The sequence below is a fragment of the Rhea pennata genome, chromosome 10 (genome assembly GCF_028389875.1).
Source record: "Rhea pennata isolate bPtePen1 chromosome 10, bPtePen1.pri, whole genome shotgun sequence".
NCBI classification, from domain to species: Eukaryota; Metazoa; Chordata; class Aves; order Rheiformes; family Rheidae; genus Rhea; species Rhea pennata.
In genome coordinates this window covers 1,784,385-1,921,894 of record NC_084672.1, presented here as the reverse complement: position 1 = coordinate 1,921,894, position 137,510 = coordinate 1,784,385, and the positions used below count along the sequence as shown (strand labels likewise).

The window sequence follows — 137,510 nt, the reverse complement described above, 5'->3', positions numbered from 1 at the left end:
AGGTGCTGCTCGATTCTAAAAGATGGTGGGAGCGTGGTGCTAAAAGGTTGTGGTTAGAAGGAAGGAAGTATTGATGTATAAATGCTTAAGCTACGCAGGAACTTCATAAATTGTGGTGGTTTTTAAAGGGCTGATGATGTCCTGAGACGTAGGTCCCAGGAAGGTGTATCCTCCCCTGGGAGCAGCTTGATTTCTGCCCCTGCGCAGCTATTGCGAGGTACTGTCCGTAGTCATTTGACCTCACCTCCAAAAGCGATTGCATAAACGAACCCATTTCTGGATTGGTACAGGAGGACTTGGAAAAACTAAATTATTAAGAGCTCTCTGTGTGCAGTACTGTATTACGAATTTCTTGTCTTCTCTTGCAATTTAACATAATTCAAAGCCTGTCTGAAGTTATAACTTCTTAAAAGGTAAACCTCTTCTGTACTTTAATCTGTATGCAAGAATTTTGGTCTTAACTTGGAACCAGTGTATTAACTTTTCAATAGTGATATTTGAAAGCAAAATACCTCTGTTGTAACAAAACGAGGTATCTTACATGTTTGGGAAAGAATTATTTATATGAGAGTTACTTATGTGTTGAGTGACAACTTCTATGATGTTTAGATTTTTCTAGTTAATGTTTTGACAAATTTAACTGATAAAAATCATGTACTATATTAGCTTAGTCAGTAAGCAATTAGACGTATGTTTATCTCACGTCATTTTGCAGAAATTTACTATGTTCCTGATACTCAACATAACTATTTCTGTCTACAGAAATAAACATGCTATTATTAGAAATCACTGGTAATAGGCCAGTTCAGTTATGGTTTTTCTCTTGTCCTGATTGAAGATAGTTATTGCAGTATAAAAGTAAGTTATATTAGTCAAAGTAAATTTCTGTATTAGAAGGTAATATATTCTCTCAACTATTTAATAAACTGCCCTTTGCAATGAAAGATGGGAAAGTTTAACCTCAGTGTGTTGGCAGTATGACGTTCAGCTGCAGTTGCCTTAGGAAGCATGCCACAACCTCACCAATATGATAGTATCAGATTCATTAAAAATTTTAAGGTATCTGCTCTTGAATGGAAATCTAAAGACAAGCTGTTTCTCAAGTCGGCAAGAGGTATTTTACTGCAGAAAGATTGTGTGACTATTTTTAGCCATGAGTACTGGTGAGGTGGAACAGAATATTTTTAGAGCTGTAGAAAATTCAGCCACTCAAGCTGTGTTCTTCCCCCCTCTGCCCCTCTCCTCACTCTAATGATGTAGGATTTTTTAAAAAATAAAGAATAAAATCAGTAGGAAATGTGTGTTTGTATATACATATATATACATGCACACACATGTATTTATACACATGTATTTAGACACTCCTGTAGGACAAGAGGATTTGTATAGTACTTGTCTGAAACTGTTCTCATTGACACTGGTTTAACTGAACAGTCTGCATGGAAAGTTTTTTATTATGCACTTTCACAAATTTACCCTTTCAGATATTTGAATTATTCAGGAAACTTTTTAGCAGTATTAGCAACAACAAAGTAAAGTGATACTTATAATTAGTGATATTTTTAAATGATTGAGCCTTTGTTCTTTAAATAACAAGAATAAGAGACACTTGTGCGTTGTGTGTTTCTCAAATTTCGTTCTGAGATTGCAAAGGATGTGGCTTATAAACCACTGCTAACTAATCCTCCAAGTTCTATACTATTCAGAAGAATGCTAAAGAAAAGGTTATAAAATTTGATAATTTGTAGTTGTGAAAAAATGATCTTGGCAACATTCCTCGAATGTTAATATTATTTTTGTTGTCTTGGCTAGATCTCATCTTTATTAGATTATATATTCTATTTTAGTCTGCTCAGTTTTCAGCTGGAGATTTATTTTTGCCTTTCTTTTGTTAAATAACAGCAGTTGTTTGCAGGGCACAGCTGCCATCTCTAGCCATCAAAATGATTTTCTTGTGTAAAATTACATGTGAGCATAATTCTGATTTGAAGCACACTCCAGATCTTTAGAAGTAGACTGTTTCACTTACCAGGACCTATTCGGTGCTTTTACGCCCAGCAGAAATACTAGATGAACTAGTAAAAATCTGTTAGCTTTTGTATGCTTTTAAATTTCGGACTACCACTAGCTCTTCCTTAGAGGTAAGTAGCAAAATCCGAAATCCTTAGAGGCAGAGGAGTTTGTACGGTCGGAGATGAGCTTGGTAGCCTAGTCGTCTATAGAAAACTGCTGAATTAGCTCAGATTAACATATTCTGCCTCATTTGTAGGGTAAATACATCTAGAAATAACATGCAGAGAATAAAAAGATGGTGAGAAAAGGTGTGTGAGAAGATCAGAATAAAGCACAGACTTCTTTTGAGGACTCCACAGAAAACTTTTCTCATCTCCCTTCCAACGCTTTTGTTTTGATCAGATCTGCCCTGCTGCGTATCTCCGTCCCTCCCAGACAAGCCGCAGACCCACCAGCAGCTTCCCTTCGCCCCCGGCAAGGCCAGAGCCCCCAGCTTTGCTCTGCAATAAGGCAGGAGTAGCAATGTAAATTGGTAGTTGGTTTTAATGTATGGTAAACAGAGTCTTTCTGAAGCTATTTGCTTTCCTTGATGTATTTTACTGACCTCTGCTTGAGTTGGCTGCTCGTGGGTTTTGGGTGTCCTGTGGTCGAGGCCGGGCTGGCAGCCGCGGGTCTGGTTCCCGGTGGAGCGGCCGGCTGGGAGGCAGCGCTGGGAGCACAGCGGCAGTTTTGGAAGCTTAACTGAAAGCTGCGAAACGGAAGCAATGCTGTTAACAGCCACAGACAGCCCTTGTAAAACTTACTGTGTCTTTAAATGTGGTAGCCCAATATTTTCCCTGCCATTCATGGACTCTTTTACAACTTGCTTGGTGCGTGTGTTAAGCTGGTTCTGCGTGGTGCTTGTGTAGCTTGTTCTTGTCGTTTCTTAGTATCATGCTGAGTGTAAAGATTCAAGCGCTGTCTTTGTGATTGGCTGAGATATGCCCATTTGCAAAGGTCAGACATGTATATGGTAGCACACACTGAACTGTGCAATTTGTGTTTAAATTTGCTCTTTTTCAGGTTGGCAGTTTTGCTTCCAAAAGGCAGAATTGCATCCTAATACTAGTTGGGGAGTCTCGCTGTAGCTTTTAGTTGTGCACAGTTCTGAGTAGTGGGGCTTCTTGAGTGCGCTGTACATTTTCTCTCCTCCTGTACTGCTCAATATGTCAAGAGCGTTGAAGTCTTTTAAAGATTGGTTTCTGGATCATCTTTCTCTAATTAACAAGTTGTTCCCTCTTTGCAATTTGGCACTGCTGCCAAGGGTAATCACAATGATTGCTTGTACACAAAACCAGTGTATTGAAAACACTGCCTGTGTATATTAATGGTGTTTTGCAGCTTAGAAGAGATCAAGCAGCATGTGATGAAGTACATCCCTGATCACTGGGGACCATTGATCTATCAGCTCATAGACTTCTGCTTACAGTCATTAAGATGAGCTCATAAGATGTTAATAGCCAAACATAAAAAGAAATGATGGAGGCCTTCAGTTTTTGTTCTTTGAGTTAAAATGGCAATATTTGAAAACAAACAAGCAAAAAAATTCCACTGCAGCTTTCCTGCTTACCTTTTTCAGTTTAGGTGAATTCTAGGTAAGAATAAGTTCAGTGACCATAGAGCACAGAACCCAGTTCTTATTAATGCTTGGCTTTCTGTGATTTTTTTTTTTCTTTAAGGGTTGTGAATTTGAAGTGGCTGTTTCTGCTGCTAAAATGTTTGATTCAAGCAAAAGCTATTTAATGCTTTGTTAATGTGCTAGAAATACAGCTCGTGAAGAAAACTTGAATTACAAAAGCTTCTGTGTCAGCAGTGAATATATTTCTGCATTTTCTGCCATTCTAACATGTAATGTTTTAATTTGGCTGATATCAAAAGCACCATGAAACTGAAGGTAGAAACTTGAAACTCACTTTCCAAGATCAAAAATTATTGTAGAGCAAAAATAAGTGTTGGATAAATAGCAGCCAGTTAAGAAGGGGGGAACTGAGTTTTGGGATCTCTTTTGCTGCTTTGGTCAGTTATTTTGTTCTTCCCTTCTTCTAGCATCGCACAAAATACGTATTAGCTGTTTGAGTCTATCTGTGAACTGGGAATGCTGCAAAACCCAAGCAGGCAAAATGCTGAGCAGCTGAGAGGGGAAGAGATGACTTGGGAGATTTGCTTTTAGATTGTTCTTGTTGTTAACTGCTGTTAAACTTCTCTGAGTAATTAAGTCCTTAATGAAGGTAGCTTTTGTTAAACATTCAACAGCCTTGTCCTACAATTAAGGATGTTGCAGTTCACAACAAACATTCCCAAGACTTCCCTGAATTTCTTTAGTAAAAGAGAACTAAAATTTCTAAGGCAAAGCAAACAGTTCATGGGAGAAAAATAAAAAAGGTTCACGCCACCTTTAAACATGTAAAAATAAGAAATAGTAACAAATTAATTTAATGGTCTGACATGCAAGGTTATTTAAGTAGGTCAGCTAATTTCTCTTTTGTTGATTACAATATGTATTACTGATTTTTGTCATAGCAAACAATAGGTGTAAATATATATACACAAAATTTTATAAAAGATTTTCATTGCTTATTGTAAATGTTTATATTTCCTGCAATTTCTTACACTAGCTTGATGCTTCATGTTGCACCCTGTCCACATCGTGCTTTTGAATATTACAGTAGAATGTTTTATTAAAAAATGTGTTTTAGTTCCTGTTTGTGTATTTCAGGGAACACTTGGGATATACCCAATATGATAATTGTGTTGGAAATGATGGGAAAGAAAATATAAGTACATGAATATAAACAATATTCAAGAAAATGTAATTATTTTAAAAAATATTTACTATTGCCAGGATTTTTGCAAAAGCTGTTATTCAGCGTAGGTTATTTATTCTTGCCCACGTAGAGTTAGTGGTCGTGTGCCCACAAGTCTGAATAATGAAGAAGGTATTACAGATCACGCAGTGGCTCTTCTTGGTCTGTTTAGAATGCAGTAATTACTCCACACAGTAACTAACAGATGAACTACATATGGTTGTTGCATATAATAAAATAAAATTTATGTGTTTTATAGCATTAACATACAAGAAAATATAAATGTAATTTTGTGAGTTTGCTGCTGTTAATATCTATACTGAATCAGTGTCTATTCTGTGGTTGTTTCTAACCTACCACATGGTGGTTTTAACAAAATATCTGAAGTATCACCTCAAAGTATTCACTCATCTGCCACTCAGAATTGAACTGGGAAGTGTATTATAGGAAAAAAAAAATACACAATATAGTCATTGGAGATGTTTAATGTTCTTGGTTTTTCAGCAGATGTGTTAAGTACGATTTGTGCTGTTAGAGTTCTGTAGCACAAAGCTGAAGATTTCATATCTAAGTTGTGGGTATTTCATGAGATGCTTGTATGCTATATACTTGTTGCATTTAACTATAAAATATTCTCTTCCTGAAGCACCTAGAGGAGTTGTATATGTTGTACTTCTCAGGCGCTCTGCTTGCTTTCACAGGCTAATCCATGATCTTATGTGTTAAAAGAATTAAAGAAAAGTTGTTGATGAGGATCCCTAAACATTTATTATTTAATATCAAAGAATGCTTACAGTTAAGTTACCTTGACTGATAGAAAGTCTTAAGCTGATTTGTCTCTGCTTTGCTGTCGTCTATATCACATTTTAAGGGTACAGTTTATATATAAATATATAGATTGTTTGTTTTGTTTTCATTTACAAAAGGCTTTAAATGGCACTTTTTGGTGGTTTTGAAATTGTTTACAGAAACAGATGCATCATAGTGCTATGCTTGCTATAAAATTATATAGACATGTGTATATATTTATGTAGACACTTTAATGAAAGGGTATAGCTCTGATTATTCTCTATTTGTGTTTTTTAAAAATGATGCTTTCTTGTTTTCTTCTAGCATCAGATAATAGTCAGCGATTTCGAGAAACCTGCTTTGCGTTTGCACTGACACCACAACAAGTGCAGCAAATCAGCAGTTCCATGTAAGTGAGTTTTATTGATAGTACAGTATTTAAACTCCAAAAAAATGAGCTTACTTTAACCTTTACTTTATAATGTGATCTTAAAGTACACAGAACAGTGCATAGTGCTTCAGATAATACTCTTTTGGGCAGTTCTTTTCTCCTTTGCATGTAAGGTGATGGAAAGGGAAAACAGCAAGGAAGAGAGTATTAATGCCACCACTGTCCGGTGAAGACTGGATAGATTTCTGTTATACTACCTTCTGCACAAATAATGTAATTTTCCTACTTGCAGCCCTTTTTCAGTGCTGGCCAATTTCTGTGTTGAGTTCTATATTTACTCAGTTTAAAGATATATGTAGTGACCCATCAGAATTTGCTTTACAGTATACCAAAAGAAGAGAATGGTAGGGGTGAAATGAGAATGTAATTGAATTATTTACTCTGAGAAGTAAAAAGTACATTTTTTAAAAGAGTGTCTTAAGAATGGTGGTTTGTTTGACCAGAGGAAGGAAAGTGTGGTATGCAAAAGGGCTGGCACACACGCAAGGGCCCGCTTACAGCTAGCTCTGAAAAAGCGTTAATGATCCTATTATATAATAACACATTGTAACCTGTGTTTTGTCTCTGCCAGGGATATTTCTGGGACCAAATGTGACTTCACAGTACAGGTCCAGCTAAGGTATGCGTTCATATGGCCTGTTCTTGATGCTGCTGTTTTAAAAAAAATTTTGGAAATATAAAGTATCAGATATATGCTCCCTAGCAAGTCTGTCTTACCTTTGTAGAAGGAGTCTCATCCTACTGTGTGTTATCTTGCGAAAAGTTTGTTGTTGGGGATTTGAGCTACTGGCTGCTTTGGAAAGGGCAGACTTAACTACTTGTCTTTGTTATATGCAGCTTTCCTGAAGCTCCTGGTGGCCTGATGCCTGGCGTGTCAGAATATTGCATATACTGCATGCTATAACCAGCTGATTTTCTTCAATTCCTTGTTTTAGATTGTGCGTATGCTCCTTTCCTTAACTCCGAATCTATCAGATTCCAGGTGCCTTGACCTTCAAACTCCATATGCAGGGAGGGTAGTTTCTTCTAGCAGAGATGGCAAACACTGTATTTGCTGGGCATGGCAACCCAAGATCTACTTTTCTGCTGAGAATGGAAGGCAAGATTTTGGGAATCACCGGACTTGATTTTAAAATGTCTAAATAACCAACAGGTTGAGAAATTTATCAGAAGCCAATTAAATCCTTCATATCCCTGTAATTCTCTGTAAGGGTTTGAGCAGACCTTACATCAGAGCTGACTTTGCAGCTTGTCCTTGTCAAAGGCTGTCTTGCCTTCCATCCCCCTGCTCCGGGCTTCACTGTCTCACTCGTTTCTTGCACTGGATCTGGTGTTTGCATGACTACATCATGAACTGTTAACTCTGCAGACAGAAAACAAGTACTTTTGGGTCTTGTTTGTCAGGTTAACTTCTGCTGATCAGCAAGTTAAATTGGCTTGGTGTGGGGTCAGGTGAACAAAAGGGAAGGGGAAAGAAGGAGAGAAAACAAGGACAGAAGGTAACTCCCCTTTTTGAGAGCAGCAACCTGTTAGGTTCAACTGCGTTGAATAGCTGTACCCTGATGTGAAAGTATGTTTGAGTGTCCCTGGAAGAAATCCAGTGGGTTTGAGAGGATCCTGAAGGTCTGTCTTTTATATGCGCATTCCCTGCATCCTTGGGCCTATCAGCACTTTGTGGGGCAAGGGAGGATCTGTTGTGCTTTGGTTTCAGTAGCAAATAAGCCTTATTAGAAAGGCTTAGAAATAACGTTAGCAAAACTGGGCTGAACTAAAGTAAAAGGCCTGATGTAGCGTTTGATGCTGTGGCTAAATAGCAGTCTGGCTTACTGAAGTTCGGAGGAGAGACAGCTGAACAGATAGCTTATATTGTTTGCGAACACTCTAGAAGTCGGGCAGGAGGAGTGATGGGAAAGAAGCTGGATGGTCTATCTATTGTAGCAGGAACCTGCCTGTCTGAACAGTTCTGTTGTTAGACAGACCCAGTCTGAGGAATTGGAGAAACCTGAGGAGGAACCTTTGGCCACCTTAACCCACACCTGTAGTTTGGAAGGGCTTTCCTGCTGTTTTGAGGACTATGTTTAGCAGGATTTGGCATGCTCTCATGGCTTGGTGGAAAAAAAATTTCCTTCTAGGAATGGGTGGTCTTTAAGTCATTTTAGAAGTGAAAGGTGATGGAAGCTCTTTACTTTCAGGTTTTGTTTATCAGAGACCAGTTGTCCACAAGAAGATCACTTCCCACCCAATCTGTGTGTGAAAGTAAATGGGAAACCATGCAGCCTTCCAGTAAGTAAGATATTATTTGGGTTTATATAATCAGATAGCAGTGTTATGAACTGTTTGTCAGAAAGGTGCATGAGCATTTATCCTAACCTTTGTTTTCACATTTTGGAGTGTTTGAATGAAGGTATGTAGATGAATGAAAAAAAGAACAATTAAGTAAATTTTTTCTCATGAGGCTGGTCAATAGATCCGGAAGGTTGATTTTCTAAAAGAGTGACAGTAAACTTTTATGTTCTAGAAACATCTGGTGAATCTGGCTGAAATTGGACCGGTTTTGGAGATCATGTGTGCAGGGAAAAGAATGTCACTGGCCAACAGGACAAAACAGAGACACTAACTTATAGTGCTGGGGCACTGCAGAGGCTTAGGTTGGGTGATTTTAGCCAGGCTGGTTGAATAGGAATACTGCCAGCAGAGAAAGGTGGGATGGCAAAGGCACCCCTTAGTATTCCCATGGGAAGGGTTAGGATGTTGTGTGAGAAAAAGGTCTTGTGAAATATCTGATATTGTACTGTCTGCCATGTATATTTTTAAATTGAAGAGGGAGTCTGGTTCAGGTGGAATACAGAGCTTTAATTGTGGCAGCATTTTTGGGAGAGAGGAGGAAGAAGGGAAGAGTTTGTGTTTGTGTTTGTTTTCTTTCTGAAAGTTAAAAAAATGCTTTAATTTCTAGGGCTATCTTCCACCAACCAAAAATGGTGTTGAACCAAAGCGACCTAGCCGACCAATCAACATTACCTCACTCGTCAGATTATCCACAACGGTACCAAACACAATCGTCGTTTCATGGACTGCAGAAATTGGAAGAGTAAGTAAATTTGTGGTACATAATGTCACCTGAGCTTATTAATTTCTGTTTTGGCATATGTATGAAAGATTTTAAAGATAAGAAAGTTTAACTGTGCAGAAAATACTTCATGGTTTAGCAATAGCCTGTTCCTTCTTTTGATTGCATTTCTCTGTTACTTTACGCCAGGCAGATATGGCATGCCTCCCTAGATCAGTAGCCCTCAAATTTTTTCGTGGTGTGATCTCTCCTCTTCGTCCACGCATCCACCTATCTTTGTGGGCCTAATTGAGGGCCCAGATAGTAAGTTCAAGAAATTTTACATTTGGGTTTTTTGTTTAACTTTAGACTTCAAGCTTTTCCTGATTTTGAGACTTGACAAACCTTATCTTGGATTCAGCTTTTAACTGACCTGCTAACATCTGACATTCTATACAGATCAGTGTTGTGTAACACTGAAAAAACAGACAACAAAGCATAGCAACTCAGTAGTGTCCGGGAAATATAACTTTTCTGTTTCATATTTCTGTTCTCACAAACATCCATATACTTAATATTAAGAAGTCATATTTTTATAATCTCCTTTGTATAGGAGGGGATTATAAAATTGCTGGTGTTCCACTGGACTAGTTAAATCTGAAACAACTTGCAAAATGTCTCTAAGTTGTTCCATGAATCAGTGCATCAGCTCTCACTGATGACAAACAACTGCTAGATATCCATTACAAAATCAATGCATACTTGAAAAATTGTGGTTTTGTCATTGCAGCCATTGTGTTTTTTGAATTATCCTGAGATGAAACTTTTTCCAAGAACTTGTCTGTGTACAAAGTCCAGGGTTCTTGAACCAAAATGGGCAAAACGCTTATAGCCCAACTGTGCACAGCAGCCCAATATAAAACATCGTATTGGCGTTTCTGTCCTTCCCTGTCACGATATATTTCTTGTCAAGTGTAAAAAAATCTGTGTTCAGGTTATAGAATAAATGAAGATTGAATACTTTTTTTTTTTTTTTTAATCTAATAAGAACTGCAGGCATCCGAAATAAGCATTTGAAAATAAACCTATTTTGATTTACATTGCAGTAGTGGCTGCATACAAGTTGCTGAATCCTGGTTATTGCTGTGAATACAGTGCTATACTTTTGCTTTAGAATGCAGATGAGGATTTAAGGAAAAGAAATGTCGCAAATCTGCATGAGCTCTAAGCTGCTCTGTGGTGAACTAGCAGTTTTCTCAGGCTTCTTAAATATTTCAGTTTTATAAAACTTACTGGATACCTTTTAACCTGTAATACAAAACTGAAGATAGTGGCAAATTCTTAATGCATTCCATGAGAACGATATGTCAATCAACATCTCCACTCATGAGAAGTAATGCTTCCTAATCTGATTGTTTGAGATCTTGACAGTTAAATGTGAGGAATTATTTTATTTTTGGATGTGCCTATAAAGAACAAAATTTGATTTCCCTATCTCCCCTTCCCTTAAGAGTCAGTTGCTTGTCTCAACTGGTGTACTTTACCTTTCCTGAAGTCATAATTGTGATTTTTACACAATCTGTTTCAAAAACCTTCTGTACAAGATGCCTTGGGCAAGTTCCTAGCTTTGTAGATTCAAGCTGTCGGTAAATAATTTCACAATGTTAATTAGCATTTTTCTAACTTCTATACTAATTGAGGCATTAAACAAACAAGTTAAAGCAGTAGTGTTTTTAACGATGTAAGAAGCATTCATTTTAAGAATAAAATACGTAATGTGGTGTTTCTGATTCTATTTCAATTTGTGTGGTTTTTATGGTAAGATAAATTACTGAAATTTCATCTTCATATTCTAGTGACATCCTAAATAACGAATGGTAAATGTCACAATTGTATGGGATTTTTTTTTTTGGTTGTGGCTTTGTTTTGTAGGAACATGCTTGAGAGTTGCTGGAGTGGGGAGGAAGGAGACCTAAATGTTTCAATTTAAGATGTACGAATATTGCTACAAGTTTAGCCATATAAATAGAGCTAAACACATATATGTTTTATAACAAGAAGTAGTTGGTACTCTGTGATGTGTGAGCATAAGTTTTGTCCTTGCTGCTTGTTTCCTTGGGGTTGCTGGTGAATGCACAGTATGGTACCACATTTTTAGAAACACAGTATTACCTGCTGTTGTTAGTAGCTTAGAAGAAAAATGAGAAGTTCCAAAATCTTAGATTTTGATCCGAAAACCTTTAGTGATGTCAGCAGGAGCACTCTGCCAACCCTGCTCTGTCCTGCAGCGCGAGCTTGCTGCGCAGGCTGGGGAGCGGCAGGGTCGGTGCGTGTGTGTCTGGCTCGCTTGCACGCCAGATTCCCGTCTGCGGCGGCAGAAGAGCAGATCTCTGGCTTTTTGCTGACATAGATAAGGAACGTTTGCGTGATCGGTCTGCTGACTCTGAAGAGGGGGAAGTGACCTAAGCTCAAACAACGGGAAGGATAGGCAGTTGGGAGTGGTAATTTCTTGCCAGCTAGATGCACTAGAGTACATCTTGACTGCACCGAACTCTTGAACTCTTTAACTCTGATTTCTGTTAAGCTTCAGCAGTCAAGTAGCTTTAGCACTTCATAGCCAGTACAGGAAGAAAAGAAAAGGAAGGTTGGACGGTGCTTCCAGATTGAGTAGGAAATGTTGCAGATGATGCATCTTTTTAATGACTGCTTTTGAAAAGATACCAGCGTTGATTTTCATATTTGAAAAGGAAAAAAAAAAAAAAAGCTTTATAAAAAGTAAGTTTTGATAAAATTTGTTCTGACAGCTTCCCTTAAATGTGTCAGCACAACAGCAGGACCTAGCATTATTTATGTAAAATCGTCCTTTTAAAATGGCCTGTAGGCTGCATGCTCCAAGTTAAACACAAAACTTCAGAAGTGTCCTAACTGCTTTGTAATAGCAGAAGGAATAGCTTCTCTTGCAGCTAGATCTAGTCTCAATGAAGCCTGTCTCTTCTGTCACATCTCAAAAACTCCAGCCCTGTGAACTTGCTAAAATGTGATAGGTTTTCTCTAGTCTGAAAACTTTGCCGTTTAACATCTTGTAATTACTGTAGAAACAGAAGGTCCTGCAAGCACATAAATTACATAAGCATTGTATAAAATAAGCGATATTTTAACTGAAACAGATTGATTTTGCGTTGCTCTGTGTTCTGTTTTCTAGAACTATTCCATGGCAGTCTATCTTGTAAAGCAGCTGTCCTCCACGGTTTTACTGCAGAGGTTGCGAGCAAAAGGGATTCGGAATCCTGATCACTCGCGAGCGCTAAGTATGTCTGATGTGCTTGTTAACGAAAAGGGAGAAAGAGCTTTTGTAAAAGGCGATTTGAAATAGCACTGTACTAACCAAGATTTGGACTTCCTACAATTCTCTGGGTTTTGAGAAGCTGATAGTGCTGTTCTTTGTATTCAGCTGAAATTCAGAGACTCTGAGGCCTTTGTTTGTATTAGGAGCCAGTCCAGGAGCCCTGTTGACACTGTGAAGGGAAAAATGTGAGAGAGTTTATGTACAGTTCTACTGGTTGTGTTTCTTTAAACAAAGCAATGATATTTATATAGTTAACTGATAATTCAGTACTTTGAACAAGCTAAACTAAATGGTTGATACCGAACTGTGCTAGGGAGGTGCCGGAGGAAAGTCTTCGTCGGTGGTTTTTTGTGTTCCTGTGGCACAGTGGTGTGGAGTGAGCTCCTGGAGAGACAGTCTAGCGTAGTACCTCCCCTCCCCCGGATCCGAGTGCAGGGTTTCCTCCTTTGTTGTTTCCCTGACACGTACACATTGGTATAAGTTTATGTAATAAAAATCCAAACAAACACTGCTGCACGCATTGCTTTTCCACAGAGAGCATGAAAAAACAAACACCTAACAGCTGTTTGTTAGATTCTTTAATGTCTAATTGGGAGATGCTCAGATAATGTGTATTGTACACTGTACAGGACCTTCTACAGAGGGGAAGAAATTAGCTCACCAGTAAATGCAGTGCTGCAAAGTCAGTATATTAATTGTGTTGTATGTATTGTAATACGATGATTTCAATACACAAAAATCCAGCGATGAGTTTTCAGGTGGCTACTACTCTCTGTATGAGGTAACACTAAGGATGTATTTAGGATTCCTGGAGCAGCTGGAAGGCAGAATTGACTTGTTCATGTAAACTGTGACTGCTGTGGAGCTCTCTTTTATAGATGAAAATCAAGGACAGGTGGAGATGAAAGGCTTCTGTAGTGTTAGTGTTTCACTACAATTTTTATTTAAAGCCCTAATTTTGTCAGGGTACTTCTATTACTTTTTTTATTTCCCAATTAGTTTTTTCAATGTTAAATGACTGGGTTGCTTGACGACTATTTCAGACATTTACAGAAGTGCTTGTCCATGTAAAAGTTACTAACATTTTAGTATTGTTTTTTTTTTTTCATTGTTAACTTCAGATACTAAATGTGGGTAATCTTTTTGGCAGATTTCAAGTGTGTAGTTGCATATATGTGAAAAGAACCATCTTGGTATAAATAATTTTTCCAAGGATCTTGGTTTCAGATCAACTTTTCCTACTTCTAGCTTGCTTAAATGTTGTAATTTATGATCTTGATAGAGAGTAAAGACCACTTAGATTACATATTCATGGTGGGAGTGTGAAACAATACTCACTGCTGCTTGCTTCCAGTAGACATGGCAAAAGTTTAGCACATATAGTCTAAGGCTTGCTTTACTTCTCTTCCATCCAGTTTGTATCATAAATTAACTATAAAATTAATGTTTTCTTCTTTCAAATAACAGTTAAAGAGAAACTGACTGCAGATCCAGATAGTGAAATAGCAACAACAAGCTTAAGAGTTTCTCTTCTTTGTCCAGTAAGTATTTTTAATTCCCTCAAAACTAATTCTGGTAGAAATATGGCTGTTATGGGAGAAGTTTCCAGTAGATGTTACCTTGTGTTTCCTTGTGTGTTAACTTTGGGGATAGGATCTGGTGCTGAAATTATCTAGCAATGTGCTTAAGCATGTGATTTACCCCTGAGCGGATGAGTATTCCGTTAACTTGAAAACACTATTCAAAACTATATGTAAGCGTACATTTAAATCTGTCACTAGATCATGTGAATGTCTGTGCAGCTTGGGTCCTTGGTGCTTGGTTGTGATAAAACCACTGTCAGCAGTAAGGTAGGTGAATCTGTCTACTAAAAATTCCTCTTAAGTTGATGTCTGGAGCCAAAGAATTGAACATCTTTTAACTGAAGCTGATTATATGCATGTATGCACTTTGAGCATTTTATGGTCTTAGATTAAAAATAAAGCAGTGTTCTGGAGAATGTTCAAACAAAATTATTGCCAAATTTGAATAAGGAGAAGTTGCTCAAATTGGTGCAACTGGGCACATATCCTCTGTATGACAAGTAGTGTGCAAGATACAGATCCATTGAATGTGGAAGTTGAAGAGACTGATTGTATCTTGATCTGTTAATTGGCTGTTAATCAGGTAGATGCAGGAATAAGCACTAGTTCATGCTGCGTTTTATATTATCATTGGCTGAACTGCACAATAATAATATTATGTGCGCTCTTTATCTCTTTATGATCTTTTTTTAATTTCACACTGCTTCAAAATACTTGCTTTCTGCATTGATTGACCTAGTACCTTTATTGCAGCATAGCTTTTTAGCCTCTTGTCCAGATTAAGGATACATCTGTTTCCTGATTTGGCTCAATCTGCTCATGCTTGACAAGAAACTTTCAGTTTCGAAACATAAAGACAGACAGCTGACTTTATTCTGGCAAAATCAAAGCTTATTTTTCGAGTTATTAAATATTTGCCCGAACTCCAGCAATGTAGGGATAAACTTCTAGATATGAAAGCTCTGTTTTGCAAAATGTACAGTTGACATTAATGCTTTTTTTTATATATATATAGAAGTACCTACGTTTCTCAGATTATTGTAGCTCTTTAAATGTGGTATTTTTGTGATCTTCAGTCTTTGTTGACTCCCTCCATAAAAATATTGATGCTAGCTGTAAATGATAATGTATTTGTAAGGAAGTTACAGGGACTGCATTGAAAAAAAAATGAAATACTGATCTTTAAAACTATAAACTAGTGATCTATAATCTCATGAATCTATGTCTTGCATCCAGAGTTACGCAGCTTTGGAATACTTAAGTATTCCAGGTCGACGCTTGGCAGCTTATTTTGCTGAGTTGTTATAGTTGAATTCTTGTGGTGCTGTTAGTACTTCATTATTCTAGAAAGCACAATGACAGTCTTGTTATTGTGGGTTGTGCCTTTTTTTTTCAGTCTCTAGGCACAATGTTTCTACCACTCTAAAATTAATTAGATTCCAATAAAGAAAAAGATAGTAATTCATTAGCAGGAAGGAATTAAATTACTGTAAGAGTTTAGAAGTCCATACGTATTACGTATTAATCCATTATGTTAAATTAATCCTCGTGTATCTTCTGGAATTGTAGATGTTTAATTCAATACTCGATTTGTCAAAACTATCAGTTATGTTTCTTCATAGAGCATTCCATTTGAGTTTTCTGACAAAGTACTTCTACTTGTCCTAATCATGTATCTCATCAATAAAAGTTTTTCATCTGTGTTTTTAGATGCGTTTTTTTCTAGCTGGCTAGTTCAGATCAATTAACACTAGAGCAGGAAGATGTTCTAGAAGGCTGTTTTTAGGATTGCAAGTTCACAAATACCTAAAGGTGTCAAATTATTTTGCTTTCTCAAAGCTTTGTCAGTGAAGAAAATGAAATACGATCTGACATTGGCATATAGTTCTTATGAAGTCCTATTTTTTAAAATTTTTTCCTCTTAAATTTTTCTAATAAATATAAAGGACAAAGTCTACAGCAGATTATTTTGAGCATGTTTGTTTCTGTATCCTTTTAATTTTGTCTACAAAACATACACGCTTGACTGATTTATTTTTCCCCCTTCCCCGCCAATACTTTCGTCATTTGGTGCTGTCTGGTTTCACTGTAGCTCATAGAACAGTGCACCATTGCAAAAGCTTTTTAGGACAGGGACGCCTTCCAGATTGTCCTCTAAGTAGGAAGATAGTGATGGGAGTTTACTGACATGATTCAGTTCTCAGTTCTGTATGTAATTTTGTTATAAACTCCGTATTTTCACTTGCTAATTTTTAAGCATCTGGCTGAGGGAGAATTTTTATAAATATTTTGTGCTTAATTTCAAATGCTTTGAAAGTACAAATGATTATTTGGTCTCCAACAGCAGAACCAAAAATTGAAGTGTAATGCATCTTCAGCTCTATTGATGTGAGGATGCCGTTCCTTCAGCCTTATGCTCGGGGGATGTGATTGTCTCGTGTGCGTGCTTCAGTAGAATAAATGGAATTGCTTATCTGGTTAAGGTAGCAGGTTTAGGCTTTATAACCTTTATTTACCCTTCAAAAAAGTGCAGCGAGACAGCTTCCTCTGAATGTGTTTTGAATTGCCCCTGAGCTTTTTTTAGCTCGTAGAGGCCTGCTCTCCCTCAGAGACCATGTAGGTATGAGAAAAAGCTGTGTTTAACTACTGGCTGAATCTGTCTAAGATTCAGCAGGCAGAGGGACTGCAGTGAAGATGTATTTCAGGAAGACACTTGAATTCATGGCTTTTTTTCAGTTAAAAACAAATCCTCAGGCTCTGCAGCTGGACAAAATGCTTTGAACAAAAATCACTAATCTGGCATTTACTATAGGCTTGCAGTTTTGTTTACTCTTACAGAGAGTAGAAAAGAATTCTTAATTCTTTTCTTAATTCTTTTGGGTACTTTTTAACTTGAAAAGATAGCTATGTTTTATAAGCTTGTAGAAGAAATTAATGAATGGTTTCTTTGGCTGACAAAAGACAGGAATCAGAACAGTAACAACGTTGGGAAAGATTGTTCTCCAGAAGTTGAGTGCATCCCTCCTTTTATGCCCTTTTCTTTTGTCCGCTTTGACGCAGCTTGGCCAGTATGGCAGAGCTGATCCAGGATGTTCAGTGCCAAAAATGAGAAAGGAGACCTGAACTTGTTAACGCTGTGTGCGCCATTTCTCTCTGCGTGTGTATGAGTCCTGTTAAATCCAGCTGCTATCTAGAAATTATTTCAGGTTTAAATGTGCTTTTTTACTTGGGAGATGAGGTACGTATGTTCTTCTGCAGTATGTCTCTGACCCTTGTTATTTTTATTTTGCATCCTATATAAGCATCTCGTTTTTGCCTCCAGGACCCTTACTCTTGATCCTGGCTGAGCTGGGAGACTCTTATTCTGCCCGAAAGCCAAATGAGCCAGTGACCTGCCATCTGGGAGCTAGGAGCTCATAACAGCCATGGATGAGGGGGCCTCGCTTTGCTGGGGGTGGGTTATATGGCAGAAATAATGTGCTCAGTCATGGATTTGGGAGAGGTAGGGGGGGATTGCCAACACATGGCACCGAGAGCACCTCCTGCCATCTGATCTCCACCAGGTCCAGCAGCCCCCAGGGAGATCCCTGCTCCCCTCTGATGGCTGGGGAAGGGAAACGCACACGGCACCGTAGTACAGCTGGATTTGCCAAGAAGAGGGTGGAGCAGTTTCTGCTTATGGGGGGATGCAGAAAGCATCATGGAGGAGGCAGAGGACTGCCAGCAGAGCCTTTGTTCTTAGTATTGTTTTTAGTTTTCTGATACTGCGAGATTGAGTGCCATCCTGTGGCACCCGTCTTGTATTGCCGGTGATCAGTATGCATGACCATATTGCTTGCTTAAGCCATACTAAAAACAGTTCCTCCTACTGTCCTGCTAGACCGGCTGAAGGTTCTCAGATGAAGTCACCATGCATGTTTTCGTCAAATATATGTAACTTGAAAAGAAAAACCCTTCAAATACTTGGTATAAATTGTTCTTAATAAAGTGGGTTGTTTACTCCCTAAGGGGGAAAACTCTTGTTTAGAAATCTCTTACTTTTTGCATTCAGTGCTGCCTATTAACCCCCCTTCTAAACTGCAATATATATACTTAGCCAGAAAAAATTGACCTGTTTTTTGAGGAAAGGAAACATTTATTGCAGATAAATATGAAATTTCTTTTAACTATCAAAATCAGTTTTGCAGACAGCATAATCATGTGTTAGTGCTTTATAGTCTGGGATGGTGCTGAGCTATCTAATCCAAATCAAGATACTCCTACGGTAGAATTTAGGACAGCCATACATAGCAGGTGTTTGGACTATGTTTGTCTGCTCTGCTCAAGCACTGTAAAATCTGTATTAGTCTGTATGCAGTTTGTATTAAAGGTGCCTTGTGCTGACCTGCCAAACCCTGCTGTCCTGGACCTTCTGCAAATACGAAGGAAAGGATGGTCCCTGTCCGAAAGCGTGTCCTAGAACTCATTCTCCTCCTGCATCATCTTCCAATAATGTTTGCAGGCTCTTTATAAGGTTGAAAAGATATAATGTATGGTAAGGGATAGCCAACTATTTGTATTTTACCCAAGAAAAAAGCAGCAGAATTTCAGGGTACCTCACAACAGTATACCAAAAGGAGAATAGTGTAGTTTCTTAATAGTTAACAAATGCGACTTCTTCTGGAGTAATAGCTTCCTGACAGTCCCTTGGAAAAAGCAGGGAAAATAATAGCGTTAGAGAAACAAACACACCAGGAAATGAGCCGTAATCTTGCAAGTGTGTTTATATGCTCGCTTCTGTGAGTGTAAAGTTAAACAAGTAAACAGTTACAGTAATGCTCTCGTGACTGAAATATGGACAGTAGCTTGAATACACGCTTAGATTAGTTATAAGTGACAGGAAAGAACTGAACCGTGTTTATCAGCTTTCAATATCCTAACAAAGGAGAAAACTTTTTTTTCTCACGGTTAGCCTAGAGCACAGGGTTGTGATAGGCGGCCGGTGGATCTGGTTTGGGTACAGGAGTGTGAAAGGATATAGTCTGCTGTTTCCTCTATGAGATGCAGTCAAAATGTGACGTTTGTTAACATATTTTTTTGTTGATGCTGTGTTTAAATCTACAAATGAGGAAGGGTGGAACAATATATACTCTGTGTCTTTTAATTTGAACTTGGTTTTGTATTAGTTCTTTCTTGAGTAGAATTCAATCTATCTCTGTCTCTTTTCAGACACAAAAGCCCTGTTTAGTTTAATACCAAGATGATGCTTTTTTTTTTTTCTTTTAAAGCTTGGTAAAATGCGGCTAACTATACCATGTAGGGCCCTGACTTGTTCACACCTGCAATGTTTTGATGCCACTTTGTATATTCAAATGAATGAAAAGAAACCAACTTGGGTTTGCCCTGTCTGTGACAAGAAGGCTCCCTATGAGCATCTTATTATTGATGGGTAAGTAATGTTTGAATCAAATGATGGATGTAATTTACACTTTCTGCTTACTGTTTTTGTGCAGTAGAGAATATAGAGCATACTTCTGAAACCTTGATCATCTGGATATGAGATGTTTTGTTGGTGAAAAAACTCCTAATCCAGGTGCATGTTCATTTGGTATTCTGGAAGAATTGTGGTGATCTCCAATTATTAATATTAATAATAAAGGTATTCCTTCTAATTCCAGGAAAGCTTGTGTGCCATCCTCCCTAAAATAGTTTTTTTTAGGGGGAGGGGGAAGGAGAGGGAGTGTTTTTCTCCCCCACCATCACCCTACCCCAGGAAATACTGCACAACTCTAACATAGTTTATAGCAGATGCTAATGTTGGATCAAATAAATATTGCCATCCCCTCAGATGCATTTTGAATTTCATGTACAATTTCACACTTGGGGAGCTGCTATATATAGGAAGTGACAGAGAGATTGATTCCCTGGTACTCCCTACCTGCAGAATATTTAAAAAGCGAATATTGATCTCTTTGAAGAAATACAAAGTATGAATCCTGGATTTGTGTTTTAGTTCCTTAGATAGGGACCTTCTTTCTAAAGCTTGATCAAGGAGATAGGAACCTTCTTTCTAAAACTTGATCAAGGAGGAGAACAAGTAGAGAATGTTTTACTCAAGCCAGAACACCAACCCCAACCTCACCCCTCTCCCCTCATAAATCATTGAGTCTTTTTTAGTGAATATGTGCTTCATTTTGGTGACCTGCTAGTGAAGCATAAGATTTTGTTGGAATTCTTTTCGATCTCCTATGAAAAGAGCTCTTGTGAAATGATACTTGCGGGTTGTATAGGCTACTTTGGATTCATGGACCCCTGGATTTACATGTCCTTTGCTTTGGATCAAAGAACGGGAGTTGCTTGTTTGAGGTGTCAGTCAATAATAGTAAAGACTAACAGTGGTAATAATCAAAAAAAGTTATTGTTCTTGTTTCTTCATGTGTCGCCAGGTGTGAATGTCAGGGATTAGATGATAAAGCATTCCATAGAGAATATTATTTCTAGAAAATCTTTCAATCTGGGAAAGAGTGAACTATCTCATTATTTTAAAGCAAAACTTTTTTCCTACACAGAACCACATGAATAGTTTTGGTCAAAAGCTGCAGTTCCCGCTGGGGGTGATGTGGCACCAGGAACCTAGAAGTCTTAGGAAATGCAGCTAGGAGGAGAGGCAGTGAGTTTAGATTGCCATGCTCAGCTTTTGTTAGGAAGTTTTCATTTAAAAAAGGTGTGGGGGGCGGGGCAGAAAGAGAGAGAGAGGTTTCAGGAATTACTTGTCTTGATATACTCAGATATGTCAACTCCTTTAGAATGTGGGCTTCCTTCATCAGTTAAATATTGTCAGAGATAAGCGTGGGTAAATAAGGGATTTTTCATGTTCATTGTTCCTTTGTTTTGGGAAATGAGGCATTTTGTGTTATAAGATTCACGTAATGACTCCACATCTGTACCTCTTTTAAGTGAATATGCAAGTTTTTGTATTAAATAATATTTAAATTTTTAAATGACTTCTTGTTTATTAAGGGGTCAGATGAGGAGGGGCAGTATAGCAAAAGTTCTCACTTAAGTTTTTTTCAGTGCTATAATTTAAACTTGCATGACTAATAAAGATATTGGAAATGAAATTTGAGTTAAGCTCTTACTGATATTAAAGGGTTTTGATTGACAGGTTGTTCATGGAAATCCTGAAGTATTGTACAGATTGTGATGAAATTCAGTTTAAGGAGGATGGATCGTGGGCTCCTATGAGATCGAAAAAGGAAGTGCAGGAAGTAACTACATCTTACAATGGCGTTGATGGTAAGTCCGTGTTTGGACTGAATGCTAATGCTGCTGAGCTGTTTTAAGTATTGAGGTTCCTTTAACTTTGATGGCAAGATGTTCTTATTTGCGTGTTGCGTGTAGCTTTTGATCAGTTAGGAGAAAGTTTGAGCAATGCCTTTTTGGAGTTGATTGTGCTTTTAAGGTTATTAGCAAATTTATATATATATATAAATTTCTGTCTGAATTATAAGCTTCCTGCTTTGAATTGTAAGATTTGTTTATAAAAGCACATAGTAATCTGTTGATGTTATGATTTCTAGTGTTGTAAACTATAGCTTATGATGTTAACTTACTTTGTATAGGGTGCATAAGCTCTTCCTTGGAACATCAGGTGTCTTCTCACCAGCAATCAAATAAAAACAAGAAAGTAGAAGTGATTGATTTAACCATAGATAGCTCATCAGATGAAGAGGAAGAGGAACCATCTGCAAAGAGAAGCTGTCCTTCCATATCTCCAGCGTCACCAATAAATAATAAGGGGTGAGGAAAAAAACATATACAGAGATATATAAAAATATATACATATTTTTAATATGTAAAAATATGTTAAAATATATACAGAGAGAATATATTCACGTGGAAGAATATTGGCAAATTTCAAAAGAAATTATATCTGGAAAATTCTGTGTTTAGAGTACATCCCCATATAGTATGGGTTGTAGCAAATGAGTTTGATCTTAGCTTGCAAGCCATGAAAAGATGGAATACAAAAATGTTATGTATTATATAAAATGTATACAATAAGTAAAGAAACCTGACTATGCTTTTATAGCTTTTCAAAAGTAAATTTTGGGGGTGTTAAATGTGTAACAGTATATAAACAGTTTTGTAAATAGATCTTGTGAAAATAAGTGCAAAGCGGTGCCAGAAGTTGCATCTTAAAATGCAGCTTCTTAAAAGTATAATTTTGTGGATTTGGAAGTGTTTTCCTTCCACAGAAAAACACAGAAGCAAGCATATAGGAAGGGAGAGCAATGAGAAAAGTACTGGGTGTGGTGTAGGAGTGTGGGGGTTTTGCCAGTGATTACTGCCGGCAGCATGGTAGTAAGAATGCCAGAATAACCTGATTACACATAAGTAGCCAAGCTGTTAATAGCACACTGTTTACATAAACACGGAGGGATGAAAACTGAGACTAAACCAAAGGGATCCTGTTGTTGAACTGATTACTACTCCAGTGATGTAAACTACTCAGTGATCACTTAAAACTCTTCAAGACCTTTTTGGCTGCCTTCCATTGCTGATTACCTTGTAGAACATATGGAAATACCTGTTGTATTGTTATGTGGATTTTTATTTATTTTTTTGTATAAAATATCTTTAGGATTATTTTGTCCTCGCTTAAGAGTATTTGTAGTATATTCGTAGCAGAGATCCCAATACCATTTATACTGAGAGCCATCAGTTTATATTGTTTACAATTTGGGCTTTTTCTTTGCTTATGATTTTGCTAAACTTTAACTGTTTGGGCTGAAATCTTCGGTGCAGCTCCGTCTTAGACGGAATTACTTAAAATTTATGTTAAAATATTCTGAGAACAAAGCTTGGGAAAGGTGATGCTCATTGCACTCATTGAGGTGCTGTAGCATCATGATGCTTTCTAGCAAAGCCTTGAAATTTAGTAGAGGAATGGTTTTGCACTTGTTGCATAGTTCATGAGGCATACTGGGAGGTTGGCTTGTGTTAAATTTGACAAATAGGCATAACATCCACGAGCCAGCAGCAGGAATCTTCGAATGCTGTTTTTAAGCATTAAAGCCAAGACTGTTTTTGACTATTTTTCATGCTTGTAACAAATCTTTGTTCCTTCCAGCATTTTAAATTTACCCCATCAAGCATCTCCTGTGTCAAGAACACCAAGCCTTCCTGCTGTTGACACAAGCTACATCAATACATCACTTATCCAAGACTACAGACATCCATTCCATATGACACCTATGCCTTATGACTTGCAAGGTAAACTTTTGATTTTTTTTTTTTTAAGTACTGCTCCCTGAGCAGTAATGACTATTACAAAAGGATTTAAATATGCAGTGGTTTGACAGTGCAGCGATGCAAAGTATTACTTGATATACACAGAAGCTAAGATGGTGTTTAAAAAAAATTAGCTTAGTGTCTTAATGTTTTAAGTTTGGGCTCTCTTGCAAGTGAGAGAATCCAACAGTGAAGAGAATCTGAAGTTTCATCAGAATTATGGTGGTTAAATTGATTTTTATTTCCAAAAAAGGGGGGGAGGATGGAAAAATGGTGAGTTGCTTGTTTATTTTGAAAGCTTAACTTTGTCTCTTTACAGGGTTAGACTTCTTTCCTTTCCTGTCAGGAGACAATCAGGTAAGTCGAGACAAATCAAGTCATAGGGCAGAAATTCTTTTTTGAGAAAGACTTAATGGGTTGGATGTATAGGCAAGGAAGGATCTAAATATGGGTGTAGGATAAGGGTGTCACCAAAGATAAACACTTTATTTCCCAAGGCTAGGCTCAGTCAGCTGTTGTCTTGTGGAACAACCCTTCACTATGTAGAAGGTCCACCAGCCAGCTCTGTAGTTTTTCAGACCCAGGCTCTGACCTTTGGTCATCGGACGATGCTGGGCCCCACTGCTGGGACTCTTGCTAGTCTTTTTGATAATTCTGAGAGTCAGGGGCAACTCTCTTTTATGAGGCCATGAACAAGAGGAAAACTTGGTCCTGGCCAACCCTGTTTCTTAGTAAAATTTCTTCTTGGCATCAGTATGTGCCTGTTCATACCATGCTTCCCACCTTTTGTACATAATCACTGAAGTAGGCCACTTTCATACTGGCTTCTCCAGTGTGGGGAGCTATACAGGTCATTCTCAAAGGGTGTCTAGGTTGGTAAGCCCTCCCACTTGAGGAGGGCCCTCCCTCCTGTGCCTCCAAGAAAGGAAAGAGGCTGGGGTGGCTTGCCTGCCCTTTGTCCATTCATGTCTGTTCCTCAGTCTCGTGTAGGAGAATTGCACTGAATGCAGAGGGATCCTGTCAGGTGACAGTTAAGACCAGACTCTGTGTTGTAGAATTTGGGTTCAGAAAAGCTATCTTGATATTCAGTAAAACATAAGTATGAAAATTATTCTGGAACAAGTACTATGAATGTCTGGTACTGCACTGATAGGGCATAATTATACCAGTGCATATATGTCAGAGAACCAGGCTGAGTAGCCTGTGCGGATGTTTCATGATAGTGGACAGAAATCATATCAGAACGAAATTTTGGAGAGAAATCTGGTTTTTGGTAGCTAAAATTCTTGCTTATTGGAGTTGTCCTTCAAAGAGTATAACTTGGGACAGCCCTTGCTTCCCCCCCGATGAGACTAAGCATGCTATTTCTGAATGCATTTTTCACAGAAGTATACTTTCCTTCACCAACAGTGATTAGCACATAGTTTTACCAGATGTGGTTGGTCTGTGACTTTTGAATGGAGGGGAGGGATGGCAAAAAGCGTCTTTAAATTTTGGGGGATGTTTCCATGAAGGAATTTCTTGAAGAGGTAAAAAGAGTGCTGCTTCTTACTGTTTCTTGCCATTTGGGTATTTTGCAATATTACTGCTTTTCTAGCTTTTGCTGTTACTAATGCCAATATTTCCAATCTCTTTTGGCTTCAGAAATCAGGGGCTGCAGAGGTAGAAGTTCACTACATTGGTCCACTTACCTTACAGAAAGGTTGAGTAGGCAAGCTGGTTGAACTCCAGAAGCTGACAGAACTTTAGTTTACAAATATATTTTTGTGCTGGTCTGAAGAAAACTATGGTGTCTGAAATGTAACTTGAAAATGTTGTTTTTCCCCCCCCAGCATTACAACACCTCCCTCCTTGCTGCTGCAGCTGCGGCAGTTTCTGCATCAGATGATCAAGAACTCTTACACTCTCGTTTTTTCCCATATACTTCATCTCAGATGTTTCTCGATCAGCTAAATGCAGGAGGAAGCAGTACTCTGCCAGCCACAAATGGTAGCAATAGTGGCAGTAACAGCAGTCTTGTTTCCTCCAACAGCCTGCGAGAGAATCATGGTCATCCAGTTGCAAGTAGAAGCAGCACGGACACGGCATCTATCTTTGGTATCATACCAGACATTATTTCATTGGACTGAGTTTTGGAGTAAATGAACTTGTCAGAGGAGATCTGTGTGCTTGGTTTTACCTTATTATGTTTAGAAACATAGACAAGTTTTTTTCCTTTTTTAGGGAAAAAAATTTACCTGTACAGAGAACAAAACTATATTTTCAGTTTTACTTTTGTATATAAACCTAAGATGGCCTCACTGGTAAAAATAATGAAAAAAAAAATCACAAAACAAAAAATAACAAAAAAGAAACTTCATTTCATTTTTATGGATACTGAAGACTTTGCACCTGTGCATTTGTCATGTGAATTACTTTTTCTTTTTTTCCTCTCCTTCCTTAGCGTGGACACAAATGGCATTATTTTCTTTACAGTGTAACATAAATGGGAAAGGAACTGAACTTTTAAAGTTCTACCTTGTGGGAGTTTTTTTCTCCTCTTGGAGACATTTACCTTTGGTGGTGGAATCTAATTCCTCCATCCAATTTTTAGTGCAGATCTTATTACGCTTAAAGTGGAATAACCCCTACCCACTGTTCCACAGCATTCCCTCTGTTTGCAGGACATATAGCCTTTTAGGAGTGTTTTTTTTGTTTGTTTGTTTGTTTTTTTGTTTGTTTTTTTTTTTTTAATTCCATGCTTTAATCAAGCATGCTGTAAACTCATTAGTACACCAATTATTCTTGTGGGCCAGACTCAATAAAATCTCAGGCTGAGCAATTGTTTGGCTGCACTTGTGTGGGACAAGACAGAATTTTTATAGACTCTAGCCCCAAATAAAAGCATTGACACGTTTGACTGTAGGTTTTTGTTTCTAATAACTTACTATGAAATCCTATTAAAATAACTTAAGATCCTAATCAGCAAAATATTAAGCATGTGTCAATTTTAAATTTGTGGAACTGCTTGTGCTTTAAAGTTAGCCATGCGTGTGTAAGTGGCCTGTTGAATTGAGGCCTACCTTATTCTATCTGGGGAAACCTACTTTTAGTTGCAGTAGATCAAATTTCTGCTTAAATGAACTTGTCAACAAAAGGAAGAAGATATGAATACCAACGCACTATTGCATGGTCTGTGCAGCTGATACTGGTCTTGATACACCGTCTTCTGACTTCACGTTCATCAAAGCTAAGTTCATATTGAGTGTTCAGACTTCACGTTCATCAAAGCTAAGTTCATATTGAGTGTTCAATGTGAGTATCTTAAACCAAAAACCAACCCAATAAAAAAGCCCTAGTCAGAGCCCTTGCACTGAGATGAATCTTTACCTATTGAAGTCTCTTAAGGTAATGGGTTTCAAATTCAGTTTCCTTTTTTGGGCCTTCTGAATATTTTGATTGATTTCCCTGTTTTCAGTATGCTTGTGTTGAACTTCAAGCCATACTTGCTCCCTGGTTTCTTTTCTTTTCTTTTTCTTCTTTTTCTTCCTTTTTTTTTTTTTTTTTTTTTTTTTTTTTTTTTTTTTTTTGGAAGTTGTGCATGACATAGGAAAATCTTTTTTTAGAACTGATGGGTCGTTTGGCTGATCCATTCTTGTTAAAGAGTGAAATTTGTAAATAGCTGGAATGCATTTTTTCAGGAGATTCTTTAAGAGTAGGGGGAGGGAAGGAGGTAATTCTCTTGTGTCCCAAAGTCCATGTCAGAGAGAGTAAATATTTCCTCTGGTGTGAAAAATATTTTTTTAACTGGTTGAAAGTGCAGGTAACAAGTTTATCAGGAAAGATAGTAAGGAATACAAAAGATTAGCAGATTCTTGTCTGAATTTTTAATGTCCAAACTATTGATTGCAGCTAGTTGCTTTGAGCATTGACAAGGGCCACCTTTTGCCTATGAAGTTGTCTCAAAATCTTGCATTGATTAAAAAAAAAAAGAAAAAGAAAAAAAGAAAAAAAATACTTTATCCAAGTAGCATTAGGTATTGCTGTATGATCAGTTGTATGGTTCTTTGAAAGGTTCACATGAATATGTGGCATCAAAATTGTTTTTAGTGTTTTTACAGCATCACTCTGCCACTAAATAGTTGACTTGAATTTTGAAAACAAATGTTTGTGTTTATATGTATATGTGTGTGTATATATGTATTTATAGATCTGTGTGTGTGAGTTAAAAGTGAGTTAAATAGTTTTTCCCATGCATGTGTATTTCATACATATCTGGCTGATATATATATTTCACCATACACCAATTTTATAATTTATTAAATGTCAGTTAAAAAATAAATAAAAGGATAGAAAATGGGAAATACTTATTTTTTAAACTCAGTCTGATTTTGAAGTGATTAAACCTACATTAGGAAATATATCTCATTCATCTTAGTCATGAATACTAACTGGGTAACTTCAGAGCGTAGGCTTTGCTATAACTCTGTTTGTAAATCCGGAGGAACTCTGATTCTCCCGGACTGCCACCAGCGTACCTGGGAGCGTGTGTGTCCCCAGCTTCTGAAACACCTCAGAGAGAAATTCTGGAGAGCTTGCGGCTGTTTTACTGATGGTTGTGGCAACCGTTCCATTGACTGTATTGTTAAAGATGAGCTGAAAAGCTGCTTATGTCAGTTTTGACAGTGGTACTAAAATCTTGTTAATTCCCATACGAAATTACATGCAGCAAATGGATGGTAACAGAAAATCTGGCGTCCTTTACGCATGTCTTTAGCTTTTGGAAAGTGAGGTCAACTGATGATGGCTCCCGCTTCCTCACGAGCGACCCTGGAGGGAAGGAAAGCTTTTCAGTTCACCTGTGTCGTTTCTTTAACCTCGTTGCCCTACAAAGAAGCGACAGAAATGCTCTTAGATCTTCCTTTGTGGTATTAATTCCATATGCGTTGTGAGTATTCGTGTTTCATACTAAGATGTTCTTTATAGCTGGTAACTCTCTGTGCCTCTGACCACAGTTAACATTACTTGATAGAAGTCTCAGTCTGAGTTCTCTGGAAGTTCCCTGCAAATGTAAATCCAAAACTCGATCTCTGTTTGTTTGCGTATTATTCAAGGTGCAGTACAGTAATCCAGTGCTTGGCTGGCTTGCAGTCCTGCTGCATTCTCTGTAGATTACAAAGTTTATGTAATCCGTAGACTAGTGGTTAACCCTTCTTGTCCTCAGATTTTTCCACTGGAGGGGGGTGGGTGTGTGCACGTGTCTCTCTGTATTATGTATAGTACTGTATGTGTGTATGTATATATACACACAGATATGAGTAAATAGCTGTTGTTTGAATAGCAGGGTGGAAGTGGCTTTGAATCACTCTTGTGGGCATTATTGGTGCATCTTTTAAAAGAAGAGATACCATGCTAAACTATAATCTGTACTGTGCATTACGAACTTTGTAGTACTTCCATAATTATAGACGTGATAGCAATTCCAGGCGTGCCCAGTCCTCTCCGTGGCAAGGGTTCAGTAAGCCTTTCAAGGATGGGATGACTGATAGGTTTTCATTGAACTGTCTTGGAACTGTCTCCTAATGCAGAGCTAAAGACTGTGAGGAGAACATCTTGAAAATTAAGTCTTCGTTGCAGTTTAACATTTCAGGGTTTTAAGCACATTTTAAATATATTCAGAAAAGATTTTGTTTTATCAGTGTAACTGCTTCTCTCTCTCAATCTCTCTCTCTCTCTCTCTGTGTGTGTGTGTGTCTCTGTGTCTCTCTTTTCTTTTAAAGAGAGCTTAGATTTCTAACAAGGGAAAATTGCTGGTGGTCCCCGAAAGTGCTGCTGTTAATTGTTTTAATTAACAAAGGGAAAATGTATATAAGCAGAATATTAAAATTACCATTAATTCCATGAATTTAAATCTGTCATTCATTGCCTTAAAACTTTCTCTTAGTTTCCATATGGCATGCCAAACCGATAAATGGCTTTTAAAAATGTATAGTAGACCAATGTCCGTTTGTATAAAAGTACCAAGTGAAAATATTTATTATATGCATTGGAAAAAAATGGTTTACCTATTGAATGTTACCTGTTTATGTAGAAATCTTTAGATGTAATAAAAAGCATTCAGTTATGTTGTGTTTTCTAAAAACAAACAAAAAAAAACGGGGAGGGGGGTGTTGCTTTCTGTGAACTGAGAGCTGCAAAGGACCCTTTTGAACAGGAATGCTTTGCTTCTAAATGTTTTGTAGCGTGGAGTGTTTCACACTTGCCGCTCTAAGCTCTGACAATGATGCTTTGTTTTGCAAGTGTGTGTGAAGCATACTGTTCCTTTTGCTGGCTTTTATTTGGGTAATGCTTATCCACTCAGAGAGGGTAGCAACAGCCTGTTAGGATACAGATGCATTCTGGAGTAATCCGAAGTGAATTTGAGCTGATCAGTCCCCATGAGATAGGAGCTTTTATGTTGTCTACAACTGAAAGGATTTGTTAATCAGCTTCTGGTCAATGGGGAAGAATTAAACTCTGTATTGGATCATTTGTAATTTAGCTATTGATGCGTATTGGAAACAAATGCTTCTAAATGAACTCCTTGTTTCATAAACTAATTACAGTCATTCTCAGAGCGACGGAGGTTTTTGCTCCCCTTCATCCCCAGGACTTGCAGAGCAAAGGTCTGGAGCAGCCTTTCAGCTCTCATAGGTGGAAACCTCCCCACCTTCAAGCTGTGGGCATACCTTTGCGAGGTGCCAATGCACAAAGATCCTCCGTAAAGGTAGGGTGGTGGTTGTTGGTGATGGTGGTGGTTTTTTTTCTCCTTAAGGTTGAGGTTAACTGTGAATAGTGGCAACAGAGCGGTGAGGGAAATGATATCTTTTACTATTAGCTGGAACAACTTCTTGGTTTTCTAGTGAGCCCCATCTCTCACTGTATTTTGTTTTTCCTAGAGTGTTAGCTGTTTTTCAGACTGCTGGTAACTCTGACTTTCAGAGAAGCTTCCAGAGCAGGAAGAGCTGATGCAAGAAGTTGAGGGACTCGGTAGACAGGCATGACGAGGCATGACTAGAATTGCAATCCTTTGCTGATCAGCACCTTTTTTTCATCACATGAGGTGTGAGGATTTGAGTTTGAGCTTATTGGGTTAGCTGAAAACTAGTATCTTATGAAAACTGCAGAAACTTCAGCTTGGCTCCGATTCAAGGGAAGCTAGGCTCAAAACTGCCATTTTTCTTGAGCATGGGACTGGAAGGTGTTTTGTGGCTCCCGTTCCATTCTTGTGTAGCGTTCAGCAAGTTATATAATCTGCTCTGCTTTTCTTGTAATAATTTTCCATGAGAATAATACCCATCTCAACTTCATGGAGATATTGTTACCAATTTGGAAGGGTTAAAAATATTTCCTGTACTTCATTTTTCAGATTCTAACCAAGTTTATGTGCTAGTTAGTCATGGCTGTTTACAATGTGTAAACAACGTTACAACGTTGCAGCTGTGTATGATGCTGTTAGCGTCATACCTGAATTTGCAGTGTTAACACTATCACTGCATACTTCAGTGGGGGAAAAATACACTGCATCTGCCATGTCTGTAGTGATGTAATTGCAGATTATTTCACCAGTAGAGCAGAGGGGTGAATTAGTTGCTTCTGGGATAAAGATTCAGAATTAATAAAAGGAGGGAGAGGGATGGAGGAAAGAGGTTTCCTTGGGTAGAAATAGCAGGAATTTGTGGTCTACTGACATTCTTAATAGGTTGCTTTTAGTTCCGTTACTGTGCAAAGGTGGTCTCTGAAAATTTCCAGTTGACGGTAGAGGAGATCTGTGGTATGTTTTCCAAAATTTCACATACCAATCTGTGGACCTTAACCAAGACTGACATGCTATAATAAAAATAATATTAAAACCCATTGTTTTAGGGCAGGTTGGCTTAAATTGGTTTAAAGTCAAGAGAAACAGCTTTTTATTCTGCTAGAGAAGCTGAATTTTCACAGCCACTGTGCTGCCCTGCCTGGCTGTCCTTGGGAGCGTGTTCTGGGCAACTAGCCCAGTACCTGGTGACGGATGCATTTGCCAAGCGCTGTGATTTTCAAAGTGTTGCCTCAGAATTCAGTGGCAGCTGAACTACAGAGGGGCTGGACGCTGCAGGATTGTGCATCTTGCAAAATAAATAATGTGACATAAGTAGAAATATAGAGAAATCTTACTTCTCATCCTGTTTCCCTCCTCCAGCATATGAAATGGTGACCTTAGTTCCTGTGCTTTGAGAGCAGGAGTTGTCCTTCCCGTTTCCTCTAAACTCTGTCTTGGTGTAGTGGGAATCATAGAAAAATCCAAACTGCTCGTCTCCAGCCCCTCTGAATAGTAAAAAGGATGTGGCCTCCCTTCAAGAGGCGCTTGTGTCGTGACAACTTTGAGACGAGTCGGGATATTAACTGTAAGTCATAATTTATTCTGAGATCTGTAGGTGCAAATGCACTTTTAAAATAATGGCTGTTTTGCAAGTATGACACATTTTACACAAGCGAAATGTTACATTCAGTTTATTTAAATGACTCTGAGAGCTCACATTTTCTAAGTGACAGCATTTTTCTGGAAGTGGGGTGGGAAGCTGTTCATGTAAGCTAAACTCAAGGCAGAATATGGATTCTTAAAGGCAAATAACAATTCCTGAGTCTAAACAGTCCTGAGACTAGGAAAAATTGAAATCAAAGTTTCAGATCCTGCTGTTACCAAGTCTCTTGCTTTGAACTTCAGTAGTCAGCTGCAGGAAGACTAATGGTGCGGACAAATTCTTCATATTTTATTGTTCCATTTGGTCCAACTTTGGCTTCTTTTAGCAGGTCATCCACTGAAAATAAAAGTGTAAAGATAATTTTAATCTGACATGTAGTAGAAACATTGTGATCTTCTGAATAACCGTAGTGTGGGATTTAGGTTTTCAAATTTTTATTAGAAGTGGTAGCTTCCAGGATCAGTTGAATATACCACCTAGATCCCATTTTTAAACGAGCATCAGTTAGCTCTCTAGTTTTGATTCCCACTTTAAACACTAATAATACAGTTTGGAGCAGGGATGACCTTTGCCTTTGGTGAGGTGTAGTGCCAGTGAAGGTGCTGGAGTTAGTGCTGGCTGACAGATTGTGCCCGAGTTTAGGTCAGTATGCACTGTGACCCTAAGGATGCTGGTGTCGCATTTTAATGTAGGCAGGCCTTTAGCGTTTGAAAGCAAAGGATACCTTCTCAGTTGTGGCTCTTGAGGCTCTAGCTGAAATACACCTCTGAAGAAGTGGTGGCTGTACGAATTGCCAGTGCGAGGAGGGATGCCTTGCATTCCAGTTTTGGGGATGGATGCCTTGGCAGTGACATCAGTCACCTAACCTAAAATGTTCTCTTCTGCAAAGGCTAAGCCATTAAAATTAATAGTTTGGTGTTTTCCCTCTCAAATAATGGATGTCAATAGAATAGAAGTACATAAGTAACACATGGAAAACCAATATTAACTGTTGCTGAATGAAGTTGCTGCTGGGAGTTATGTGCCCTGTTCTGCACAGGAGAGGTGGAGAATTCTCTTGTTTACCCCGCGGGTGAGTGCTAAAACAAATTCTAGAGAATCCCAGGAGCTTTTATTTGATAGTGTTTTAGGCAACAGGTCTTTCAATAAGGCATCTAGTACAGTCTGGAAGACCATTTTTGTGCTTGCTCATGTTGGGGTCCGGGTGTCTGGTTTCACCAGCATGGTGCTATTTTCAATTCTTTGGTCTGACTGTCTGCGAACAGCAGCATGGCCGGAGACGGGAAGCTGTTGGGGTGCAGGCCTGCATTTATCGTACGGTCAGTACTTTAGCGTTGTGCCTTCGGAGCCTGCTAGTAGACCAGTACAGATGGAGCTCACATGGATATGATGACCAGTGCCACAGAGCTTCCTTGACAAGTGGGAATAACTACACTTCACTCCTAATTGCAGACCAGTGCAAGCGGCACAGAAAATTCTTAGAGAGGAATCCCATCCAATCCTCTGAATTGCTGGAGTGGATTGGACTCCTCTCCCGTCTTCCGTGCACTAATTGAGTCTTCTGCATACAGCTCCTGTCCAGGCTGGAGCTGCCTGGCCTTCCTGGAGCCCACGTGCCCTCCGCTGCCTGCCAGGAGGGTGACCCATCCCTGAAGTATGTGAGTGCAGCTCAGCAGAGCTGGTGTGTGTTTTTACTAGCCAACTACTTGACTGAGGTGGCCAGAAGAGCTGTTGAGGCTGAAAGAGCTGTGGTTGTTTAAATAAGACTCCTAGTACCCATATTTGAGCACAAAATCATAGCTTGTCAGTCGTGAAATCCTGGGTGAAAGTGATGGTAGAGGAGAAGAGGGGGAAAAGATTATTTTACTGTAAATAGTTCTGTATAGAAAGTCTCTGAGCAGCCTAACTTGCTTTCCTCTCTCTGTTCTTGGTATGGTGTTGGCCAAGATACTGTTTTTCCCTCTGCACCTCTGCGTTTGCAGGCAGGTATTGGTATGCAAAAGGGTGGCTGCTGCCGCCGCCAGATCTGGTTTCCGAGTCGGGTAAGTAAGTGCAGTGGTGAGAACGCCTTGCAGAGCTACTGGTCCTGTAAGGTAAGTAACAGCTCTTTGTTTTCAAGAGATCTAATCCTGCTTTTCAAATGAGAATATCCTGATGGTAATCGTATACTTCCAGGGGCATAAACTCAAAAATTATTAATTCTTCCTAGAACACTTAAAAACAGCTCAGAAGAAAAAATGTGTTGTTTCTCATTTGGTAAAAGTACATTAAATTAAAATGAAGTGAAGGCTTTTCTGGAACCCTTGTAAATGAAGATACGTGCCAGTAGTTACTGAACAGTTGCAGGTGCTAATGAAATCGAGTCTGTTCTGACATCAAATATTTATAGCGGCTTAGCAAGCTGGGCTTCACTGTGTCAAGCCAAAGGGGGAATTTCTTGTTGAGGAGTGCAGCTTGCTAAGGTAGGATCTGCAGTTGCAGGTTGGCGTACAAGCTGCACGTCTGCTCGCAAGGTGATGGTGACTGTCGTCTCGCGCCCCGGTGTAATAGCAGCTCTTGCTGGGAATGCCTGTAATTAGGGCCAATGTCTCCACGTCTTCACTACTTTTTCAGCTCTTACAGTAAGGAGCCCTTAGCGCTTTTGGACTCCATGGGCAGGGAACGGCGCGACCTGCGAAGCAGCAGGGCTGGCTTCGCTCCAGCTCACCCTATGAAGTCTTAAAAAGTATAGCCTGCATTTAAAAACATATTTATATACATGTATAAAATGGCTAGGCCAAAATCTAGATCTGATTGCTTGCAGCTTTGGGGAATTTCCTCTTGTTGTGCCCCTTGGGCAAATTTCTGCCAGCCCGGACAGTGGTGGGGTTGTGAGGGTTTTTGTTGTTGTTTTTTGTTTCTACTTTTTTTTTTTTTTTAATCTTAATTAAGAAGCCCTGCTCTGCCTCTTTCAAACTGCTCTGCCCGGAGCTAACCACAACAGCGTTCTTGGGAAACTGCCAGTTCCCCTGTGTATTTCTTAAAGCATCTCTAGAGCTGGGGACATGCAAGCTTTCAGAAGGCCCTTCATGGGGTAGACGCTTAGTCTGTAAAAGTAGTGAGTCATCTCTAAGCAAAAAAAAAAAAAAAAAAAGGAAGCAAGTTGGAAAAGGGAAACGCGCTCTTAGTTTGCTGGCAGCTGCCTTCTCCCTTCCCCCGTAGCTGCAAAGCCTCTTCCCAGGGACCGGTGCGTGCGGAGGCCGGCGGCGCTCGCGGCTCTGCCCGCGGCCCCCCGCGTGCTCTACGTGGCGGTGCCGAAGGCTCTGGTTGCAGCTAAAAAGCTGAGCACGCTCTTGGGGAGCCTCCTGCCCCCGGCCCCAAGGTGCTGCAGCCCTGAATTTTGCCCGCACGGGTGATTTGCATTTTCCCGGCTGGGCGGCTTTCTGCTCCCAGACCCCCTGAGGTGGAAAATGAAGAAGGAAGAAGAAGAGTATTTGAGGTGTCTGCTGTGAAACCGTACCTTCTTCCTCGGAGAGCTTTTCTCCCAGTCTTGTAAGCTTGGCTCTCAGCTCTGCGACGGCGATGAGCCCTTTCTTCTCTCTGTCGATCATGGCCAAGGCCGTGAGGATTTCCTTCTCGGGTTCCTCCTGCTTCATCTGCCTGTACATTATATTCAGAAAAGTGGAAAAATCCAGCTCTGCGTTTCTGTCTGGAAAAGCAACAGCAGGTTCCTGAGGGATGTGGCAGTCTGGGTCCCGGCCCCGCCGTTCCCCGCGCCCCTTCACGGCCTCCGCCCGCGACACCTCCTCCTTTTCTGCCTCCCCCTGCTCCTTGAGCTTGAGCCTTTTTTTATTATGATTTATTTAACGGCACCGTTTTAACCAGCGTGCTTGACTGATGCTGTTCACCAACCTGCCCGTTGGACCAGGTTTTTGTGCCTGCTCTTGGTTAAACTGCATTGCTCGGGCTGCTTCACCTGAGACCAAATAACTGATCTAGATCCTATCCGGCCTCGTTTGCTTTGCAGGTAGGTTCCCGACCACAGAGAAGTTAAGTTTTAACAAAAACCTACTAAGGCCGGATAACTAACTCTAGTTTGCTCGTCCTCTTTGAAAAATTTCGACCTGCTTTCCGAGGCCAAGCTGCAGCCGTAACCCATACGCTTCGCTAACGCGCCGCAGCCGCGCTCTCCTCACCGATCTTGTGCAGGTGGAGGTGTTTCTGGACCTCTCCGGGCGTTGGGCTGGCTCCCAGGCACCGCATCACAACCAGCAGGTCAGTGGCTTTTATCTTGCCTTTCTGTTTCTTATCGTACAGGGAAAAGCATTCCTTGAACTCTAATTAAAAACCAGAAGTATGCGTTACGCCGATCCACAAGTGACGCTTGCGCAGCGTGCTGGCCAAGCCGCGCCGGCTGGCGTGCAGCTGGGATGCGGTGCCCGTTCGGGACGTCCCTGCGGGAAGGTTATGGCCGGCGGGGAGGACTCGGGGAAAGCGCCAAGGGTCCCTGGGAGTCTGTTCCTGTGAAAACTGGGCTCGCTGGCGTCTTTCAGTCTAACGAAGAAAGTGGGCAGGTGGAGCCAGGTTCTTCAGATACGCGAAGGACGTGAGAGCGATTTTCTCTGCCTTTGCGGTGGGCAGGACGCTGCGGGGCGGAGGGCGGCCGGGGTGGCCACGCGACGGGGAGGCCCGTTGCGGCCCCGCGCGGGCTCCCGAACGCGGGCTCCGCGCGTACGGACGCCGCCGGCGAAGCGCTAACGCGTGGGGCAGGGGAGCGTCCGAGCCGGAGCCAGGAGGAGGCCGCCGTGGCTGCCGCCGCGGTCCGGCCGGCGCCGGGCACTCGCCTCCGCCTGCCGCCGGGCAGATTTGCGGGTGGATTGTAAGGGAAAAGCGAAGAATTGAAAATCTAGCGTGAGATGGAGCCTGCGGGCGCCAGCCGTGGGGTTTTGCAGGCGGGAGCCTCCGCCGCTGCCTCCGAACCCGTCTGGTCCTCGGCCCTCTGATCTCCTCGCCTTCCACTCTTCCCGCGGGAAGACCTACCTCTCGCCTCAAAAATAAATAAGGGCTCGGGCTGACGTAGATAACGCCGTCTCGCTGCCGCGGCCGCCCTGGGGGAGCGCGACCCGCTCCCGGTCGCGGCCCTGCACGGCCCCCGGTTTCGGCAGCCCCACGCCCGGCTGCGCCTGACCCCGAGGCGCCGCCGCGGCCCCGCTGAGCCCGAGGGCGCTGGATTAACAGATCTGCAGTAATACTCTTATTTCAGCTCCCTTCCGCAGAGAGAAAATGCAAAACTGTACGTACCGTTAATTTGATCCTGGGACAGAAATTTTGCCTGCAGCGCAGGAGAGGGGAGAGAGAGAGAGAGAGAGAAAACAGCAGCGGCTTTACAAACTGGAGCTGGGGGTGCGGGGACGCGCAGCCCGTGTCGTCCACCGCGTTTCGCTCACCATGATTTTGGGCTCGTTCCCTCGTTTTGCAGCCGGCTGCCGGGACGGGCCGCGTTCTCCTGCCGCTTCCTGCTCGAAGGAGGGCTAAAGTCCGCGGCGCCAGGCGGAGCGCGGCCGGGACCGTAATAAATACCCGGCTGCTATGGCTACGCGGCCGGAGCCGCACCGGGGGCTGGATTCCCGCGGCCGCCGGCAATCGCCCTCGCTGGCACACGCTTGCTTTAAAAACCGGCGACGGCGGGATTGCAGGAGGGACCCCAGGCCGTTATCCGGCGCGGGGGGCCGAGCGGGAGCTCTCCTCGGGATTTAAGGTCGTTTCTACCCTTGGGGTCGGGCTGGGTATCAAAATGACTTGGGTGAATGCAAAAGGTTGGATAATCTCGAGTAGCTTGTGCTGCACGGCTCACGCTGAGCTTAAATACCGCCGCTCGGGGACAAATACGGGGTTGCTAATATCCGAGGAGGCTGAGCAGGAAGGATGCAGGGGGATTTACTGCTTTGCGCCCTCTTGGAAGGGTTTTAGAGAGACCGTGCGAGTTGTGTGCGGTGGCAGGACTCAGCCAGCGCTTCCCCCGTCATTTCTTATAGATCGGGGTTCAGGGGGAGGCAGCGATACCCAGCTCTAGTGCAAGAGCCTGGGCAAACAGCTGCCTCTGCTGCCCTCTCCCAGGCCCGTCAGGTGCCATGCTTCCATCGTTCGATTCACACTCCAGCCATTGAAAACCAAGGTTTTTTACAGCACAAAAAAATCTACAGTTTGATTTAAAATAAGGGGGGGGGGGGGAGCTGAGCCAACAGCTTGAATTGAATGACACTGGTGTAAAACGTCTCAATACCTCCCCGTTTTTCTCCTGCATCAAAAAAAAAAAAAAAAAAAAAAAAAAAAAGTGGGGGGAAAACATTCGTTTTTAACCTCTTCAATACCCCACGCTCTGCATGTTGAACTGACACCAACGCCTGCACGCGGGGGGAGCTGGGTGGGTGCAGCGGGTCGGACCCGTGGCGGGGGCTGCTCTGCCCCCGCGGCTCCGCCGGCGCTCGAGCAGCGTCGCCGGAAGAAACCCGGCAACGCCGGCGGCGGGGCGGCGGGCATGGCGGTGCGTGCTGCACGCCAGACTGTGACCGAGAATAAAATAGAGGCTTCAGCGACCGCGATGGCGTAGCAGGGACCCCACCGAGCGCGGCGCTCGGTTGCCGTAACTGCATCTGCCAGCTATGGACGGGCACTAAGATCCTGCGGGACGAGGGCTCGCCCTTGGAGGAACAGAACGGCTTCGCCGAGTAACGTGAGTCGCACAACTTGTACCAAACATCTTTATTCTGTATAGCTTGCTGGTATTTTTTTTTCTTTTTTCTTTTTTTTACACTGGGGTTCTGTCACACAAAGTTTAATACAAATTTTTACGGACACAGACCATGACACTGACTTAACTGAAGGGCTTTAGGAGCTCAGCTCCATCACCTGAGGGCTCGGGACTTGGTGAGCTGCGACACGGGAGAGAACAGCAGCGCGACCACGCTAGAGCCATGGCGGACGGGTGCCAGGCCCTCTGCTCGCTGCTCCCTTTGGGTCGTGGCCGCCGGGAAGTCGGGCGCCCCGTGCACGGCCGGCGGTGGGAGCGTGTGTGCCGGCGGGGCACGACGTGGCTCACCTGGCCTCACCTGGGGCGATGTCGGCCCGTCTTCACCGGTGCTGGGTCCCGGTGGCTCCCCCGGTGGGGGTGAAGGAGGAACAACGGCGGGACAGGCGCTCCGCTGCCTTCCACCTCGGAGCAAAGCTGAGGGACACGCGCAAGCGCTGGGTGGATCTGCTGCGGTTCTGCCCTCACGTGCAAGGGAATTGGTGTTGTCCTTTACGCACTCGAAAAGGTCCGGGATGGAACTGTGCAGTCACGAACTAGGGATGGTTGCTACGAAGCTACGGGAGGTAACCAAGCTGCGCTGGCAGCTTTTAAAGAGTTAACAGTCACAGTGACTATCTTTCCCTTTTGTTCAAACAACCCCCTCCTTAGCTAGACCTGGTTAACTTACAATACGACTTGCAGCTAATATTGGTCAGTAATTTATTTGAAATATGTCTACATTAGAAAAACTAGATTTTTTTCTTCTTCAAATCACTCTAAAATATCAAAACTTATAAACTTTCCTTTGCTGCATGGAGGTTGCTCATGTGGAGGGTGTAAAACGCCCATGGCTCGGGGATATAGATCACGCCAGGGTACTTCTTCCTGAGAATTTTGTCATTCCACAGCCAAATCACCCAAACAGCAATTAGGACCAATGTTATGATGAAGGAGTAGAACAGAAAAAGCCCATTGCTGTCCAGGACAAGTCCTTTGCGTTTCTGGTGCATCACTAAAGCCATCATGGCAAAGAAAGTGAAAATGTAGAGGATGAAAATCTGACCCTCTGTCACGAGATACCTACAAAGCAAAAATATTCATTAGTGCCCACTGGGAGGAAGCACAGAGCAAGAGCAGCACCCAGGATGTCTAGCGTTACTTGGGTGAAATGTCTCACCGTGGGGTCCCTCCAGGAGCCTCCTGTGGGAGCTGTGACCTTGATGGCAGGAACTGGCCCTGCTGCTGATACCCAAGGCCCTTGTTTCCTCGTTTTTTGCTCAGACAGCTATGTTGTGCCTGAAGAACTGCTCTGCTCTCTAGCAAGCTTTCCTGGGCACATTTACAAGCCAAGCACTTGAGCACCCACAAAGAGACTTATCTGATTCTGCTGCAGAGGTAAGTACGTACGAGAGGTGCGTGAATGAACGGCCAGCGTCCCGCTCCGCACCTTCTCCCTGCTCTGCCTCTAGGTAAGCAAAGCTGCGCTGTTCTCTACTGCCAACTTTTAAGCGGGTTCGTTTGCAAGTTTCCTATCAGTAACTTACCAATAGGTTTTACTAATGGAACAGGTAAAGAAATGTGTACCCGATATGGGATTTTAAAGTGGAGGGTCTCACTTTGTGAACCGGAAGCTTAAACGCATGCCTGAGGCTGGGCTCCATCTCTGACCCACTGGGGAGGGAAAGGGGTTCGGGTGGGCACTGATGGCAGGACGACCCACAGACACGGCCCCGCTTTGCTACAGGGCAGCGCTGTGCTTGCAGGCTGCTCTTCATGAATCTGTCCAAATTGCTTCCAGTGACAGTAAAAGCCATCTGCTCCTCATTTTAAATAGGGAAACTGAGGAGAGCAAATCAATAAGGGAGCCAAAGAGAGTCTTAAACAAGGATAGCACAATTACAAAGGGACTTTGTACTCTCAGTGTCTTCTCTGAGTGCAGCCCCAGTACAGCACGGGAGGGCTTGCTCTTAAGCTCAAGATCGAAATAATAAATACATGTCCTCTGGGATACATGGATGTATGTGGTTATTAGTCCAAAAATCCATTTCTCCCCTGTTGTACCTGGCAGTGGCCAGTCTTGGTTGCTAAAGGAAAAGGGTGTTAGTAAGACAGCAAAGCTAGTTACCCTTCCCTGGCACACCTTCCTGATTGGTAATCAGCTGCTCAGAGGCTTCCTGATCTGCAGGCTGCATCTGGGCTGTCCTGTCTGGCAGCCACACAGGGAACTTCTCTTCCTCGAGTCTGTCTGTCTGCTTTGGGGCCACTCGCTCCCCAAGTTTCTTGTGGCAGTGAGTCCCACAGCTGTAGTTATGCGCTACATCAAGAAACACTACTCCTTCATATTTCTTCAAACCCTGCTGCACGGTAAGGCACTGGGTACTCTCTGGTTCTTATCTACAAGAAATGGTGAATAATCATTACTAGTTCCTTTTTTCTTTCTCCTCCCACACCTCCTGTGTTGCACAGACCTCTGAGCATGAATCAGTACAGTGCTTTCAGTCTGAGAGAGTCCATCTGCCGGGGCAGGTGGAGTTAACAAACAGGTGTCTCCTTAAACAGACCTGCAATGAGAAACTGCCACGCTGATGGGAGGAAGTAAAAGGAGTTATGCTTGCTTGTTCTTAAATTGCTAGCACACAAACTGCAGAGTTTCATGCTGATGTATTTAAAGGAAGTGCAATGGGGTAACTGGGAACTGACCAAATCATCCTGATGATTTTGACTATCAAAAATTAATTTACTGTATAAAAATAGTCTCAACAGGGGGTAAAGCCACAGGCAAGAGAGAACATCGTCTCAGAAGATGAATGACAAGTTGTTTGGCTGCCATCAGGGAAACCATTTGGGAAGATGAGGCTAATGAAAATGGGAAATAAATAAGACCTCTCTCAAAAGGCTATTTGGACCCGCAGGGTGAACTGAAGAGGCAGCATAAGAGCATCACACAAATGGTCTGGGCTCTGTGTAAAACCTCCAGATGACTGACGAGACAATCTCTGTTACCATGAAAAACCTGAAATCAGGTGGATGAACTGCAGACACCAGGTGACCACCCCAAAATCTTCAAAGAACACAGGCTCCCTTAATAGAAACTAGCAGGCTTTAAAGAGGGGACAGACAGCAAATACTGGGGAGGCTGAAAGCCTGAGCTCCAGAGATAAGAATATCCTGTATCAGGATTCCTGAGACAGAGGAGGAAAAGTACTGACTTGATTGCTGATCAGGTGGGTTTGGAGCCACTGGTGCAGGGTGAGACCATCTCCCACAGCAAAGGGAGTGGACTTGTCTCCAGAATACTCCAGTGTCCGAACCACCAGTAGAAGGGTTATGTAGGATGGAGAGGTGCCTCACAGAGCCCAAAGAAGCAGCTCTCCTTTGCTAATAGATGATCTTCCCTTTGCTGAGTACACCCAGCTCATCTGTGCTACTTCCTGGATGAAAATTTTACCTGTGACTCATAGGGCCTTTGTGAGCACAGAGCTGAGGCCTTGCCTCTCCCAAAAAGAGGGCACGGCCCTTGCAGAACCAGCTGGGCTGAGTCTACCTGCTCCCACTTCTTCAGTCAGTGGGGACAAGGTGGATGAGGAAACGCACCCAGCAGTGACAGAGCGCACCACACTTACAGGTGAAGCTAAAGTTGGCCCAGCAGAGCTCAGGCCCAGACAACTTGCATAGACTAAACAGGCTGCAAATTTCAACAGATTTGATTTCTGAGACTGGCACAGCAGAAGCTGCAGCAAATTCCACTATGAAGAATGGAGAGCTTCTGCCTGCATGCTGCAGAGCCACCTGCATTGTGCCTTGAGCATGTCCTGCCCTCTCCATCCCTTCCCCTGCCCAGAAAGGACAAAAACCACTTACCAGTAATAAAGGCTGCTTGGCCCCATTAGAAGCAATGCAGCCATTGGCATCCTGCTCTCTTCTTCAACAGGAGTGAAGCAGCCAGTGAAATATATAAACAGTATCAGAAAGAAAGGGATGTACCTGTGAATGGAAACAGACCTCCTATAAGGAGTGAGACTGAAAAATAGCACCTCTGTACACTAAGTCCTGCAGCCTTCACTTCTGCATCATGGCCTGGCCGGTTTTCCACAAGCATTCACCTGTTCTGTCTACTTTATGGTCTCAGAAGCAACAAGGGAAGCGAGAACCTTGTGGTAACAGACACTGCGTGCATTACTTCAGCATAGACTACCTGTTAGCTTCCAGATTAGCTCTGCTAATCTTTCACCAGCAGGCAAGTGTTGATAAAACCCCTCCAAATCTAAATGATGCATTAAGACAATTCCTGTATTGAACCTATGAATGCATTTGGCCAAAGAGCAGAATCAGAAGCCAGTCAAGGCTGCTCCAATCATAGGTGCCTGAGTTGGTGAAGCAACGTGCAGCTGGACCGCCTGTAAAAACTGCAGGGCCTAACGCCATAAGGTCATTATGCCCACTGTGACTGTAAGGCTACAGCCTCTCTGCAAGTGTCACAGCTGTTGCTATGAGATTACCATTGTGTTAATAAAAGCCAAAGGCCTGGCAGTGCCTAGAGCAGGGCTATTGTATGTCCTCACTATGCAGAGCACTTCTGAAGATAATTAGACTTCTGGGCTCTCGCAGGAAAAGCCAGAGTTTGCTGATTAGGTCAAACACTGGGTTCAAGTGCTCAGTCGAACAATTGTATTTGTTACACTCCCAGACTCAAAAAGCTGTTTAAGCACATTGTGTTGTGTTAAAAACTAAGCCACAGGAAAGCAGGACACGGACCAGGATTTAAACAAACTAACAAAGTCCTTTTTTAAAGGAATGGAATTTGCTTGCTTTGTAGTTCCCAAGGAACAGCAGAGAAATCTGAAGTAGCCTGATGGGAGAAAGACTTTCCTCTGTACATTAGAGAGACTTAAGGTTATCTGGCAGCAGATAAAGGGACAGACAGTTCTCTCTGGGGTCTTCAGTACAGGCAGAGCAGTGAGACCAGCCCACTCAGGATACAGGACATGTCTATGATGGCTGCTGCTCGGCCACCATCACTGCCTGGCTGCAAGAGCCACGCCAGCGAGGCAGGTGCAGATCTGGACCTGATGCAGCCTGCGGAGGCACAAGCAGGTGATCAGCACACCTGCAATATTGCAGGAACCTGACTGTTGATTTAGATGCAGCTCTCCACTAAAGCACGTGCCAAAGCGGCCTGTCTCCCTATACATTTTGTGAGAAAATTGGATTGTCAAAGCTCATACTGGGGGATTGGAGGCAACCAGCACCATTCTGCAGAAGCCACACATTCAAACAGAAAAGCGTGCTCTAGCAAAAGTGTGCTGAGTTCCTGGTGGGGAGGGACACCTGCCTGAGCTGAGGCTAAGTCTGGTTCAAACACACGAGGCTAAAAACAGCAGGTGGGTAAAGAGTGCAGATATTTATTCCCCCAGAGTGAATCTGCACTCTGGGGCCAAGGGGATAGTTTTGTTCTAAAATGTGATCCTGCTCTCATGCTCAAGCTAGTAATGGTACAACCATGTAGTGACTAGGGTTATTTGGCTGGTGGATCAGCAAGTTGATTCAGCAGCACAAGTGGTCACACAAGGACTAGATATACTCTAAGCAGGGGATACAGATGGAACTGGAGTCACACTGGCTTAAGCCTCCTGTTGAACTGGACCAAGTGCTGCTAGGATCAGCTGTTGGCAACAATGCTGCTGTGGTGGTGAAATCTGAACCTGACTGAACTCCCTGAATCAGCACAGTTGGGAGTACTGGGACCATGTAGTCTCTGTCACTGGTCTAGCTACATAAGCAACCCTCCACTCCAGAAGGGTCGCTAAAAGGATGCACAATAAAGGAGGAAAATGAGCTAATGTCTACAGCATCCTGGAGAAACTAGGCAAAAATGAAGCTGTTTTAGAGTCAACCTCCAGAGGAGCAAAAATACAGTCAATGAGTTTGCAGAATCCTTAAACTTGCACTATAAACTATCTCTTTATCTGGGCATCTCATAAAAGAGGCCACTAAAGGGAGAAAAGAGAGGAGCTGTTCCTCTGTTCACTGCAACTGTCGAACCACATGTGTTAGAAATATCAGTGAGGATGACAGAGATGGAAAAAACTAGCGGGGATATGAAATTTTCAAAGGGAGAAACCCACTGTACTGCCAGTAGCTATAAGAATGTTACCTCTAACTATATCTCATCAGCTGTGTTTTGTTTTTTACACATTAAGCTATGAACAGAACAGATCTACCTTTCTTTGTGGCACGTTCTGAGGTCCACTAGATATGCTGTAAAATGCTTACCACATTGAATGACCTAAATATTCATCGTAGTAGTAGAGCAGCTCGAAGGAATCAATCTGAAATGCAATGAAACAGATTTAAAATGATAGAGGAACAGTACACTATTAAATAAGAACAAGAAATTTATATTTTTAAGTGTTTGCATAAAATACAGCCTCTTTACCAGTGTCTCTGGCTTCAAGTTTTTGATGATTGGATTCTCTCTTACAGACAGATGGTGCTGGTAGCCACTGAAAATCAAGCGATGGTTTACTGAGTCTCCAACCAAGTGGATGCTTGCTCCCATGACAAACATGATGATGCTGACGTACACCATTGATCTTGGTAAGGTCTTAGGGGATCTTTCAATGAGCTAAAAATATTGAGACATGTTGAACAACGAGGAAGTTTGAGGAGAGAAGCACGACGCTGTAACTGATCCTGCTCTAACTTAATCGTGGCTAGCAAAAATAATCTAAAACCAAGCAAATACCTGTAAAAAATACTGTAGGTTATGTTGTCATAGCAGAGCTGAGCTGCTGTCCCCAGCTGTTAGCAGCCCGACTGGAAAATAAACATAGCCTATCACGGACAAATCAGTGTGACTGGACCTGAAGAGAATGTACTTCTCTTTTTGCAGTTATGACTCCAAAACACATCTCCGATACATTTCCATTAGCCTATGTGGCTTTGAGTTTTGGGTATGCACTTCTATCCTTTTTTGCAGCTATGAAAACAGACTTTGTGGCCTTGTTAAACCTTTCTGCATACAGTACCCCTTACTAGGGTCAATTCTCAGACTAAGTCATCCAGTGTTTCCAATACAGTACTCAAAGCAATTTATTCACCAGATATGATCAAAAACATGATTAATTAGGAACAATAAGGCAGCTGCTTTCTGTATTTCCTTTGCTAAATCTATCTGAAAGCCTCTCTGTGCCCTCCAGTGGTGAGAAGAACCCCTAGCATCACTCCAGCTGAGAGCACAATGCACTTAACTCCTTTGGTTAAGAGACAATTGTTCATTTATAATTCTCTGCTAGATTTTTCAAAGATCTCTTTTTGGACTGTTTGGGTTTTCTTTTTTTCCTCCCTAATGGAATTTGACTTCCTGTTTTTTGTGTATTTGTTTCTAAAGAGGAAGTTTCATTTACACCAAACTAATATATAGGAAAAATCCATTCACCAACAAAACAGGTTGGTCAGTGAGGCAACCGTTTTGAGCACCAGCAGTCAAATTTAATGATGGAGCGCTCCCTGTACCATTTTGTGGTCTGCTCAAGTCTGGGTGGAGACAGGTGGGGCTGATGTAGAGCCCCAGTAAGACCCAGGGCCTGAGGCAAGTTTGTGCAAGCCAGGCTGGGGAACAGAAGCAAGCTTTATCTGGAAGGGAGCTCTTCACCAAACTTGCAAAGTGGGAAGATAAAGTACTTTGTGATTTGGGACCCAGCAGATGGGAAGCTTAATTATTCTCTTTATGCCTCAGAGAATGAACCACAGAGACCTCCTAAGAGAAAACAGCAGTGTGACTGTTTTTGTGGTCATTTCATAGAAGAGAATCATGCATGGCTAGGCTGTTTCAAATCAGCCCCGACTTTCCCAAAATCTCATTGCCTCTGTTAGGAAAGAACATGAAGAAGAAATGTTAGGTCTGCCTCAGAAACTTGGGGCCAGAGTGAACGCGTCAGTCTTGCTCTGCTGGAGGATCAGCAGTGGTGACCTTTGGCTTTCCATCTCTGCACTGCCAAATCAGCTTTGCAGCCCTTCATAGATGGTCTCTACATGCACTGAAAAGCTCCTTATTTGTATTTAATTTTGAGGCTTAACTTTCCCTTTCTGTGTAACTGCTGTACAAATGTCAAAGGACTCACAGATAAGTAAGGAGAATAAAAGGCTCAGGAAAGCTCTCGTCTGATGAGAGGAAAAGGTTGGACGCTTCCTTTGAGAGGACCCTGGATAAGAGAAATGTATCCTGAATAACAAATGACTTTCTTTGTGTGTACCAATCCTCCAAGCTCTGCTGCCGAGAAAGCCAAAGACAGCAAATTTTAGCCTGATGAACACTTAACCTGTAGAAATCAGTTGTGTCAGACTGTGACAGATCAGACAGTTTCATACACTTCAAATCCCCCAAAGGACTGGATAGTAAATATTCCTTTTTTGGCCACAAGGGCATTTAGAAACTCCCATACTCTGGAGAGAATGAACCATTTACATCTCAGGACATAATTCAATTTCTAGCTAATGAAGGTTAAAATATATTTATAATTGCTTTCTCATATCTTCTGGCTGCTAAGTATTTAATATAAGAAGATTTCTAATGATACAACAGTCTTTAACCTTGTAAATGGTTTACATGATCCAGTGGCTGGCAGCTGAAGCTAGATATATCAAGCTAAAGATATAATTCCAATGTCAAAGAGCAAGTGTAATTAAGCACTGAACAATTTAGAAAATCTACTATAGTTCCAGCTTTGTTAAGGTCTTTAAATCACGGACGGTTGTCATCTTAAAAATATGCTTTAGCTCAGTCAGGGTGAAGGACTCAGAATTCCACTGAAGTTGGAGTTACTGTGGGAAATAATCTGCTTTGTATATGCAGGAAATATGATTAATAAGCAAAGTGATTTCTTCTGGGCTTAAATTTCTGCAGGCTTCTCCTGGAAATTTTGCTTCTGTTAAAGGCTGAAGGCTGACTCACAAGGGTCACATACAGAACCCAGTCTGACCACATTTGCTTCAGTTCATAAAGAACAGGCAGAGAAACCAGTCAGGACTCCTACAAGCTCATGATATACAAATGGCATAAAAATGAGAGAGAGAGAGACTAAATTTTCCTTCCATGGCCTAGGAGTGGCTGCTGTAAAACTTGCTGAAAACACTTTTGTCAGAAGGGTGGGGAGATGGTTAGTGCCTTGCTGCTGCCATTCGGTACCTTAAATTCTTTCTGGAGTAGAAAAAATCTGACCTACAGTAGAACTGCCTCATTTGCAGATATTTGCGAGTAGCTAACGTTTGTTGAACAAGCATTGAACAAACATTGAGAAATTCTTGTCCTTTAGAAAACTGTATTATGTACTCTGCTTTTACAGGTAATGTTTCAAAAATGAAACACTTGAGCTTTGAGGCTTACCTTTAGCAGAAGAAATGGTGTGATAACATTGTAAGCCATGTGGAAATAATCTCCAGCACTTGGTTTGTTTAGCGGAAACCACTCCAAAGGTAGAATAATCTGAGGAGAGAAGAAAGAAGCACATCAGTATGTTCTCATGACACAGTGGGCAATTACTATGTTTTACTTTTAGAATATCTGGAGCCCCTAGTAACTGGCTGAAAGACAGTGAGAAAGAAAGTCTTTGTTTTGGACTGCTGCTTTTTCCTAATTATTATGGTTTGAGTTAACAGCCAACTAGCTGATCTGACTTCACATAGTTGTTAGTAACAAAATTGAGCAACTCTTCTGCAGTACATAGAGCTAAAAAATATTTTGTAAATGTGCACTAAAAGAACAATGTATTTAAATCTCTGTCATTCACTCTTAGAGCACTACCAAAAGCCAATGTTGTGAAGCTATGTGGCTGGGTGAAAAAGGCATTCAGGAATCCCACAGCAACGCATTCTGTGTTTAACACTTAGTCATGTTCAGATGGTGGCAACAGCAACAAAAAAAAACGTACTTCAAGGCAAAGACCACATCTGTCCTGCCATGCATTCTCTGGAGAGCAGGGGTCTCAGTAGTTCCTAAACTCAAGACCTACAGGCAGGGTACTGAGAAGAACAGTATAAACCTCTCTAGTTAGTTTTTACGTTATGAAAACATAAAGCTGCATGATAAGTGACTTGGAACCAAGTTTCCAAGATACCTTCCTTGCTACTTGAGCAACCTGCTTGGTAAATTATTCGTGCCAATATGTCACAGTGGCCCTGACATTTTCCTCAAGGATGTCACTTTGGTGAAGGTAGGCAGTTCATAGAAACAGTCCATCAGCCTACAGGGGAAGTTTTGAGTTGAACCATCACAACTCTGCTATCCCATATCCTAAACAAGTAAAGTGCAACACCCAGCAGGCCTGCCTCCGTCACACTTACCATCGCAATGGGACGCCCGAAGTCCAGCACCCAGTTCTGCAGAGTAAAGTAGAACCACAGATCAAAATGAAATTGAGAAGTCTTGAAGGTGTCTTCGCTCTTGACAGCTCCATGCCTAATAACAACAGAAGTCAAAGTGTCAGCCTGCTGGGGTCTAGCCTCGTCAATGACTCCAGTTTTATTGTTGGTTGTTTTTTCCTTTCTCCACCCCCTCTCCTCAACCATCCCTCAAGATTTGTGTAAGACTAAGGGAGAGAGTATATTTCAAGTGATCTTGGAAAATGACAGTCTTGCACTGTGCAGTGGTCACAGATCATGCCTCGAGAAGCAGAAACTCAGGGAGCAAATAAAGCATGAAGAAATGGGCCAAATATCTGAGGTCATACACCAGGTTTCTGAAGAGGCAGGGGACAGAAGCCAAATCTGTGTCCTTGCCCATAGCATGTGTCTTCCTTGCTGACAGTGCATTTCTTGGATTTGAGATCTGTGGAGTAACGACAAAGTTGAGACTCCAAACAGAGGAGTAGGCAGAACAGAAAGGCAAAGCATCATTAACAAAAATTGGCGCATCCCTGTAAGAAGGCTGTCAGTGACTGCAAAGTGAGCACAAAAGCAGTATGAAAAGCTTTAAGTGTTAAATTAAGTGCAACTATTTTTAACTTTTGCATGACAAAGCAAAATTAAACTCCCACAGCATTTCTGGTGAATGCTAAAATGCATTAATGCCTGGTGCTACTCAAGCACAGGGAAGCTCTGGATGTGTTTTCACCTTGATGGCTGAAGATTATTCTCCTCTACCTCTGCAGAACAACTCTGCTGAAGCCTTTCCAGCAAACAACACTCCAGCACTGTCAAACCTTCACCTCCCTACATGAAAAGCAGCTGTTTTATCCTGGCTGTACCGCAAATTGTTCTTCTGTGGTGCTGTGATCAGAAGGGCATGGCTGTACTGTGCTACCTGAACGCATGGTCCAAACCTCAAGGGCAGAAGAAGAGCTGTGGTGCCCTAGACGAGCCAGGGTACCCTAGAAGAGCCAGAATACATAGGATGAGCCAGTGAACCTGGGGTACCCAGGACAAGCGGGAGGAAACCTGGGAAAGCAGCGGTTCCTCAGATGACCCGAGATAACCTAGATAATCTGGGATATCCTGAAGAAGCTGGGCATCCTGGAGAGATGTGGCTCCCTGGAAGAGGCTGGGAATTGCAGGTGAGCTGGGGGACCATGGATGAGGCTGGGGCATCCCAGATGAGCCGGGGCACCCTGGACAAGCTGTAGTTCCCTAGAGAGGGCTGGGGGGGAACCCTGCACAGTCTGAGTTTCTCCATGTGATCTGGGATAACCAGGATAAGATGGGGTACTGTGGAAGAATTGGGGACTCTGGATGAGAGCGGGACACTCTGGACGAGCCAGGATATCCTGGACATGGCAGCAGTACCCTCGATGAGACCAGGGAACCCAGGAGGAGCTGGGGGGGGGGGCTGTATGAGGCTGGAATATCCTGGAAGAGTTGGGGAGGAGAAGCAGGATGAAGCTGTGGTACCCAGGACGAGCCAGGAGGCCCAGGACAAGGTCGTAGTAGCCAGGATGAGCCGGGATATCCTGGACAGGGCGGTGGTACCCTGGATAAAGCCTGGAGAAGCTGGGGGGGGGGACGACTGGGCAAAGCTGTGGTATCCGGGAAGAGCCAGGACACGCTGGACGGGATGGGGGGGGCGCAGACGAGGCTGTGGCAGTCGGGACGAGCCGCGACACCCAGGACAGGCCCGAGCGCTCGTGGGCCCCGGTCGAGGCGGGGGCGCCTCCTCCCCGCCGGGGCGGTCCCCGCGCGCCGCCCCCGCCTCCCCGCTGCTCACCTGCCCGGGTGGAGGGGCCCGGAGAGCTGCGGGGAGCCCGGGGCCGCCGCCGGGTGCGGCCGCCGCCGCGTAGCGCCCTGCATGTGCCCGCGCCGCCCGGGCCCCGCCTCGGCGCCGCCGCCCCAGCGCGGCTGCGCGGCCCCGTCGCCATGGCGACAACCCCCCCTCCGCCCGGGCCCTGCAGCCCCAGTGCGGCTGCGCGGCCCGTCGCCATGGCGACACCCCTCCCTCCGCCCGGACCCTGCCGCCCCAGTGCGGCTGCGCGGCCCCGTCGCCATGGCGACAACCCCCCCCTCCGCCCGAGCCCCGCCGCCCCAATGCGGCTGCGCGGCCCGTCGCCATGGCGACAACCGCCCCTCCGCCCGAGCCCCGCCGCCCCAATGCGGCTGCGCGGCCCGTCGCCATGACAACACCCCTCCCTCCGCCCGGGCCCCCGTCGCCCCAGTGCGGCTGCGCGGCCCCGTCGCCATGGCGACAACCCTCCCTCCGCCCGGGCCCCCGTCGCCCCAGTGCGGCTGCGCGGCCGCGTCGCCGTGGCAACGCCCCCCCCCCCCCAGCCCGTGGCGGCTGAGGCCTGGCGCCTCATCGCACTGCTGCACTTTCGACTCGCCTTAATGTTATAACAAATATCCCCGCCGAGCCCGAGGGACGTCGCCTTCGGGAGGGAGAACCACGCAGCTGGCGGGCGAAGGCAGAGAGGCCGAGCTGCGGCAGGAGTGGGCTGGGGGAGCTGCGCGCGGGCAGCACAAAGCAGCTTGCTCCAGCTGCAGTTCCTCAGCTAAATAACCGGGCGAAAAGGCCCAAACAAACCCGCTGCGGCTGAACTGCCGGGTGGGATTTGGGCTTTTTGTGTACAGATGCGCCTCCAAGACGCGGTGATGCTTTAGGAGAGGAGCTGTGAGATCGGCTTATCCGAAGAGGGAGGGAAATCATTGCAAATCCGATGAGCCTGCGACCTCCCCCCTCAGCGCGCCACCCCTCTATTCCACACGGAAAATCTGGGCGGCTTATTTTGGCCTTCCCTGGCCAAAGCACGCTCAGATAATCTTTGCTATTTTTAAAATAGAGGAAGGGGAGAAGGATGATGTTTAATGCTTTAAGTGCTGTGTGGCTCAAGCCTGTTGGCCCTGAAGTACCTCTGCTGTCTTTAGAGTCTTCACCTTCTGGCCAACATACTCAAAGATGAATAAAGGCAAACAGACAATGTGGAAAATATAAATTGTCTCACGCAATCAGTGTATCGTTTTAAGTGTAAGCTTTAATTGAAATAAGGTGTTGAATCTGGCTTATCACCATGAGCAAATCACCAGACATGGCATGCCTCGTTTCCATTACCTCTGCAGCGAAAAGCTTGCATTTTGCATCTGAGTGGTGTAAAACAGAAGGACCGTTCAGTCCTCTTATCTCAAAGCTCTAAACACAAGAAGGACAAAGCCGAGCATGGGAGGAATTTTGCAACTGTTCGTCCTGGGTTTGTTCTGATAGACCCGTTTGGCTTCTTTTTCATTTAGCTGCAAGTCCAGCGTGGCCGGTTGCCTGCCCTCGCCAGAGGCAGCTCAGAGGAAATGACTTTATTCCAGCAAGGCAGGAGCTGTTGGTGCTGCTCCTAGCCACACTTGGTTCACTGCTGCCCTACGTTTGTCGCAGACTGAATCCTGTCAAGTTGGGACAAAGCAGTGCTCACATTTCACTCGTAGTAATAGTGTGAGGCAGTGAAAGATTGGCACCTCCTGAGGCTCATGTTTAAGGATCTAAAATGGGCTGTGTCTGCTTTTGGCACAAGTAGAACTCCCCAAATGAATATATAGTCTAAGATGTGCTGCTCCTCTGGGGAAACGGGTACGTAACGGACTGAACGGTTTGATGCCCTGAGACTTCCCTTCAGCTTCTGACCCTGCTGCTAGGCAGTTTAATGAAACAAGCATTTGAGGGCTGAGCATGATGAGAATCGATACTTGCACAGAGCAAAACCCTCGCAGGGTCAGCTTCTAGCTGAGATTATTAGCAATAATTACACTGATAAGTTAGTATTTCTGTTTCCTTGGCTGTGTCAGTCTACGGAGTTGAGATGGTAACTGCAGATAATAATTTAGAGCTGTGTAATAGCTTTCACACTGGCAGACCGTGGTCCAGGCTGCAATGAGCTCTGTTGGAGTAGTTTCCCATTGAGTTTCCCATGGAGGCTCTGAGAGGCTCTGGAATAGAAACCTTAATTTGTGCTCAGAGCGATGCTCTTTAGGAGGGACAGTGGCTCCGTTAGTGCTTCTACAAAAGGAACCTGTTGCATCTTTCCTGCCAATACAGTGGAGAACTTGGACATCTGCAGCTTTGGCTAGAAAAAAATAATTTCCATGAAAAGCAGAGGAGATCCTTGAAGGAATGGAGATAGGTTCCACTTAACGTGAACCCGGTTGTCGAGCTGTAGCGTACACTTTTCTGTGGCTGTTAAAAGTTGATCCTCACTGACTGAACAGCTCCGAGCTGACCGTGTCCTGACTCGCACCGCTCCCGTCTCCTCCGGCCTCCTTTCGGCCGTTGCCGCCAGCCCAGCTGGGCCATCGCTCCCATGCATAATGCACGGCCCCGCTCGTACGAAACTTTCCACAAAGCGCCGCGGCTCTCGTTGCATGATTTTTAATTAACTATTAATAGGGCCGATACCGTATCCCCTCCAAAATGACGGCACGTGTCGGGCGGCAGGGCGGTTAGCGTATCGCTTTACTCGCCACGCCGTTTATTCGTATAAGCGAAAGGCCGGAGCCCCGCCACCCCCCGGGCCGGCCGCCCCCGCTGGGGAGCCGGGTCCCGTCCCGCACGGGCCGGGAGGGCAGCGGGGAGCCCCGGAACGCCTCTGCGCCGCCGCCGTTTCCCGGGGGCGGCGGGCGCGCTGCGCCGCGGCGCTTCCGCGTTCGCTTCCGGCGGCGGCGGGGGGAGGAGCGGCCCGGGGACGCCCGCCTGCCCCGCGCGTCCCTTCCGGCGACCCGTAGCGGCGCCCCGCGCCCGCCGCGCCGACCGGAGCGCGGCCTTCCGCGGGGAGGCGCGGCGCGTCCCGCGCACTCGCCCGCTGCAGGCCCCTGTGGGCCCCCGTAGGGCCCCGCTGCGAGCCGGGGGGAAGCGGCGCTGAGGCCGCGGGTTCGCGTCCCCGCTCCGGCGCCGGGCCCGGGGGGGGGGAGCTGCGCGGCGGCGGTGGCGGCGGCCCCGGGGATGGGCCGAGGGCCCGGGGCGGGCGGCCGCAGCCGGGCGTCGCGGGGCGGGTGAGGCGGCGGTGGGCGCTGGGGCTCCCCCGCCTCCCCGCCGGTCCGGAGGGGCTGGCCGGGCCTGGGGGGCCGCTCGCCCCGAGGGGGCCGCATGTGCCCCCCGCCGGGCACCGAGGCAGGACGGAGGAAGCGGAGGAGGAGGGTGAGGCCGCCCCGGCCGTGGCCCCGGCCCCAGCGGCGGCGGGCAGGCCCGGGCGGCGGGCCCGGAGCCGGGAGGAGGAGGAGGCCGCCATGGAGGGCCTGGCGGGCTACGTGTACAAGGCGGCGAGCGAGGGGCGCGTGCTGACCCTGGCCGCCCTGCTCCTCAACCGCTCCGAGAGCGACATCAAGTACCTGCTGGGCTACGTCAGCCAGCACGGCGGCCAGCGCTCCACGCCGCTCATCATCGCCGCCCGCAACGGCCACACCAAGGTGGTCCGCCTGCTCCTGGAGCACTACCGGGTGCAGACCCAGCAGACCGGCACAGTCCGCTTCGACGGGTACGTAGAGCGCCTCGAGCGCCTCGCCCTCTTTCCTTCCAGGCCGAGCCCGCTGGTGCGAGGCACCTCGTTCAGCACGACCTTCCTGCGAGCTGCTAAAGCTCATCGCCCTCGTTTTATTGCTCATCGAGCAGCTGCGTGGACAGCGGAGCACCTTACGGACGGCCGCTCCCTCAGCTGGCGTTCATAAAGCTGCCGTAAGCGCCGTAGATGCCCGTGTTGTTCCAAAATTCCCCAGTGGAAGTTACGGCGAGGATCGTGGCCTTGCTGTGGCCTGGCACGCTGCGCCGCACTAGGCGGGTGGCCTTTTCTGCCCGAGCCGCACCAAAACGTGCCGCTCTGTGACATCACCTGGGGCCGCGGGTCGCGGGAGGCTTCGGGTCGTCCCCCGGAGGCCGGGTGAGCGTAGGGTGAGTGCTGTCCGCGCGGCGAGAGCCACGCCTCTGCCTGCTCCCACTGTGTCTTTTTGCACGTCCGGTTTGGACAGATGTGCAGATCGCATAGGGATCGCCCCTTCCTTCACCCCTCAAAACCAACGTGCAGGATGGCCCAGGGTGACAGGTGACGTTTTAAGACCGGAGGTGAGGAAAAGTGTACCGTCTCTCCGAAGCAGCAGGGGGAGGTAGGAGGAAGGGAATGCATTGCTTTGAGCTGGGATGTGGCCAGGACAGTGGTGTTCGTGCTCCTGTTCTTGGAAAAGGCTGGTTTCTGATCTCAGGGAGCTGGCTGAAGACAGGTTGTCCAGGTGCATGACACTCCGACACATTTGTTGTGGTGGCCATCCACATGCTTAGAAAAAGAAAGAAGAAATTGTTGTTGTTGGTAGCAGCTAACTCTTGTAGCCAATGTCTGTATGTAGAGACTGTGTTGTCAAATCATATTTGTAAATGGGTTTGTTCTGTGAAGTGTGGCTAGATCATTGCAGAAAGCTTGTTACTAAATGAATTTTAACTTCCTGACAGTGCTAGTGTATGTATTTTGGTACAGCGAAGTTACGTGCTGAGCTGTTACCAGACTTTGAAGTAATGCTACCTGTACTCAGGTTACGACTGCAGGCTGCTGTATTTGCGCATTCCTGAACTTCGTTTTTATTAGCGTCACTCTCTCTCTTGTTTTTAAGATCTCCCACAGTGCTCAGCAAGTACTTGCTCATCTGTGATTCTTAAAAGTGAGGCTGACTAATCATGAAGCTACATTTGTTTTATGAACAGCTTCAGGTTTTGCAGGTTGCTTACTATATGCTACAGGTATTAGAAAGGGAGCTCACTGCAGGTGCTGAAGGAGTAGTGGGCCCCCAGTGATAACTTCCATCCAGCTTCGGCTTGACAGGCAGCAGTTACGTCTGTGTAGCTCCACCTAACTAAGGAAAAACTACTGATTCTCATGTGCTGAGTGAAGGAGGAGAGGCTGACTTGCTTGTGTGTTTTTTTTCCTATTCTTTTCCAACCTTCCTTTCACAAACAAAAATTGGGAATGCCTAGGCTGAGGGAAGTCTGTCCTGATTTTAGGTAGAGGAAAGGCCTCTGCTGGCAGGCAGTGCTAGAAAGGGTCCCGCTTTGCTGCTGCATTTTCTCTTTTCTGTTGCTGGGCATTGATGGGCTGGTGACTCTGCTTGCCAGAGCTGTGGCCCGATAGAGATTAAAGGAAGTGTTGTCTGAGCCACAATGGGCACAGTGTGCCATCACCTCTTCTCTGGCCTCGCTAGGAGGGGCAGCCTCGCGAGGAGTCCCCAGATCAGATGTCCCTGGATCACACTTGGCATTATTTTCATTCCTCTTATCATCTTATGACACAGAAAATCCACTTTGGCCTTTGGACTTGTGAATATATATATACCTGTAGCACACCTATAAATTACTTGGTTAACAAATCTTAGATCCTGACACTGAAATCTCTACCTCTGTTTTAATATAAAAGTGCTCTTTAGTATGGTTATTTGCAAAATAATGAACTTACTGTGAGTGAAGGTAGCCACATCTGCTCTATAGACATTTCTGCATTCCAGAGCTTTGGCATGGCCTCTGGAGCATTGTCTATAGGTGTTGAAGTTACAAGTAGCCACGCAACTGTTCCTACTAGGCTGCAACAGTTTTGTGGAGTGATAGAAACCACTGTTAAAATTAAGTTCGTGTGCAACAGTATTTTAACTTTGGAAAACGTGACTTTGTGGACACGTGGAAATAAGATATTTGTCCTTCCTCCGTGGTTTGGGATGTGCTTCGAGTGTATATTAACTGCAGTGTGAACGCCTCCTGTTTCTACATTTAAGTGCTACTTCAAAGACGTGGTGGAATGGAAAGAACATCAGCCTTTATCTTTGTAATTATGCGACATGTTGGATTTGGGAATGAAAACAGCTAAAGAAACCGTGATTCCTTTGCTAAACTTAACTGTCCTCTCATTTATGAGTGCCAGTAAGCTGTCTACATGGCCATAATGTAAAACAGATCTCTGAAACAAAACTGCTTAGAATAACCTCTGCTTCTTCTTCTTCTTTTTTTTTTTTTTAGCTAGATTGCTGTGTGCAAACTTACAGTGTGGTCTCACAGACATTGGCACTGTGGAAGGGGTGGCAAATTACAGCACGGGGGCAGAGAGCAAGTGCTAGGATATGAACTTCATAAGCCAGCTTTGCTGCCAAAGCCAGTGTATTGTATAGCTACACCTTTATTCACATCTGTGTTTTGTTCTTTTTGTCAATATGTGAACTTTAAGTTTTCCCTCTAACATGTCCGTTTCTCACATGTGGGATCAAATTGATGGTAATTCTTGTAATCATTCTTCCTGAGGCCTGGGTAGGCTGGGGGCTGGAGCTTGAGGTGGGATCTTCAAAGCGGCCCAGGAAGTGCGAGTGGAAAATGTGGCTAAACCCCTTTGCTGCTTTGAAGTCTCAACTTCCAACGTTTCTTCCTTCAGGAGGTCTGTGTACTTGATAAGACTCGTTCTTTTGCCTTGACCATTCTGGTAAATTCCTTCAAGTATAAAAACAGGATGGCTATAAAATATCTTTAATGGCTGGGTATTTGCTTCTTTGCATGCTGTTCGTCTGTCTTTAAAAGACTCAGCTCTCTTTAAAAGAGCGGCAGTTTAACTGCTTGTTTCTGTCTTTACATTTTTAGCTTTGTTATTGATGGAGCCACAGCTCTCTGGTGTGCAGCAGGAGCTGGACACTTTGAAGTTGTCAAATTGCTTGTTAGTCATGGAGCCAATGTGAATCACACTACGGTGACCAATTCAACTCCCCTGCGGGCTGCGTGTTTTGATGGCAGACTGGACATTGTTAAATACCTGGTAGAAAACAATGCCAACATCAGCATTGCCAACAAGTACGACAACACTTGCCTTATGATTGCGGCTTACAAAGGCCACACGGATGTGGTGAGGTACCTCCTCGAGCAGCACGCCGATCCCAATGCCAAAGCCCACTGTGGTGCGACAGCGTTACACTTTGCAGCTGAAGCTGGCCATCTGGAAATAGTGAGGGAGCTGGTCAAGTGGAAGGCAGCGATGATGGTGAACGGCCATGGGATGACTCCTCTGAAAGTAGCAGCCGAGAGCTGCAAGGCAGATGTGGTCGAGCTGCTGCTTGCTCATGCTGATTGCGATCGAAGAAGCAGGATTGAAGCTTTGGAACTTCTGGGTGCCTCATTTGCAAACGACAGAGAAAATTATGATATAATGAAGACTTATCACTATTTATATTTAGCAATGCTGGAGAGGTACAGAGACAGCGAGAATATAATTGAAAAAGAAGTTCTTCCACAAATTGAAGCTTATGGAAACAGAACTGAATGCAGAACTCCTCAGGAATTAGAGTCTATTAGGCAGGACAGAGATGCCCTTCACATGGAAGGCCTCATTGTGCGTGAAAGAATTCTGGGCTCGGACAATATTGATGTTTCTCACCCCATTATTTACCGTGGGGCTGTTTATGCAGATAACATGGAGTTTGAACAGTGTATCAAGTTATGGCTCCATGCTTTGCATTTAAGACAAAAAGGCAATAGGAATACTCACAAGGATCTCCTGAGGTTTGCTCAAGTGTTTTCTCAGATGATACACTTAAATGAGCCTGTTAAAGCCAAGGACATCGAGAGCGTTCTGAGATGCAGTGTCTTGGAAATAGAACAAGGAATGTCCAGGATCAAACCCACCCAAGACACTGACATCCACACAGCCATGGACAACTACGAATGCAATATTTTCACCTTCCTCTACCTAGTTTGCATCTCTACCAAGACCCAGTGCAGTGAAGAGGATCAGTCACGAATCAACAAACAGATTTACAACCTGATTCATCTCGATCCCAGGACTCGGGATGGCTCTAGTTTGCTGCATCATGCTGTCAATTCCAGTACGCCGGTGGATGACTTCCACACGAATGATGTCTGCAGCTTTCCCAACGCGCTTGTCACAAAACTCTTGCTAGATTGTGGGGCTGACGTGAATGCAGTGGACAACGAAGGAAACAGCCCGCTCCACATCATTGTCCAGTACCACAGGCCCATCAGTGACTTCTTGACGTTGCATTCCATCATCATTAGCCTGGTGGAGGCCGGGGCGCATACAGACATGACGAATAAACAGAAGAAAACTCCTCTCGATAAAAGTACAACAGGGGTCTCTGAAATACTCCTTAAAACTCAAATGAAGCTGAGTCTCAAGTGCCTGGCTGCCCGAGCAGTACGGATCTATAACATCAGCTACCAAAACCAGATCCCCAGAACTCTAGAAGAATTTGTGCAGTTTCACTAGGCTACATAAAATCTTTCATGGTGGTGCTATTTGGTGAAGACATCCACTGCAGACAAGAGAATACATATATATATACAGAGATTTGTTTTTCTCCATTCTTTATTTGTTTGGTTTCTTTGCATTCGGTCTTCAGCCTCAGTTCTTATGCAGATCTTGGAGGGGGGAGAAAAGCCACATAATTTTCCTGTAATCAGATCTGGTGTTTGAGATTTTAGTTTTTTTTTATTAAAAGTTTGCTTTGTTATCTCTTGTTTTATAAACAAAATGAAAGGAAAACAAATGTAATTGGTGCAAAATATTTTGTTTCAAATATACATTTTCACCTACGATTTGCAGTCAAGTGCTTCAAGTAGTTATTTACAAAGGCACCTCTGAAAGCCTGTGTCACCATGCTATCGATACAGTAGCTTTGCAAGTTTAAAATCTTCTTGGAATGAGATGAGAAAAAAACAATTGGAAATTACGTGGTAGTTGGCTAAAAGTGAAGTTTCAACATACAGAGCGTCTTATTGCTCTCATACCTCACCATCTTTTTTATGCCTTTCAGTTAATGCTGAAGATGTTGGTAACATTTTAAATTTTTATTTTTTTTATTAAAATTTGATCAGCAGTTATCAACAGCAACAGAAGTATGGAATGCTCTGTTAGGAAATACAGGTTTCAATTCAACTGTGGGTATGTTCGTCTAAGAACAGTTGAATTATCAAGCTCTTCATTTACAATGCTCCAGTAAGTATTGAATAACTTACGAAAAAGGAACTTGCACATAGATCTGAATGAACCAGAATCATGGTTTCTTTTTATGTAGCTAAGTTGCTCATTTATAAAGATCATGCATGGATACCTAGAAAACTTGTAGGGTATTTGTGTTTGTGTGTGTCCCAACATTTCGAAAAAGGCTTTTAACTTGTTTTGGTTATTTTGATGATGGACATGCACCTTTTTAACTCAAAGTGTGTATAACTGCACTCTTGGATTCCGAATGCTGTATCTTCCTAATGGAGTAGTCTGTCGCCAAAGAGAGTCTTCCTTTGGAGCGTGATACTGCTTGAAACTGGTTTTTCCAATAAGCATGGAGTCTGTGCCTCCCTGAATTGGACTTGAGAATTTTTCCATGATTTTTACTCCTTTCATTATGATGATCTCTATTAAAACTGATTTTTAAAAAATTGTCCTATCATAAGATCTTCTATGGTAAGCAACTGATTGTATAATAAAACTGTTGCTTGAGAAAGTACTTCTCCTTGGTAGAAGTTGCAGATACTCCAACAGTAAAATGTCACTTGTTTTGACAGGCTACTGAAAACTGTTTATTTTAAATGCAGCTTTTTAACTGTCAGAAGATGAAAGAATGTTCTGTAGGTTTTTTAAAACAATCTGAGTAGAACTTTAAGGCAAGATTTGGGCACACGTTTCTATTTGTATTACAAATAAATAAACATTGAATGTGGAATTAGTTTGTAACTCTAGTTTTTGTCTAGTGCCAAGCAGAATAGCACTGCTTTGGTTGTATGGTACTGTAAGCGCTGGCTGGCGTGTCTCCTCAAAGGGAAAAGCTTTAGAAATGTTACGCCTTCTGAACTGCAAACTTCACTCTGCTAGAATGAAAACTAGCTCCTGAAATGGGAAATGTGTTTGCTATCTATATCTCAGGTAGGTTTGGACTACAGCATGAATTTTTTTAAAAAAAAAAATGCAGTTGGATGTTGGGCAAAATGGCAAAGCCAAATTCAGCCACCTGGGGCCTTAATGCAACAAGTGGACTTTATAACACAGTTGGGAAGGTTTTTAGTGTTCCTGTAAACTGTTACCTTCAATGTCTTCCTCTGTGTTGTGAAACGCATCGATTTGAAGTCGTAAGGAAAGCTGGAGCTCTGCGTTTCTCTGAGGCTCTACCGTGGTGATTTTTAGCATGACTGCTGGAAACACAAAAAAATGTTTAACTCGCCGTGGCTCATCTCATGAACTGGTAAAGGCTTTTAATCTCGCGCGTCGGGGCTGCGTCCGTTATGGCTAAAGCTTTGAACCTGTAGCTCGAGCACCCTGAGAACGCACACCGGACGGATTTTCCTCAGGCAGGTTGCTGGTAGCTGGCTTCAGTTAAAATTAACCAATATGCGAATCAATGTGTACGTGCCCTATAGAAAAAAAGAAAGTCTTCTGTTATACTATGCCCCGTGCGTCAAGCAGATCTCCGATACCTTGCTGATCCTTTTGACGTGTGCGCGGCTGTAATTCGTAATGTGCATTTAGTTAAAAACGGGGATCAAGGGTCTGTGAATCTGTTTGACTTGGGAGAGTGGCTGAGAAGAAGGGAGAAAGCTAAACACTTGTTAGTGACTAATATTGTTTGTTATAGAGGTAGTAGTAGATAACAGAAAGCATTCTCAGTTGCTCCAATGGAAGTAATTACCGATTGCTGTATGATTGGTTGAGGCAGTATTTCCTTGCACTGTTTTTCTCAGGATCTGTTTCTGATGTACAGATTATTCTGTGTTGTGTTCTTGTGAAATACCTGTATAAACCCGTTCTTGGAACAGCCATGCATGTTTGAAATATCTGTAGATAACAACAAGGTAAAGGAAGCTCCACTTCCCAAAATTCTGCTTTTTAATAAGAAAAAAATGTTACACCGAGCGCTCTCCTGGGAAAGCTGCTGCTTCCTCGCTGCCTGTAGCTCCGAGCACCCCTCCTCGCCGCGCGCTCTCCGGGGCTCCCCTTGGCCCGTGCTGCTCCCGGGCCGATGTCAGGAGGTGAAGACCTGAGGAGAGAGGCCGCCGTCACCGTCACCGCGAGCAGCAGCGACCCGTCGGCGGAAGGAGGGGCGAAGCCTTGCCGCGGGGCGCTCGGGAGGCTCCAGCCGCCCGGCATCCGCCGCCGCCGCGGCGTCCTGGGGCCCTCGCCCGCCTCGCCTGGGAGATCTCGATCTCCGGCGGCGTTCGCGGGCGGGAAGGGCGCAGGCGCTGATGCCTCCGGGGCAGTTGCTTAAAGCTCCCTGCGAGCGCCCACGCCAAGCGCCGGTGAGTGCCCCGTGCCCCCTCGGTGAGTGCCCCGTGCCCCCTCGCTGCGCCAGCGGCTCCCCAAACGCGCCCTGGGGAGGCGAGCGCGGGGGCCCGCGGGCGCCCGGCCCCGCTCCCTGCAGCCTCGGCCCTCGGCCGCAGCCGGCTGTGCTCAAGCCACAGGTTTTCATATATTTATCCCGTAGGTTTCTGCATCTCCCGTGCCGGGGAAAGCGCTGCACAGGCCCCGACATCAGCGGAGAGCACGTAGCTTAGCATGGAAAACTTTATTTTTTTTCGTAAAAAAAAAAAAATGCATTTTTTGCAACTGGATGGACTCAAATTGTGTATGTTTGGCATGAATTACGCTGCCTGCCCACTACTGCTCGTCTAGAGCTGCTGTTTAATCCAGCCGTTGGTGGGGATCAGTAACCCCAAAGATGTTATTCGGTTGGTTTTTTTTTTTTTTTTTCACTCGCTTTATTTAAGCCTTGTGGTCAAACTGATGGCTTACAAGTAGTGACTGACTTTTAGTCCTTGTTTGATCCACTTATTCCTGCTCTGTTGGTGGTCTCTAGGCCCTTTCTAAAGCTAAACGTGCACAATATTGACTATCTCAAATGCACAGTATTGACGATCTCAAATACCTACAGGAAAAAACTCCTGGGAATATTTTTAATAAAAAGAGATACTTTATGCTACATAATCTAAAATTTGCATCAAATTTTCCTGGTCTTTGCTTTGTGCATTCACTAGTTGCCGATTTGTTGGCTCTCGGTGTGCCGGCGGTGCCCTTTGCTCCCGTCCGGCTGTGGCCGCAGCTGCGGACCCGCTCGGGTTTCGCGGGCCCCCTCCCCGCTCAGTCCCCGCTCAGTCCCCGGATCTGCTGCTTAGAATGTGTCAAGCTGCAGAATTAAACTTTGGTTTGAGGAAAATGAGAACAGTTCCTTTTTCTCTGGGTCCAAGGGGAGGTGAGCCCTCGGTGTAACCTCGGTTTATCATTGCTTTTCTCCCCTTAAGCCTTCGGTTGCTCAGGTGCAAGCGGCAGCCAGACTGGGTGGGAACTGTGGACTCAGTGTCCTGCTTTCAGTTAAATTGATAAAAACCTGTGGGTATAAATAAACTCACAATCGTTTTAACTGAGGTCTCAGGTAATTTTTTTTTTTTAAATCCTTTTGCATTTTGACTTGGCCTTGAAGACGGAGACGTGTCGCCCCTTGAACGTGACGTTTCAGCAAGGCGCAGAGCCGCGGCTCGGGCGCTGCCCACGTCCCACGGCTTTGCCTCGGCTACGGACGGCTCCGCTGCAAACGCACCCCGCGCTCAAACGCCCTGGGTTTTGAGGAGGGTAAAAAAAAAAAAAGAAAAAGAAAAAAAAAAGGTGTGTGTGCAGCGCTCGCGTGCACCGCGCTGAAGCCAGGCTTCACCCTCCCAAAGGTTTTTAGCAAAATTCCTAAATGGACCTAAACGACCATCTCAAAAAGTAACCTGGCAGCGCCCCGTCCCATCCCACGGTTGTGCCTTTCTAGGTTTTAAGCATCTCAGACTGGTGGGGGCAACGTCTGCCTGCGGCAGCGTGGAAGGGGAACACGGTCACGGAAAATGCTGCTTTTCCTAAACTTCCGAGGGCATCGCGGCTGCTTCTGGGCCTATTCTGCAGCATTTCAAAAACCCCCGTGGAGCAAGAGAGCCTTAAAAATAATCCAGACATAATTAACTGAAAATTAAGCTCATGTACGCAAATGTTACACTTGTTTTTCCCAGTATTTCCGTGTTTACAAATGCTCGGCGGCATTTGTGCGCGCTGTGCACGAGCCCGGTGCGTGCGGAGGGTTGGGCAGGGCGCGGGGCTGGGGGGGGGGATGCCGCAAGGACCCCCTCGGCGCGCTGCGCGCAGCCTGCTCGGGCGCTTCCAGCGGCACAGCGAGAGCTGCGTCTGCGTAAGGCGGGCGAGACGCGGCGCTGCCAAGCTGGCCCGGGCGCCTTTGCCCGGCCCCGGCCCCGGCCCCGGGACTTCGCCTCGCCAGCGCAGCCCGAGCCCCTGCACGGTGATCGTTTCCAAGCTGAGGGTGCCAGCAAGGAAAACTGGATTTACCCCGGCCCTTTTTTTTTTTTTTTTTTTCTCCCTCAATTTATTTACTTGCCACGCAACGGCAGGCACAGCCCGGTGGGGCTCGCAGCCCCTCGTCGCCCGCCTGACAGTGTCCCTTTAAAAGAAGGCTGCTCTGCAGCTGCTCTGCAAAAGGCTTTTACAGCAAAATAACCCCCGGGGAGCCAGGTGGAAACGCATCCTCTTCCGCTCTGCCTACACCGGGCACGAAAAATTCACCTCCTGCTAAACCGGTCATTGGTGGAAGTGGGTTAACACAGAATGGTATTGGAAACTATTAATTTGTTTTTTTAAAATACTGTATTTTTAATCCTTAAAAAAAAATGCTAAGACAGTATTTAACAAACTTCATTACACATCAGGTGGACATATGCTTGCTTTCCATTCATAAAATTAATATTAGCATAAATAATTCTATTATGCAAAAGAAAGATTTTTGTCAAACAGCACTGACCATCTGGTTTTGCATTACACCAAGTATATACAATTATAATACATGTTCAGATGCTTGCTGGACACACGCTCTTTGAAACTGCTCCGTTTGTAGAAAACACTTCAAACTGGTTTTTGATTTTTTTTTTTTTTTTTTGTTTTGAACAGGTAAATATTTTTAGAATAAGTATATACAGCTGGACACTGGAGATTTGCATTAAGGTGCTTTAATTTGCTATTATTTGTATTCAGTGCATTAAAAGGAAGGCAAATTAAAATCTCCATTCAGTCGCTCCGTTTCGCAGAGCTTCTCCCCGGGCACCGGGGCGGCCGGACCGTTTGCTCGCCTGGCCGACGGCGCTGTTTTAAAAACCAGTTTGAAATACCTTTGCTGCGCCCACGGCATAGGGCCACCCAATTGCCTTTTATTTATTTATCTTTTTTTTGGAGGGGGAAGATTTTTTTGGGGTGTGTGTGTGTGGGGGGGGGGGGGTCTGTTTAGGCAACATCACACAGAGGGCTGTGGTCTCATCTCGATGCAAACAGAGGTCGGCACACAAATCCCTCGGCACCAAGACGCCCGTACGCTCCGCGCTCGGGAAGGTAAGAGCAAGGCGGCGGCAGCCAGCCGCGCTCCGGCGGCGCTCGCCGGGCAGCCTCATTCTAACACTTTGGCACTCTGCTCCTGCTCCGAATCTCTCTTGCGGCTGCCACTTTTAAAAAAGCCAAGCTGTAGGAATTAAAGAGAAGACAAAAGAAAACCTCGCCGTTACTTCGGCCGATTGCGTTGAACCGCGGTTCTTTTAAAGGGATCCTGCCAGGCAGCCGGGGCCCTGAGCATCGGTAACACGGAAAACTCAAAGGTGCTCAGAGAAGCTGATTTCCATAGGTGTTTTTGATGTTAAAGCTTTCAGCGCACGTTACTGACATGGGTTCGTATTTAACACTTTCTTGTGACACTGCAGAATCCTAAGAATGCTGGAAAAGCAATACGGGAAGCCGTCTAGAAAGAGAAGCTTTTTGATTTTTTTTTTTTGATTTTTTCTTTCTTTTTCTTTCTTTTTCCCCCCTCATCGGCTCTGACTCCCCCACCCCAGATGCATGAAGGGGTCAGAGCATCGCTGCCTTTGCAGAGCGGCCCCTGGAGCAGCCCAGCCCTGCAGTGGGGCACTGCGGGAGCCCCTCGGGGCACCACAGGAGCCCCCAGGTACTGTGGGAGCCTCCTGGCACCGTGGGAACCTCCAGGCACCGCGGGAACCTCTGGTCACCGCGGGAACCTCTGGGCACCACGAGGGCCCCCAGGTGCTGTGGGAGCCTCTGGGCACCACGAGGGCCCCCAGGTGCCGTGGGAGCCTCTAAGCACTGTGGGAACCTCCAGGCACTGTGGGAACCTCTGGGCACCGCAGGAGCCCCTGGGTGCTGTGGGAACCTCCGGGCACCTCAGGAACCTTTGGGCACCGTGGGAACCTCCAGGCACTGTGGGAGCCTCCAGGTGCCGTGGGCACCTCAGGAGCCCCCCAGGTGCCGTGGGAGCCTCTAGGCACTGTGGGAACCTCTGGGCACTGTGGGAACCTCTGGGCACCGCAGGAACTGTGGGCACCGCGGGAACCGTGGGCACCGTGGGAACCTCTGAGCACCGGGGGAACCGTGGGCACCGTGGGAACCTCTGGGCACCGTGGGCACCTCCAGGCACCGTGGGAGCCCCTGGACACTGCGGGAGCCCCTGGGCACCGTGGGCATCGCGGGAGCCCCTGGACACCCCGCTGCGTCCCTGGAGCCAGCGCCCGGTGCCAGCCGGCTCCCCCGCTGCTCGGTGCCCCCGGCACGGCGAGCCCAGCGCACGCTCCGTGCTGAGGGATTTCCTCGGCTCAGCACACCGTAAGCACCGAGCCGCGTGCCCGCGGCAGCCTTTCCCGCCTGGACCGGCGGGGCCCCGAGCCGGCGGCATTTTCCCACGGCACCGGCACGAACGCGGGGCTCCGAGGTGCTCCCTCACCTTCCAGAGCGCGAGGACGAGGAGGGCGAGGAGCAGCAGGCCTCCCAGCGTGCTGCCGAGGACGATCCAGATGGGGATCCGCGACTCCTCCGGCTTGGAGATCTCAAATGTCACCTGCGAGGCGCCGAGCGTCACCACTGCCCCGGCCGCAGGGACACAGCGGGCTCCCACCGCGCCGGGCCGCTCGGGGCTCCGCGGAGCCGGCAGCGGGACGCGGCGGCCGCCCGGCTCACCTGCCGGCTGGGGTCCTCCTCGCGGAAGACGAAGGGGCTCCGGAAGCGCCGCTGGAGCACAGCGTTGGTGGTGAGCTTCAGCGACTTGAACTTCAGCTGCGAGGGGAGAGAGGAGCCCGTGGGCCCCGGGGCCGCACCTGAGCGCTGGCTCGGCACGGTGCAGCACAGCTCAGCATGGTGCAGGATGGCACAGCTCGGCATGGCATGGCTCAGTGCAGCATGGCACGGCATGGTGCAGCACAGCTCGGCATGGTGCTGCACAGCACGGCTTGGCATGGCACGGCACAGCACAGCATGGCATGGCTCGGCACAGTGCAGCACGGCACAGCTCAGTATGGCTTGGCACGGTGCAGCACGGCTCGGCATGGTGCAGCATGGCCCAGCTCAGCATGGCACGGTGCAGCACGGCTCGGCATGGCGCAGCTTGGCATGGCTTGGCACAGTGCAGCATGGCATGGCACGGCTCAGCACAGTGCAGCATGGCACGGCTGGGCATGGTGCAGCATGGAACGGCTGGGCACAGCATGGCTGGCATGGTGCAGCATGTCTCAGCATGGCACAGCATGGCTCGGCACAGCACGGCTTAGCTCGGCTCGGCTCGGCATAGCCCCAGCCCCTCCGCGGCGGCGGGGCAAGTCACCCCGGAGGCCGCGCGAGGTTTTGCACGCGGACGGGTGGGACGACGGGGATGGGGAAACGCGTCCTCGGCGCTTCCACCACGCAGGGACCGCGGGAGCCAGGCGGGAGCCGGGCGGGAGCCGGGCGGGAGCCGCGCGCCGCGTTGCGCCTTCTGCCCCGGGGCATTTCTCCTCCAGCGGCTCCGTTTCTGCGGGACTTACTGCTTTCAGCGACTTCACCCACAGGCTGCCGCCCAAGCGGAAATCCGTCTCCTCGTTCGGCGTGAGCTTCACGTCGCAGTCGATGGAGACGACGTCCGCGTTGCTGTGGTTCTGCAAGAGGAGGAGGCGGCGTGCCGGCGGCCGGGCTCGGCAGCGCCGCGGGGCTGGGCGGCGCGGCTCGGCGCGGCTCGGCGCGGCTCGGCGCGGTGCCGGGGCGCAGCCCGGCCGCCCCGCGCCCGCCTACCAGCTGCGGGGTCCCCAGGAGGTCCTCCTCCGCCGGCGCACGCCGGTAGTCGGTGGCGTTTCCCCAGACGTTGCAGGTTGCGTTCTCCTGCGTGGAGCGGGGGGGACGGAGGAAAACGGGGGGGGTCGGAGAGCCGCTCGCGCGCCGACCCGCACCGACGCGTGCGATGCCGGCTCGGAAAACTGTTTGGACTAAACCCTCCGGCTGCTGCCGTTTTCCACATTTGCAGCCAAGCAAACAGCAAAGCGAGGAGCCCTGGGGCGGCGGCAGCACGGGACAGGACCCCCGGCGTGGGTGGCAGCGCGGGACGGGACCCCGGGTGTGGGACGGGACGGGGCCCCGGTGCAGGCAGGACGAGACCCCAGGCGCGGGCGGTGGTGCAGGACGGGACGGGGCCCCGGGCGGTGGCACAGGACGGGATGGGACCCCAGGTGCAGGCGGTCGGACGGGACGGGACGGGACGGGACCCCGGGCATGGGTGGCAGCGCCCTGCGGCGGGATGCGGCTGCGGAGCCGCGTGCCCCTTCCTACCTGGGCCGGTGTGAAATCCGTCAGGAGCAGCAGGCGATTCCCGCCCCGGGTGGCCACCGGGATGGTGAATTTGATGGTGACGCCCTCCACGGGGAAGAAGCCCAGGTTCTGCAGCTGCGGCGGCGGGGGCACGTTTCACCGGGGGTCGGGGGCGGCTCCTCGCCGGGGGGCTGCCGCGACCCACCTAAACCCTGCGCGTACCTTGAACCGGCACTGGAACGGGGGGCCGAGGCCGTCGAATCGCTCCAGGGAGCTGTTGGGCTTGAGCTCGTAGTAGTCCAAGCTCGACGTCCTGCGGTGGGAAAACAGGACCCGCCACGGGGGGCTCAGGGGAAAACCCCCAAATGTGCCTCGAAACGCCTCCTCCCCCCTGCGCTGCTGGGGCCCCAGACGCGGGTCTCCTGCCCCCGTTTTACTTCCTTTCCAAGCTCTTCCTTCCCCGGGAAGGGCGACCCTGACGTTTGTTAAAACGGAGAGTCCCCCCCCGCCTCTATAAACCAGGAGTAATAAAGATCCCTCGTTTTCTGTGCCCCGCCGCCTCGAGTGTGAAAAAAAGAGAAATGACCGAAAAGCGCCCCGGGCGGGCGGCTCCGCTCGCGCCGGGGCCCGAAGCCCGTCCGGGCGCGCACCTGGTGAAGAGCAGGTCGGCCTCGTACTTGAGCGGGTAGCGGAGCAGGACGGCGTTGTCCCCCCTGGTGCTCTCGCTCTCGTCGCTGTCGCTGCAAGGCAAAGCGCGGGGCGGTGAGACCCCGCGGCCCCGCGGCCCCCGCTGCAACCCTCCGCTGCCCTCTGGCACCGTGACGGGTGGAAACGAAGAAAAGCCCTAACGAGACTTCACGGGGCTGGCAGGGATGCTGTTCCCCGCGGGATGCCCAGCACCACCTAAGCCTCGGGGATGGAAACCCGAAACCCGGCTCCCGTCTGCACGACCGGAGCGGCGGCCGCTCCGGGGAAAGGGCTCGGGCAGGGGCAGGAGGCAGCATCGGTGCCGGCAGCAAATTGAGGCGGCAAAGCCGTGAAAAGGGGGCGGCGAGAAAACGCGACCATTAACCTGCTGGCGGTCAAATAGATCTCCATGCTTGGAAGAAAAACCGACTTGCTGAATTCAAAATCCAGGCGAAAAGCTACCTGCAGAGATTGAGAACAGATTGGAGAAAATATTAGGGGGGGAGGGTGAAAAAAAAAAAACCCCAAACCAGCGCGCGCCGTCCGGGCGCGGAGCGGAGCCGCCGCGCTCTCGGCGCGCCGGGCAGCCCTGCGCAAGGCGCCGGGGGCCTTCGGCAGAGCCTTTTTTTTGCTCCGGATTTTTGCTCTGCCTGCACGCTGTATTTTTAGCTCTTCGGCCGAGAACAAAGCAGCCCCCCTCGAAAGGGGAAAAACTCCCCCGGGGCCTTGCAGCAAGCGGCCGGTAACTCCCATCTGCGGCACGGGTCCGCTGGCAGGCGAAGGAGCGCCCGCGAGAGCTTCCAACAACAATAAAATGTGATAAATGTCACATCTGCAAGAGCTGTGGCAATGACCTCAAACCGTCTGGGCCTGCACAGCTGATTATAATATTAAAGCTCCTGCAGCTCCCGGGCCAAATTTCCATTTCCAGCTTGTCTTTGTTTTGGCAGGACCTGGGCTACCTGATGCCACGCAGATGCATTCTCAGCCCTCGTAGGTCATGGGGAATCAGGCTGCTCCAGTTTCGTCTACGGCCACAAGCATCCGAGACCGCTTTTTGGGGAGCTTTGAACTCTAGAGAGGTGCCTGCAGCATCCGTCATTCTCAAGCTTCTGACAAGTGAAGGCTTCAGACTAACATATTGGTTTGTGTCTAGGAAAGATTTTTGTCGTGACCTGCTTGTTTATAGCCCACTTGTATCGCTCCGCTTTCCCGCGAGCGCGCGGGACGGTGGGCAGTGCTCGGCAAGGGAGCTGTCAGATGTTTGTGTTTCCTGAGTTAGGAAAACGCACTGTAACAAGCAAAGGTGGAAAAATCTGGATCTTGAAGATCAGCAGGTTGCATCTGCCATCGCTCTACCAATCGCCAAACTTAGGTCTTGCAAACCTGCCGCTGGAGGCAACGGCAAACCTCCCGGGAGGGGGCCGGACCGGGCAGCCAGAGCCCGCTTGCTCCGGGGCGAGCTCTGCCGAGCGGGGCTTGTCCTGCCTGCCCTGCGAGAGGGAGGCTCGGATCTGCTGAGCCCTTCGCGTGGCGTCGGCTGCGCCCGAGAGCCGCGAGGTCCTGGCTGGGCCGCGCGTGCCCCCGGTCTGCTCTCCGTCACATACATCGACGCTGCTCCAAAGGATTAGAGTCAAATTCTGTGACTCAGAGGAGCTGGTTTTGCCCTTGTGGCCTGAAGCTCTCCTAGAATTCAAGGCAGCTTGCAGGCAACGTCTCAGCCATCCAGGCCCCCCCTCCCGCCGGTGCATCTTTCTCCAGCTGCGGGGAGCGGAGCGCGGGGGCAGCGCGGACCCTGCCTTCCCCACGCGCACGCCGGCGTTTGCAAAGCGGGAGGGAAGCGGCTTTACCTTGGCCTTGGCTCGGAAGAACGGGTAGCTCACGTTGCACACCTTCCGGCCGGGGTGCTTGTCCTCGGCCGCGCACTCGATGTTGCCGTCTGCGTCGTCCTGAAACGGGATGCAGCGCGTCCTGACGCGGGCGGCAACGGCCCCCGCGCCGCCTCGGCCCGAGCAGCCCCCTCCCGCGGCTCCGCAGACGGCCTGGAGGTGCTTTAGCTTGGCGGTGGAGGGGGGCAAAACCCGTGTTTGCTGCGGGCGGAAAGTCTGTCCCATGCAGCTTAATTTCTAGCGCCTTAATTTCTTAATTTCTAGGGCCGCTTTCTAGGGTCATTCCCAGAAAGGGGCATTTCTAGCAAGCAACTTCAAGCATTCCGATTTAAATCCTGTTTAGAAATTTAACTAGAGCAATGAATGAAAAAGACCCAATAAATCTGATTACTGTTGGCACAGTAATCATAAAGAAGAACATTTTTCTGTGATCAGGAGTCACGGGGCAGTATCAAGAAATAACATGAGATGCTATCCTGTACAGTCATCAGCTAAGGAGTGATATTTAATTTACTGGTCTTGACGGCTACGTTCCTGCTGCCTGAACGGGCGCCAGCTCGTCCGCCGCTCCCCGCCGGGGCCGGCTGCTTGCTGGGGCCGGCGCTGCTTTTAACGCGGGTCTCTGCGCGGCCGCCAACACCGTCTCCCGACCCCGCCGGGAGCCGATTTGCTGATTTATAAGCGGTGGCAGCCGAGAACGCATCAGCAGAGCGACGTTTTCATAACTAGCTAAAAATATTCCCTGTAAACGCTGCTGCATCGTGCTTTCTGCGTAGTATTTTGTCCTGGTTAATTTGGAAAATCTCCTGGTTAATTTTTTCCCATCAGAAAACGCACCGCAGCCCCCTACGTTTTTCTTATTTTGGGGGCGGCGTGCCTCGCTGTTTTCTCTTGGCAAAGCGCTGGGGATACCGAGCGCGGGGAGCGGGACCTGCGGCCGTGCGGGGGGCGAAGGGAGGAGCGCGGCAGAGCCTCCGAACGGGGCTGCCCCCCCGCCCGAAACCGTCGCACCGGGAAACCTCCGGCCGCTTCTGAGCGATCGTCGCGTTCCCCTTATCAGCCCGTATTTTTAGGGGTTATAACTCAAGCTGCAAAAATTCATCCCTGACGGGAACTTGGCTCCGTGCGTTGAGTATTTTCAAGCTGCAGGAGTAAGAAAATAGAACGGGAGAATTTCACCCGCGTTTGGGAGCAAGAAAATAAAGTGGGAAGTAGCTATTTTCAAGCATTCAAAATTAAAATATTTTTGCATCGCCAAGCTGAAAACCCCATAGATGCTTAGAAACTAACCCCACAAATACACTTGATTTATGAGGTATAAAGAAGTTACTGGGCTCTGGTTTAGGACTCTGCTTTCTCATCTGGCCAGGATTAGAAGCTCCTCTGGAAAGCAAAGGATCTCCCTCAGCAAACTGAGCCTGAGCAACACGACGGTTTCTTCTTGCTCCCTAGCGGTGGGTGACCGGCTCTTCTTCCCTGCGGCATGAGGATTTACTGCCCACGGTATTTTTCACGACCAAGGGACCCGTCGCTGGCCTTGCCACCCCACCACGGCCCCCTCCTCGCCGCGACTTTTCCCCTCCCGTAATCGCAGCCTCCGGAGATGCATCGTCACCTTCTGAATCAAGCTGGCGAACTGGAGGTTTCTCGAGAAAGAGATGTTCAGGACAGTGCTGTAGGCGTTTTCACCCCTGTTCTCCAGCGTCGCCTCGACGGCCACCCTCCTCCTGGTGCTCTCGATGATGAAGATGGACGTGTCGAAGGACAGCGTGTAAGCCGCGCAGTCGGACGGCGACTTTCTCAGGGCTCTTCTGCAGTACTCCCTAGAGCAGGAGGAGAGCGGGGCGGGGGAGCCCTGCTTGCAAAGCCTTGGAGACCCACCTGTGCCACGCAACGCCGGAAAGGGGAATCGCGCGTTCCTCACGCAGACCGGAGAGGAACGTTATTTTGCCTGTGACTCTTGGATAACGCTGCCCAGCCACCCTGGACCCACTAATTATCTCTTAATACACCTGAGATTTAATAAAAAGCAGGTTTGATACCATTAACAGAGCAGAGGTGACATTTAGTTTGAGTCTGGCCGAGATCTCCGTCCAGTTACATTTACCAGTAGCTGCCCATGGGGCCAGCACTGGCTCTGCAGTGCGCAGGGTCTGTGTGCACCTTGGCTTTCTGTATGGAGAAGGGAAGGGGAGGAAAAGGCAAAAAGTGCTGCACATCAGGGCCACCTTCTGCCTCTAAAGGTGAAGCAGCCAGGACACCGCTTTAAAGAACTAGCTCTGCTCCGACACAAGTAACTTCAGAAGCGATTTTCTCAGCAAAATAAGCTCTGCATTGGTTTCTCCTGCAGGCTGTGATCCAGTGTGCGCTAAGGTGGGCAGGAAAGCTCCTGGAGCTTTACAAGAGACACGGAGCAGTATGTACGATTGCTTCTGCTGCACGAGGCAAGGCTGTATCTGCCAAGCGGGCAACGTCAGCCTGCGTTCACTCCCCGCATTATTAGCTGATTTGTCTCCCTGGGACTCATCACCATGGCATCCAATATTAGTTGTTTTGTGGACTCCCTGAGAAACCACCTATCTGTGCCAAGTATGGAGCAGGCAGGGGACGCGGCGGGGGGGGGGGGGGTGGCGGTGGTGGCAAATTGTTAGTCTTTGCTAGGAGCAGAGAGAGAGTAAAGCAAAATAAAAAAAAATCCCACAAAAAAAAACACACAAAGGAAAAACCCAGCATGCAGAAGGTACCAAAAACTCCGTAATTACTAAAAGTCCAGATGATTGCTCATGGTGGGTGAGCAGCCCCACAGGTTTACAGGGGGCTCTGGCTCTCTTCCCAGCTTTGATGCCATTTTGCACCCTGCTGCTTTTCTCTTTGGAGGCCAAAAAGATCTGGTGGGTGTCCCAGCCTCTCTGCGCTAATGCTGAAGAGCAGAGGTATTCAGCTAGTCCGTGCTTGGTTCATGGTGACCATGAGGGATGGGCGGAGATGTGCACTGATAGCCCAAACTAACAAGGACAAAACTGAAAGCATCTCTGCAGAGAGTGAAGCATCCCAGCTAGGGGGAACAAAAGCTTGTGATATTCTGATAAACCTTTAAGAAATAAATGCAAGTTCTGCACTAAAGAAAGAAGATTTTGTGATGCACTTGCCCAGACTTGGCTCTTGGTTGTGATGGGTTTCATCACCCGCTCACACGCGTGTGCTTGCTGGCCATGGAGGAGATGCAATCAATGCCAGTGCAAAAGCAAAGGCGAGAAGTGACCCCAGCATGTAGGAACAAACCCTCCGCAGCCCCAGGGTGGCCGCGTTGCAGAGACACCTGGCTCGGGGCACTGGTTAGGAGGATGCTCTGCCCCAGGCGACGGACTTACATGGCACTTGGAACATCACTTCTAGCGTCAAGGACGAGGTCGGGGACGCAGTGCTCATCCTCGTTGCATCCGTTCCAGAAAGGCACCTGAGGGGAACGACAGGAATAGCTCAGCGACACGTTGAGCTCCAGGTTACATGCCAACGAGATGTGCATGGGCATGGGCGTGTGCACGCGCAGTGCTCCTCAGACTGCAGAGAATACCAAAAAGCCCCACCGCTTCCGACCTTCACGTGACTTATACAGTAAGCAGCACACATTACTGTCCTAGGAGAGTTTGGGAATTAAGATGAAAATGTTACATTTGGAAAGAAATCTGCTAACCAAGTTTACCACCAAGTTGCCTTTTTAATTCCAACTACAGGCACTGAAACTCTTCAGCTTCCACAGCTACTGGGGAACATTAATCATGCTTGAAATGCATCCACCCTTCATCTACTAAGCTCTCATCTTGAACTTCCGCTTAAAGCCAGCTGTCGGGGAAGGCCAGCGTCTCCTCCCGCCCCAGAGAAGCGTTGCATATGCACGCTCAGCAAGCACGCTTCTTTAGTGTGATGGTGGGACTGGGAAGGGGCAGTGTGTCCAGCTGAAATTCCCAAGGGAAGGAGGGAGTTGCACAGTTCCTGGCGCCTCTTGGCAAGCCTACCTCAGCTGCGAGATCCCCAGAGGACAGATGCCTGCGAAGATCCCTACTAACTATTGCTGTGACCCATCTTGCACCATCCCGTGCCCACTGCTGTCCTCCGAGCACCGCTACGTACCGAGACCTTGAGCGAAGTCGGCCAGCCATCATCCAGCATGGGACCATCCTCAGGGCTCACCAGGTCATAGTCTACGGAAAATGCCACCGGCTTCACATAGTCAGCTGTGTCCTACAGCAGATAAAAGCCGTTATTAAAAAAGGCAGGACTCCAACTCGTGAAGGGCGGCCGGGTCAGAGAGCAAAGGAGGGCAGAATCGCAGGCGTGCTCGACCGGGTTATGAAATAGGAGCTTTGTGGTTCGGTATGCTTGGTACGTAATCATCTTATCTCTCCAGCTAATCCTTACATAGTGACAGAGGCAGCACAGGCTCAGCGGTGCTGTACAACGCCCAGCTGCGTGTGCGTGTCTGGCAGCGCAGGAACTGCTTCCTCCAGAGATGCTGGCTCTGGGAAGGTGGCTGCTCCCAGGAGGATGCGAGGATGGAGCAGCCCTGGCACCCCTTACCTGGGACTTATCGGGCCGGTGACAGGGTGCACCTTTCCCATAGCGCTGTAAACTACTTGCATGTGTCAGCCTAGAGGCGTGAAGTGCGTCTAGCCGCTCTGAAGTGAGACGCTTCTTGGGCTAAATCACAAACTCAGTCTCGAACTTCAGAATCAAATTTCCCAGAAGTTCAGGGCAGTTCAGGCTGGGGTTTGAGGCTGAGCCAGTCTGGCAGCGCAGCCCTCTCTGGCCTCCGAAGAATTCTCATCATTCGCTGGGAATGCTTGATTTTGGCCAGGTCTGTGCATCAACTGTTCCTTGCTAGCGACGCGGAAGGCTTCACTGGCTACCGACACCGGGGGAAAGGGACCCTGAGGGTAGGAGGGGTGCACAGAACAAGAGCACCTGGGGACTGACACAGAAGCATTTGGTTGTAGGCTGATGTGAGTTTTCACTGGGTTTGGAGTAGGAGGGACAGCCTGATCCAAGAGTCACGGGTGCACGCGGTCCCGGCGGGCAGCGCTGGCACGGCTGAGGCTTACAGAAAAAAGCAAAACGCAAGCTGGGATTGCAATGAAGTCACATCTCCGAGACTGACCAGCTGCAGCGCTCCATCAGGGCCCTTGGACAGGATCTGTCCCTGACCACATCAAACCCGGCAATAATAAATCTGGGCTTGGAGATTAAGCTCAGCCTCATTTCTAGCCGCGTGAGGCCTTTGAGGCACTTCCACTTAGCCCCTCTGCCCGTGTCCTGGTGCGTCACTGTTCTGATTTCTCCTTGCAGTCGGCCCCACTCAGGCCGATTCAAGCCCCACCGGGGGCTTCTCCCGCCCTGGCTGCGAGAAGAAGGGCGGAAGAGAAGATGCCAGCCCTGTCCTCGCTTATACCTACCAATACGTGGAAGTTCAGCCTGTCGCAGTGCTCTTGTCCGGCGAGCAAGGTGAGCACCTTGCGAGTGTGCCTGTCCGCGTTCTCGTCCAGGTGGGCCCGCGGCGTGTACCTCCGCTCGTCGATGGTGGCATCGTACCTCATTGCTGGAAGGAGAGCGGCTCACGTCAGAGTTGCTCTGCGCGGTGACGCTCGCTCTATAACAAGACCACGGCAACAACAGGCTCTTTGCGTACTCAAATTGCTATTCCCCTGCTAGTGAGATAAGCTGATCCGTTACCTTTAGAAGCGGCATGAGATGGAGCACACTAAGATAAAAACGATCTGTAGCTGTTGCTTTGCCATTCTAAGAAGACTGCTAAGTCAAAAGCCTCTTAAAACAAATAAGGAAGGTTTAAAAGCCTACACTGTACGGCTCGTGTCCATCTGCATGGCTGACCCCCTGCAGGTTGCATGTTCAAAGCAGAGTATAGAGAAACCCTAAAGGAAAAAGTTGGGATTTTTTAAAGAGACTTTTTGTTCCAAGCATCCACATCGCAGGCTGAACGAGGAACTTGAAGATGGGCTGTTTCCAGACACTGAGAAAAAGCTGTATAAAATATATATTTGCTTCACACATATTCGCTTGACGGTGTGAACCGGCTGTGAAGGTGTTGCTACCCTGGTGCACCGTCCTCTCCTAAACACTTTACTGGGAAATCGTTTGTTGGAGAGAAACAGAAGATGCGCAAACCCAGTGCCAAGCCGGAGGGAATGTGCACCCGCTACACCAACGCAACGCAGCACACACCGGAGCGCGAGAAGCCGGCTTCGGTCCCCCGTGTGCGCCCTCCGGGCCGGCCTTCCCGGGGCGGGGGACCACCCAGTGCCTCCCTGGAAGCTCTGCAGTTACAGGAGTTATGCTCGATAGCACAAGTCAAAATCCTGGCTCTAGGGAATGGGAAATTTTTCCTTTGGCATTGGTTGGGACCCAATCTCGTCTGTCGTGTAAGGCCCTTCAGCAGCATTTGCTGTTGCCTGCTGGGGGGGGTTCAGGAGGGCATGCTGCTTTCATTTCCTCTTGCTCCAGCTGAGTCACGGGCATCCTCCGGGTAGACTCAGGGTCACAGCAATACGCAACGTTTTAAAACCAGAGCTAGCCAATAAATTCATAAAGATTCTCTGAGATACTAGTGAGACTTGTACGCATATGGGCCACAGATGTCCTTGTGAGACGAAGCTCATGAGCTCTGAGTTTTCGCGGGAGCTGGAGTCACTTCATGCAGAGACTGCAGAAGAAATGGGACACGCTTTCGTGACACCTTTTCCGAAAGACCTGCGGGAGGGCTTGGTCCAAGAGGACAGATGAGGCAGGGAGTTAAACACTGATACGGTTATAGCCTTGAGGTGTTTCTTAGCATTGCTTAAGAGCAGTGCTGGAGTGCCTGGTACATGGCCCAGGTCTTAAGAGGACCAGGACCACTCATGAGCCGGGGTAAGGGCAAACGTAGCGGGGCCTGGGTAGAAAAAGGAGGTGCCAGACGGCACAAGCGCACTCCTCCGAGTGCACCAGGCTCTTAGCTCGCTCCCCTCAGCGAAAGCAGGCTGCCGCGCTCTTCCTCGTGGCTGCAGAGCTAGGGAACGAACGAAGCAGGTTGTCCTCGCCTGAGCAGCACGGCCACGAGAGCAGGAGCACCACTTACCCACGCTGGCCGTCTGGAAGTGAGCAGAGAGGAAGACTGCGGCGAAGCAGACGAAGGCTGACATGCAGGTGGCATCCTTCCCGTTCCGCTTGCAGTCCTTGGTGAAGATGTTGATTTTGGACGGCTCGAAGCGGACGCTGGCGTTGATTTGGACGACGCTGCGGGACCTGCAGGGCGGACAAGGGAGAAGGAGACGCGTCGCGAGGCTGAGCGCAGCCCGCTGTGGCCAGCAGAGCAGGCTCCGGTCTTCGCGAGCCGTGGGGCCGGAGGAGCTTGCTGCCTCCCTCGCCGGAGCCCCGTCCACCCCCGAGCTCGGCGCCGTCTCCTGCCCGCGTGGGACACCTGCACAGGGCCACAGCAGCCTCCGGAAGGCTCCCACGTCTCCAGAATTGCTCTTTTGACACTTCTCCTTGGCACCAAAAGGTGCTGAGGATGACCGCAGCCCACCGCGGCATGCCCGTGCCCGCCTAGCCTTAGCTCGGCTGCGTAGCCGTGGAGGAACAAGATCGCTCTGCCGCACACGTGTTTGCCTCCTGCTTATGCCAGTGAACGAACGTGACGCTGAGGAGGATTTGGCCCTTTTGCGCACGCATAGGACTTTTCAGGCCACCCTCATAGCTTCAGGGGACTTCCCAAACACACACCAACATTTGAAAATATCCAGTTGTCTTATTAGATTAGGACAGAGGGAATCTGGGCAAATCACAATAAATAAATCAGCTGGTTTGAAGCTTCCGAGGAACTAATGATGAAACTCGATGCAAAATAACTCTGACATCGTTCTAGGCCCCAACTGCATTGTAAGACAGCATCTGAAATCCCATGGCCCCACGGGACAGGGGAGTTTTATTGTGGAAAGACAGGTCAGATTTTAAGCATAAAACTGATCTTAAAATATGTCAACTTATGGCAGTGAGCTCGGGGCAGGGGACCGTGCCAGATGAGATATAGCTAACCATAAGAGCACGGCATTCCCAAGAGAGCCAACTGCTAAGTCTATGAGCCCATCTTCATTCAGATCCAGCTGTCCATGGATACTGCATCCAAAATACATCAGGCCTGGTCCGAGGTCCACAGCTGCTATCCTCTGAAAAGCAAAAGGGGGAAAAAAAAAAATCCAGCTTCGTTTCCTGCCGGAGCATCGCTGCCCGCCTGCGAAGCGAGCCTCTGTCTGCACCCCCCGCCTCGCTTCTGCTGCGCAGCCACGTCCACCGAGGTTGGCCACTGCAAGTCTCCACTGCATGACCAAATTACTAAAAATATCAGGTGATTGCACCAGTTAGAATTTCCCAGGAAATCGGGACAGTCTCCCCTCAGATGGGCCATCCAGAAATTGCTACCAAAATTACTTTGCATATCGCCTATGTTTCCTGGATATTTCTAATATTTCCTCTAAAGCAATCCATTGCACTGAGTGCTAAGCGTTCCTGTTAATTTTATGCCTATTTTCCTTATCTAACTTTTGTTTTGTCTTGGAGCCATCACAAGAAAATGGATCTGGCAACAGTAAGCAACACTTAAATGCTGGATGTGAATTCCTGGCCTGGGGAAATTTGCAGCCAAAGATTTTGTTGGTGCCCATAATTCAGGAAGAGGCGAAGCAAAGCACCAGGGAATTGTACCTGCTTGTATTTCTTCAGGATGGTCTCTTCAAAGCCATGGAAGATGTATATTGCTCCTTGGTGGTCGTCTTCCAGAGGCGCCCCGACGACGACGTCGTTGTAGGAGTCCTGGTTGAGATCAGGGACCGTGGCGATGCAGGAGCCGAACCGGGAGTTCTGGTAGCTCTGCAGATCCTCGAGGGCCCCGCTGAAAACGAAGCGGTTCTGCAACCCCGGCCAAGGAGAAAAGAAGAAAAAAAGAAAGAAAGAAAGAAAAAGAAAAAAAAAACAGAAAAGCATCAGCCACAAGCCTGGAAAGAGGAGGAAGCCCCAGAAGGCAAACAGACGGGCACATCCCGTAGGAGTCCTGCAGACCAAACGAAGCCCAGCTCCTCCCACCCACGGAGCCTTTCATCCAGCGAGCCAGAAGCTCCAGGACAGAAACGCGGCACGCGGGTGCCAGGCGGACGCCCGGCGGTCCCGGGGCGAAGAGCGCCCGCCGCCCACGACGCCGGAGCAGCGGGACGAGCCCCCGGCGGGGGAAATGTCCCCCGGCCAGCACCCACCTCTCTCAGGGCGTAGACGTAGACCTTCCCCCTCTCCCTGCCCTCGCTGAAGTACATGGGGGCTCCCACCAGCAGCGCGTCCGTGACGCCGTCGCCGTTCACGTCCACCGAGCTGATCTCGCTGCCGTAGTAGGAGCCGATCTGGAAGAGGGAGAGACGCGGCGGGAAGGTGGACCCTCCGGACGCCCGCGGACGCGGGGCCGCCCGAGCCGGGCGGAAAAGGCAGCCGGGGCGAGGAGGAGCGCGGCGGGCGCTCGCCCCGGCGCTCTACCTGCTCGCCCTTCAGCGCCTGGTGGATGCTGAGGTTCCGGTTGTTGTGCATGGTGAAGATGATGACCTTCCCCGTGTGGTTGAACCGGGGCGCTCCGGCGACGTAGATCCGCCGGCGCTCGGCCGACACCACGGAGGAGACGGTGTAACCTGCGGCGGGGCGGGCGAGCGGTGAGGACGCGGGCTCCCGCCGCGGCGCCTGGCCGGCCCCCGCCAGCCGCCCTCGCGGTCTGCTTCCCATTAGTTTCAAGCTGCTAACACAACTCTGGCCGCTTCCCAGATCGGCAAGCTATAAATGGAGATTTCTTCAAAGATAAAGTCATCCAAGCCAGCCCAGCTGCTACGACCGGGCGCTTTGGATCGCCTGCTCCGGCCCTCACCTACCGCCCCCCCACGAGGGCTTTGGCTCGGGCCGACGCAGCCTGCAAGCCCCCGCTTTCATCGACAGCAAGCCCGGCTTGTTGCCCGAGAACCGTTTCCCTTCGCGGCTCCTGAGACGTGGTGCAGGCACGCAGCAGGCAGGTCCGCAGCAGCGCTCCCGAACGAGCCCGGCAAAAGCCACGTTCAGAACAACGTCGCGGGCGTTTGCTGACGTTTGGTGTTAAAACGCACGGTGCAATGAAACCATGAAGAACGTTGCTCGCATGTCCTTATGCAAACACCCCTGAAGACCCCGAGGGAGCTGTTTTTCCTCTCCCCAAGGGGCATTTTCTGCACAGGGATCATCAACACCACCTGCCAGATGTGAAGCTTGCAGCACTTGGCAGCCTCCATGGGCTGCAACAGCTTAAATAGGAGAATAACGCTGGGGCCACAGGGCCACCAAATCCTGTTGGTCAGCCTGCAGCTAACTCCAGGTTCTTCACACTCACAGCCAGTTTTAGAAGCTACTTAAATTATCAGCAGCTCAAAGTAGGGCCACCTCTGAAGCGGCAGCAGGCTGCTCAGGGCCATATCCAGTTAGAATTGCAGTATCTCGGGACTGTAGGGATTAACGGATCCCTTTGCCTTGGCGCTGACCCCCCCAAGCAGAGCATTGGCCTCGGAAGCACCCCGGTCCTGGAGCTGGGGCAAGGGGGCTGCTTTGCAGCAGGGCGCACAGGGCTTTTCGCAATACTTCTGTTTTCCTTGTTAGAGTCAATGGCAAACACGGGGTCAAACAAAACCCCCATGTATCGTCACGAGCGTTTTTTGCACAACAGTAGCAGCCCCCACTCCAAGCACTGACAGGCAAACCGAGGCGATGCTCTGCTGTTGTCCCCAGAGTTTGGCGCTACTATTTCTCGGGGGAAAACCATGTGTCCCGGGGCTCCTGGTGTTCCTGGGCACGGAGGGAAGAGCTCCGAGCCGCCCCGCGGCCCCCATGCAGGGGACAGCAGCTTGGGAGAGAGGCTTTGCCGCGCAAGCCAGACTGCTGCTAGTGCTCTGGGGCTTCAAGAGCTGCACGTGGGACGGATTAGCACAGCAGGTATTTCCTCCCGAGGCATGAAATTTCATCAGTGTTTTTTAAACCATTCCAGTAAGTACTGTAGATGACCTGCGCTGGCCAGAGCTCGCGTCCGAATTATTTCTGCATTTAAACGCTTCTGTATCGTACGCGGTGGTGGACTTTGGAGTCCTCCCAGGTGAGGTGCTCACTTGCGCTTTGCAGCGAGCAAGGGGTAGCACAGGTCCCGCACGCGCCGGAGCTCGCAGACAGCTGGGCACTTCACAGCATGTGCTGGCAGCGCTGGCAAGCATTAGTCAGCAGTGAAATATTTTGTGTTTCCTATTATTAAGTGTAGAGTTATGAGTTCTGCCCTGGAAACAGAGCCTATTTTGGCTCCCTTACCTAAATAAGCGCCGTGATTTTTCAGCTCTTCGGGGAACTCCTGCAGATAGGACTCGCGGAGCGGGATGACCTTCCCGCTGCTGGTTTCCTTGAGGACCGCTCCGTTCCAGTCGTAGGCACCCACCGCCCCCAGCAAGATCCCGTCCTGGGGGGAAAAAAACGAGCAATCAGCATCGGGGCGATCGGCCGCTCAAAAAGGTGGAGGTCTGAACGGGAAACGTCTCCGAATCCGGGCCGCGGGATCCCACGAGTTGCCGAAGCCACCGGTGCCCAGCAAGGGACGCGCAGCCTTGGAGCGCCGCGGCCGCCCGCGAGGCTTCGGGGGTCCCGGCTGCCCCCGCGCCGCCGGCAGCACCGGGTCGATTCCGAAGCGCTGCCGTGAACCGGGGCTGAGACGGGGCTGGGGCCGGGCCTGGAAACACGGCACGGTGCTCCTGGGAGGTGAGCTAGTCCTTCCGGACGGCCGGCATTCGGACAGACCCCGCTGGGTCTTCAGCGCCAATTTCTTGCCAAACGGAGCCAACTGTCCCCTTCGCTTCGCGGACGGGCAGAGCCGATTTGTGCCGCACGGCTGAGATGGACCAGGGGAGCCTGACGGGCTGGGCTGGAGCGAGCCCACGTATCGGCCCCCCTAAACGCCGACTCCTAGACAACGTACGTACCGGACGCTACAGAGCGCGGGAGAGAAAGTTTTGCTGAATTTGGGCTAGGGGTGAATTTAGCCTCCGGGCGAGACTTGTGTTCGCTTCAGCGTTACGCAGTGCCGGCTTCGAAACGAACGTGGAAGCTATTTAATAGCGCTGGTTCCCTTAAAGAGCCGGGCAGGGAACAGGGAGCAAAATCCTGGACACCTCCTCTAAGCTTTAGGATCGACTTTCTCTGGGAAAAACGGGCTGTTTCTCAGAGAAGCACAAAAGGCTCACATTAAGCGTTGAAGCACAAATTAAATACATCTTAAAACTGTCACAGACTTGTATTCACAGCCTGACCTCGTGCACTAAAGCCCATCCCACCCACTTGCCACAGGTCGGGTACCCGCACTGAAGACACGAGCAGGAAGCGAACAAACACTCTTTTGCTCTCTTACTTCCACAATATGTGATGAAAATCCAGTCTGGGACATTTCCAGTCCAAAGGAGATTTCATTCTTGTTGTTAGTTCCTAAAACAAAAAGGAATTTGTACTTATTGGAAAGCTTTCTTGGGGAAGCCGGGCTGCTTGGTGGATTTGAGCACGACCAAGAGCCACCTCTGCCCAGCCCGGAGCACAGATGACCTCAGCTGGAGCAAATGTGCCCGTTCCCCCCCAAATCACCACAACTGCGGCGCTAACAAGCCCTTGGGCAGATGCTGCGAGCTCTGTGCAGAGCCGCACAGAAACGGGGGGTCGGAGGGCTTCGCTTCGGCGTTGCAAGGCGGGGAAGTTCCTCAGGTGACACCATCCGCCGCAGGAAAGGGCTTGGACCAAGCTAACTGGCAGGACTGGTGGGGCGTTCGTGAAGTGCTCTGAACTAGATCCCCCAAGCCGAAGCCCTAAGACGTCTCATTTTAAGTGAAAACCCTCCATCTTTCGTTTCAAAGGGTTGAGCATGCCATTTTCCTAGGAAGTTTAGATAAATTTAGTTGGAGGAAACAAACTCGTCTCGAAGACAGAGACGCTTTGTTCGGCGAGAGCCGCATCCTGCGGTGCGCGAGGTGCGGCGAGGCTCGTTGTGGCAGGTAGACAGGGCACTTTCGCTTAGATTGACAGAAAACAACAATATTTCCTGATCTTTTCTTTCAGCCAATTTTCAGCCAAATACCCCACGTTATTCTCATAATCCCCTAACGTCCGACACTCCAGGGTGTCCCTGGCAGCCGGAATTTTGACTGCTTATGACTTGGCTGGATTCGAAAGGAGTTTGATGGGTTAGTGACAGACAGTGATTACCTTCCGCCTGCCAAATTTCAAATGTCTGCTATAAATTACGGAGCCGTCACGGCTCTCCGGAAAAGAGGTCGCCAGAACTTCCAGGTGACCTTCGGTGGAGAGGGGACGGGGGCTCCTCCAGCTCGCGGGGTGCACAGAGCCCAGGAGAAGGCTGCTCCTGGGTACACAGTTAGGGAAAGGAAAATGCTCCAAGCACGGCCCTGGGCTCTGCACCAAATGGAGAAGCACCCGGCCTGGCCCGTGCAAATCCAGCGGGCGCGTTAAGGGCCCGGGTCAGCACATCCGAAGCAGTTCTCGCAGCCGGGCCGGGCCGGGAGGAGCCCGCCGCGCTTGGGGACAAGCCATCCTCGCTGGAGCACCCGAAACGAGCCTCGCTCACCTTCCAGGCTGAATATCCTTTCTCCCAGCGCATCCACTATGTCTTTGAGCGCGGCTTCGTCTGTGACGTTGAAGAAGTGCTTGTCGTCCGGGTCGCTCGCTATGAATTTTATTTCGTTCAGAAAGGCTTCCGGATTGATTCCTCTTCTGTTGTAATAGCCCAGGACCTAGGTTGGAAGTGAAAGTGCAAGGCTCGGGCGTTTTCGCGCACCGGGCAGAGCCGCTCTGAGCGGCCCCGCTCGCAAGGAGCCGTGAAGCCTGCGCTTCCCCCGTACGTATGAACCGTATCCTGGCGGCACCGCCAGCAAGGGCCCAGGCTACAGGTGGGTGAGGCACAAGGTCATAGACCTACCGAGGAAAAGGCCCCAAAGTCATGGCTGGTAATTCCCACAAAAAGTTGCTCCCAAGGAGCTGCTCGGTCTAGTGCCAGGGAGCAGAAGACCGACGCGGGGCTCAATCGTGGTGCCCGCTTCGGCAGCCGGCGGCTCGCGACAGACCCCACTACTTACAGCCACCGCATAGCGGGTGACGTTGTCCTTCTCGCTGTCCTCGATCACCTTCTCCAGGTCTGGGCTGTCGTGCGACTCTCCATCTGTGATTACAATCATTACTCTCTTTGCCCCTTTCCGGCCACCTTTCTGAAACGCTTCCGAGCTGCAAGTGAAGAGATGCCCCGGGCTGCTCAGAGCCGCCGGCGGGCTGCGGTCCCTGACGGCCCGTGCCCGCCGCCCGCGCCCGTGGCCACCGCGCCGCCCGCCGGGGAGATGCCAGGAGACGCAGGGCTCCTGGGGAGCTGGTGGCCTTCGGCAGGGGACCTCTCCTCTGGGGGCCCCGGCGTCTTTCAGGAGGAGCCTCCTCTAATTCTGCGCGACGCCCCAAATCTGCACCAAGGAAAGCAGCCTGGTCCTGGCTGGGGGGCACAATAAAAATCTGCGCGAAATGGGCACTCATCGCAGATCAACAAGGAGCTGGAGCTGAGGTTCAGGGCTTGCTTAAGCTCCCGGTTATCTAACGTGGGTGTGAAGAAGAGCTGAGCCTCTAGGCTGGGGCAGATGTGAGGTGGCATTCGAGAGGGTTGAGCTCTCCGAAAGGTCGGGACAGGGAAGGAAACAGAAACACGACGATGGTTTTAAACTTGTTATCAGAATGAACGTGAAGGTGAGAGATTTTACCGAGCAAACTCTATCCCGTAGGCTGTCCGGGTTTCGGTGCCGCCTCTTTGCTCTATGTGACTGGCAGCCGCTACCACATCTTTTACAGACCGGTAGTCATTTAAATGAAACTCATGGACGACGTCTTCTCCGTACTGAACGACTCCAACCTAGGGGTGGAAGGGGTGTTACAAGCAGAGAAGCCCGTGACTGCCAGTGCGAAGAGGATGGGGAGCTCTTCACGGCTACAACGAGCTGCACCGCTACAGGGCATGACTTCTATATGTCCACGTCCTTCCCTGGCCCAGCCGGGGTGCGGGCTGCTCCTCTCCCCACAGTTCAATTTAAGGACATTAATGTAAGCATTATTTCCACGGGCTTGGTTTTAAAATACATATGTTGAGCGTTTGTTTTGAAAAAGCATGGTGCCAGACTACAACAAATTGGCAGAAGGGGGACTTTGAAAAAGGCGGGGGAATCTGCATGACATGGGAGGAAGCATACAGAAACGCAGAAGTACACAGAAAGGCACAAGCTGTGCATGGGCTTACTTGAATCTGGCCAGGGCCAATATAGAATTTTTTCAAGATGTTTATCAGGAAGTGCTGAACTTCAACCCAAGGGTATATGCTGTTTGATCCATCCAGAACTATGATTATGTCCATGTACGTCTGGCATCCTGTGAAAAATACACAGCGTGTTACTGAAAGACCTCGGCAACACTTGTAAGAAGGAAATTTATGGCTTTATTCCTTGCAGTCAGGTACTTGCTCTTATGATTTGTTTGAAAAAAATCTTATTTCTATCATTCACAAAGACCTTCGGGTTGTATTCACTTCAACGAGACAGAGAGAACCCACATGCATCATCTCTGCCAAGAAAAAAGCGGAAAACTTTTTAAGAACAACACTCAGCGATATCTTCTCTGATGCAGATGTGGACCTCCGTCTGGTCCAATACAGCAACTGGCTTTTGAAGGAGAAGATTGTTCAAAGTCATCTCTCTCTCTTGCTTTTATTTTCCTGACAGCGTTTAGAGAAGTTGCAGAAGCCCAGAAGATGTTGAGCTTTCCGCAGACATTACTTGATCACCAAGCTCATTTACTGCAGCCATTGAGCAGTTGGATCACCCACCACGCAGCTGCACTCTGGGGTAGTCAATCAACGTGGTCATCGTCTAGGTAAGACGAGCAGGTTCAAACGAGACTTTGAACTCTCTCCCTCAAACCCATGACCCGGAGGGAAGCGCTAACCTGCCGTATCATGCGTGCTGCACGACGCGTGTTAACCCTCCTCCTTCTAAAGCCCCCAACCACCATCGCAGCAAGGGCTAAAACCATCTTCTGGTCGTAAGGAGGGAACCGACCACCCAGCGGCAGGTTTCTCCTGCGCGTCCCGCAGCGAGGGCGGTCGGGCTGGTGCGTGCTGGGGCTCTGCTGGGAGAGCCCAGTGACGCAGAGTGTGGCTGGCCACAGGCGCCCAGCACCAGGCCGGGGGGTCCTGCAGAGACCCCAGCCCGTCCGGGGCACAGCCTCTGGGACTCCTTAGCACCTACAGGAAAACCAGGAGGCTCATTTAAAACCTCAGAATAAAACCAGGTCCTCGTTTTATGCACCCGAGTTTACAAATTCGGGCCAAGATGTTGAGCTTTCAGTCAATGAGCTCTTTGTATTGTGTGGCCAGGGTCTGAATTCTTTCCCTATTTTGCCTTCCTAACTGTGCTGATAAAATATTCTGGATACTTTTATTTCTGTTTTTGGAAGAATAAGGTATTTTTTGTCTTCCCCAAGTGTCAATCAAAAGGAAAATGTTTACCAGATGTGCGCGTGTGCAACCCGCTTTGAAACGCTTTGCTGCAACAATTTCCTCTACTATCTTGCCTCCTTTTAAATACTGACATTGCTTTGTTTTGTCAATGGTACTGGGGCGATTAAAGAGCAAAAATTCTCTCCAACTTCAAAAGCCGGGTTTGCGTTAGAGGCTACAAAGCAGATTGTTTCTCATACTCTGGAGAGCGGGAGCCACGGTCTTGGAGAATCTGAAGTTGGAGTTCACCCTGGAGCACATTCCTGTGGTGTAGTAAGAGCTCCCACACTCGTGGGACCAGAGAGGGCTGCAGGCCTATAAAAACGAGGGAAAAATAAAGCGTCAGCGACAGTTTTAAAACTGCCGCTTATTAAGCCATCGCTTTAGAGGTGCTAAAGAGCAGGAAATAGGGTCCGGCACTTCCCACCCGCTTGGGACCTGCTGGCCCGGGCGGGGGACGCCTGCGGAGCGCGGCGGGGACCAGCTCCGGGCTCTCCTCTCCTCGCACAGGAAGGGAGACCCAGGGCAACCGCCCCGTTTCTTACCAGGAAGCTGTTGTCCTTGGGGTTGGTGGCCAGGCTCAGACCAAGGCGCATGTTATCCTTCCGCTCGGAGACGTTGGAAAGCGTCACTCTTCCTTCAGAGAGAACAGGGCCGTTAGCGGCGCCGGGGCCGGCCGCAGGGCTCGCGCGAACGCGAAAATCCCCGCTTCCCTTTTGCTCCCCTGCGTCTCCGGAGCGAGAGCGGATCCGGCTGAAAGCCCGAGGGATAGCTCGGCCCTGTTCACACTGCGCCGCTTGTGTTCATGCTCCATTGGAAGCAGTTGTCAAGATAAGACTTTTTTTTTTTTTCCCTAAATCCCATAACCAACAAAATCTTCTCGCCTGGAGTGAGTCAGAAGCTGCATTTTTTACATAGTAAATCTTTGGAAATAACGCTCCAAGCGGCTCTAGCATCTCATCCTTTATTGCTGGTCCAGCAGGCGTTTAGCAGCTGATTTATATTCGTGCATTTCTTCCACTCCTCTCGTCACAAGCCCGAAACCGGGAACGGCCCTCAGGGCCACCCTTCCTTCGGGTTAACGTTAACATCTCTTAGCGTTAACAAAAACACCGTCTGATCCACTCATTCCTCCGGTATGGTTTCATCAGGGCGTCAAAACTAACTCAGGCCGTGGTGGCCGGGCAGCTGCTGGGCTCTGAGGAAGGAACTGGGCATCTTCTGGGAAAACTGCAGGGGGGTTTTTGATGGTTTTTAGCAGGGGCCTTTGGAAGTTCCCTGCTGAAGGTTTAAACCAAGAGGAAGCTCAGCCCCCAAAAGCAAACCGAGACCTGCAGCCTGGAGCACGAGGCAGGTCAGCCCAAAGTCAGCATCCCACGCTGGCTAACGCGGCCCTGGACAAACCCTTTTCTAGAAGTCTCCAGCTTGGAGAAAGCTCCTTCACATGTCTCACTTGTGCCTCCCACTGAGCAGCTCAAGGTCCTCTCTGCCACAAAAGCTTCTTCCCGTTTAACTGGCAGGGTATCTGCTCACAACCCATTGCCCCCAGGACCTCTTGCAGCCCCGCTTGGTGGGTTTGGCCCATTCCTACACGGTGCAAACCCTCGGGGTGGGAGGGCCAAGCTGCCCCAGCGCAGGAGCCAGGGGACGGTGGGGATGGCTGGCCACCAGCATCTCACTCTGTCCTTGCACCTCAACTGCACGCACCCTGCTTTGCCTTGAGTTTCCTTGAACCGACTGTGCGCGTACACACCACAGCAAATCCGGAGGAAAGGGGGCTTCAGAGCATGTTATAAATCTGCTAGGATGGTGGCTGCAGCCATGGATAATTAACCCATGCTGAAGACGCAGGTAAGTGCTGCGGGTACCCAGGTGTGCGTGTTGCCGTCACAGCTCTGCAAGAGGCACCAGGATGCTCCCAGCGCTAACTGGCTCCTGCTGACATCTCCAGCCTGCTCTGCGTGGAAAAGGAAGCAGCAGACATGTAGGACCACGTGGTCCTACGTCCGCCCCCGCTTCGCTCCACTGTGGTCATCTCCACCGCACGTTCTCCTGCAGCCTGACAGCCCCAGGGGGCAGCTCTGCATCTGGCTTTATTCAAATGGTCTCAGCGGATTGCACTAAGTAGACAAGTTAATTAAAAATAAAAAATAGTGTATGCACATGGAACTGATCTTTTCATTCAAAATTTGTTTCTAATGGGGAAAAAATGCTTTTTAGTAAAATTCAAATTCTCACACAAAAGAGCTTTATTTCCTTGAAGAATTTTGATGTTGTTGTTTGAAATAAGAGAAAAATGAAAACTGAATGTTTTCGAACAAAAATAAATTTGGCTCCCGTTTTCTTCACTTTCAGTCAGGAATATTTTGGACGAGCCAAATTTCTTCCAGTCTTATCAGCTTTGAAACCCAGAATACTTCAGATGATAACAAAGAAAAATGACAACTGTGTGGCCGCTCCGGTATAAAAAAAAAAAAATCCCAGACTTTCCCCCCACCCAAAACCCAGACGATGCTCCTGAAGATCATGAGAAAGTTCCCAGTTCCTGCATTCCCTGCCGCCGCGGGGCTCGGGCTCCCTCGCTGGAGGAAGAGCCCGACGCCGGCCAAGCTCTTGCTAAATAGCTCTGACCTCTGGTGCTGGCCAGAGCTACGCGACTACGTTGCAGTCAGCCAGCTGCCGCTGCGATAGGTTGCTGTGGCCGGGAACATCCCCGGAGGGTGCAGTAGCAGCCGGACGGCCCGTCTGGTCTTTCACGTCATGTAGCTCCGGGTTTGGTGGTGACCACGCTCAAGACGAGCTCCTCCAGCGCTTCCGCGGGCTACGGGCGCCCACAGGCTGCGGTGGCACGGGAGAACCGGACTTTTCTCCCTCTCCGTGAGAAGGACCGTCCTTCCCGGGGCTAGAGGGGACCCAGCCTCCGAGCATCCCCCTTGCAGTTCATCGGCCTGGTTATCCCAGGTCTCACCCAGGCTGCACCGAAGGCAGGCGGAGTCCGGAGAAAGGGGGCGAGCGCAAACTAGCCTGGCGAGGGCGGAATTTCATCCACCGATAATTTCATCCTAATCAATTAATAAACAAAACAATCTGAGCTATCCTAAATAAATAACAATTCATCTCTCTTTTGTCCTGAGCTGCTTGACTCTATCCTAATGCTCCTTGAAGCCCAGCACCAAGAGTCACACGAACACCTGAACTCATTTCTCAGCTAAAAATCCTCCCTAAACCCCCCACCCCCACGCGCTTGGAGGCAATGTGAGCAACGCGTCGGGGGCTTAGGGGTACCTAGGTTGAGTTTGGTGCAGTTGCTGTGGGTGTCACCGTTCACCGGGCACTTGTAGACGTCTCCCGTCTTTTGCTGTCCGTTGGTTTCGTAGGGCGCTCCCACCACCAGCCTGCGGAGAAGAGGTGCCCGTCACTACCCTGCGGCCGTTCCCGAGGGCCATTTTTCATGAAAAAAAAAAAATGAGACCCCGTCCCCATGAAGAAGTAGCCAAAATACTTTCAGTTATGGCTTCTTGCAAGCCACAAAACTCCGATGTGTCCTGCACTAGAAGAGCGAGAAGGGAAGGAAACAGGAGGAATTCCTGCTTGAGGGAAATACTCTGAGCTTGGACAAGGCGCTTGGATAGGAACAGCTACGTGGGTAAAGGTTTCCTTGGGCACACGCCGCGTCCCCGGGTGGCACAGGAGCTCGGTAACGCAGCCCTTGCTCCTCTGGAAACCTGCAGGCAGGTTCCTCCACGCACGCTTCCACGCACCACGGTGCCGCATCCGAACGGCATCCCCCCGGGCAGAGCCGACCCATCGGCATCCTTCCAAGGTCACCTTATCGGGCCACAGCAGCCCCAATTTCTGGCAGGGGAAGACAGTTATCACCTCGCACTGCTGCTGAAGGTATGAACCTTTCAACGTCAGGATGAGCTTGAGGTCGCAGGTGACTATGAACCCCACTAGAAAGGAGAAACTTTCTGCCTTGCAACACTAGGAGCAGAAGCAAGGAGCTGTTATAGCAGTGACCACCAAGATACCAAGACCTGCAGGAAGCTTTTTCCATGAGCAAACTCAAAGAAAGGATTTCCTAGAATTTTGCTTGGAGAATGAGGAGCCCAGAGTGGTACGCTAGGATAAAAACCTCAGTGGAGGGTGAGGGTGTTTGGCATCGATCTGTGCTTTAAAATATGAGGGTCATCAGCTAATAAATACAGGCACTTCTACTCAGGGTGTAGGCAATTAGCTAGGCCACTCTCTGCATGCGTCCGGGACATTGCAAGTGTTTTTCTTGCTTTTTCTTGTGGACTCGACCAGAATAGCACAAACCAGCCGACCGAAGAGGGAGGAGAGCGGGACCCGAGGAATTTGGCCGTTCCTTCCAGGCTAGTTCAAAAACACCACGGATTACTGGCATCTTCTGCTCCCAGCATGTTAGCCCAAAATATATCTGCTCTGCTGCATTTTGCTTTCAAAATCCTTCTGGGGGAGGCAAGCTGAAACAACCCTCTATGTCCAGATCTCCAAGTAAACAGAACCTCTTTTGTTCTGCATCACCCCATAAAACAGCTGGAAAAGCAACTGTCCTCAGCACAGATGTTCGAGGTTAGACCAGAAACGGTCATTTTTGTAACACTGATTCTGCAAAGCCATTAAAGGCTAATTCTTTCATTGCATCGCTAGGAAACCGGATTGCTCACCAGCTCAAAATCTGCAAGATCTAAGCAGCACTGCAGGTTTTTAACGGAAATACTTCCCCTCTCACAAACTCAGTGCTAATGAGGAGATTAATTAGGATGAAATAGCATCCTATCCCTGGAAGCGCCCTCAGCAGCGCTCAGAAGTTGGAGGCAATCCGGATAACCGCCGGCCCGCCAGCGCAGGGAGCTCCGCACACCTCCGCCCTGCCCTGCCGTCGGGGCTGCGCGGGCTCCTCTTCCTCTTCCTCCGCCGCAGAGCCCCTGCGCGCCGTAACCAGCTCTCGCTAACCCCGCACAGGAGCGTCTCTTAGGTCACAGCCTCCCTTCAAAATCCGAGGCTGCAAAACAACACATTCCACCAATTCCCCGGCCCTACGTCAGAGCCCGAAGCTAAAAGCCAGCCCAAATATTTACAGATGCGGCCATAAACGTTAAGGGGCTGCACAGCTAATGAAAACAGAATTTTTGTCTCCCAAGGACAACGGCATTGTTTTCCCTTTTGGGTTAAATTTAAATGATTAATTAGCTGAAGTCGTCGAATTCTCATGGAAACTTGGCAGCGAAGGAGAAAGGCTTTTCCGGCGGTCGGAAAGGTGACGGCGCTGGCTCCGGGAAGCGCGCAGATGTCCACCGGGGCTGCCCGGAGACGCCGGCCGGCCGGCTCGCTGCTCGCGAGCCTCTTCCATTTCCGCGGCTTAGCGTGTTTTCCCTGCCCGAGCGGCCGCGCCGAGCGCCCGGGGGAGGCCGCCGGCTGCGTCGCCCCGGATCGCGCCCGCGCCGGGCGCTGCCCCCCGCGCGGGGCGCGAGCCTAAGCGAGCGCAGCTCTGCAGGGGCCGACGTGGCGTCCCGGGCTGGCTAAGAAACGGGGCTTTCAAAGCAAATAAGAACCAAACAAGCCCCCCTCCACCGCCTTCCTCTTCGTGCACTCCTTCTGAGGAAAACAAAAGCAAAAAAAAGGAATGAAATGGGAAAAGCACAGACTGCTCGGAGCTATGGAGCAATGCATCTGAGGATGTTTTTCATTTTTATCCTAGAAAAAAAGCTTGAAAACCAGGGTGTTAGCGGAAATGCTTTAAGAATATTTGTGCTGTGTCTGAAGCAAGAAAAGCGAACCGCGTTTCTGCTTTGCAGGCTCGTGGACATTTTAGACCAGGTTCTATCCCAGTTTACGGTGCCCCGCACAAGCCGCGGGCTGGGCATCGGTGTGGGTAACTGCAGGAAGTCTCCTATCGGGAGCAAAATAACGTGTCAGATCCAGCTCTGGAATTTGCAGTTTTTTCATGCTGTTTTACACGGTTCCGCGCACGGCCGCTGGCACTTAGGGCAACAGCTGAACAGGGAAAAGGAGGCGCGAACAGCGGGCGAGCGGGGCCGCGGGATCCGGGAGGGACGGAGCGGCAGCGGCGTTTTCCGCGGGGGCTCTCGATCAGGGGAACGCTTAATCTCCCGCAAGACAAATTCACTTGTAGCTAATTTATCCAAGATGGGACTGGATGGAGAAGCGGCGGAGGTGGCTCGGGAAAAGGAGAGTTCAGCTGTGGAAAACGAAGTGGGTTTGTGGCTCTTTGGGCAGAACGTGTCAGAGGAATGGACTTTGGAATATTTTTTTTTTCCTATGTTGGCAATGGTGGAAAAGAAATACCTAGAAGGAGCCCAGGGTGAGGAGCACATGGGGCCTGACGACGCGCCGGCTCCTGCTCCCCGTCCCCGCAGAGCCCCAGCTCCCTGCGCCGGGAGGGTGCTCGTGCATTGCCAGATAGTTACGGAAATAGCAGCGAACCAAAGGCAAACTTTCACAATAATACAAAATTGTGAAATAAGCCCCAGCGCTTTCTCTTTGGGAGCCCGCGACACCAGGCTGGGGAAAGGCTCGCGCTCGGTGCTGAGCCGGTGGGGCCCCATGCCGGGAACGACGACGACCCCGGAAGCGCAGCCGGCTCCGGAGCTGGGAGGCCCTGCAGCGGCCTCGGCCCGCGCGGTCCCCGGCGACGGCGTTTCGGCGCGCTCGAGCCTCTGCAGCGCCCCTGTCTCAGCGAGCCCTGCTCTGCCGCGGCGATTAAATAGCCATCACAGTAAGCAAAATTACGGAGTTCTCCTTAAAATAGCGCATGACGGGCACGTTGCAAAGCACGTCTCAGGAACTCGCAGAATACTGCGGTCAGCAGTAATGATACTCTCCTATTTCTCCTGGTGTCATTTTTTCCCCTGCGCTTAGGGATATTGCAACGAAGAGGTGCTCGCACCGCGACACCCCCAGCCCGGCGCTGCTGGGTGCCGCGTTCCCGCGGCGGCGGCGGCCTCGGGGCTCGCGCCGGTTCCAGCTTCCTCCTGGGGTTTTTGGAGCGAATCCTCACGTGCGGCTCCAGTCCTCCCCCAGCTGCCTCTTGGTTTCCAAAGTTTTCCATCAGTGCCAGCTGTCGGGACTTGCGCGCGTTCCCACTCGGGGCGTTTGAGCGTCAGTGGAGTCCACGGACTACGCGCAAACCCCGCGTAGGGCTGCGGTTGCAGAGGCCCCTTTGCAGCTGAGCAACCGGGGGGGGGAGGGTAGGAGGACCCCCTTCTTCCTGCAGATCCCCCAGCAAGGAGGCCTGGGGTAGGGGGGTTTGCAGGGCACCTGCGAGGGGGCGGCAGAGGCGGGACGTGGTTTTGGGACACCCCGAACCTCCAGCTGCGGGAGGATCGCCGGGATGCTAACGCCATGGCGCAGCGTGGATGCTTCGAAAGCTGCTAAGATGCCGCTCAGCTTCGTGCCGAGGACCCAACAGCGGAGGGCGAGGGGCCGCCGAAACGAGGTGGTCCTGGTTCGGGGGCTCCGCGCGCGGCCGGGAACCGCTCCGGGGGCTGCCCGCCCTGCCGCGGCCGACGCGGGGGCTCCCCGCGCCGAGGGGCGGCTCTTCCGCGGGGACTAACGTGGAGCAGGACCGCTCGGAGCAGGATGCCCTGCAGCTGCCACCGGGAACGGGGGGCTGTAGCCCACGGCCCCTGCACCGGAGGAACGCTTCGCGGCTACGCGCCCTCCCAGCAGAGCAGCCGGCGCGCTCGGGAGCCGGCCAAACCGCGGCCGAGCCGCGGCCAAGAAACCCTCTCGCAACCGCAGGGAAAGAGCAAACCCTTCAACCGTTTTTCCAGATCAGCGCAATTATAGCTTCAAACCCTGCGAGCAGATTTCCCTCCCGCCTCCTCCTCGGGTTACGCTCAGACTGCAAACGTCACGTCTGCGCCGGCCGCGGGGGTCGCGGCCGCCCTCGCCCGGGCCCCGCGCCGGGGCTCGGCACCGCGCGGGAGGCCAGCGAGGGCCGGAGCGAGAGGGCGGCTCCGGATCGGCCACCGCGCCGAGCGCTGCCCCGGCGCAGCCCGCCCGGGCCGACGCTCCCCGAGCGATGCCAGCTCGCCGGGAGCACCGCGCTTGCCCCTGCCAGCCCGGGAATGCGATATTTATTATTTTTATGGCTTCTGAAGTCTAACGGATGTTTATTCCCAGGGTTTTCCTTCCACAGCCAATTCTTCCGAAGTTTCAGGGTTTTGCACAGCTGGAAGTTTTCAATCCCCAGATGCAAGCTGGTGCGGGGCAAAGAGCAGGGCAGTTGCATGCCGGGCGCATCGCGCAGGGGGCTCCTGCCGCTGCGGCACACCCCCCCCCAGCCCCGTTCACCTTTCCCATCCCTAAATATTTTATTTCGGGAACAGGCTGGTGTTCAGGAAGCACTGGAAAGCCCAGAGCCGTGGGTAGCATGCCCGGCCGGGAGCAGGGGCTTGCACGCCGTGCCTGGCGGGGGTCTCGCTGCCGAAGGCACGGAGCAGCAAGAGCGCAGCGACAGAGCACGAGCAAGAGAAGCAGGAGGAGGGCGACGGCGCTTCTTCCCTTCTGCCCCCGATCTTGGACCTTCAAGAACATTTCCCCCCCAAAAGCTCAAAGTGATTCAAGCCACGCACAGCACAGGCACCCGCGGGTGTGCCGGGGCCGCGGGGCTCGGCCGGACCGTGCGCGGTCCGGGCAGCGTCCCGATTTGAGGAGCGGTTTGGCATGCCTGAACGTGCTGATCTTGCCAGACAAATCCACCTACAGCTACCAGCAATTCACACCTAAAATACCCCTAAAATGTTGCATGGGCCAAAACGTGGCTTGGGGCGGGGGGGGGGCCGCTCCAGGCCAAGCCACCCCTTCGAGACAACTCGATTGCCGCTGCCCTTAAAATAACTCCATCTCCTTTAACTAAAACCCCTGTGCAGCCACTTCATCCCAGCTGCAGACACCTGGGAAGCTCCAATTTCTCCCCAGGCTTCAAGCCATCACCAGATGCTGAGTATTTTGGGACATTCAGACCTCGGTGCCAGGCTCCGCGTGCCCTGCCTGCACTGGGAACGCTCTGGATTAAAGCGGCCCCTGAGTTATTGCTGCTGCACTGCTCATTATAGCAGCTTCCATTCCCATTTTTTCCACTTGCATATTTGCAGAAAGCGGAGATTGCACCATGAGCTTAATGAAAAAGCGTTGAGAAAAGCGCTGAGAGTCGCCAGCCGACCAGGAGACAGCAAACAGAGAAAGCGACCCCACGAATCCTTTGGAGCAGAATATACATCCCAGTGTTTTTCCCCTGGAGTTCAGTAATCTGAATTCTTTCCTCCCAGATTTTCCACTATCAGGGCTGCAGTTACAGCCCCTTGTGCAAACTGTCTGGCTCCCTCTGCTAAAGGTTAGCAAAGGGAAAATAGTCACAGCTAAGTATATACCTACAAGTTTATGTATATGCACACACAAATATGCTCTATATATATAGCATATATATACACACACATACACACATAAAATGTGCTGCTTTGAAATCCTTCTAAAGCCATCTATTCTGGCCAAAAGCAGCATTAAAAGGCTCAGACGCGAGCACGGGTGCCAGAGCGCTCGGATTCCACATTCGGCGCTTGGCTCTCGCGACGATCGCTCCGACGGGAGCCGCGTTTCCCAGATAACCCTTTAGCGCCTCGGCGCTCCCTCGCTCTGCGGCGGGCTTTGCCGGACGTTTTGGGCCGATATTCAAGGATGCCTTTCCTGGCTTCTGCCTTACCAGCGAGCTGCGGTTTCACCTCGTCGTTCCCGTTTCCGCGGGCTCGCGGGCCCCGGGACGGGCCGACGCGCTGCAGCCGCTGTCGCGCGGCCGAGCCGCTCTCTCCCCCCAGCCCTTGGGTTTACGCTATGGACGTTTTGCTTGTTCGGTCATTTATCCTCTAACCAAAGTGAGTCATAGTGGCTTTATGTTTTGAATATGTACATATATTTAATAGACATTTTATACCATATAATTGCCTACGTGAATGCGTATCATCTTTACGTACGTGCATGCATTTATTTTGTGTAGAGAACCTCTTTCCATACAAAGAGAGAGGGAAGAGAAATCTACAGCAACGTCTAGGCTGATGTTGGCAGGAGAGATGCGAGAAGAGCCAAAGATGAGCCAGACGTGGTCTTCAAACCCCGCATCCCGCCTCGGAAAGGAAGCGGGACCCTCCCTCTGCCGCCTCCCGGGGGAAGCGGCCCAGCGCCAGCCCCACGGCACGGGGGTGCACGGCGCTGCAGCAGCGCTCCGGCGCACCCCTCGGCTACGCTGCTCCCTTCCAAGGGGAGAACCTGTGGCATGTACAGGATGAAGGGAAATATTAAGAACAGCCACATTTTGCAAGAGCGGAGGCGGGCAGGGACGCTCGGTTCCTGCTCCTTGTCCGCTTTGGGGATCTGCAACCTTCCAGCAGGGCTTAGCCCTGACCCTCAGCTGCCTCTTCGTGCAGGCCAGGTCCTCGCAGGGACCAGGCAAACACCATCAGATTTCTGGGGGTTTGGATCAATTCCTGGTACAAGATCTTTCAAAGCAGAGACCGGTGCAGAAGAAGAGCCCGGAGAGCGCGGTCCCCATCACGCTGCCCCCAGGGTCCCGCTCGAAGCGCTCCAGCTCGGCCAGACTGCGCCTTGCGGCGGGGCAGCGCTCCGGCACGAGCCGAGCCGAGCCGCCCCGGCCCACCCGGCCACCCCTTCCCAACCGCCCGGTTCGCAGAGGTCCCCGCCGGCCGCAAAGCGAAGGTGCTGTGCTGGAAACCGCGTGTTTCCGGGATCTCGCACCCACCCCAGCTCCGGGCTCGAAGGCTCGAGCAGAACTGCGCCGTTTCCACCCAAGGCTGGAGCAGCTCTGCTGCCAGCAAGGCAAGGGCCAGCGTCGCCAGGAGCAGCCCCGCCAGCTCCGCCCGTGCCTCGGGCGGGAGGCGTAGCAGGGACTTCGGTTTTCTGTGCAAATCGAAGTATTTGACAGCCACATCTACTCCTGGCTTCATTGCCTTTGGCCACGAGCAGTTGGGCTGTCAGGCTGCCCAATACCATTTAACCCTCCAAAAGGATTTTTTCTTTTTTTTTAAGGGGGTAAATATCCATGTCCTCAAGTAAAGCAAGGGCAGAGGTTTCCCTTGCATATCAGGAGTATCTGGCTACTGACTATTAAGCACAAGCCGCCCGATCGGGGAACTGCTGCATGACGCAGGTCTGCAGGCAGCAAGGACCAAAAGGATCCCCGGAGGAACCTGGCCCGGGTCGCTGCCCAGCAGCTTCGCTCCAGAGAGAAGTTCCCGATGGTATTTGCGGAGCTGCCCAGAGACGCATGGATGTACCCAGCAAGGACATCCCCGGCAGCCGCGGTGCCAGAAACCCCCGGCCGGGACGCGCTCCCGGCCTGACGCCCGCACACACGGGCAGCGGTGAATCACAGGGAGGATCTGCTGACTGCGCCCTTCGGCGCAAACCGCCCAAAACGTCCCCGAAACCCCTAATTGCAGGGCACTTGGCAAGCGTGGTTATTCCTCTCCCCGTCCAATTTTAAATGCCTGAGTCACAGGGAAGCAGGGTAACGGTTTGTGTTGATTTAGCAGGTTCTCCAGCGATGTCTCTGCTCCCTGAGCCACAAGGGTTTTTAGCATTTTGCTTATAGATAGCAGCACACAGAACAGCTGGCAGCGCCCCAACATCTGCATGCACCCCAACATCTGCATGCACCCCTGCTTGCATTGGCCTTCCACGGGCTGCGAGCAGCTTTATGCACGTGCGAGCTCTTTAACTGAAGGTTAAGCTGGTCACCAGCACGCGGACACAAGAGCTTTGAGCCTCTGAGGGGAGGCCCGGAGGGGACGTCCGCTCGGGTCGTGCACTGCGAGGCCAAAAGCAAGCAGAAGCAGGAGAGAACCTGGATGCTGAAGCCCCTACTCAGGGCCTGTCCTGCTCTGGGGCCGAGGCGGCTCCCGCGGTCCCGGAAGCGCTGAGCTCGGCGCGGCCGCGCAGCCGGAGCCGTGCGCACCCCTGCCCTCCTTCGCGGGGAGGATGGGACCCCGCAGGAGAGCGGGGCACAGCTCCGCCACTCAACGCGGCGGCAACACCAACTGGCATCCCCGCTGGGCAGCGGAGGGCAACCACAGCGCAAGGAGCGGGAACAGCAGCGCACGTTTGATTGCAAATATCCCGTGGGGATCATCGCCTGGTGCCAGACCCGGATCACCTCCTTCGCACCAGCTCAGAGCTCTGGGCACTCGCGGGTGCAGCATTACCATCACCATTTATAACTGCTACCAGCGGCACTGCCTGTAATTAACTCAATCCACGGTACAATTCGGAAAGAGCACGTAACGCTCGTGGCCTTGCAGCGCCCGCCCGGGGCGCAGAGCCAGCAGCGGGGCTCACCACGCGCCGCGGGACGGTGTGCCTGGGCAGACGGCTCCGAGCCGCAGAGAGAGGGGAAACGGGGACTGAGGACGCTTGAGGCAGTGGTGGCAAGAACTGGGGAACCCAAGGTTAAATCCAACCTCCCCGCAGCCCGCGCCAAGCTACGGGCTCAGCACGAGGACAGCGGGACGGGCTCTGCTCCGCCAGCCTCCCGCCGCGCTGCCCTCCGTCGCCAGCCAAGCTCACGCTCATTACAAACCAGCCTTATTTTGAATTTCAGAAGCATCACGCTCATTACAAACCAGCCTTATTTTGAATTTCAGAAGCATCAGCTCGCATAAAGCGTTTGCTTGCTGCTTGAAGCCTGGCTGCTGACCCCAGAGCACTGCGTTCTGCAGTTGCAGGGAGCTTCACGTGCTTTTGGGTTGCCCTCATCACTGTAGCATCTAGATGGATTCTGGAGCACATTAAGTGTCTCCTCCAACATCTGCCAAGTGGCTACTTAGCACCGGCTCCTCTCCTTTCCCAGCTGTGGATAGTCCCTGGCTAGGAGCAAAACGTCTGTCATGAAACCCAAAACCCGAGTGAAATCCATCCAAGTTTCATCTCGCATTACTAACAAACGCAGGCAGATTTGATCACTTCTGCAGACCTCAGCTCTTTGAAAACTATATAAAATGGAATGGCCTTGACCCAAAAATCAAATGGGTTTCCACTGAGTTTTGGAGTCAGAGCAGCCCCAGGGAATTGTGAACCTGCCGAAGTGAAATCACCCCCCTGCCGCCAGCACCTGCCCCGGCCCAGCTGCACGTGCCGAGGGCTGCTGCAGCGTGGCAGCAGGCAGTGCCAGGGCTCACCTGCCACCAAGGGCCATGGAGGGGGGAAAGGCACTTCCCATGGCAGAAACACCACAAGATCTCTCCACCTGCTGCCAGAGGTCACCTTGGCCCCACGTGCCACACCACCTTTGCCATCAAGATGTGGAAACCAGCCAAAAGCTTCCTCCTGCACCTCCAGCAGCCCTGTTTCATGGCACAGGACCACAACCGAGCTCACCTGGCAGCCCAGTGCTGCCCCTTCCCCTCCACACCCCTGCAGCGGGCACAGACTGCACGTACCATCAGCCCTCACTCTAAGTTCTTCTTTTTGACAGGCAGAAGGCATTTTCCTCATCTGGTGCAAAGCTGCTTTCCATGCTCTGGCTTGGGCTTGGCACCAGCATCACCCAGAGCAGACTCTTGGTTTCTCCCAGCACAGGGAAGCTCAGACACAGCCCACCCCAAGCCAGCAGTGGGAGAGAGCAGAAGGAAGCCTCTGGCACCTTGCAGGGGTTGCTTTAGACCCATCTCTTCTCCAGAGACCAGCACAGAGCTCACTTACCATTTCTTGCCCCCAATGTCATGCTGCTGCACTGTGTAGCCAAAATACGCTTCTTTAGAGCCTGCTATGATTTTGGGCCTCTTGGTGTCAATGTTGAAGGCATCACTGAACCCTGAGGAGAGGAGAAAAGGGACCCCATCAGTCAAGGCACCATGTTGGTAGGAGGATACAGTTCCCCCAAACGCAGAGCACATCCTAGATGAGACCTGGGTAAAGCATGAGGTGTTTCCACCCCCCATCACACCTCCACCCCAGCCTGGGGAGAGGAGCCACACCAAGACCAGCTCACCTGCAGCCCCCACAGGTGCTGAGCCACCCCAGGAGCTGCTGGTTTTAAGCTGGATCATTTAGGGCTTAGAGGCCACAGCTGTGCCGGTGAGGACCTTTCCTCCTCCTCCTCCTCCAGCCTAGCTGGGGCCTGCAAAGAGCCTTCACCCTTCAGGTGCTGACGTGCTGCCAGGGAGCAAAAACGCTCTTCTGTTTTAGGAGAAAAGAAACACTTTTCTTCCCCTAGGCCACCGCATCCGGTGCTGCCAACGGAGGCAGCTCAGCGCGGTCGGAGTGGCGAGGCTCGCTATAGGGTTTCTATAGGGCCTCGTCGCCGCGGCTGGGAATGCAAACGGAGGAGAAGAGGCAGAGATTTCCCGCTGCTCCTGTTGCCTCGACCCAGCGTGGGAATTTTGATGGCCCCCAGGTTGCTCCCCAGCCTCCCCGGTGGAAAAGCTCCTGGGCTTGGAGGCCGTCCCGCGGGAAGAGCGTTTATCCAGGCCGTGGGGCTCTGGCTCCGCTGGGCGAGGGGAAGCAGAGGCGACAGCCGGCGCATCCCAGCTTTCGCTCACCCGCGGGCAGAGGGCGGCTGCTGGGGTCTCCTGCTCTTACGGGCAAAGGCCTCCGGCACCGCTAGCGAAGGCGGCCGGAAAGTACGCTCCAAGGGATCGTGCTTGGTGTTTATAGGGGTGCAAGAGGGGGTTGTCGCCAGGAGAGGCTGGGAATGTCACTTCCCAGGCAAAAAGGCCGAGGACGGGAAGTTGTCCTCGTAGGCAGCGGCGCTGGGAATAGCTGTGAGCGTCTGCAGTTGGAGCGAGGGACCCGCGGAGCTGCAGCGCCGGCTTCCCGGCCGAGAAGCCCAGGCAAGGACCTCTAAAATCCTGCACGGAGAAACTCTAGAAAGCAGGAATTAAAAAAATAAAGAAGATCAGATCTAATGTATTGTGTGGTAGGTTGACCTTATTTAACATTAAAAACATATTAAAAACTGCTTCATCTTAACCATTACCCACTGGGGAAATCAGGGCCCCGCTGCCCAGACCGGCCGTCCCAAGGAAGGGCGACGAGCGGGGAGAGCCCGCGGAGCTGGGACGCCGCGGGACGGGGACGCGTCCGGCTGCCGCTCGCCGCCGTGCCCCTCCGCTGTCTTCCGGGGAAAGCAGAATTAATTCTGATGTGCACGAGAACGAGCCCAAGAGCGGCGGGCTGCCGCCCACGTACGCAAGCAGCGGGAGCCTCGGAGCTGCCCGCGGTGTTTTGGGGGGGGAAATCAAGCGGGCAGGTCCTGGCTCGAGGGTCCGGCTCTGGGGGGTGTGTGTGTGGGGGGGGAGATTTCAAAAATCATACAAAATTGCAAGCTTCATCTCTAGGAAAAGCTATTTCCCGCACGCACAGCCGTGGTTTGATGGTGTTTCGCTACAGATAGGGAGTAAAAAAAAACCCCGAAGGAAGGGGGCAGGAGCGGGGCGATCCCGCCGGAGCACGGGACCCCCGTCCCGCTCCAGGCAGGCGGCCGCCACCGCCCTCGAGGGGCTGCTGGGGAGGTGGAAAACCGCAGGGAGCTGGAAGAAAGCTGGAAAGTGTGGATGGCAAAATCGAGGGACTGTGCGTACGGGAGGGGAGGAATCTCGGACAGCAGACAGATGTGGGTGCATTCGAGGCAGAAGGAAAAATCTGAGAGTATTTAAACTGGATTAAATTAATCAGAGGCTTTTGAAAGGTTGTCAAGGAGATTTAGCAACCCGAAGAACCAAGTCCCATTTTCTTGTCAGGAGTGACATCACCGTCATAAATAAGTGACCCAAACCCACATGTTTTGCTTGCGATCCCGCCAAGACAGGAAGCCTCAAATATCTCCTTTCGGAACTGGAGCTTTTGCCGGGTCCAAACTTTTGATTCTTGTCAGGTCAAATATTGAAAAGAAAAATAAGAAAAAAAAAAAAAAAACGCGTTTGGGAAACAGTATTGGGAATAAAAGCTACCTTTCCTGCCAAAAGAATAAAAATAAGCTCTCGGTGCAAGAGCGCAGGCGGCCAGACCTGCCGGAGGGGGCTGCGCCGCCGCTGCCTCCCCCCGCGGCCCTCCGGCCCCTCCGGCCCCTCCGGCCCCGACGAGCAGCTCGCGGGAGCAGAGCCGGCGGCAGGCGACGGGCAAACACCCGCCCCGGCCCCGCCGCTCCTCGGGGCCGAGCACGTCCCTCGCCCGCTGCTGGCACAGGGGCCCCCGGGGAAGCCGGGGCTCGGGGCTGCCTTGGCTGCCGGGGTCGCGCGCCCCGAGCTCGCCCCGGGTCGGGGGGGCTTCGGTGCGTGGTCGTTGCCTCCGAGCCTCGGCAGCTTGAGGAGACCCGAGCCAGGCGGTTTTGCTGCTGGAAGATTTTTTTTTTTTTTCCCTTCTAGATGAGGAAAAAATACCATTTTGCAGGCACGAGCCGTTTCGCTGGCCTGGGGCACTCCCGCAGCTCGGGACAGAGTTTCTCGAGAGAGGAAGAGCCAAGGCAGGGCCGGGGCCCGGCGCTCGGGGCCGCCCGGCGCGGGCCGAGGGCAGCGCGACGCGCGGGCCAGCTCGCCCGGGGGCCGGCGCAGCCCTGCCCGCGGCCGCGGGAGCCCGGCAGCGCGGGGCGGGCGGAAAGCTCCCGTCTGCCAAAAACCCGGAGCGGCGCCGGCGGCAGGCGGCACGCGCTAAAGCTCCGCGCCGCTGTTTTCGCTCCCCTTGCCTCTCCGATCGCCGCAGCCCACGCGCGGGAACCGGCCCGGCGGCGCCCGCTTGCACCTCGCCCCGCTCCGGGCGCCGGGCTCGGGCGCGTGCGGCGGGGGCCGCGGCACGAGGAGCCGGCTGCCGCACGGGCTTCGGCAGCACCGGGCGCCCCTCTGGACCCCGTCTGCGATGCACAGTGTTGGTTTTTTTCTTTTGGAGGACTGAAATATTTGGCTTAGCTAGAAAGCCCTTGAGCTTCCTAGAGGGTGCCCGGGCAAGAGCGAGCAAGGCCCAGGAGGAGCCTTTCGGAGCAGATGCTCTTGTGCCAGCTCCAAGCTCCGACAACCTCGCTTTGCGCAGCGAAATGCTGAAAGCGCCAAATTCCCCTCCGGGTTGCTGTCGCCCAGCCTGTGCCTGCGGCCAGCGCTAGGAACCGCTCGGATACAGCTGCAGACCGAAAACCAGGGAATACCGCGGATGACTGTGAGACCCGTCATCACGAGCCCGTGTTCGGCAGCATTCCTGGTTACCCACAAAATCTTCAACAAACAGCCGCCGAGCGCTGGCTACAGAAGCGCCTTGTGCTTCCATAATCCCGGCTTTCTGTCCCCAAAAAGCTGTTTTGCTGCTTTTACAACACGGGGCCGCGTTTAACAGCGCAAAGGACCGTGCTGAAACACCGGCTGCGGCGGCGGGTGGCCGCGGCTCCCGTTGCCGCTGTGCCCGGCGCGGGGCACGGCCGCGGGGGGACGAGGCAGCCGCCCGCTCCGGAAAAACACGCGAGCCGAGAAAAACAGCGGCCGAGCCGCAGCGGTTCCTGCCGGGCTCCGCCGGCAGCGCCGGGCGTTGATCCTGACGAGCCGCGCTTTAACGAGCCGGCGGCGCAGAGGACGGCGCGGCGCTCCGGGAATCGCTCCGGGGAGGGATTCCCCTCGGAGCAGGCACCGCCGCGGCGCAGGGCCGGGCCGGGACGGAGGCAGCGAGGCGGATGTGCCACGTCCCCCCCGCCCCCCCACCCCGCCCCAGCCCGGCCGCGGTGCCGCCACGCACGGCCTCTCCCGCGGGCACCCGGCTGCCCACGTAAGCACGGCGGAGCGACCCGCCGCGCCGCACCGCGGTGCACCGCGCCGCACCGCACCGGCGTGCACGGCGCCGCGCAGCCCCGCGCCGCCCCGCCGCGAGCCGCCGACACATGTTCCCCATTAAGCCAAGGCAGCTACGCTGCGGCTCGCCTTGATTTATCGTGCAGCAGTGCAACCAGAACGGGGCGGCGGGGGGGGGGGACAACCCCAAACCGGGGTGCTCTTCGCCCAGGACGTCTGGAAACGTTTGCGGCTCCGGGCGCGCGCGTTCAGCGGGAGAAGGGATTTCCTCGCGGCACAGCCCGCCGCAGCCTCGCCGCGGCCGGAGAGTCGGCAAAACGTGAGCCGGGCGAAGCGACCGCTGCTGGGGACCCCGTCCGCGCTGCTGGCGGGTTTCGCCTCGCAGGCACGCGGGCAAGCCGAAGCGCGCCGGCGCCCCGGGGGCCCCGCGCGGCCGCGGCACCGCCTGCAAGCTCGCGCCCCCCAAACGCAGCGCCCGCCCCGGGGCTCGCTGCCGGCTGCTTGTTCAGCCCCTTCGCACGGTCCCCTCGGCTGCTAAGGACGGAGAAGCCATCGGGGGGGGGGGAGCACCAAACTAGCGCTGCCTAAAACCAGCTGCTTTATTTTCCTCGGCTTTTGCCCCCCTTGTTCGCCCCGGGGGAACAAGGCGGCGCGGGCGCCTGAGCGGCTGCAGCCCGGACGCGGGCGCGAGGACGGGCGGCTTTCCCCCTCCCGCCGCCCCTCGAAGCCCGGCATCCCTTTCCCCGGGGGAAAAGCCCCGCTTTCCGCCCGGCGCCCAGCCGTGGCGCTTACCGGGCAGCAGGCAGAGAACCCAGGCGACGGCGAGCCCGCGGCGGGGGTCCATGGGCCCCGAGCATCCGCCGGAGGCACCCAGCCAGACTGGTAGCCCCGCTCGGCTAGCAACCCTCGCGCTGCTCCCCGACCCTTCCCGGCTCCCTGGCAGAAGCCGGCGGCGGGGAGGGAGTGGGAGGGACGAGCGGCGCTTGGAGGAGGAACAGCACGAGGGGACGGGAGGCAGGACAGGCTCGGCCCCGGCACCCTTTCGGGAAAAGCCCCTCGGCGCTGCTAACGGCGAAGGAGCAGGGGAAAAAGCCAGCAAGTGGCTTCACCCCCCCCACCCCCCGCCACCGCCGGGGACTCCCCGGATGGGGCTCGGCACTTCCCGCGGCCCCTCGGCTCCTCCGGCAGCCACCGGCTGGGATTTTGGGGCCGGTGAGCTCCGAGCCGCATTGGCCAGCCGATGGGGCCCGCGCGACGGCGAGGTCCCCTGCGGCCCCGTCCCGGCTCCGGAGGAGCCGCCGGCGAGGCTCCTTCCCGTGGGAACTCGGCGCCCCGGGGCCGGGACGCCGGGAGCTGCATCCTGGCCGGTGGACCCGGGTCTCCAGAAGGTTTCCAGCACCTTCAGACCTCGCTTGCGGTCACCTTGGAGGAGTCAGCCTGGGCCTCTCCCACCGGGGAGGAAGGACCCGCTGCTGCCTGCAAGTCCCCCCTTTTCCCAAAGGGAAAGATAAATATCACCCTTGGTTTCTTTATGGATGGTAGACACGACCCTGGAGGCGCTTTGCTTTCCGCCCCAAGCCTTGTTTGCAGGGGCGCCCGGGAGCATCTCACGTGCTCGCCGCGTCCGCGAAGCCTGGGAGACCCGAGGCGCAGCCAGGAGCTGGAGCAGCGCCCGCTCCCCCTGCGCAGCAGCGGAGCAAGGGACGGTCCCGAGCGGGCTTTTCCCCCTCTTCCCCCCCAGCCACCAGGAAAGATCCCTTGCAACGAGTCCGAAGGCTGAAGTCCCCCCCTGAGTGCCCGTCGGGCACTCGGGGGCTGCAGGGGGGCAGACGAGCTCTGCTCAAGACGCGCTTTTGGGTGCCACAGAGCACTGGGGAGATTCAGCTGCTTTTCATTTCCCCCCTTCCTTCCCTGCTAAAAAATCTATGTTTGAGGATGCCAGCTGGGAGAGGGCACGTCCGGGACGGGGATCAAAGGAGCGGCAGGATGCAGACAGCCGCAGAGCTGCGGGTGCTGGGCAGGTTGTTGGTGCAGCACCCCACCGCCAGCAGAGCCCTGGGCGACAAAACATTCTGCTCTTAGCTAGGTTTTCTAGCTAATTCTGGAACAAAAATCAGAATTTCAGGAGACAACAACAGCCAAAAGGAACAAACATGTTTTTGGTGAAAATTAATTTTTTTTCCTTTTTTTTTTTTTTAGTAAATAGAAGGAAATATTAGAAAACTCAGATGGCAAGCACATACGGGGTTTGAAACACGGCCTGGTGAAAGCACAGAGGGAATGGCCCGCGAGAGCTGGCTGCTCGCAGCGGGAGTCACCAGCTCCCAGCCCCTGCCCCGGCCAGGAGCGGGAGACCAGGTGTACCGCCCCGGGACGCTCTGCGTGCCCAGGAAAGGGCTGTCGTTCCCACACGGCGACCGCACACATCCAGCCCAAGTAAAAATTGCCCCAAATTGTTGAATTGCCACCCTCTGCAGGGCTGGAGCCTCTCCGGCCAGCGACCATCCCGCACCCGTAGCGAGTGCAGCTCCAGCCTGCAGAGCAGCGGAAAATCCCGCGTTTGCTGGGTAAATCCCTGCAGCCGCATCCGCTTCATCTGGGAGCAAGGTCTCCTTTGGGGAAACCTGCATCCCGACTTCAGAAGTCCAGAGCCTGGGGGGCGACGTGCAAAGGAGGGAGAAAAGGCTCAGAGCTTGTCGCGGGCGCTGGTTGGAGATCTTGCTCGGGGGCCGCAGGAGCTCGCCGCGCGCCCGCGGGCAGCTCCGGACACGGCTGGGCCAGCGCCGGCCGCCCCGTCCCATCCCATCCCACGGCCCCAGCGACACCTGAGCATGGCGAGAAACTGCCCAGCAGGAATCATAGGCTCACAGAAGGGTTGAGGTTGGCAGGGACCATTGGAGATCATCTAGTCCACCCCCCCTGCTCAAGCAGGGTCACCTACTTGCGCAAGGGTGTTGGACTAGGTGATGATTGGATTAGATGAAACTCTTCCATACAGAAAGCAAAAACCAGCTTTTCATCAACAAAAGTGACACGAGGCCTTTTTGATCTGCGATTTGCATCTCGGCGAAGACCTTTTGGAGAGGCTCTTTGGAACCAGGTTGCTGGAACCAGCCAGTCTGAAAGGTTACAGAGGTGGAAAAAAGAAAACCAGTTCCAGAAAAAGGGATCTGGGCCTCATTTATCTCTCCGTCCCCAAAAGGAGTCAGAGGGGTCTCAAGGGCAGCGTTTCGGAAGCTGAGGAGCAAGAAGAGGAGCTGCCGGGAGAGCGGAGCAGCAGCTGCCTCCTGTCGTGGCCTCCCTGCCTGGATGCCCGCGGAAACACCGCTTCTGCAGGGATCGGATTTTCCCTTCTGCCGGAGGACTCAGCACGAGGGAGCTGTCGGCATCAGTTCTGCTTCCTGCGCAGAAATCCAAAAGGAAAAATCCCGAGGTTCTGCTCTGGGTTTTATCACCTGCAGCTATTCGACGTGGTGCTGGAGACCACGCGACCAACTGCCGTGGAGCTGCAGCCCATGCGGATGGTCCGAGCTGCTTCTTCCCCAATTAGAGGGGCAAGTTTAACACCGGAGCACCTCGCCAGACCTTGCCAGGTTGATCTCAAGAAGTTCTGCTTCCGCGGGTGGCTTGCAGGTCTCCCCGCGCTCCGCGTTAGCCAAAACCGCCCCGATCCGCGCTGCGTGCGAAGCTGTGGGCACGAGGACTCCTCCGCGGAGCTGCCAGGGCTCGCCGGCGCGCGGCTTAACGTCACGGAGCTTCGCCGCGGGAAGCGCCGGGAGCTCCAGGGGAGCAGCGTCACTGCGACAGTATTGATGTAATCCCCCCCGAAATGTAAACAGCTGTCACCGGCCATGATATACGGGAAAACAAGGAGGAGGAAATGATCCTGCTTCATCCCGCTCCAACGAGCTGCCGGCGGGGCCGAGCGGGGCCGAGCCGCGGGCCCTCCCGGCCCGAGACAGCTGGTGGCTTTTGAGCAGAGCGGTGACTTTTTTAACGCGCCGGCTGCCGAACGCCAGGCGTTTGCAGCAGGAGCAACGGGAGAGGTGCGGCGGGGCTGGCGCGCCGGGGGTGGCGGCGGCGGCGGGGAGCGGGCCGGCCGGTGGCACGGAACCGACGTCTCCAGGAGAGCCCGGCCAGGCTGGAGACAACAGGCGATCCCCACGCGGAGCTCGGATGTCCGGAAGGGCCCTGGGAGAAGACGTGCTCTGAGCTTCGCCCGGCCCGCGAAGGGCCGGTGCAGGGCCGACGTTCCTTACTTTGGGGTTGGGAGCGGGGGGGCTGGAAGAGCCAGAAGGACGAGGGGCAACGTCAGGGCTGGAAGGGCTCCCGATGGCACCTGCGTTACTTCCCCGCCGCCGCTGCTGGGTGTCTGCGGGTTTCTTAGCCTCAGCGGGGACCCGCGGCCGGCGCGAGCAGGCTGCAAGCGCAGCTCCTGCTCCTGGCTCCAGCGTCGGAAGCCCGCGGCCGGGAAACGGCTCGCGCTCCTCGCCGCGACGTCTCCGGAGCTGAAAACAGAGCGCGGACACGAGCTACCAGCTCGCCGCCGGCCTGACCTCGGTTGCCCTCCGGTTGGAGAAACGCTGAAGCTGTCCCAGAAGCTCACCACGCGTTTTCCCACGTGTGCTCATTTTTTCCCCCCTTCTCCAGCCTTTCCCTCAGATCCGCAGATGCTTCCTCGCGTCTGACCTTTCCAAGGGTGTAATGCACTGGATGCTGTTACTGCTCGAGTTTTGGAAGAATTAACCTAGGATACAAGGAATGTAAACAGAGGCCGGGAATGAAAACAACCCCCTAACGGAGGCACACGAGTGGAGGAGGGGCCGAGGGCGTCTCGGGGCGTTTCACCAGCAGCAGGGCCGCGCTCGCCCCGCGACCCCTGCGCAGGGAGCGTTTTCACCGCTTTTGCAAGATCTGCATGCGCGGGGGTGGGTTTGTCCTGGCGAAGCCCCCGCTCCGAGGCTTGCCCCGGGCGCCGTCACCCCGCAAGCACGTGCTTGCCGAAGGCGATCTCGCCCGCTCGGAGCATCGCTAGGAGCGGCGTCATCCCCGCCAGCCCCGGCTGGAGCGGGTCGCAGAAAGCTCTGGCTGCAGCCGGCTCCTCCCTGCGGCAGCTTCGGAGGAGCTTGGATTCAGCCCCGAGCTCTGCTGCCGAGACCAACCCTAACGGAAGGGAAAAGCCGGGAGGTTTGCAAGCCCCGAGCGCGGCCGCGGTGGGGCCCGGGCGGGCGCGCCGGGGCGCCCGTGTCCCCGCTGCCCCGCGGCGGCGGGCAGCAGCCTGCAGCCGTCCGCCGGGGCGAGCGCGGGCCGGCAGGAGCGGGCGATCCCGTCGCGCCTGGCCGCCGCGCCGCGGCCGCGGGGAGCTCACAGCTCTGGAGAGTTGGTTGTCCAAAGCAACAGCTGATGTAAACCCACAACTATCCTTTTCCACGGATTATCAGCGGTATACCAAGCCAGGAAATGTTGCATCTTTCAACAGCACAAGGGCAGTATTAGGAGTATTAAAAGCAAACGCTGCCAAAGCAGGGACGCTGCAGGGAAACGGACCGCAAACAAAAGCCCTGCAAATACCCGAGAGGGGTCTCAGGGCGGAGGAATCGGGGTCCGTTCCTCGCTCCCGCGCTGCGGCCGCAGCGATGCCGGGGGCCCGGGGGCCAGCAGAGGCGCCCGCGGCCCGGGGGTGACGCTGGGCACCCGGGGACGAGGCACCGTGGGGCAGGGAGGCGTCACCAGCTGCAAGAGCTGGGAAACCCCGAGTCGGGCTGCGAGCCCCACGTCCAACCCCGCTTGCTTTTTCCGGGCCCGGATTTGGTAGGTCTGCTTCTCCCATCCGCGGTCACCACCGGCGGTGCCCAGTTCCAGAAGCAATTTCAGGGGACAAAATATGCACTAAAGCAAGAGAAATTCCTCTGGTAAAGCAGTGCAGCAGAAACCCATTTCATTTTTTAGAAGGAGAAAGTAATTTAACCTCCGGAAAATAGAGATTTGGAATCTGCTCTGTGTTTGGAAGTACTTTGGCCCTTAGCTCCCAGCACTCAATTAGCCTAAGCTTTATTTATCAGCCCCAGCCAAAACGCTTCTCCCCTGTTCTCCTCTGCCACCGGCTTCGTGCTCCGGCCGAACGCTCTCTCAGCGGGTGCCAGGCGCGGTCGGCGCCCGCGCGCGGGGCGCAGCCGAGCCCCGTGCCGGCGGGCGTTTCTGCAAAATCCCCGCGCCCGGCCGAGCTGGCGGGCCGCGTCCCGCTGCCATCGGCCGCCAGCGGCTGCTTCGCCCGCGGCTTCAGGGCGAAAACAGGCGGTCTGGGGTCGCCGCTGGCGCGGAGGGGCCCCGGGCATCCCTGCGGCCGGCGCCGCGGCGGGGAGGGATCGCGGCGCCGCGGCGGGTGCCCGGCCCGCCGGCCAGCCCCGGCCAGGGGGTTGCCGTGCATTTTGGGTGCGTTTCAGGCGTTTTGCGTCACGCCAGGTGGCAGCTCTTGGCGCAGTCCCGGAGCGGCCTCGCTCCCGCACCTCTCCCAAAGTCAGAGCTAACCTCACCGTGAAAGCAGCTTTTCAAACGCCACATTTGCAGCCCGTTAACCTCAGCGCAACCGCTCGCTGCTGAGGAATTTTCTTCTGTTTACTTAAGCCAGCGATTTTCTTTTCCTATTTAGTCTCCCTCTGCTTATTTCTTCCTTTGAACGAACAAACATCCCCGCTGCCTTGATAACGAACGATGGCGCTGAGACCGGTCCCTGGGGAGAGCTAATTCTGGGTCACGGCGAGGCGGGTTCCTGCCGCCGGGCGCCGCGGCCCGGCCGCTCGCCCCGCCGCGCCGTGCGGGGCGGCAAGTTGCTTAGCGGCGGGGTTTCCAAAGAGCAGCATCGCCTGCCCAGCCGGGGGGCATCCGCGGCTCAGCACGGTCCACCCAGGGCGGACCCGCCGCCGCGCGGTCCCGGCAGCAGGACCCACCGCGCTCCGTCATCCGCTCACGCACTTCTAATTTACAGAAAAGGAATTAAATACCTCACCAATAAAAACACAATCTTTCCCCTGGGAAATTTTCCATCGCAGGAAGAAGCCTCTTACGTAACTATTCTGAGCGTCCACATTATTTTAGCTCTTGCTCCCCAGAAGCAGTAGTCACAGCTGTACGTTTTTGCTGCCTCCGCTTCCCTGCCTGCAGCAATTACTCTCCGTTTGGCGGCAATTGCTACGGAATGCGAGCAAGAATTTGGTTTTTCCTTCCAAAGTGATACACATACTTCAGTCCTCAATGCAAATGGTAAAGCCATCGAAACCTTGAGTCGCTGGAGAAGGGGCCAAACTGGCCTTGTGCAGTTGGCAGCCCTTAAAAATCATAGAACATCAGAGGCAAGCGTGATTAATACGCTGTCGAACGTATCGGAGGGGAAAATATGTGACAGTTAAAGTAACTCTGGGCACAAAATCATGTGCAAAGTGGGAAAAGAAAAAAAAAAAGAAAAAAAGAGTGTTTCCGAGCTGCTTTCTCCTCCGTGCGGTGAGGAGGGGATGCCCAGCTGGCAGGAGGGCGCGGGACGTGCCCGGGGGCAGCAAGCCGCCCCGGCCGCAGAGCGTGGCAGCTCCCTGGGCAGAGCTAGGTGATAAGTTAAAAAGAAATGGTGCGAATTCTTTACATTGAGGCCCAAATGTGTTTTTTCTTACTTAACAGAAAGCAATGTAACGGCTTCACCGCCAGCGTGGAGGAGGGCGAGTCCTCAGTGGATTCAAGAGCCTCGGAGAAGGGAAATACAGTTTGACCCCAAACGTGATGGGGATTAAGATCAAAGCCGAAAGCGGCGTTAAGGTGTGAGTCACCCTGGCTCGTCCCCGCTCCCGCAGCGAGCGCACCGCCCGCGAGCCGGGCACGAAACACTTCCTCCGAGCAGCTCCAGCGCCCCGCCGAGCCGGAGACGCGGCCGCGCCGGCAAGACCGGAGCCACGTCTGCCCGCTCGCCCGCCCCCAAGGCGACCTGGGGCTGGTATTTTCTGGGCAATCCCTTATTTAAAAGAAAAAAAAAAGCGCCATTTCTTTAAATCTGGAGATAGATTTAATATATTCCAGCCATCTGGAGAGAGCTCTGCTTTGCAGGCCACGCTCCAGTCCCTTCCTGCTAGGAACATTATTCAATTTGTCCTCCCGCAGACAAATAAAATAAAATTCCCCTCTCCTGCTGGATTTACTTTACACTTGCAAATCCGCCTGCAAGCAGCTTTTCACCCCTTTCGGTTTATCTGAGCATCCAGAGTTTTTCTATGGTGCTTCCAAGCGTGGACGTGCAAGTTGCAAGGCTGCAGTTAGGGGCCCTCGGGCCTCCTCGACCCAAGTGGGCTCTTCTGCGAGCGGCCAGAGCTTCCCGCCTCCGAAACGCTGCCTCGCCCGCAGCTGAGAACGCACCGCCTTCGCGGACACCTCGTGCTCCACCAGGACGGTCTCTCCTCCTCTGCACCGGTCACAGACCCGAGACTAGAATTAGCGCAAAAATTTTCTGCTTATGCCGAAGAAGAGTTTGGCAGCTGGATTTCTAAGCAAAGAGTAGCCAAAAGAAGGTGCTGTATTAATGAGATTTGAGCTTTTGCTATAAATCTGAATGCTAGCACATTCTCTCCCCCCCCCCCCTTCTTTCCTTGGAAAAAAGCTGAAGTCGTTAAAAAAGTCAATTCTTTGCAGAAAACGCTGACCCTACCTTTCGCCATCGCGCCCGCCCACTTTGGCTCCCTCCGCGAGATAGCCGAGACGTCCCTTGGCGGCGTTTCCCGGCCGGCGCTGCCAGGCAGCGCTGTCTGCAGACCAGGAAATGCCAGCAGCAGCCATCCAAGTAAACGAAGCACGAAAAAATGGAAAAAAGGAAAATGTGAAAGTGTTTCATGCCGCAGCCATCACAGCAGCTTTTGCAAAAAACGCAGCCCGAACGCCCAAGCGAGCGACTCTCCGATTCTGGGGATGCGCGTGAAAAGTATTTTCGGCCCAGGAGCGCGCTGCCGCGACACGCGGGTTTGCCTCGTTCTTCAGGTCGCTCGGCCGGGCCGAGGCGCTGTGGGGCCGGCGCCGCGGTGCCAGCGCCGGCTCCCGCGCAGCCGTGCCCCCCTTTTGTGGACGAGCGGATTTTCGTTTCCCGTCCGCGGGCCGTGTTTGTGATGGAGTCGAGCGCTCGCTACCGGCACCTTTTCCAACATCAGGGAGCGGGGAAGCTCTGAGCGCTTGAAGCTCTGAACGTCTTTTGGTGGTTACAGCTTGAAAAAAAACGCGGTAAACCTGGGCTAGCGCTCGTTTCCGCTTTGTTTGCGTTTAAAACTAGTCTCTGGTGTGACGGGCTGACGCACGCCAACGGGACCCCGCAGCGACTAGCAGCTCCGCCGTAAAGCTCCACCTGGAAGCAAGCACCGCTTCCAAACTACCCCATTGACTTTCTTTTTAGCTAAATAAGGAACGACAAGTTTCACCCCTGCAAGCACTAGCTACATTAGACACGACTTCCCCTCTCTCTCGCTGCCAGCGCGCCGTGCACCTCCTGCACCTCCTGCAGCGCCGCGGCGCGCGCGCTGGCAGCAGCATCCCCGTCCTTGGCTCGGCAACGCTCTGTATTTAGCACTCCAGAAAAACAAACACAGGTTTGCAAACTGCAGCTCGAAGAACAGGTCATTCTGCAGACTTTTTCCTCCAGGCCAGAGAGGAAACCCTTGAGGTCGCACGCCTGGTGCTCTGAGAAGAGGCAGGACTCATGCAACCCCCTAAGGTGCTTTTTTTTCCCAGCATCACTGGAATTTTCGGGAGCATCATCGGGAGCATTGCAAATCCTGCGTGGAGATTGCAGGAAACCAGCGCATCAGGGTGCAAGCTGAGTCTCAGCCTGGCTGGGTGGTTCCTCGTCCCCTCGCCACCGACGGGCCGTCTGCCTGCCCCGGCCCAGCTCTCCGACGAACCAGCACACTCACGGGCTTATGTTCAGAGACAGGAGCCGAGGAAATATGGCCCATGCTGGCCCCTAGCTGCCACCAGCCACCCAGCCCTGAGCCACTTCCACGGCACAAATCCGCTACCGATGCCCAAGGACCCCAGATCCAGCATTATTCTGGACTCTCCAGTCCAGAAATCCTGTTATAACCATCACTAAAAGACCTCTGAAGTGTAAAATTACTACATCGACATTTTTTCCCCACACGTGCTAAAAGAAAAATTCCTATTTTATGTATCCAAGTCTCCATTACTCTTAAGTATGATTGCTAATACGTCCATGGAAGCAAAGCCATTCCTTCCATTTGGTATTGCAGCCCGTGTTACGCTACCTACTCACACCTGAAAGCCATTTAGAGGAACTCTAAACTCTCAGGCTGCTGCCGCCGCCGCGCTCGCCTCGGTCTGTTATTAACATCAGACCAGAGCAGATACCTTGGTGTCTCCTCTGCAGCACGTGGCAGCCGGTCCCCGGCCCCCTTTCCAGAAATCCCACAGACTCACGCACACAGTCATGCTATTAAATCTCCCCAGTTTATACACGGAGTAATGGGCAAGATGCAGAAGTTGAGCCCTGCGCGAAACCTGCAGCACGGCGGGCAAGTTATGAACGCTTGCGGCACGCGCGCGAGAACAGGCCAAAAGATAGGTTTGTTTGTTTTTTTTTTTTTTTTTGTTTTGCTCAAAAATGTTTGGAAAAAGTTTTGGAAAAGTAAATGGCCTCATAGCCGCTGGGCTGGGTCCAGCGCGGTGCGCCAGGCGCGACCCCGTTGGGTCGCTCCACTTAAACGCTCCACTTAAACCAACGGAAAATTTCCATCTTCTGCGAAACGGAGGAAAGGGGCGGCGGAGCCTCGGCCGCGCGGGCGCGATGCCCGACCGCTGCCCCGCTCCCTGCGCCCCAGACCTCTGGGGCTGACCCACGGGCCCCGTGGGGCGAGCGGCGCCCTCCGGCCCGGCCCGGCCCGGCCCGCGCCGCTCCGCGGGCGCCTTCGCGGCGCGCTCGGGGCAGGCCCGGAGCAGGGTGCTCCGCGGGCGATTCCGCGGAGTTTCGGCGTAGACGGAGCCGGTCGCGGGCTGCAGCGCTGCGCTGACCCGTTTGGGCACTAGAGGGCAAACTCGGCCCCGAAACGCCGCTGCGCGCACCCGGCTCAGCCCCGAAACGCCGCTGCGCGCACGGGGCTCGGCCCCCAAAAGGCTGCTGTGTGAACCGGGCTCGGCCCCCAAAATGCTGCTGTGTGCACCCGGCTCAGCCCCAAAATGCCGCTGCGTGCATCCGGCTCAGCTCCAAAATGCTGCTGCGTGCATCCGGCTCAGCCCCAAAATGCTGCTGCGTGCATCCGGCTCAGCTCCAAAATGCTGCTGTGTGCACCCGGCTCAGCCCCAAAATGCTGCTGCGTGCATCCGGCTCAGCTCCAAAATGCTGCTGCGCGCACCCGGCTCAGCCCCCAAAATACTGCTGCGTGCACCCAGCTCAGCCCCCAAAATGCTGCTGCGCGCACTGGTCCCAGCCCCGAAACGCTGCTGTGTGCACCCAGCCTGGCCCCGAAACGCTGCTGCGTGCACCTGGCTCAGCCTCAAAACGCTACTGTGCAACCTGCCCTCACCCCCCCCAAACGCTGCCGTGCACCCTGCACTCGGCCCCCAGAGTTGCTGCTGGGGACCCTGGGCCCAGCCCCTCACACCGCTGCGGTGGGCCCTGGCTCGGCCCCCGACGGAAGCTGCAGGCCAACGGCTCGGCGCGCACCGGGCAGCCGCCCCGCTCCGCCGGCGGCCGGCACGCGTCGGGCAGGCGGCAGGGCCGCAGGCGGGCGCGGGGCCGCGCCAGGCTTGCACCTGGCTCTCGCTCTTGTGAGCCCGGGGCTCGTTCTGCAGCGCTTCCCTTCTGCAGCGTGCCACGGCCGGGGCTGCAGGTGCGGGGCGCGTTTCTGCGCCCGCCACATCAGCCGGGCATGGGCTGCAGGCAGGGGGGCAGCTCTGCTCCCTCCCCCAGAAGGCTTGAGGCCGTGCTGATGGGCTGCGGCACCCCGCTGGACGGCCTCTCACCCTGCACAGCTCCTGACTGCAGCAGCCACCCGGGACCCCCATCTCCTCGCCCCGGAGGCAGCAGCATGGGGCTCAGGGGGGTGTCGCTGCCACCCAGCCCCACAGGACCTCTCCCGGTGAGTGTCCTCACTCCTCCCACCGCTCCACCAGCCCCTTGTCCCAGCTCCGCGGGGTCTCTCCTGGGTGTGGAGTGGATCCCGCCAGGAGCGACATGGCCAGCAGGTCGCCCGTGGGGTGAGCAGGAGCGATTAGGGGAAGAGGCTGGGACCCGGGATGCGTGCACCCGGCTCAGCCCCCAAAATGTTGCTGCGTGCACGGGCTCCGAGCGGCTAACGGGGACGGGGCCGTTTCTCCTGGTGCCGTTTCTCCCGGTGCCAAACCCTTCGGCTGCCGGGTGCCCGTGGGTCCCTGGGGTGCCCGGCCCATGAGGTTTCCTTTTAAAACGCATGTTGGGTGCAATGGCCAAACACATCTGCCAAACAACAGGGGCAAGCTATAGAAAACCCTTCTTAAACAGCCCGGGCTGCCTTCCCGCCGCCCGGGACTCCTGCCAGGGCTCTCCTGAAAATGGAGTCCTGTTTCCACGTCCTCCACGCTCCGAGCCCTGCCGCTTTCCCGTCTGCCACCGTATCCTCCACATCTCCAGCTTCGACGTATGCTTTTCCCCGGCGGGAGATGGGGCTTAGCGCAGCCTTAAATCTGGACTCTATTTAAACATAAATCAGTGTCAGGCACTTGGCTGGCTGAGCCGTCTCGGTTCTGCCGGGAAGAACTGGAGGGAGCGGAGGTTAGCGAACGAGCTCCCCGCTGTGCTCGGCGTGGGGGGGGGGTCGCTTTGCATTGCACCCGCCTGTCATTTTTGCAAGGATGCTCCGGGGGAGCAGGGAAGGTCCGCAGCGAGGGCCGGCGAGGCCGGCAGCCAGGATGCGCGCGCGGGGTCTCATCGCAGCGCTCCCCGCTGCGCGCCCGGGGCTAGCGAGGCTGGATCAGAGAACACGTCCTTCCTGAAAAGAGGACAAGTGCTTCCCGAGGAATTCAGTTGTGCAGCGGGTTTAGTCCTTTGTGCCCCCAGCCGCAAACACCCGGGTGAGTGCAGAGAGCCTGGCCTCCCTCCCTCCCTCCCCCCCCCCCCCCCCGAAAGCCCATGGAAAAATGCGGGAACCTCCGGGCGTTTTCCACCCTAGTTAGCCCAGATCCGCAGATCAAAGCAGCTCGGGGGGGGGGGGTGCTGAAGCGCAGGGAGGGAGAGGCAAAACCGTGCACGGAGCTTCACGCGGTGCTGCCGGCAGCAGCTCGGGGCAGCCCGCTCCGCCGCGGGGCAGCCCCGGCGGGAGAAAGGGATCACAAAGTGGAGATTGGCTCGGCATTTTTGGAGAAATCCATCTTCCTAATATGCTGGTGAAACGTTACCACCAAGAAGTCAGTATTTCTGTGCCCGGTGATTTGCACCGGATGAAGCCGAGTTCAAAGCACTACTCTGGCTGCAAAGGCCGGTTTACTATCTGCGTAACTGCTTTTTTCTCTGGGTCGACCGGCTGCGGGCGCTGGCGAGATCCCTCCCGTTGCATCCTCTCCTGGTTCCTCCCGTGCAGCTGCTCATTCCCACAGAGTGGGAAAGATAAAGGACCGGCGAATTGTGCACAACTCTGGCTGCTCTGCGGGGAACATGGGAGCCTGGGCGGTCTCAGCCGCGGCCGGGCAGTGACCCCGACAGCGGGCAGCACTTAGGTGCGTGCTTAACTTTGAGCACATCCTTATTTCTGCGGCAGGCGGGAGCTGGCGCACCTGCCTCATTGCTTTCCCGGGGCCTGAGCACCGGAGCTCTTCAGCCGCGCTCGGCCGCCGTCCTCTCCCCCTGCGCTGCCAAGCCTCGGCGCGCTGGGAGCTCCAAACACACCGTGCCCCGGCTGCCCGCGGCATCCTGCGAGATAAAGCCCGCACGTGCTGCTGGAGCCTCGCGGTCCGTCTGCAGGGCTGCTGCCTCGTACGCCCCTCCTCCTCGGCCGTCCTCGTGCGCAGGAACCGCTTTCGCCCCTCGGAAAGAGGGCTCCCGCCGGCGGAGGACGCCGGCATCCTCCCGCCCTCCCCGAGCGGAGGCGGCTCCGCGGGGCCGTCCCCGGCCCTGCTTCCAGGGCGCCCCGGGAAGCCCCAAACTCGGCGCCGTGCAGGGGGCCTCCGCTGCCGGGGCCGTGCTCCCGCCGGGCACCCAGTGCCGGGAGGAGCAGAGGGTGCCCCGCTCCCGCAGCACCCCCGAGCCCGCTCCCCTGACGTTCGTGCGCCACGTTCGGCTCGGACTCGAAATGAGTCGGAACAGCTCCAAGTTCCCCTCCTCGCTCCGCAGCAAACCGGGACCCCGTCCAGTGCTAATGCGAAGCAGATGCCTGCAGCGGCCGGGAAGAGCACTGAGCGCCGGCAGCGGGAGAGGTCTGCTCTTGCTAACGGCCCTTCAGATGCAAACATCTTGCTTGCAGGCAGAAGGGCTTGGGCTGTCAGCGCGGTGCAAGCGCTGAGCCCTACCAAGTGTTGTTATTCCCGAAGAACTTTCATCTGAGCAGATAAAAGCCCATCTCCGGGCTTCTCTATAAATTATCCAGTATGAAATACAAACATTAACTTCAGTATAAGTCACAGCTGTGGTAAGTCAGGGGATAATCCAGAAAAATTTGCCATGCACAGACTACGTAGTATCCATACAATATTTATTTCAGGCTAATTTTAGCCAGTGCAAACAATGAGTTCAGCTCTGGCCGCTTCACCACCGCGGTTTAGTGATGGACCATCTCTGAGAACCGTAACTGGTTCTCACCGGGGCAAGGAACCAGCTCAGTGGATCTTTCCTAAGAGTCAAAAAATCAAATATTCACCAGCACAAGATCACGTATTCTTCGTTTTAGGGGCATAAGCATTGCAGAGAGAGAGCACGGACCTGGAAAGCATGAACCAGTGTTTCCATCCGCAGGCAGTGCTGCCGAGTGAGGAAGAGCATCCCGCCAGGGCGAACGGGGACCGCCGCCTCCAAAGCGCCTCGCTCACCCGCTGGGTGCAGCCGCCGAGGAGCCCGGCCGGGCGCCAGCGCACCTCTCGCGGGAGTTCGGGGCTGGACCTGGACCACCGGGCTGAGCCCCACCGCCGGCTCGCAGCCAGCGACCCATCCCGCTCCGCTCCCGGATTGTCCCCTCTGGCGGGCTCTGTGCCAGCTCGGTAATTATGTGTCACAGCGCTGCTTCGTTATCGCTCGCGCCCGTCCGCAAGTGCAGGCTGGCGCAGTCGAGACGTTGCTTCCCAAGAGTTTCGCCAAACGAAGGGCGATAGACGGCGGGAAGGGCCGGGATGCGGGCGAGCACCAGATGCAGCTGCAGCGCGGTCGGGCTCCAGCCGCTGGCGATGCTGCAGGGGGGACGGGGATGGGGGCAGCGCCCCCCACGCTGCTGCTTCCCTAACGACTGTCGTTAATCACTGCTAATGGCTCTGCGGGGTGTCGCGTGGCTGCAGCCAGAGCTGGGCTACACGGGGCGAGCGGCCGGCGCTTTCCTGCTCCTTCCCCGGCCCTGCGATTCCTGGAGTCCGGATGCGCTGCTGGGCCCGGGGTGCCGGGCGGCGAGAGCTCACGCGTGGCCCCCGTGCCCGCGGCACGGATGGCGCATGAACCTCCGCGCGCGGACGGTGCTGGGTGCCACGAGGGCGCCACGGTGGAAAACCTCTCCTGGAGAGGAGCAGGGCCCGGAGACAGCCGTGAGAGGGAGCCCCAGGCAACCCAATCCCGGCGGCTCTCCGAAAAGCCCGGCGGGAACAGCTCATCCAGGGAGCCGCCCGGGCGCCCGCGGCTCCTTCCCACGGGCCGTGCGCCGAGCGGGGGCTGCCGGCACCGCGCACCAGCTGGTTCTCCCCGCGCGGTCCAATCTCGCCTCCGGATATATTTCCCGGTGCGGATGTGGACGCTGCCAGAGCCAGCACCAGGGCGGCAGCGACGGCTGCCGGAGGAGGCCGGAGCGGGACGCGGGTGCCGAGCGGCTCCTTTCCCCGGAGCCGGCGCGCTCCGTGGTGCCCAGGGCCGGCCGCGCCTGGCGCTGGGAGGTGAGTGCCGCGCTGTGATTGCAGTTCTCTGCAGCCGGTGCAAGCGCTGCCTCCCTGCTCGGAGAGCTGCAATCGCAGTCCGGGCCTCGAATGGAGCCTCACCAAATCTTGATGGAAAAAGCCAGTAACAAAGCCCCTGTGATCTATTACTGGCTTGATTTTGATCCAAAATATAACAAAATCCTTTTGGGTCATCCAAAAGCCTTGCAGCTGGGGTTTGGGCTCCGATTTGGAGCTGTACCAGTGAGGCAAAGAGCCTGTGCTACCTTCCTGAAACCGCTGTGGGACAAGGCTAAGGGAAGGTTTCCTTCTACGCTGCGAGGCAGCCCCTGCGAGGTGCCAGCGCTGAGCCCAGGCGCTCGGAGCACCGGGGCTCCCGCACGGGCGCTGCGCCGCGCGAGCGCAGCCCCCGGCACCGGCACGCCGGAGCCTGCCACGGCCGCCAGCTGCTCCGTGCCGGGAGTCTCCCTGCGCTCGGCAAGTCCATCGCTGCTGCAGCTCTCCCATCGCTGCTAAACCTCACCTGTCTGCCCTCGGCAGAGCATTCGGGGGAAAAAAGTGGCTTTTCAGAAGCCTTTTCCACCTTGCCCGACCTTCGCCAGCTGCCCTGGCTCACCACACCGAGCGGCAAAGCACTGGGCTGCTTCAGTCAGTTAATTTGGCGCTAATTAACCCCAGCAGCTCCAGCCGCCGGTGCGAGGAGCACTCCAGGCGCTGGCATTCCCACGAGCCGGGGCGCAGGGGCCCTGCAGCCTGGCAGCTCCGTTCACTGGTTTGAAGCTCTCGCCCCATTCCCGCCCCAGGCCCTTCCCGCGGGACGAAGGACGTCAGGGTTCCTCCAAAACGGTGCAGGAAGCTGTTTTCTCCTCGCTCGGCGCCTTAGGGCCTCCGCGCCCTCGCCTGGGTCGGCTCACAGGCGCCTCCCGGTTTTAAGCGCGTCCTCCATCCACGGCCAGCCTTCTGCTCCGAAACCCAGCTCACGGGGAAAAACGGCGTATTTGCTGAAAAGAGGTCATCACGAGGTGCTTAGGGAATTAGAGGTGGCTTGCTCTGCTGGCTAATGTAATTAACTCTACATTAACTGCATTAGCCTTCCTCACCAGTTCACATCCAGCTCGCAGAACATGCTTCACCTTTGCAAGCAGAGCTGCTTTGGAGGGGTGCCTCAGCGCACAGCCATTTTTTACAGCGCTCTCGCTATGCACTTGTTATCAGATCCACTAATATTTTATGGAAAGGCTCGGCACGAGAATAAAACTCAGTAATCTTCAATCAGACTCTTGGCTGTATAATCTCCTTATAAAAAGGAAATCCTTTGTTTATTGGTAGAGTATTTTTCTTTAAGGGGAAGGGCATTTCTCTTTCTTTTTTTTTGGCCTCGAGTATTTTTAATGCAGCAGCAATGAAATAATTTTGCATCAAGTCTGACGGCTGGATAATTCTGTGGTGAGTTTGTGTCGTGCTGTCTTCACCTGAACATACCCAGGGGACAAAGACTTAAAATGCTACTTGCAAATTTTGCCTCTCTCAGCTTGAATGATGGGGAGCTTTAAAAAAGCGACAAAAAGCCTCTGTTTCACAGCTGGTGCAAAACCCTCGCGAGCAAGGGCTCTGTGCCACGGAGGGCACGTGACACAGCCTCCCCTTTGGGGTTTTTCTGTCCGTTTTGACCGGGACATGCAGAATTAGGTGTGTTTGCTCTGGGGCTCGAGGCTGCCTGAGTCACGGGAGCGCGGTGGCTGTTGCACGTGCCGTGCAGGTGAGCTGTCGCTTCTCCTCTCCCCAGATGCTAAGTTAAAAAGCCACTTGTCACATGCTACAGTAGGAGAAAAAAAATAATCACTTATTAGATACAATAAGATGTTTCATGATTTTTTTTAAATAGTGGCTAAGCTAAAAAGTCTGATTTTTTTCACTGAGTTAGCACAAAATATTGCAGCTACTGGAAGAGCTGCTAGTGCAGCCGCTTTTCTCACTGATGTGGGGAAGCTGCAGCAGTCCCGACATTTACATTGGAGTGGGGGGAAAAAAAGAGAAAAGCGATTTATTTCCTCCTGCACGGGCGCAGCGCTGCGGGCGGTAGGTTTATTCGGGCACAGCCTGGCTGCTGCTCAGAAAGGAGCATTTATTCCTGCTGCCTTGCCTAGGAGAAAACGATCGCGCTCGCAGCCGCTGAACGCTGGAACTGAACTGCTCGCTTCGAGGCCCGGGAGATCGCCGCACGAAAAAAAAGGGGGGGGGGGGAGCCGGCACCGGCTGCTGTTTTGCTCCGTTCGCGCCTGGATCAAACCCGCTGCGCGGCTCGCGGTGCTGCCCTGGCTCGGCTCGGCTCGGCTCGGCGGAAGGGCTCGGTTATCCCGTGCATTTATTTATAAGCGCTGGCGCAGGAGGGGGAGCGGGCTGGGAAGCGCAGCAGGTGCCCGCCGCGCCGCGGCCCCCGGAAATAGGAAGTTCGGCTTTTAAAGAGTTAAAAAAAAAAAAAAAAAAAAGAAAGCCCGACAAAAAAGCAACCGCGGCCGCTTCTCCTCGGAGCCGAGCGGCAGCTCTGCCCCCGCGCTCCGTCCCTCCCTCCGCCGCCCCGGGGCCCTGCCCGCCTGCGGCCCGGCGGCCCCGGCTGCGGCCCCGCGGCGGGGGCGGCGGGCGGCTCCCCGCCCTGCCCTGCCCTGCCCGCAGCCGCCGACTGCGGGCGCGCCGGCGGCCTCGCTCGCCCCAGCCCTGCGGCTCGGCTGCCTCGCGGGTTTTTCTTTTTTTTTTTTTTTTTTTTTTTTTGCTTTAGGTTTTTTTCCCTTCTCCTCCCCCCCCCCCCCCCCGCCTTTCCAATTCCTGCCTTCCGGAGAGCTCGCTCGCTTCTCCCCGCGTTCCTGCATGACTGTCACCAAGGTAAGGACCTGCCTGCCGCGCCCGGGCCGCGCCGCGAGCTGCCGGGGCTCAGCCGGGCCGCGGCCGCGGGGGGAGCGGGGCTCGGCGGCCTCCTGCGTGGCCCCCCCGCCCGCCCCGAGGCGCTTCTCGCATCTCCGAGCGGCTCCGTCGCCAGCTCCCGGCTCTGCTGCATTTTTAACCCTTTGAGCGGCGGCGCGGCGGGGCCCGGGGCGTCCGCAGCCGCGGGCAGGGCGGCAGCGAGGGTGCCCGGAGCCCCCCTCGGCTCGGCTCGGCTCGGCTCGGCTCGGCTCGGCCCGGCGGATGCTGCGCGAGGCGGGGGCGGCGGCGCGGCCGCGGAGCGCCCCCGCCCGCCCGGCCGGGGCTGCCCTCCCCCCCCCCCCCCCACCCCCGGGGAGCCGCTCCGGGTCCGCGCTTCGGCCCTCGCACCCTTCGCTGGGTCTCTCGCAGAGCCCGAAGCGGAGGCTCCGCTTTCCCGCAGCACTGGCAGTGCCCCGGGGGGACGGTGCTGCTTCCTAGGCCCCGCTCCGCATCTCCGCTCCCCGCGGCGCCCAGCTCTGCGATCCCCCAGGCCCTGTCCTGCAGCGGGACAGGGACGGAGCGATCCCGCTGCCGGCGCGTCCCCGGAGCGAGGGCCGTCCTGGGGGCCCTGGGTCGCGCTGCGCTGTAGACGCGGGGGTTGGAGCTGCCCGAGCTGAACAGGTTCAGCCCAAACTCTGCTGCTCGCCTCGTGCCCCCAGCTCGCCGCTGTGCAGACGCGTAAAGGCTTGTGCAGCGGGGCCGCGCAGCAACGCACCCCGCTAGCAATCCCGCTCCGGGGCGGCAGGCCGCCTCGCGCAGGGCTGGCGCGGCGAGGGTGGGCGGTGGGACGCGCTGCGAGCGCTTCCGCGGGGGGCCGGCGGCAGATATCCCTTCCCGGCAAACCCGGGGCGAGGGCTCAGCTCCGGCAAGCCGGGGCCTGCGTGCAGCGAGGGTGCAGCAAAGCACTCGCTGGCCGATGGAGGGACTTGACTTTCCTGGATGCGACCCGATGCTGGGGGCTGAACGAAGCCCCTGCCCATCGCCGCGCGTGCGGAGCGTGGCGTGGAGTTAGCGCGTAGCCGGCGGCAGCGAGAACGTCGTGGTCCTTCGCTGAGCCGGGGAGCGAGACGCTGGGGAGGGAAATCCCGGGGCCGCGGTGCGGCTGCCGTGCTCTGCTCGCCGCCTCTTGCGCCGGCCGTCACCGAGCTCCCGCTCGCAGGGCCAGCCCGAGCCCTGGGGCCACGTCCCCTGGTGAAGGGGGTGCTGGGGATGAAGCGCTTTCCCCCCGGCTTGGTCCTTAGCTTGCGTATTGCCTGGTTTGATCTTTTTGCTGAGCAGCCACCGGCTTTTGCGTTGATTGTTATTTATTTCTGGTGCATCTTGTGCTGCGTTGTGCTGTTGCCAAGCCCCTGCTAGCTGGACAAATGCATCAGTATCTGTGCATTTAAAAAAAAAAAAAAAAAGAAAAGAAAAAGAAAAAAAAGTGCTTTCAGCCCTTCTAGGGGCTGAGAGAGGGATTGAAAGACTAACCCAGAAGGTCAATCAGGTTAAAAACCTGCAAATTTACTGGTGTTAAAGTGTTGGGTTTAACCCAGGCTGATTAATTTGTAGTGCTTGTTAACAGTTTTGTTTTTTGAGTGCAGATTTATTCAGTGCTAAATTGAGAAAAGGCCTGGAGGTCACAAGGAAAACGTGCTTTGTAGTAAGGTGAAGGACTCCTCTGATAATCGTTGAGAAAAAAGAACGTATAACCGAAAAGGATCCACGGTTCGTGCACAGAGCGTGCGTTCGTTAAAGCGCCGACAAGCTCCCGTGCGCCCCGTTACACGCTGTTTCCTGCGGCGTGGGCCGTCCGGGTGCAACCCAGGAGCCCTCCGGAGGGTCGGAGCGGCAGGAAGGCGGAGGCACGCGCTGCCGGTGCGTGCCGCGGGCTGGCTTCTCCGGCCGCCGAGCCACCCGCTGCCTCCCGCCGGAGGGGAGCCGGGCGAGCGCGGCGCGTCCCCGCGCCTCCTCCCTTTGGGGGGGAGTTTTCTACCCACAAGAGGAGAGTTTGGTTGGGTTATAAATAGGATGGAGGAGAGCGGATTGAAATGCAAGAAGAGCCCACGGTTCGCGTTGAGGGATCTACCCGCGCTCCTTGAAACCTCTCCCGGGGCCGAAGCCAACCATCTCCTTCCTGCGCGGTCCTTCTCCATCCCCAAACGGGAGCTCCCAGGGGAAGGAGCTCGTGGCTCCCACCGCGAGCAGCCCCAGCAGAGCTGCGAGCTCTGCCCTGGGGAGGTTTCTCCAGGCCCTGCAATAAGGGTCAGTGAGGCCGAGTCCCGCGGCCGCGGAGGTGCGCTACAAAGCTTAAACAAACCAGCTCACACAAACTAGGTGCAAACGGTGCTTCTTCCCCAGGTGCGAAGCGTGCCGGCACCCATTTCCAGCTTCCTTTCCCGCCCCGAAGACATGCGTGTATTTAGGAGGGCAGAGGTGGCAGCCCGGGCGCTGGACGGGCCGCCCGCCCTGGCCGCGGTCTGGGGCCGAAGTGCCGAGCGGCTGGAGCCGGGCGCGCTTAGCTGGGCGGAAGGGAAGGGAAATGCAGCAGGGCACGGAGCGGGGGCCGTGGGCAACGGCCCTCGTCTGGCTCGCAGGGCGCTTCGTCCGAAGCTGCGCTCGCTCGATGAAGCCGGTGGCAGGGATCGAATGCGCTGCGACTCCCGCTCCGATCGAGAAGCAAAACTCTGGAAACGAGCAGCTCGGTGCTGGGCGAGCCGAGGGCGCCGGAGGGGCGCAGGCAGCGGGGGCTGCTCCGTGGCGTGCCGGGCTGCGGAGCCGTTCCTCGCCCTGGATTACTCCCTGTTTCTTATCAGCGAGCAGGAAGAGCGCGGAGCCGGGCCTGGTGGTTGGCAGATGATGCAAGGCTTGGGGGAGTGGGAAGCGAAGAGGGGGGCGAAGGCGCGGATGTGAGTCACAGGAGGGATAAAAGCAGCCGGGGGAAATGATCTCCGTCGCGCTCGGTGCCGAGGCCGCGGTGCCGCCGGGTGCTTTGGCCCTGGGGGCGGCGGCGGCGGGCGAGGGGGAGCTGGGGGTCGCTGGGCTGCCGCAGGCAGGGCCGGCTCCGCGGGGCGCATCCCGCTCCCGCCGGCGGCTCGTGCGCCCTGGGAGCAGCTCCTGGGGGAGCCTTAGTTGGGGGGATGCAGTTTTAAAATGCCTGGAGTTTTTTTTCTGAAAGCTGTGGTTTAGAAGAGGACGTGCCATGGGGAAGCGCCCCGGCTGGCGCTAGGCTGAACAGTCTCCTCTGACTTTTTTTTTTTTTTTTTTTAATCTATTAATTGGCATTAGTCATGGAGTTACGCCGTCTAGATAGCAGCTCATCCTCTTAAGACAGTGGCTTGATGAAGCCAAAGCGAAAACCCAGGGAGGAAATTGCGTCTCTGGTCTGCCGTGGTCGAGGCTGGTCGGTCAGTGGTGCAGCCGAACGCGGGCAAGGAGAGATCGCCGCAGGAGCGCTCGCTCGCGCGGGAGCGCACGGGAACGGCGCGGGCGGCGCGGCAGCGGCCGCGGGGAGCGCCTCCGCGGCCCGGCCCGTCCTCCCCGGCATCGTCCCCGGCGTTCCCAGGAAGGGCAGGCTCAGCGTGTCTGGGCCGAACGCTGATTCCACGGAAAAGCTGCTGCTGGTTCAAGCAATACGAAGCTCGCCTGGAGGCACCAGGCCCTGCTATCGTGCAAAACTGCGCTTTGGACAGGCCTGATTTCCCCAAGAAATTGCTACGTTTGGTGAAGTCTTCTCTACACGTTCCCCTAAAAGATGAATTTGGTGAAGTGCTACGCACGCGGTGTTTGAAAACCAGCTCGGGATGTTGCTAAATCCCCCGCTAAAGGGTTGCGGTGCGAGCACTCCAGCACGTCCGTAAAGCGGACGGACGGCGATCGGCGCGGCACGTTGCCGGCGGGGCTCGGAGGCGCCGGCCACGGGCTCGGCCGCGGCCTGGGTTCGGGATCGCGACCGATAAAACACGGGAACGGAGCGGCGGGGTGGGGGTCGCGCTCGGGAGCGGGGCTGTCGCGCGAGCCGCCTGGCAGCGCCCGGTCCGCGGGCAGCGGTGCCCTTGCAGCGGCGGGGAGAGGCAGCGAGATCGCTGTGGTCGCCAGCTGCACCGAGAGGAAAACGAGGCCCTCGATAACGAATCGCTAATAAAGTACGAAACGAGTCCTCCTTTCCTAAGCAGCAGCAGCAGCAGCAGCAGCAGCAGCAGCAGCAGTGCTCGCCCCTCTTTGCTGGGGTGGGGAGCAAGCGCAGCGGGCGGCCTTGAGCCTGGCGAGGGGAGCTCCCCGTTTTAGAAAGAGTTACTGTCGTCAGAGGCAACGCATCTGGCCGGCGGTTTTTTGCAGGGTTTTAACGCTGCACTGGGCTGAATCAGAATTAATCTGTTGCTTTAACGTTGTCCGTCTGCAGCCAGTCGGCTCGCTGGGTGCTGTTGTTCGTACTGTGCAAAGCGCGATGCCGGGTCACTTTTTCCCCCTGTCCCCTCCCCCTTTCTTCTTTTCATGGAAATTTTATCAAATGATGAATTGTTCAATTCATTTCCCAGCTAGCAGAAAGCCCGAAGCCCTCGAATTCTGGATTCCTATCTCCCGAGTCAGTGTGCGATTACCGCAGGCTGGCAGCAGGCAGACCCTACGTGACGGAGCCAGCTGCTCGAGTCCCCCACGGATCCATGAATCGGATCTTTCAGGGGCTGGACGGGACCCAGCGGAGCGCTCGGCTCCGCGGATCCGCCGCTCCTTTGTTCGCCTCCCGGCAGCTCCCCGCCGCGGCAAATCGGGCCGAACCCCCGCAACCCGAGCCCGGCCGACGGCGGGGACGCGGGTTTGGGCGAGGGGCGGCGGAAAGCCCCGGCGGGAGCGGGGAGGCCGCGGCGGGTCCCGCGGGGCGACGGCGGCCGCGGCGGCTCTTCGCAGCCCGTTGCTCGCTGCGGGGCCCGGCCGGGATGCGTCTCCTGGGGCTCGTCCCGGGGCGTTGCAGCCCCGTGCGGCGCTCCCGCCCGCCCACGGGAAACCCGGGCCTCTTTCCTCCCGGAGGAGCCCGGACCCGCTGCTTTCTTCCTCTCTGCACCGCGGTTTCTTCCGGAGATGCCGGCGAGCCGTGGGGGCCGGATGGAGAAGCCCTCGCCCACCTCCCGCTCCGAAGGGCGGAGGACGGCGCGGCTCCAGGCGGAAAAGCCCCGCGGAGCAGCCGGCGGAGCGCGGGAAAGTCCCGCGGTGGCGCCGCCGCCGGCCTCTGCCCCGGAGCCGCCGCTGGGAGCGACGCACACGTGCGGGTCGCGTCCCGGCCCCGCGGCGCGGAGAGGGGCTGCCGGCGCGCCCCGGCGCCGGGCTGCGAGCGGGCGGCCCGCGTGCGCGGTGGCGGCTGCAGATCCCCCCGGGGGAATAATAGCGGCTGTGTGAGCGCGGCGGGGGCCCCGCGGCGGGCCGTGCCAGGCGCCGCGGGCGGGCGAGCGGCTTGTTCGGCCCCCGCCGCGGGCTCCCGGCTCTCCGTTTGCAGAGAGTGCCGCTCGGGGCGGCGGTTTGGAGACGGGCCGTCCCCGTCTCGCGGGGATCCCCGAACGCCCGGGGCCCCCTTATAACAGGATACTAAGAATTAGGCGCCTGCAGGGCGGGGGCGCGCGGAGAGGGGCCGCGGACGCTGCCTTGGGGAGGGGGTGGCACCGGTAGGGCCCCTGCTTTCCCCCGTAGGTACCCGGGCGCTCGGCAGGGCGGCAGGAAAGCGCGTTTTAGTTAAGCCGGGTGTTTTGCAGCTGTGGCCGGGCCCCGTGGCTCGTCCCGCGGCAGCTGTCTCGCGGGCGGAAGCCGCCCTGCTTTCCTCGGCGGTTTTGGCTGGCGGGCGGCAGCTGCCGTCACCGTCCCCCCCCCCTTCCCCAAACCGCATCTTCACCAAACTTCTTCCTCGAGGGGGCCGGTTCGCTCGCGCCGACGCCGGGTCCTCCGGAGCGCCGCGGCGGCCGGCAGAGCCGGAGCGCGGCCGCGGCGCCGGCTCCCAGCGGCCGGGGACGGCAGGAAATTACTGAAAAGTTAAACTCGGGGGAAATCCCAGGCGCTTCCTTCCCGGCTGGGCAAAGCTCAAGCTGGGAAATACCTTCCTGGCAGCGCCCGTGTGTCTGGCGTCCCTCGCGCGGGCCGCGTTACCGCCGCCGGCGTTCGCAGCGTGAGCCCGGTGCTCTCCAGCGGCCGGATGAACGGAAGCTCTCCTTGCTGCTGCTCGCACGCTAAAACCGAGCGACTCGCCCAGAGGCCACGGTGCCGGCCCAAAATCCGGTCTCTCCTTGCCCGGCCCGGCCCGGCCCGGCGGCCGTCGTGCGCGACGGTGCAAATCCGGGCGGGAAGGAGAGCGAAAGGAGGGAGCCGCTGCCCGGCCGCAGCCGCCCTGCTCGCGGCACCTCGCGCTCCCCGGCCGCGGTCCCGGCCGCGCCGCGCCCGGCGCCTGCGCGGGGAGAAGCGCTCTTCCCACCGCCGCCTCCTTCCCCGGTTTCTGCCGCATTTGGGTGCTTGTTTTAATCACGCGTTGGGGGAGCGGCGGGAGCGCCGCCGGCCGCCGCGCTCTTGCGCCGGGTCTTGCGCCGAGCGCCTTCGGGCCGGCGCGCGCGGTCTGCGCCGTGCCTCCCGGGACGGGGCGCTGAACGCTTTTGCTTTCCCTCTCCGCAGAGCGCTCTCGCCGAGGCCATGAGGGAGCTGCGCAAGCCTAGCGTGGCGGGGAGCAAGCCCGGCAGCCTGGTGAGTGTCCCGCGCGGGGCCGCGGCCGGGAGCGCCGGCCCCTTCGCGCCGCCCGGACCCCGGCCCGGCCGCGTCGGGACGTTCCCGAGGGCGCCGCGGGGGCCGGGCGCCGCCTTCCCGCCCCGCCAGAGCCCCGGATTCGCCCGCTAACCCCGACCGGCGCGTTTCGCGGCGCGGCGCGAGCGCGGTGTGCATCGCGGCCGCGGGCGGGAGCCGCTCCGCCGAGCGCGCTCCCGGCCGGGGCAGCTCGGACGGTGCTATTTATAGGATGTACGGCTTGCGAAGGGATTACGGCCTGCTTCCCTGCCTAGCCGCGGCTCCGGCGTCGCGGCCCTTCCTTTCGCAAGCCCGCTTTCCCAGCGGCCGTTGCCAAGGCTCCCGATGCTTGAAAAGATGCATTTAAAAATAAACACATTGAGACAAGAGCTGCGCCCTGCGGCTGCCGGTGGGGAAGGCTGGGAGCTGCCAGGACACCAGGAAAGAGTCCAGGCGGGGGGCTGGGTTTGCTTCTCGCGTCCCTTCGCTGGGCGAGCGGCCGGGCGGCGCCGGCGTGCCGGGGCCGGCGGGATTCGCCTCTCTGCCCCTCGCTGCAAGCTCCTTTTGCGCCGTGCAGAAAGCGGGGGGGGGGGAGGGGGGAGGCAGGCAGCCCCGAGCCGCGACGCGGCCCCCGACGGCTCCCTCCGGCGTCATCGCCTTAATCCGGCGGGAGCGGCGGTGGAAAGCCGCCCGCTGCCTGCCCTACATTTTGCCCGCTCGTCGGTCGTCCGCGCGCGTCGCTTTAGCAAAGGGGCGCTTTTGCTTTTGCTTTTTTTCATTTTTACTTTTGTTTTTTGCAAGGGCCCCGCCAGGGCTCGTTCCCTCGCCCGGTGCTCCGCGTGTCTCCGCTCGTGCTCGGCCAGCGAGGCACCGCGGCCAAAATAATGGAAATTCGGCGCGCGCCGGCGCGGAGAGCGCGCTGCTGCGCGCTGTCAGTGCGGTTTTTGCATTTATGCTGGAAGTCCCTGTTGCCCGCGTGGATGCCCACGTCCCCGCCGGGGCCTCTGCTCCTCCCCTCTCCCAGCGGGAAGGGGGAGGAAAGGAAGGAAAAAGCGGTTTCCCGTGTGGATCCGCGCGCTGCTCGGAGCTCCCTAGCGCTGCCGTTTCCTGCCCCAGCCGCTGCTGCTGGCGAGATTTCCATCCTCCAGTTTGGGATCCGGGGCCGCGCTCTTCCCCTCGAGGACTTGAGCGACGAAAACGTTGCGACGATCCTGGAAACGCTGGAGCAGCGCGGAGACTTTCTCCACTGCTGCGTGTTTCATGAGGTTTAATATTGATGCTGAACGTCATGATTGGGGATGTGATTTATTTTATTACCTTGCTTCAAAGTGTTTTATAGCATCCCCGCTTTTCATTTAAGGCCTGCTCAACCAAAGACAGAGGAGGAGCTTTAAAATGAAAGGAAAATCTGGAGTCCAAGAATAATGCAGAAAGAGAATGAATCTTGGAAATGGTGGCACGTTAGTCTGATTCTCGGAGGTGGATGAAAATGACTCCAATACATCAATAGTATTTTCTTAATATCCCTGAGCCGCTGGGAGCGAGGCGATGGAAAACTAAAATGCACGTTAGTATCAGCGAAATACAGAGAATTACTCAAAGAGCAAGTTTCATAAAAATTATCTCGGATTGCAAATGCTCTGGACGGTACCTTCCAGCGCTGCCGGGTGCTGCGAAGCGCCGAGGAGGCTTTCCCGTGCCCTCCAAAGGCTCCGGGCCGGCCGTGCCGAGCGGGATCCGGCCGCGCCGGGGGGGAGGCGCGCGCAGCCGCGTCCCTCCTGCCGAGCCGCCGGCCGAGGCTCTTGCGCAGCCGGCGAGGCTCTGCCGCACGCGCGTCCCCGCGCCTCGGCCGGGCGGGGACGGAAAGTTTCCATCGACCGGAGCTGAGGCGTCATTCCCAAAAACGTATTAGTAGGGAAAATATATATGTATTTCTTTTTCCTCCGTGCCCCGAGCTCTTCCCAGCGTGGGAACGCGGCCGGCAGCGCCGTTTCCAGAGCCCCCCGCCCCGGGCTGCCCGGCCCCCCGGCTGCTCAGCGCCGCTTGCAGGAAACACTCGGCCGGCGAGCGAGACTGGGGGGTTGCGGAAGAGCAAAGAGCTTCGGAGGAAGCCGGGCGATCGCGCCGAGACGCCGAAAGCGGGCCGGGCGTCCCCGCGGCCGGCGCAGCCTGGCCCCGCGCGAGCAGCCGGGCGTCCCCCTCGCGAGGGGCCGGCAGGGCCGTCGAGCGCGGTAACTGCTGGACACCGGCTCCCTTACCCCGCGCTGGTGCGTGCGTTTATGTACTTCGGGTGATTCGGATTAATCCGTTTCCAAGTCACTGCATTGAAAGCCTTAATTCGGTTGTCATAGGTACACAACGTGGCAGCGCTGCACGGTCCGGATTTCTCCCGAAAAGGCTGGCAGCTGGTTTAGCGGCAGGGTAGAGCCTTTTAAAGCCCTTTGAGAGTTGTGCCTTGTGCCAGAGAGGCCCCTCGCGTTTGCTCGAGGGCGTTTGCAAACCCGCGCTGCTGCTGGGCTGCCCGGCCGAGGCAGGTGAAGCCGAGCCGGGGCCCGGCTCGACCCGGCCGAGAGGCACCGTGTCCGGAGCGGCCCGGGGGGGCTCGACGGGGCCGAGAGGCACTGTGTCCAGGGGACTCGACCCGGCCGAGAGGCACCGTGTCCGGAGCGGCCCGGGGGGGCTCGACCCGGCCGAGAGGCACCGTGTCTGGGGGGCTCGACCCGGCCGAGAGGCACCGCGGCCGGGGGGCTCGATCCGGCCGAGAGGCACCGTGGCCGGAGCGGCCCGGGGGGGCTCGACCCGGCCGAGAGGCACCGTGTCCGGGGGGCTCGACCCGGCCGAGAGGCACCGTGTCCGGAGCGGCCGGGGGGGGCTCGACCCGGCCGAGAGGCACCGTGTCCGGGGGGCTCGACCCGGCCGAGAGGCACCGTGTCCGGAGCGGCCGGGGGGGGCTCGACCCGGCCGAGAGGCACCGTGTCCGGGGGGCTCGACCCGGCCGAGAGGCACCGCGGCCAGAGCGGCCGGGGGGGGCTCGACCCGGCCGAGAGGCACCGTGTCCGGGGGGCTCGACCCGGCCGAGAGGCACCGCGGCCAGAGCGGCCGGGGGGGGCTCGACCCGGCCGAGAGGCACCGCGGCCGGGGGGCTCGACCCGGCCGAGAGGCACCGTGTCCGGAGCGGCCGGGGGGGGCTCGACCCGGCCGAGAGGCACCGTGTCCGGGGGGCTCGACCCGGCCGAGAGGCACCGTGTCCGGAGCGGCCGGGGGGGGCTCGACCCGGCCGAGAGGCACCGTGTCCGGGGGGGCTCGACCCGGCCGAGAGGCACCGCGGCCAGAGCGGCCCAGCGGGGCCTCGACCCGGAGAAGAGAGGCACCGTGGCCGGAGCGGCTGGGGGGGGCCTCGACCCGGCCGAGAGGCACCGTGGCCGGAGCGGCTGGGGGGGGCTCGACCCGGCCAAGAGGCACCGCGGCCAGAGCGGCCCCGGGGGGGGCTCGACCCGGCCGAGAGGCACCGTGGCCGGAGCGGCCGGGGGGGGCCTCGACCCGGCCAAGAGGCACCGCGGCCGGGGGGGCTCGAGGCTGCGGCGCCCGCGGCACCGAGGCGTGGCGGGGGGGAGGTTTCGGAGGCGCGGGCGCAGCGGTGCCGAGGCGCGCTCGGGGCCGGGCCGGCTCCTCACGGCGCTCTTTTCCCCCCTCCCCGGCAGATGTCATGGCGCCCGCAGTATCGCAGCTCCAAGTTCCGCAACGTCTACGGCAAGGTGGCCAGCCGGGAGCACTGCTTTGACGGGATCCCCATCACCAAGAACGTGCACGACAACCACTTCTGCGCCGTCAACGCCCGCTTCCTCGCCATCGTCACGGAGAGCGCCGGCGGGGGCTCCTTCCTCGTCATCCCGCTGGAGCAGGTAGGCGGGCGGCCGCCGTGCCCGCGCTCTCCGCGCGCGCCTGTCCCTGCAGCTGGCCGCGTCTCCCGGGCGCCGCGCCGCGAGCAGCGCAGCAGAGCCCCGGCGGGAGCCCGTCCGAAGCCGGCCCCGGCCCCGGCCCCGGGCTGGCCCGAGCGCTGGCCGGGGCAGTGCTGCGTCTTCCGCTGCAGAAACGGCCCTGGCTTTGGCCGGGGCAGAAACGCGCGTCCGGCCAGCGCCCGGCTCTGCCCCGTCCGCGGCCGCAGGGCTCCCGCGCTGCCCGGCGGGGACGACGTTCCCGTGAAAAGCCCTTTTGTCCGGGACGAAACACGGAGAGATGGGGACGATTAAAAATACACCAGCGCGCTTTAATCGGCATCGGTCCCTGCTCCGGCTCCACGGCGGAGAGCCGGGGTGCGCGGGCTGGCGACGGGGGCGTCGGGGCAGCCCCCGCTCGCGCTTACAGCCGGGAAGTACTAGCCGTGCCGAGGGTCCCGTTTGGGGCTTATGGCTGCACCGGTCCAAGCCCTGCGCGCAGGAGAAGCGCCCTTCGCACGTGCCCCCTTTGCAGCGTGCGCCCCGGCGCGCCGGCTTTCGCTTCCCGCCGCTCCCCGAAACGCCCTTCGTGACGATCCGGTTTCGGCTCTTTGCACGAGTTCCCTAGCGAATCTGCACGTCCCTCGTTCACGCAGTTTTAAACTCCTGGAAATTCAGCTGATTCTTCAGAAAGCGGCCGGTGGGGATGCACTTTGTGCGCCGAAAGCGGGCTCTGTCGGGAGCGGTCGCTCACGGTTGAGTGCTCGTGGCCGCGGCGGAGGCAGAGCTGCATCGCCCGGAGCGGCAGCAACCTGGCGCATTAAATAAATATTACCTTGGCTTTGCTTCGCGAGCGCCCGGCGCGGACGGCTGCCAGCCGGGGGCTGCACTTGCCGCCCGACTGACGGTGTTTTTCCCGTGCAACTTTCATGCCTCTTCTGAATTTTTCTTTAATTTCTTGAACAGTATCAACTACAGATGGAAGAAGCTGTAATCAGCGTTTTAATTGCAATGCACAGCTTGACGCTTATTAATATTCTAAAAAGCGGAGCTTTATCTAAGCGTTCGGCACGCTCCACTCCCCACCCGTGCCTCTTTTCCCCGAGTTTCGGCCGTCGGCGGCGAACGAGCCCGTCCGCGCAGCGGTTCTCGGCGCCTCCTGAGCTGCTAACCCGGCGGTGCCCGCAGCTTCCCCGCGTTCTGGCAAACGCAGCCCGGCGCCGGGGGAGCGGGAGCAGAGGGAGGGAGCGCGGCGTGGCTTGCAGGCTGCTCCGGCGGGATCATCTGCGCGGAAATCCCCAGGCAGACCGAGCGCGGAGACGTTATTGCCGAATAAATCCCGGTCGGAGCAGACCTAGGCAACCTGTGTCAAGCGGCTACACGCGCCTTCGTACAATTTAATAATTTCTTTCTTTTTTTTAAAATAGGAACTGATTAGCTCATTAAGAGTAGACTAATTTTCTTTGAAAATCAGCAGCCATCTAATTAATTGGCATCCATATTTAGCCGAACATAATTAAGGTAACCTAGATACTGCAGATCTGTGCAGGGTTTGATTTGCTGCCATCCTTGCAGGTTTTTTTTTTTTTTTTTTTTTTTTTTATCTCTCTGCCCTCTGTTCCCGTCAGAAATCTGCTCAGAAAACCCCTCTGCTTTATGCTTAGAGCCGCGCTGCCTTTGCGTCCTCCAGGCCGTCTGTTCCTCTGCCGACTCAGAAATGTCGGCTCCTTCCTAAGCCAAAAGGCGCCAGCGCCGCCCGGCTCGTTTTGCTTTCTTACGGAACAGCCCCGCGGCTTTTTGCCGCTCCCCGTCGGCAGCTCCCTCTGCTTGCCCAGAGCTGCCGGCGCCCGCCGGGGGGTGCGTGGTCCCGGGGGGGTGCTGGGGAGCCGCGGGGCCCGGGGCAGACGGCGGGAGAGCGGCTGCTGCTCTGCCAGCCCTTCCGCTCCTCCCACCCCGCCGCTGGGCTCGGGGGCGTCGCGGACGAGCAAGGGCAAGCTCCTTGCGTGGTTAATGCACCTGTACGGGATGCCCGAGCACCCTGGCTGCAGAGAACGGGCAAGCTCGTTGCACGGTTAATGTACCTGTACGGGACACCCGAGTACCCTGGCTGCAG

General features: G+C 52.8%; 6 protein-coding genes across 11 annotated transcripts in view; 3 read left to right on the top strand and 3 right to left on the bottom strand.

Moving 5' to 3' along the window:
- PIAS1 (protein inhibitor of activated STAT 1) overlaps positions 1–25,502 on the top strand; it is a 58,866-nt gene extending 33,364 nt beyond the window's left edge. The window contains exons 3-14 of one of the 2 annotated variants that reach the window (XM_062583687.1): positions 5,970–6,054; positions 6,668–6,715; positions 8,289–8,379; positions 9,050–9,184; positions 12,345–12,450; positions 13,956–14,029; positions 19,339–19,499; positions 21,216–21,346; positions 21,673–21,850; positions 23,184–23,326; positions 23,664–23,701; positions 25,377–25,502. In XM_062583687.1, coding sequence (XP_062439671.1) covers positions 5,970–6,054; positions 6,668–6,715; positions 8,289–8,379; positions 9,050–9,184; positions 12,345–12,450; positions 13,956–14,029; positions 19,339–19,499; positions 21,216–21,346; positions 21,673–21,850; positions 23,184–23,326; positions 23,664–23,701; positions 25,377–25,412 — 1,226 coding nt within the window. In that variant the 3' untranslated portion in view covers positions 25,413–25,502. Of the gene's footprint in view, positions 1–5,969; positions 6,055–6,667; positions 6,716–8,288; positions 8,380–9,049; positions 9,185–12,344; positions 12,451–13,955; positions 14,030–19,338; positions 19,500–21,215; positions 21,347–21,672; positions 21,851–23,183; positions 23,327–23,663; positions 23,702–25,176 lie in introns of both variants that reach the window. The other variant, XM_062583686.1, reaches the window with a different exon arrangement.
- A 6,560-nt stretch (positions 25,503–32,062) lies between these two features.
- CALML4 (calmodulin like 4) lies at positions 32,063–38,343 on the bottom strand. Its single transcript, XM_062583998.1, has 6 exons — positions 38,248–38,343; positions 37,251–37,319; positions 37,105–37,135; positions 36,000–36,140; positions 35,324–35,512; positions 32,063–32,160 (listed from the first exon to the last, which is right to left on the bottom strand). Exons 1-6 carry the CDS (start codon positions 38,341–38,343, stop codon positions 32,063–32,065), a joined length of 624 nt encoding a protein of 207 aa, XP_062439982.1.
- Positions 38,344–38,562: 219 nt separating this feature from the next.
- CLN6 (CLN6 transmembrane ER protein) lies at positions 38,563–50,883 on the bottom strand. The gene is made up of 7 exons (XM_062583772.1): positions 50,790–50,883; positions 48,935–49,049; positions 47,979–48,077; positions 45,030–45,218; positions 44,867–44,922; positions 42,455–42,577; positions 38,563–39,673 (listed from the first exon to the last, which is right to left on the bottom strand). The coding sequence occupies exons 1-7, from the start codon at positions 50,870–50,872 to the stop codon at positions 39,385–39,387; spliced, it is 954 nt and encodes a 317-aa protein (XP_062439756.1). The 5' UTR covers positions 50,873–50,883; the 3' UTR covers positions 38,563–39,384.
- A 3,138-nt stretch (positions 50,884–54,021) lies between these two features.
- FEM1B (fem-1 homolog B) lies at positions 54,022–63,418 on the top strand. The gene is made up of 2 exons (XM_062583978.1): positions 54,022–54,525; positions 57,645–63,418. Exons 1-2 carry the CDS (start codon positions 54,278–54,280, stop codon positions 59,278–59,280), a joined length of 1,884 nt encoding a protein of 627 aa, XP_062439962.1. The 5' UTR covers positions 54,022–54,277; the 3' UTR covers positions 59,281–63,418.
- On the bottom strand, positions 62,735–106,634 carry ITGA11 (integrin subunit alpha 11). Of its 3 annotated transcripts, none has more exons than XM_062583977.1 (30): positions 106,494–106,634; positions 101,638–101,749; positions 91,165–91,274; positions 88,425–88,516; positions 88,080–88,194; positions 86,626–86,753; positions 86,096–86,244; positions 85,433–85,577; positions 84,925–85,090; positions 83,704–83,777; positions 82,617–82,761; positions 80,787–80,935; positions 80,516–80,656; positions 79,971–80,174; positions 79,305–79,435; positions 78,349–78,515; positions 76,670–76,812; positions 75,351–75,461; positions 74,591–74,676; positions 72,835–73,042; positions 71,181–71,279; positions 69,716–69,792; positions 69,294–69,383; positions 68,866–68,956; positions 68,665–68,778; positions 68,134–68,220; positions 67,890–68,000; positions 67,051–67,146; positions 66,818–66,931; positions 62,735–63,611 (listed from the first exon to the last, which is right to left on the bottom strand). In XM_062583977.1, the coding sequence occupies exons 1-30, from the start codon at positions 106,543–106,545 to the stop codon at positions 63,603–63,605; spliced, it is 3,516 nt and encodes a 1,171-aa protein (XP_062439961.1). In that variant the 5' UTR covers positions 106,546–106,634; the 3' UTR covers positions 62,735–63,602. The 3 variants fall into 3 exon arrangements, with proteins under 3 accessions (XP_062439961.1, XP_062439959.1, XP_062439960.1); XM_062583975.1 differs by lacking the exon at positions 62,735–63,611 and adding an exon at positions 64,671–65,551; XM_062583976.1 differs by lacking the exon at positions 62,735–63,611 and adding an exon at positions 65,464–65,799.
- Positions 106,635–124,565: 17,931 nt separating this feature from the next.
- CORO2B (coronin 2B) overlaps positions 124,566–137,510 on the top strand; it is a 20,496-nt gene continuing 7,551 nt past the window's right edge. For 2 of the 3 annotated variants that reach the window (XM_062583383.1, XM_062583381.1), the window contains exons 1-3: positions 124,566–124,652; positions 131,358–131,426; positions 135,164–135,364. In XM_062583383.1, the coding sequence (XP_062439367.1) occupies positions 124,638–124,652; positions 131,358–131,426; positions 135,164–135,364 (285 nt within the window). In that variant the 5' untranslated portion in view covers positions 124,566–124,637. The remainder of the gene's footprint in view (positions 124,653–131,357; positions 131,427–135,163; positions 135,365–137,510) is intronic. The other variant, XM_062583382.1, reaches the window with a different exon arrangement.

Excerpts from the sequence above, each read along its gene's own strand:
- CALML4 (XM_062583998.1), bottom strand. The coding sequence starts at position 38,343 with ATGCCCGCCGCCCCGCCGCCGGCGTTGCCGGGTTTCTTCCGGCGACGC. Across the intron at positions 37,320-38,247 it reads CAGAGCAGCCCCCGCCACGG|GAAGCGGCAGGAGAACGCGG; the intron begins GTCCGACCCGCT and ends TCCTTCGAGCAG. Across the intron at positions 36,141-37,104 it reads GTCCCAGGATCAAATTAACG|AGTTCAAGGAATGCTTTTCC; the intron begins GTACGTACAGTT and ends GTTTTTAATTAG.
- CLN6 (XM_062583772.1), bottom strand. The coding sequence starts at position 50,872 with ATGCAGGGCGCTACGCGGCGGCGGCCGCACCCGGCGGCGGCCCCGGGC. Across the intron at positions 45,219-47,978 it reads CACCATTTCTTCTGCTAAAG|CTCATTGAAAGATCCCCTAA; the intron begins GTAAGCCTCAAA and ends CAATATTTTTAG. Across the intron at positions 39,674-42,454 it reads CCAAGCAGCCTTTATTACTG|GTATCTCGTGACAGAGGGTC; the intron begins GTAAGTGGTTTT and ends TTTGCTTTGTAG.
- FEM1B (XM_062583978.1), top strand. The coding sequence starts at position 54,278 with ATGGAGGGCCTGGCGGGCTACGTGTACAAGGCGGCGAGCGAGGGGCGC. Across the intron at positions 54,526-57,644 it reads GGCACAGTCCGCTTCGACGG|CTTTGTTATTGATGGAGCCA; the intron begins GTACGTAGAGCG and ends TTACATTTTTAG.
- ITGA11 (XM_062583975.1), bottom strand. The coding sequence starts at position 106,545 with ATGGACCCCCGCCGCGGGCTCGCCGTCGCCTGGGTTCTCTGCCTGCTG. Across the intron at positions 73,043-74,590 it reads AGTGATGTTCCAAGTGCCAT|GGAGTACTGCAGAAGAGCCC; the intron begins GTAAGTCCGTCG and ends CTCCTGCTCTAG. Across the intron at positions 68,221-68,664 it reads CGGATTTCACACCGGCCCAG|GAGAACGCAACCTGCAACGT; the intron begins GTAGGAAGGGGC and ends CGCTCCACGCAG.